This window comes from Epinephelus fuscoguttatus, linkage group LG6 (assembly GCF_011397635.1).
Source record: "Epinephelus fuscoguttatus linkage group LG6, E.fuscoguttatus.final_Chr_v1".
NCBI lineage: Eukaryota > Metazoa > Chordata > Actinopteri > Perciformes > Serranidae > Epinephelus > Epinephelus fuscoguttatus.
The window spans coordinates 26157062-26301240 of NC_064757.1; the positions used below are offsets into that span (position 1 = coordinate 26157062).

General features: G+C 41.4%; 7 protein-coding genes across 9 annotated transcripts in view; 6 read left to right on the plus strand and 1 right to left on the minus strand.

Annotated features, from left to right (window-relative positions):
- Positions 1 to 28660: 28660 nt before the first annotated feature.
- On the plus strand, positions 28661 to 41436 carry LOC125889774 (mothers against decapentaplegic homolog 4-like). 2 transcript variants are annotated; one of them, XM_049577906.1, is made up of 10 exons: positions 28661 to 28871; positions 31072 to 31474; positions 33044 to 33218; positions 33359 to 33613; positions 33720 to 33827; positions 33955 to 34005; positions 34413 to 34596; positions 35416 to 35584; positions 35916 to 36054; positions 37051 to 41436. In XM_049577906.1, the coding sequence occupies exons 2-10, from the start codon at positions 31235 to 31237 to the stop codon at positions 37260 to 37262; spliced, it is 1533 nt and encodes a 510-aa protein (XP_049433863.1). In that variant the 5' UTR covers positions 28661 to 28871; positions 31072 to 31234; the 3' UTR covers positions 37263 to 41436. The 2 variants fall into 2 exon arrangements, with proteins under 2 accessions (XP_049433863.1, XP_049433864.1); XM_049577907.1 differs by lacking the exon at positions 28661 to 28871 and adding an exon at positions 30638 to 30818.
- A 2562-nt stretch (positions 41437 to 43998) lies between these two features.
- On the plus strand, positions 43999 to 49663 carry LOC125889781 (piggyBac transposable element-derived protein 4-like). The gene is made up of 4 exons (XM_049577921.1): positions 43999 to 44256; positions 47615 to 47950; positions 48042 to 48610; positions 48747 to 49663. Exons 2-3 carry the CDS (start codon positions 47640 to 47642, stop codon positions 48382 to 48384), a joined length of 654 nt encoding a protein of 217 aa, XP_049433878.1. The 5' UTR covers positions 43999 to 44256; positions 47615 to 47639; the 3' UTR covers positions 48385 to 48610; positions 48747 to 49663.
- A 4220-nt stretch (positions 49664 to 53883) lies between these two features.
- Positions 53884 to 63147, minus strand: LOC125889770 (RNA-binding protein MEX3B-like). Its single transcript, XM_049577899.1, has 5 exons — positions 62312 to 63147; positions 60857 to 61095; positions 60593 to 60638; positions 58514 to 59259; positions 53884 to 57873 (listed from the first exon to the last, which is right to left on the minus strand). Exons 1-5 carry the CDS (start codon positions 62928 to 62930, stop codon positions 57463 to 57465), a joined length of 2061 nt encoding a protein of 686 aa, XP_049433856.1. The 5' UTR covers positions 62931 to 63147; the 3' UTR covers positions 53884 to 57462.
- A 1230-nt stretch (positions 63148 to 64377) lies between these two features.
- Positions 64378 to 70220, plus strand: LOC125889782 (transmembrane emp24 domain-containing protein 7-like). The gene is made up of 4 exons (XM_049577922.1): positions 64378 to 64416; positions 64727 to 64930; positions 66008 to 66253; positions 67450 to 70220. Exons 2-4 carry the CDS (start codon positions 64772 to 64774, stop codon positions 67684 to 67686), a joined length of 642 nt encoding a protein of 213 aa, XP_049433879.1. The 5' UTR covers positions 64378 to 64416; positions 64727 to 64771; the 3' UTR covers positions 67687 to 70220.
- A 367-nt stretch (positions 70221 to 70587) lies between these two features.
- On the plus strand, positions 70588 to 81730 carry fem1c (fem-1 homolog c). The gene is made up of 6 exons (XM_049577904.1): positions 70588 to 71998; positions 76066 to 76235; positions 76374 to 76562; positions 76998 to 77509; positions 78576 to 78752; positions 79655 to 81730. The coding sequence occupies exons 1-6, from the start codon at positions 71455 to 71457 to the stop codon at positions 79917 to 79919; spliced, it is 1857 nt and encodes a 618-aa protein (XP_049433861.1). The 5' UTR covers positions 70588 to 71454; the 3' UTR covers positions 79920 to 81730.
- A 30982-nt stretch (positions 81731 to 112712) lies between these two features.
- LOC125889775 (coiled-coil domain-containing protein 112-like) lies at positions 112713 to 119905 on the plus strand. 2 transcript variants are annotated; one of them, XM_049577909.1, is made up of 14 exons: positions 112713 to 112957; positions 113500 to 113621; positions 113777 to 113898; positions 114090 to 114179; positions 114715 to 114790; positions 115873 to 115999; positions 116335 to 116451; positions 116652 to 116789; positions 117944 to 118065; positions 118300 to 118426; positions 118534 to 118701; positions 118892 to 118990; positions 119093 to 119211; positions 119672 to 119905. In XM_049577909.1, exons 1-14 carry the CDS (start codon positions 112913 to 112915, stop codon positions 119700 to 119702), a joined length of 1503 nt encoding a protein of 500 aa, XP_049433866.1. In that variant the 5' UTR covers positions 112713 to 112912; the 3' UTR covers positions 119703 to 119905. The 2 variants fall into 2 exon arrangements, with proteins under 2 accessions (XP_049433866.1, XP_049433865.1); XM_049577908.1 differs by having other exon boundaries at positions 112714 to 112957; positions 113497 to 113621.
- Positions 119906 to 120157: 252 nt separating this feature from the next.
- Positions 120158 to 144179, plus strand: part of pggt1b (protein geranylgeranyltransferase type I, beta subunit) — a 25920-nt gene continuing 1898 nt past the window's right edge. The window contains exons 1-9 of the mRNA XM_049577917.1: positions 120158 to 120305; positions 120898 to 121016; positions 125153 to 125217; positions 125749 to 125900; positions 126257 to 126389; positions 130859 to 130904; positions 135352 to 135536; positions 138237 to 138345; positions 141500 to 144179. The exon at positions 141500 to 144179 is cut by the window's right edge and continues 1898 nt beyond it. Coding sequence (XP_049433874.1) covers positions 120178 to 120305; positions 120898 to 121016; positions 125153 to 125217; positions 125749 to 125900; positions 126257 to 126389; positions 130859 to 130904; positions 135352 to 135536; positions 138237 to 138345; positions 141500 to 141666 — 1104 coding nt within the window. The 5' untranslated portion in view covers positions 120158 to 120177 and the 3' untranslated portion in view covers positions 141667 to 144179. The remainder of the gene's footprint in view (positions 120306 to 120897; positions 121017 to 125152; positions 125218 to 125748; positions 125901 to 126256; positions 126390 to 130858; positions 130905 to 135351; positions 135537 to 138236; positions 138346 to 141499) is intronic.

A 144179-nucleotide genomic window follows, 5' to 3' on the forward strand; every position in this document is an offset into this window, starting at 1 on the left:
CTTTGGTACATCTTCAATAACAGTTCAAACTATGAAAACACTTTGGTAACAGCTGCAGCAAACTGAAAGGAATATAAATTCACTTTAAAAGAGTCCTACATTCAGCACCACAACACAAGACTACAAAGAGAAGTGACATAACACCAAAGAGAATACAGGAAATAGGGGAAAACTCACTGTGGTATTTTTCAGTTTGTTATGAAAGCACTTTGTGCCGCTGGTATCCACACACCACACGTACAGGGTGAGGTCATGTTCAGCAGTAACACAATTGCTTTGGCTAACCACCTCGTCATAGTAGCAGCTCTTTTCTTTGACCTTTTATGAACCTTGCTAACCGCTTTACAGCCTCACAGATCAATGCTAAATCTATTAGAACAGCTTAGCATTAAGGCAGTGTGTAATGGCTAGCCCTGTATCTATTGGGATCTCAGGTGTAAATACAGACTAGTGCTAATGCCACTATTGGCATTAGACCCACCAGGACCGGCGCTAAAAGCCATTATAAAACTGAGGCAGCTTTAACGAGGTCAGCACATGTGGGCCAATTATGGGGCTTGGAGAAGGTCACATGACAAAGGCAGTGAGAGGAGTTAAACTGACTGGGCGATAAGCACGACATGTAGGTCAAAGGTGGCACACACAGGAGCACGCACTTATATGAAATAAGCACATTTAAAAACAGATCAGTGACTGAGAACTGATTTGTCTGTTCACTTCCCTGAAGTCACATCTTTACTGGACATCTTCCTGCTCAGGATACTGAGTTGTTGAGCTGTAAGACTTTAAAGCAGAAGACAAACCTTTTTTGAATTAGCAGCATGTCTTTAATGTGGAGCAGCAAGAGATGGACGGGGAAGAGGAGACGAGAGGGGAAGGAAAGAGATGAAGGGGAGAATTCAGCAGCTTTGTGGTTTTGAATGGAAAACCACAGTCTAAATTTTCAGCCCTTTTTTTAACCAGAGCAGTTAACTGACAGCATATTTGTATTTACAGTTACAGCCACAGGCAGAGTCTGGAGAGGAAAAACAGGGTTTCTTACAACTTTACACATCCTGGGAGTTTTCTGGTGAGTCCATCACATGAGGGTGGGCACCACGCCTCATAAACAAGGACGTCCAGTTTCATTACCATTGAGGCCTGTCATCTGAAATAGATTTTTCTAATAGGTATGCAGCATCCAGATACAATTACTTGACATTTCTTTTTGACATATATATCAACATGTAAAGGTTTTGGTTAATTCAGTGTTTCAGTGGCCTTGGGGATGGCACCACTAAAATATCTCAACAACCTTGAGGCAATTAGCAAAATGACTAAAATGAGTCCCTTGTTATCCTGTCATCCTGACTGAGTGCCTCTATTTAAGAGTGCTTTCACACAGTTTGGTTCAACCAGACCGAGACCTTCTTGAAGAGGTGGTCTCAGTCTGGTTACAACCAAACTCTGGTGCAATTCGTTTGTGGTGAGAACATGTTCCGACCTCGATCTGAACCAACTGCAGTCTCGTGACACATTGTTTGGGTTAAACATGAGCATGTTACAGTCCTGGAGGATTATTAATGTGCACCTCCTCCTGTACTGCCTTAAAGGGATAGTGCACCCAAAAATGAAAATTCAGCCATTATCTACTCACCCATATACCGAGGGAGGCCCTGGTGAAGTTTTAGAGTGCTCACATCCCTTGCGGAGATCGGCGGGCGGCGCGGATAGCACACCTAATGGCAGACGGCGCCCCAGACTAACGTCCAGGAACACAAAATTGAATCCACAAAGTATCTCCATACTGCTCATCCATAGTGATCCAAGTGTGCTGCAGCCGCGACATAAAAAGTTGTTTTGAAAAACGTCATATGAACTCTGTTTTTAGCCTCACTGTAGCCTGTAGCTCTGACTGCTTCTCTGTGCACCGCGTTCACGTGTGCGCGCCTGCGCACAACCAGCAAAAGCATGAGCTTTGCTTACCCGTGTTTACATCACGTGACACGTGCATTGCAGGGAGAGACAACGGTAGCCACAGTCGCTAAAAGATAATTTGCACTACGGTCTTTTAGCAAAGGACAGCCCAACATGTCTGAAGACTTTGAAATTGAGGAGGAACAGCATTTCTTTGTTGAGCCGTATTTGTTTGAGCCTGAGTATACGCATGGAACTCAGGCTACTGGACGAAGCAGCCGCCGCAGCTCATGAGCATCAGCCAGCCGCAGAATACCGGAGTCGAGCACTGGAAACCTGGTGGTGTAGTTGTTTCAAATGCAAAGCAATGCCAACGGGTGAGGAAAGTGTTTGCTGCTCAGACTGGGAATTGGCGATGCCTGCACTTGAGAATCTGGACATCAGTACTGACGAGACTGCTGCTCTTTAGAGATCACGATCACCGATCACCCTGAGCGCGCACACGTGAACGCGGTGCACAGAGAAGCAGTCAGAGCTACAGGCTACAGTGAGGCTAAAAACAGAGTTCATATGACGTTTTTCGAAACAACTTTTTATGTTGTGGCTGCAGCACACTTGGATCACTATGGATGAACAGTATGGAGATACTATGTGGATTCAATTTTGTGTTCTTGGACATTAGTTTGGGGCGCCGTCAGCCATTAGGTGTGTTGCCTGTTCCCCCGGTCGATCTGCAAGGGATGTGAGGACTCTAAAACTTCACCAGGGCCTCCGTCGGCATATAGGTGAGTAGATAATGGCTGAATTTTCATTTTTGGGTGCACTATCCCTTTAATATGCACATTCAGCACATCCAATGCATCAACACATTGTTTTCTAGTTGGAGCCGCACCTCGTTTTCAAACTGTATGGTTTGCCTAAAATGAACAATGACAGCAATATAGTCCACGATGAGCAGCGCTAAAATCAACCTGCGTAGTTGTCCCTCCATTGTGACATTAGAAGGTGTCACATTTATTTTGCAATTGTACTCTTCTTTACCGTTTTGTTTACTTCCTGGATTTTTCCTGCATGGAAATTCTGACCAATCAAGAGCATCAAAGGACAGCTTTTTCATTGGATGCTGCAAGTCACTGACCAAGCAAGAGATTTCGATGACTTTGGAGTGAGACCAGGTTGCATTTAGGGGTCAACTATAGACCTTTTCATGGGCCCCCCTTCAGGCTTGGGCCGGGGTCGTCTGTACCCTCCACAAAGTCTTCACCTCCTCGACCAAGTCCAAAATACTTCTCTGCTGCAGCCTGACAGCAGAAACGTCCTCCATTAGGAAGTTGAGTGACTTCCTTAGCCTTAGTAGAGATTGTGTATGTGTGTGTGTGTGTGTGTGTGTGTGTGTGTGTGTGAGATATTTTAATGTGAGTTGATGGCAGAGTTAATAACAAGCTAACACTAGCGTGTCAATGCTGTAGACCATCTGAGTGCTGCACTGCTCTCCATTGTCATGCTTACAAGGTGGTTTAGTGGTTTGATCCCTGCCTGTTCACATGTCAAAGACGCTGAACCACAAAATCTTCTCAAGAGTTCAATGATATTTTATTCATCACACTACCTCACCACATAATGTACAGTGAAACGTAAAGTGACAAGCATCTCAATCTACGTATGTGTGTGAAAATATGTATGTCACTTTGGTCGAAAAAACATCTGCCAGGTGAACGATATCTAATGGTTTATGTCAACGCCAAACGCCCTGTCAAACAGGAGGCGTGAAGTCATCAAGGGCAGATTTGTCAAGTGTTGAGTTCCTTCACACTATGTAATTCAATTGACAGGCTGAAATGGTCAAATCAGTCTCACAGTCTGTGTAAAAATCATTAAGTGTGACCATGCTTCAAGGGAATAGAGACTGATGGAGCTTTAGTTACAGCTGCTGAAACTGGGGAGGTACTTAAAAAAACAAGATGAGAAAGTGACTAAATTTTGAATTTCTCAAATATAAATTCTTATAATTAGAAGCTATCAAATATCTTAAATAAAACCTGTTTTTAATATCTTATGAAGTGTTAATCAGCATAAACCGCAAAATCTAATGAACAACTTCTGTTCATAGATATGCTAATCGATATCTGACCTGATGTTTATCTTGTCATTTAAAAATATGGACAAACTAAGATGGGAAAAAAAATCTGAAAAAGTGACCCATAGAAAGCAGAAAAAAATGATTATCAGTGTCTAACATTTCATGTGATTAATCATGCTGTGTTATCAGCGTGACACTACAAGAACAGTTTGCTGTTTGTGATCAGTTACTGATGACATGGTATTTTCTGCAGCCAGTAACACTGAGGATATCCGTCTCCAGAGTCATGGCAGTAGAAAAGCATCAGATGCTCCCAGTAACAAACAGCACTATTGTTGTCAGCGGCTGAAGGCAAAGTACATGTGCTGTGTCAAAACAGTTTGATTTGGATCAGTTCATTAGGAAAAGCAGAAGCCAGGTTTGATTTCTGAGGATCAGTGCAGGCTAAATAAGGTTTTCTGAGGAAAAACAAGGAAGACTGAGGAAAATTTCACCCTCCATCAAGTCTACATGCCAGGTGAAGGAGTGGCAGCGTATTGATGTGCAACATCCAAACTGTCCAGGGCTCAACAATCACTAGATCTGAGAGACAGAGAGATGACTTTGTATTTCATGTAAGTAGCTATATCAGGATGGCAGGCTGTGAGCGTCAAAATGTCAATAAATTCCATTTAGAGTGCTGTCCTTCACGCAAATCATTTCCACAGTTATTAAGCTTTAAGTTATTGCTTTCTGAAACCTGGAATAGAAACTTAATAAAAGCAAATCTTTACCAGCTACAACTGTTTAACAAGATGTGTAGAAACAAGACTGAAAGGGTGAAAAACACTAAAAGTGATTTCAATATCAACACATATTTCAACCTCAATTTTTTAAAGTTTTGGAAAGCACTGGAAATTTGAGTTTAAGGCGTTGGATTAACTTTTCGTTGACAACAAATGTTTGTTGTGTAATTTGGAGAACACTTGTCAGTAGAAACTTCCTTGTTCAGGAATTTTAGTGTCTTCATTCTGCACAAATGCACCCTCTTCACCAATGTTTCCCAACTGGTGGGTTATGGTCCAAAAGTGGGTTGCAAGTCCATTCTGAATGGACCCCAAGTGACTCGCAAACGTGTCAAGTTTGTAAAAAAAAAAAAACACTTCATTTTGAAATACAATGAATTTTTTTTACAGAGCTTTTATTTTAAGTTGCCGTTTCCTAGGGTAGAATGAGTGACTACTGGACAGCTACTTAACAGAGACAGCAATAGCTCGCAAATGTGACACTGAATATATTTAACTGTGGGGACCTTGAACTAATGCCATCCATCCATTTTCAATCGCTTATTCGAAGCCGGGTCATGGGGCATCAGGCATAGCAAAGCACCCCACACGTCCCTCTCACCAGCAACACTTTCCAGCTCCTCCTGGGGGACCCCGAGGCACTCCCAGACCAGACTAGATATGTAGTCCCTCCAGCGTGTTCTGGGTCTGACCCGGGGCCTCCTACCAGTGGGATGGGCCCGCAACACCTCCAACGGGAGGCGCCCAGAGAGGTGACATTCCACTTGCCCAGAGCCAGACTGCGATACAAAGGGTCAGCACACCCAGGTGCCTGCCTCTGTCTGCTGCCCAGCACACAATGCACCCGGCCCCAATGCCAGTCCCTGCAGATGGTGGGCCCACGGGGTGTCGGATCCATGTTATTCATTTGCCCCATGGTCCAAGGCCTGGCCACCCTTAGCTCCGGGTGAGGTACTCTTTCCAAATGTGCAGATTCATCAAGGACTTCTTGAATCGTTCTTAGTCTGACCCTCCCCTGGGACCACTTGGCCTTGGGAGATCCTACCAGGGGCTATTAACTCGGGACAACACAGCTCCCAGGTTTACAGGGACAGGCAAACCCCTCCACCATGTTAAGGTGGCAATTCTTGGAGGAGCCTTGAACTAATGACTACGGAGAAATCTGGACCCCGTGGCTGAACCAGTTGGGAACCACTGCTCTACACCACAGACTCAAACTGAAATTGATTTAGATTTCCACTTAAAGCCACATTAACTCTAAATCAAATGATGACAAGTACTTCATATGATAAAACCACAGAGATTTAGCACCCAGTTGCTCAGCTTTGCCTTGTCCCCTGCTGGTGGCACAACAGCTGAATTGCAGGTATCCCTTTCTTTGCCTGTAGGCAGTGAAATCATGTCCACATTCGCAGGTCCAAACTGTTGCCTGTGTTGCACTTTGTTTTCTTATAGCTAGCACAAGTTGGCCTTGAATGATGCAGTAAACAAACGTCAATGGCATAAATGTACATTTCTGTTTTATATATGGTCCCTCTGAGGGTGAACTGTCGCTCATATTACACAGATTTAAGGGGAAAGTCTTCAAGTTAGCAACAGCTTTGAAGAAGGGCTGGTCACAGTTAGTGCTAACAGTTAGAGACAGGCCTTTGTTGGTCAGAGTTACTGGTTGGGGAGTTAATGCAAGCAAAATGAGTGGCATAGGAAGGATAATAGAGCGCATGTGTGCTAACAGACATGCAGGCAGTGTATATGCACATCGTATTTGTGCTCTGCTGCTGCCTAATCATCCTCTGAAGCAGCAGCTGGAGGTGGCTGTACAGTGATGAGTGTGTGTGTGTGTGTGTGTGTGTGTGTGTGAGTGTGTATGTGTCTAAGACTGTTGCACTTGTGGTAGTTAAAAGGAGATTTTCCATGTAGAGAACAAAGCAGTACAGTGGCCGACAGAACGGCAGCAAACACTGCTGACGCATTAAGTGGGGCTCTGTGTGTGTGTGTGTGTGTGTGTGTGTGTGTGTGTGTGTGTGTGTGTGTGTTAAACACTCCTGAGGGAATTAGGGCTTAATGAAAGGCAGACAGACTAAAGTCCCAGGCAGACTGTGAGGTAGCGTGACAACGTGCTAATGACTTTTGTTGCCCTTAAAAAACAGCTTCTTTTTTTTTTAAACTTTATCCTGAACTTAAACGAACACATCCTCTGCACAGAAGAGAAATAAGAAGCTCTTGTTTTGTAAAACCCCCAATGAAATTGTAAGGGGTAAAACTCAGGCCACAATCCGATATCTGAAAGCACTTTGTAGGGGTTGGATGGTCGAGTGGTTAGCAATGATGCATGTGACACCAGCGGTGCTGAGTTTAAACCCCACATCAGTGAAATTGTTTTTCCACAACCAAAAGCGTTCCGAGAAGAAAGCTGTTGCTCAGGCAACCGAATGTCCAAGCATGACAGAAATCACCATCCGAACACTGACAAATTGTGAGCTTAAAATTATAAGGTTTGAGATGTTTCTGTGGAGTATTGGGAATCAACATTTTGACATCCCAGCTGGTAAAACTTTTACAGAGTGAAATCTATCTTTGTAACTCCACAAGGTCTCAGATGTACTTTCAAAGCAAAATGCTGTCATAACACTCTTAGAGTTACACCTTTTACTGGAAGAGGGCTCAAAGCAAACACAGATATAATTTGTCTTAGTGGATATTGGCATTCGTGTAACCCTCATTTTCAAAATGTGGCTGAAAGGAAGAGTTTGACTGAGATGCACAGGCAAAAACATTAACCGGTCATTCTCATGCACCGTTCCTGTATACCTATTAAAGTAATGCACAGGAATTCTTACATACCCACATGAACATGAGCCAGATATTTGTGTATAACCCACAAAATCAGGAGGGCTGTGACCACAAGACATATGCAATGAGTTACAAAGGAAAAAGTATAAAGAGAGAAAGTCCACATAAGCGCAGACTGGTGTGTTTAGAACTTTGTGAAATCAAGCGAACTCTGAGTTATTTTAGGGAATGTCGTCACCATGTTTCTATTCCCAAACCTAATCTACGTAGCTTTACATTAAGCATAAAATATGACGATGACTTTTTCCTAAACGTAACTGAAGGAGCTTTCCTCTCTTAAATCTTTGAAACCTGGAGCGACTTCAGTTTTCTTGTGTGCTTTCACAAGTATTTAAACCTAACCATAATTTTCCTTAAGTATGTATCATAACAACATCCACCATGTTTCTTTTCCTGAAACTAAAACCTAAATAACTTTACCGTCCTAAACCTAACCTTTGTCTGCGCACCACTGACTCAAACTGAAATCAAATTAGAGTTCCCCTTAAAGTCTCATTAATCAATATTTATCGCTGAATAAAATGAGGATGACTCATTTACATGATAAACCCACAGAGAATTAGCACCAAATTGTGCAGCCTTATTGCCTGCAGGTGGCACAACTGCTAAATTGCTGGTGTCACTTTCTTAGCCTGCAGGTGGTGAAATCAGTATGTCCACACCTGCAAGTCTTAATTATTGCTGCTGTTTTCGGCCCTGATAACTAAGAAAGCATTTAGCACGTTGCAAAATGTGAGGCAAGCCATACTGCCTTCTTTTTATATTGAATGCCTTTAGTGAAAAAAACAGTTGCTGCACCTTTTAACTGCTGCCAGACAACCACCCCATCACATCCTTACATTACCCTTCCAGTGTTATCAATCTACTGTTTTTTCGGGGGTTTCTTCACAGTGATCAGTATCTAGTTCCTAAAATGGACAGGCAGAGGGTACCTGCTGTAGCTCTGGTTGAGGGTGAGAGGCTGTCAGCAAATAGTTTGTTGGGCACAGGGAAATGAGATCAGTGTGGGTACATGAGACCCTAAAAAAGAAGGTGGCTCACAGGAAGTACTACTTGTTGGTCCAGGAGCTTTACCTCCTCGATGATGGCCATTTCCAGGGCTATTTTAGGATGACTTGGGGGCAGTTTGACAACCTACTGTCTATCATCGGGCCGTATAGCTCTGGGTTTCTAGCAGCCACTACCATCAGTTTCTCCTCCATTGTTTACCAACTGTAAACTTGTTGTTGTGACCACTACAAGAGGTCCGCCTCTCAAATTATCTGATTGGACAATGGGAAAAAAGATGGCAAAAAAAGAGATGAAGTGGGGCACTTTTCGGCTCTAAGCTGATGTTTTTGAACTCAAGTTCAGAGCGCTCTGGCAAAAAAACCAGGTGCCCTAGAGCGCAGAAACGCAAGGCACATTGCGAAACAAAAAACGCGAGCAAAAAGCTTTATTCTCATTGAAAACAATTACCAAAAGCTGCATAACAGCTGCTAAAAGGCTTTCTGTGTGATTGGGCCTTACTTTGCTGTGTCACTGGTAGCACAAGTTGGCTTTGAATGGTGCAGTAAATCACAGTAGATGACATAACTTTATGTTAAAGAGTAACTGCACCCCAGAACACTTTTATTCAGTTGAAAACAAATGTATTTGGGTATTTAGTGTCATTGATAGATTCAAGTCCAAATCTTGACATTTGAATACAAAGTATCTGAATTCCGCATATATGGTTGTAAGCCGGCTACTGCAACTGAATTTTGCTGTTGGCTGATTGAGTGGCAAGTGACGTAGATGGTGGCAGCTTTCATCACCAGTTGACCCACTGTCTCCACCCCCTTGCATAAACGCATAATCTCAGGACTCTGCAGACTGTGGTGAATAGTGGATTGAGTGGATTGTATGGATAATTAGTTAGTCAGTCATTTGGTTAGTTAGTTAGTTAGTTAGTTTTGGTATTTGTTAGTTAATGGCCAGAATGGGTTCGGCACTGTTGCTTTCCTGTTGTTGTAACATGGCAACACAATTCATGGGTTGCTAATTTTTTATGTATAATATGAACCATTGTATGTGCACTATACGTAAGATATCATACAAACTAGGCACTAGCTGTATGCGGCAGGGCACCAGCACCCAAAAGCTTTGCCTATGGCACTGCATGCGATTTTTCCACTGAAGAGCACATCAAAGGGCACTTTATCATGTTTTATCTGCCATATGGGCATGTAAGAGAGCATCTCTGTGCAGCTTTTTGAGTCAACATCAAAGTTAGTTCATGCTTATCTTTTTAAACTCAAGTTAAAGTTAGTTTTTGAATTAGAAATGGAGCTGATTTACACTTCGGCAACTGTAGGCAAATGTCTGGGGCCACAAAAAGGGAAGTGATGTTTGTATTTAAATTTAGGCAGACAATTACCCACAGCATTGTCCTTGTAATCATGCCTGTTGTCTATGAGTGCCCTCAAGTCCAGACAAAGGTCTACTATCAGATGACACCTGCAAACTACAGTTCAAGGTAACCTTGTACTTGTATTTGATAGCAGAGCTTCTCATAACATGACCTCAACAAAAATTTAACACATTTATCCAAGTGAGGAGGAAAACAAGAAGCACGTGGCTTTCATTTTTTCTGCAGATGATTCGGGTGATAAAAGTGCTGCTGAAAAACACCCTGCAGCCTGAAGAGGTGGTGTTGATGATGATATTGATAATGACCTCTTTCTCTAAACCTTGCTTTTCACCATGAGAAAGTAGGACAGCACTAGTGTTTTTTCACTAGTAAGCAGGTCCAGTCAGGTGTTTATGTCAGGGAACCGTGAAACAAACAAGGTAAATGAGAGACCACAAACATTTTGTGTTGATAAACTTTAGAGCCACGGATGAAATTAAAGATTTATTGTGAAACCCTGTCCAGGAGAACACAGCTCTGTGTTCAGATGTTCTACAAGTGGGATTGTTTAGCTGGCCATCTACCTACACACATGTTCTGGGGTCTTTGGGAGCTTCATGTACACATCCTCAGAACCTTAATGCTGCATGTCTGCAAGATGCAATTCAGCCCGTGGTGGTAGCTGCGTGTGTTAGGGTGTGAAGTAAGGTCAGCAGCAGCTTCTGTACAAATGACAGTGACAATGGCTGAAAGTTATGAACAAAACAAATGGAGCCTTTTCTTCCCTGATCTTAACACAAACAATAAAGTAACATTCTTAAGTGTTACCATGTTTTGTTGTGCTTATGTTGTGCAATATAAGCACTTCTCAAGGAAGGTTTTCTGTGTCAACTACGGATAATTCTTTATAATCCCAAAAGTACACACAAAGTACGCAGGTAAATATGTGAACACTGCTACTCGTGTTTAAGTCTCTTGACTGTGCATACACATTACATTTTAAGAAAGTAAGTATATCGTGAGCCTTATGGCAAACACAGAGGAAAGGATGAGGCCAAGGGGGGCCTGACATTTGTTCACCTCGGACTTCTGATGACACAAAATAGAAACTAAAGGTGTTTTCACACCTGAACTGTTTGGTTCAGTTCAGCTGAACCCAAGTTTGTTTGCACCCTAAGTGCAGTTTGTTTGGGCAGGTGTGAACACAGCAATGGCACTCAGGTGCATACTAAAACAACCGGACCGAGACCTTCTTGAAGAAGGGGTCCTGTTCCCACCTTGATCTGAACCAGCTGCAGTCACATGACACATTGTTTGGGTTAAACATGAGCATGTTACAGTCCTGGAGGATTATTGATGTGCACCTCCTCCTGTACTGCCTTAATATGCACATTCAGCACATCCAATGCATCAAAACATTGTTTTCTAGTTGGAGCCACGCCTCGTTGTCAAACTGTATGGTTTGACTAAAATGAACAATGACAGCAATATAGTCCACAATGAGCAGCGCTACAATCAACCTGCGTAGTTGTCCCTCCACTGTGACATTAGAAAGTGTCACATTTATCTTGCAAGTGTACTCTTCTTCAATGTTTTGTTTACTTCCTGGATTTTTCCTGCATGGAAATTCTGACCAATCAAGAGCAGCTTTCTTGCACAAGGCATTTTATCTGGTCCGCTTGTAAATGCTGCCATGAGAACACAAACAAATCTAACAAAATCAGTCCCTGATTCAGACCAAAGCAAGTGAACTCTAGGTCCGAAAGCACCTTAAGACAGAATTCAACACCACAGAACAATGTGGCAAAAAGTTAGCATTTTATAACATTGATGATGACCCAGTTTTCTTATAAAATGTTGGGCAGAACAGATTAATTTCTAAGGAACAACACTGTGGTTTTGTTGTCTTCTTGATCCAGGAAATCGATGCAGAAACCTGAATGTATTAAACACTAAAACTAAGACACAAAAATCAGGGAGATGATTCTTACTGAGAAACATTCGCTTAAAGGGAACCAAATAATGTCTCTTTGTAAAACCTCATCAGATGAGTGCATGCAGGTGTGTGTGTGTGTGTGTGTGTGTGTGTGTGTGTGTGTGTGTGTGTGTGTGTGTGTGTGTGTGTGTGTGTGGTTGTGGTTTGGAACATTTTTTCCTAAACCACTGACCCATAAGCTATGAGAGGTTGTGGGCTAATGGGCCCACCCACAATCGGGAAATATATATACACACCAGCACACGCACTCACACAAACACAAACACACACACACACACACACACACACACACACACACAGACTAACCACAACACACATACCCTCGCCATCGTGCCAAACTATATATACGGACACACACACACTGAAAAAACACCCTGATCGTGTGACACACATCATAACAAACATTGCTCTCATAAACCAAACACCCTGTGTATGTGTGTGTGTGTGTGTGTGTGTGTGTGTGTGTGTGCGTGCGTGTGTGTGTGTGTTGTATGAGTCTTGCTTTATTGAAGTTTTATGATGAAACATGAAGACTGACCCTAATTCAAACCATATGACGGCACCAGTGTTTGATCTCGGCAAGCTCTCTGAGTCACAGAGGGGCTCACGGTGTGTGTGGTCACACATTCACTTTACACATGTGATGGGTTAATGGTCACACACACACACACACACACACACACACACACACACACACACACACACACACAGAGAGGAAGACAGAGCAATGCAAGTGAAGACGTATCCTTGGGCAAAGTACTGCTGATTGACTCAAAGGATCACTGTTATTTTTGCATATTTCAGCCCTTTTATGAAAATAAGGACTTCATTATCATGGATTGACAGTGCATTTACTAAAACTACATACCGATCTGTTTGATGTATTCAAGTATCATTGAGAACTGGCTGTAAAAATGTGTTTATGAGCCACGATGCTGCAAAAACAAAACCAATACGGTGGGTGATGTAATAACACACAGAAGATATATTTTTAAATGTGAACTGATCATTTGATGACACTATACAGTTTGAAAACGACCATCTGGTGCAGGGCGGGGGGCATAGAGCCCCTGCAGGTGGGTGAAGATGACCAAGGGGAAAATATGGTATGAGACAAATTTGATTTATGTAGAAATAAGGACAACAAGAGTTAACAGATTCTATAATGTGGACCTTTATTTCAATAAAATTAAACATAGATCCTTTTTTTATTTGCTGCTTCCCCAATTATTGTTGATGATTGATAAAAGATTTTGGGCTTGAGGGGTGGGCATGAACTTTTCGGCTTCTGAAGGGGGGCATGACGGGCAAAGTTTGAGTCACTGGCATAAACCAAAAAACATCTGTGCAAGTCTCATCATAAAAACCTATGGACTATTTTAAGGTGTCTTCTGGGTTGCTAGGAAACAAGATTGTTTTTTTCCCCTTAAACTTCTGCTTTAGCTACTGCTACACGAAAACAGCATATTAAACGCTGGACCTTAGGGTGCTTTCACACCTGCCCTGTTTGATTTGGTTCAACTGAACTCAAGGTCGTTTGCCCCCAACGTGCAGTTCGCTTCAGCAGGTGTGAACACAGCAATCACACTCGGGTGTGGACCAAAACAACCAGACCAAGACCTTCTTGAAGAGGTGGTCTCGGTCCAGTTACAGATGAACTTTGGTGCAGTTTGTCTGTGGTGAGAAGGTACAAACTTGATGTCAGAAATAAAAGTCTACTGCTTCCGAAAAGAAACGCACCAGCGCAAAGCGTGGATCACAGCAGTCTAATGAAAGAACTGTTGGGAAATTCCAGGGTCTGTAGCGCCCACTTCATCACTGGTAAGTAAGCTTGTTCAAGTTAACGATGGCTAGCCAATAGCCTACAGAAGGAGAGAGGAGCTTTTGTATTTGTGTAAAATGTTTGTCTGTCTCATCATTTTCATTCTTAAAAAAACTGCGTAACTTACAGGTAATGAAATTAGCACTTCAAACCCGATGGTGTCCACTTCTTTCATCTGCAATCAACACTTTGCACTGGTTCATTCCTTTAAGGAAGTGGTAGACTTTTATTTGTGACATCAAATTTGTACCTTGTTGATGGGAACAACCTACTATTGAGCAGCAAGGTCATAAAACTAATTTCACCATTTCCCACAGTGTGTATTTTAGTTCAGGAGGAATAAAGTTCTGCCTTTCATATGCTGTTTTTGTGCAGCAGTGGCTAGACCAGAAGTCTAAGTGGAGCAACAGTGCTGTTTCCTTGCAGCTGAAAGACGCCTTGAAACTGTCTATTGAAACCACTGGCCATGTATAGTAAAGATAGATAAAGCAACCTAATTTCAATCCACAGTACAAAATTTAAGCCAAACGGTTGCACTGGTGATGTTATTTGGAATCATAGTCTGCCATAGTTTCGACTTTAGCAACTTCCCACTCATACACCGGTCCAGCCAATCACAAGCAGTGCCACAAATTGCGAGCACACCAGGCGTCAGAGGGAAATGCAGCTGGACAAGAACAAAAGTTAAGGCAGCAAAAGTTCGCGAAGGACGGGTGGTAATGGTGATGGACAGGTCCAGCAAACACTGCTTTTTACCCGGGATAGCGGCGTTCACATCCTGTAAGATTATAAAGCTAAACCCTGTTCGTCTTTCCTAAACCCAACCATGTGCATTAGTTGTTGGAGGAAAAAAAAGGTCAGTTCATATTGTTGTACTGACGTAGTGCATTTATTTTGAAAGAGACTGTATGTAAATGGTAAATTGTTTGTGGAAAAAAAGGGTATTTTGAAAGAAAAGAAGACAATGCATGTAACAGGCAGGACTTGACACAACCTCCTAGAACGTCATCAAGTCCATGACCAAATGTCAATATGTGATGATGCTGGAGTGAGAATGTGTTGAATCATGACATCAAACCCCCTTTTTATAGCATCAAGTAAGTAAATAAAACCAAACTTAAAGGAAAAACAAACACTTAAAAACATCAGTGTAAGAAGAACTTCCTAAAATGACAAAACCATCTTTGGGAAAAAATTTGACGTGTACTTTGATAATGTAGATTGACTTATATCCTTCCACTATCATCAGGGGTTTATGACCTGCACTGCAGCCAGCCACCAGAGGGTAATTGAGATATTTTGGCTTCACTTTAATGGGGCTGTATTTTAATTATACATTAAGGGAATTTCGATTTATTTCAACTCGTCTCCTATGATCCTAAATTTGTTTCAAGTGACTAGTAACATAGAAATAATAGTTAGCATGTTAGCCGTTAGCCTAGATACAGCTGTAGCGTCAGACCTGTTAAAACATAAGTGAACGGGCATACCTTCAAGTGCAAAGTTAGTCCATTAAACAAGCTTTTTTTCCACAAAGACTGCCTCATATCGTTAGGATAAATGTCAGAGAACATAGAAAACGACATGTAAACGTGTTGTCTTACCTTACCGGTGTGGTGCCATGTTTGTTTATCCCTCTAGCTCTGCTTTCCAAAGTGTGGCTGAAATATATCTCGCCAGCTCTAGATAAAGCCCAGCTGGATACTACTCCAGATGGAGGTGTCTCGTCCTCGGTCACATCCAGGCCTTGAAAATAAGGCTGCAACCGCTCCCATTCCTTGCAACAGAGGCATTCCTCACAGGTACACCACCAATCTCCAGAGCTACGCAGCATTGCAGCAGCCATTCGTCCTCTACCTGTTGGGCCTCTCTCTCTCCTCCTCTGTTCTTCAATTTCACGAAGCTCTTCATCAGTGTATCCTTCAAGCTGTTACTGCATGTTCAGGCACGCTATGAGATCGCTGCTTGTTCTTGCGATATTTCGGCCGCGCTTTGGAGAGCAGAGCTAGATGGTAAACAAACATGGCAGCACACCGGTAAGGTAAGACAACACGTTTACATGTCATTTTCTATATGTTCTCTGACATTAATCCTAACGATATGAGGCGGTCTTTGTGGAAAAAAGCTTGTTTAGTGGACTAACTCTGCACTTGAAGGAATGCCCGTTCACTTACGTTTTAACAGGTCTGACGCTACTAGTGCGCCCCGGCTGTATCTAGGCTAACGGCTAACATGCTAACTATTATTGTTATGTCACTAGTCACTTGAAACAAATTTAGGATGATAGGAGACAGATTGAAATAAACCGAAATTTCCCTTTCATTGATTCACACCAACAACACTGACGAGAGGAACATCAGTTAAAGTAATAAAAGCTGCAAAGCCTTTCTTTCCATAAGTTATTGTCAGTTGATAATGTCGCCATTTGTTTAATTGTGATATTTTTCACAAGAAAACAAATGTTTCCAAAATGGCTCTTTGCATTAAGGACTGTAATCCTTCAAGTAATCCTGTGTACTTCATTAAGCAACACAAGATTACATTCATGTCACCACATGTGATTGTGTAAGTATACAAGCGAGTCTGAATGGGTTTGTTTTGCCCCTCATGGCCATGATGATGCAGTGAACAACACACTCAGAGCACAGACATGTGACCGTCTTTGTGTGTCCTAAAGCAAACACGTGTATTTGAAGATGGCTGCTTGTGTGTGTTCAGCCGTGGGAAATGTGTACCATGTGCTCAACCTTATCTTTTCTTCTGTTTGTTTTGAATGTTAAGAAAACAAAGTAAACCCACTGCTAATGCTGAGACATCCTCAGGCTCATATATCTATCACATCCTCATTAAGAATAGTTCAGCGTTTTGGGAAATTATTATTTGATTTTGAGATAAGAGGATCAATAACAGTTCTAGCTTGTTTCTTTCCAGAGTGAGTAAAGCAAAAATATATATTACATTTGTTCCTGCATACACAGAAATGTAAAAACATCAACTTTAAATTTCAGCTGTATGTAGTGACCATCCTGCAGCATCCTGAAGTCATCGTCATGAGGTTGCCAGGTTTGGTACCATCGAGCCAGTGCAGAGACCACATTCGCCCTCATTCGACCTTCTCCCTCATTTTTTTCCTCTCCTTTCCAATCTACCTATAATCTCGCAGCTTTTCCTGTCCCTTCCCTCTCTCGCTCTCCCTCCTGAGATATCTCTTACACTCCTTCCCTCTCTACTCCTTCTCATGTTTTCTGTCTGTTTCTCACCAGTGGTTCTCTTGTGCTGATAGTCTTTTCTCAGGGGAAATCTCACAGAAGAGCAGCACAAAGCTGCAAACCCCCCATGACTCTGTCTCTGTTTCCTATCACGTCCTCACAGGATTCACAGAGAGCGCACACACACACACACACACACACACACACACACACACACACACACATACACACACACAGTACAGAGCCACACAAACATACACACAGACACAGGCTCTGTGAGTGTGTGTGTGTGTGTGTGTGTGTGTGTGTGTGTGTGTGTGTGTGTGTGTGTGTGTGTGTGTGCGTAATAGAGCGCAACAGAGAGAACACATCTATCTGTTTGTATTTATTCCATGTTGACTCTGAGCAACACTGTAATGATGCTTGTCATTTTTCACTGGGGAAAATGAGCTTACACACACACACACACACACACACACACACACACACACATATTCGGGCTTACACAGAGTTAAACCATATATAAGAGATATGGAAACGTATACTCACAGATACACAAACCAACACAATTGTTCAAGCCAACAAACAAACACACAGAAGTATCTTTGTTCAGGCACAAATCTCTCGGAGACTGTTACAGTCCTGACTAAAATCCAGCCGGCTTCAAACCACATGCAGGTAATCCCTCTCAGAGCCGATGAGGTGAGATTCAGTACCACTCTCAGTGAGGATGCTCTCTCTGGGAGAGCAGGGACTGAAGTATCAGGGGGGCGGTTGCAACATATACCCTTTCCCTTGTAATACAAATGTCAGGAACTTGCGGGGAAGTCCACAGGAAGCGCAGCCCACTATTTAGTCTGCAGCGGAGAATCAGCCCAATCCAATCAGTTTGGCCAGACTTCACTTCGCTTATTAAGTGAAAAATAGAAAACAGAGGTGTTTTCCATTTTAAGGTAATGTTTATTTGTTGAAGACTGTAAATGTATATGATCTATTTGACCAATCCGTAAGCTACTGCAGGATTTATATTTTCGCGTCAAATCGATGTCGCAGCTACATACGCATACGCTCTGTGTACGCTTTAGCCTGACATACACCTCCCTCGCAGCGAAACCATAGCTGAAACCATTTCCCTCAGTGGAAACAAAGCTTTTATTTACTTTAATTTCACAGATAAGAAACAATAAATTGTGAAGATAATAAAGCCTCTACAAAATAGCATTTTATGTTTTGTGTGGGATTAACCCTGGCTTCATATGGGTACAGGAAATCTGCACATCGCTGGCTAATTTATAGAATGTCAAATGGTTAAGACGGTTGTTTTGTGAACCTTGTGAGTTGAAATAGAGCCTACCTTTATAATGTTCCCTTTGTTAAATGTTGCTGTTGTCCGCGGCTTCAAATGAGTAGAGGAAAAGTCTGCTAGCTGCTAGGCTAATTTATACAATGTAAAATTGTAAAATGTAAAAAGTTGTATTTGTGGGGAAAATGTGTCTAGCAAAAGACTAATGCTTTGTCTGTGAATGCTGTGAGTTATAGGGAAGCTGATTTGTGTACTTGTGTCTGAAACTGTCTCTATTAAGCCATGTTTAATGTGTGTTTAATGTGTGTTTAGTATCAACTAAACTTTACAGCACTTCACAGAAACCCTGCTACCGATTAGTGTTTTGGAGGTGTAACTGCAGAGTGACACAGACACACCACCTTACAAGTATAAATGCTCACAATGGCGTAGGCCACGTGTGTAGGCTATGGCGTAGGCGCACAGTACGCACGCACAAGTATAAATCCCACTTAAGTATCAGTGGAGGTGTCACTAATCATGCTAGCCTCTCCTTGGTGCTAGCCACAGCACATTCGTACTCTGAACTCCTCACATATCACCGTTTGGTTGTGGACTTTCCACGCCTACATATGACGTGCATGGCAGCCTGGGTGCATCTGTTGTTGATGTTGGGGGACACTGTGTCAACTTCAGCCAACAACACTACTTAGATTACAAACCAGAACACCTGTGATGTCGCCTACAGATTCTGCATATATACGCAGATATCTGTTTATAAAGACAACTTTATAATTAATGCTGAGATCATGGCAGGCAAAGCAGCAGCAGTGCCATCAGTTTCTCTTTGTTGTTCTTGATGTTTGTTTAGAGTCTGCTGCTCCTGACCTTTATTCATATCCATATATAATGTCCCTTCTGGTTAGGGCCTTCATTGCATCTTGCATTGAATTAATTTCTGAGGATGTGCACAACCAACGCTCAGAGTGAACAAAGGACACACAGTCTAGCCAAGCCAGTATCAAAGGCTTATGTGTTGCTTTCAGTCCATTTACCTCTCTGTCCCCGACCACAGAGAGTCTTTGAAACAACATAAAAATCTCCAAATAACAACAACAAATATCTGTGCTTTTATTGAGACATTAAGATGACCTTTACTAGCACATTGCTTTGTTTGCAGCATTTGTTTTATTTCACTGCAACACCGTGAACTTTTATTATTCCCAATTGCACTATCCAAGTGCCTCTTAGCGTAAGAGGGTCTCACCTGCAATTTAGCCACCTTCCCAACTCCTGTTTTTTTAAATGACAAATTGTTTTTTCTATTCTAGTATTCACAAGTACAATTGATGCAGACTCCCTGTAGCTATGGTCAGTTACCTTATCTACTGGTTTTAATGTTTGGGGCACAAATTCTTTAACACGCAAGCATCTGAAAACGACTCTGAATGGATGGAAGCATCTCATCTGTAGCTAGGTCTATTTGCAAGTGGCCCAAGTGTGTGTTTGTGTGTACATGTTTGAGCATGAGTGTGTGTGGTTTGCGTGCGCGTGTGCCTAGCCCTTGGCTGATGAGGGGAGGCATGTGGTGGCCATTTAGAAGGATTAGAACTGTCAGAGACATCAAGCACGACTAATTATTCTGTTAGCACACTACACTGCAGGGATGTGTGTGTGTGTGTGTGTGTGTGTGTGCGTGGCTGCAGGCAGGAAAAAGATGGAGGGAGACTAAAGCTGGAAAAAGATGAAGAGAGAGATAGAAGACAGATGGAAATGAATTGAGCCAGACAAAAGAGAGCACGAGAGGGAGAAAGAGAGGAGAACTGAGAGCTACTGTTAATACCCAGAGAGAATACACTGTCTGTATGAAAGATGGATTGATAGGAACAGACAGAAGGGCAGATTTGGAGGTGTATTAGTGGAAAAAACCCTGTGGGGAAATGTGCGGAAGGTATAGCGCCAGGATTGGAAAGACGATGAAGGAGAAGAAATGAGAGTAGGGTGATGTATTGAAGGGAGGAGTAGGAGAAAGGTGTCAAAACAAAAAAGGAGGGATGAGAGAGAGACAGAGGGAAGAGGGGTGACCTACCTCATGCCTTCATGGATGACTGCATTTGTATCCAAACATCCCAACATGCACTGCTCTGCCACTCGGGGCGAAATCAGCCTGCAGCACCCAATCAGCCGTGGCCTTTTACCACTTTGCCGTGGGGCAGAGTGTGCGCAAGCTGAGTAAGTGAGTGTATTTGTGTTTGTGCGTGTTTGCATGTGTGTGAGTTCAAGCGTGAGTGTGCGCACACACATCTGTTTGTGTGTGTGTGTGTTTATGGATACAGACCTCCTCACTACACTGCCTCTCTGATTTATCTTCAAACAGACAGCTCAGCCATCTCCTCTCCCACACCTTCGCCTCTCTCCTCCTTTTCCCATCCCTCCCTCCCTTCACTCTCTGTCTCTCTGATGCTCACCACCAATCCATCCATCCTCCAAATACCTCCCCTCTCTCAATCTGACTCTCCTCCATTCCCCCAAATCCATCTCTCCTTCCATCCATTTTACTCCTCCATCCATCTCTCCACATTTCCATATATCCATCCCTCCATCTGCATTTACTTCCCTGCGGGGTAGACAATTTCCTGAATCCCACTGAAGTGGAAAGATTTCAGATTTAATACATCCCCCACTCATGTGATGCACTCAGGCTTCAGAGGAAGGGGTGAGAGGTTCAAAGGAGGAGAGGGAAGAAGAAGGAGCAGAAGGTGCGAGGAACGCTTTTTGGATGAGCAGATGAATGAAAATGTTACCTGAGGTAGCTTTACATTAATCAAACATGTCGGTTAGTCTTAATCCTTAAAAGCCTTTTCTCTGGTAACAAGACTACGAGTCTGCAGCCATGCTAGCAGCTCCGTGAAGCTGTACTTATGCTGTGTTCACACCTCAAGCGACAACCCAACAGCGTGGCCAGCCATTATCAGCAAGTCACCTCTGAAATGTTGCTTAACTGCTCGTTAATGTAGTTACGTTATCGCAGCTTTGTGCATCTGCTACTTGACACAAAGCAACTCAACAGAACATCATCTACAGTTTGTATGTGATCAAAAAAGATATGCTTTTAATCAACGTCTGAGCATCATTTTAAATCACATTTTGCAGCCCTATTGTATCCCAGTGTGCACTGTAATACACATAAAGCTAGCATAGTGACAGGTAACTTAGCTAAATAAAACAGAAGGCCTTCCACAGCTAGAAACAAAAACATTTGATTGGTCGACGTTTCACCGCAACACATTCTCACTCCAACCTCGTCACATATTGACGTGCTTTGTCATGGACTTTCCACCTCCACATTCAACGTGCAAGGTACCCTGGGTGCGTTGGTTATTGACATTCTGGGACACCGTGTCAAGTTCAGTTACATGCATTGTCTTCTTTCAAAATACACGTCAGTTTTCACAGGAAATTTAACATTTGCATACAGTCTCTTTCACAATAATCACACTTATCGGTACAACATCGCAAATTGACTTTTTTTTTCTTTAATAACAAACACACATGGTCGGGTTTAGGAAAAAAGAACAGGGTTTGGCTTCAGAATCTTACAGGACGTGAACACCGCTCTTTCGGGTGAAAGTCGATGTTTGCTGGATCCATCAACCACCTCTCCTGCCTGCCCCACTTGGACTTTCGCCGCCTTAACTTTTGTCCTTGTCCCACGGTGTTTCACCCTGACACTGCCAGGCGCCATTAAACTAGAACAGCCACCAGCTGCGTATCATGCCGACCTTAAAGGACAAATTTTTTATTGGTTTCAGATGCCACAAGTCACTGCCCAAGCGTCAGATGTCGACGACTTCGACGTTATTGGAGCGCTGAAAAAAGTTGAGGTTCAAGTTTTATTTGTAAGGAATCACATTCGCCTTCAGCGACGCATGAAGTATATCAAAGTATAGGCTGTGAGTTTTTAGCTTCATGTCACCAGCTTCTATTTAAACAACACATTGGTTGTGGTTGGGTTTAGGAAAAAAGAACAGAGTTTTGCTTTACAATGTTACAGGAAGCGAATACTGGCCTTTTGGGTGAGAGTCAGTGGTTGTTGGACCTATTCCACCCAACTTTGACTTTTGCTGCCCTAACTTTTGCTCTTGTCATGCCGCAATTCCCTCTGATGCTGCCGGGCACTGTTAAACAATAACAGAGACCAGCAACGTACAATGCCGATGTGAAAAGGCAAAAGCAAAAGACACAGCAGTGCTTTGAGCTAAACGCTAAAACATCTTTATTGAGTGTGTTGCTATGCTAACATTTGCTAATTAGCACTAAATTCAAACTACAGCTGAAGATGACGGGAACATCATTAGTTCTGCAGTTATTTGGTCACAAAGTGTTTGAGAAATTTAAATTTGGCCTGATGATGGTGCAAGATTGTAGTGATTAGAATTAATCCTCTGGGGATCAGGAATGTCTTTTCCAAATTTCGTGGCAATGCACTTGTGACACCTTTTACAGGGTTTTTATTTTACAGCAAGTCAGTTTGAAACATTAATAAGTCTGCCAGACACATGTGAAGATTCACAATGCTAATGTGAGCCTAATCTAATCTAATAAACACAATATGTAGGCAGAATCTGAAGGGAACAAGACAGGATTTGGGTATCAGAGGCTATTGCAGCTTCCAGATAAGTTAAAAAATAGCCGCCCACAGACACCATATGATGAACTCACTGTCTTTGATTTAATTTTACTCACTATTTGATGATCCAGGTTCTCGGTTGGTTTAGAGTTGACTGATTTGCAGGATGTGTGAAGAGTTGCAAGATGACACTACCTGACTGTCTTGACTGTCTCATTCAAAAATGAAAACAAAATCTCCAAACACTCCCCAAATAAACAGGCCTTTCCAAAAAAAAAAACCTGTGTAACCTTATGGTGTCCATGCTCCACACTCACTACAGCACACCTGCCTATAATTAAAGGTTCCCGAGATGCCAGGTTATGTGGCACATTAGAGTGACTTAAAAAAAAAAATAATAGGAAACTAGGACTTGCTGGAAATGGCTCTACCAGAGGTGTTCTGGTTTCCGTTTTTAGCTTTTTATTCACTTTTTTTACTTAAATTTATCTGCATTCATATGCACACGTCTGTGCATAGAGATCACCATGAATGTGGTCTGGACCTGTCTCAAGTTTCTGATACAACTGTAAACAGTGAGCAGCACATGGAAGAGGAAGTCTTGGCCCTGCGTATCAGCTTTCCTCACCGGAAACCCTGAAATATTGACCGTTGCCCCCAGAGACTTCATTGTCGTCAGGACGATAGCCGATGGGTTCCAAGATTGACGTTAGTTTAATTAGCTAACTAGATACAGCTGCCAGCAAGAATGAAATTAGAAGCCGGCTTTTGTCTGCCTCTGCCTGAAATCAAAGACCCATTGTTTATGGAAGAATTTCAAGTCAAATCTCACCGTTATCAGTGTATCCTGTGTATCTGCTGTGTGAGAACGGAAACTTTCATAGGTGTTGCTACAGTAACTAAGGGGTAAAAAATACATCAAATCTCATTTCATTTTGAAATGAGGAGGATGGAAGAGAACAGATGAAATGCAAAGCAAACAGGAGGTAACAGATGGAGGAGTAAAAACAGAGGTGTGGGAAGAGTTGAGAATTCAGAGGAAATAGAATAACGTGGAGGAGAAGGAGAAGGAGCAGCGAGGAGGTTGAGAGCGATTGACCCGGTGTGTTTAGTTGGAAAGCTGCTGTCACTTTATCCTGTGTTTTTTTTTCCCTCAGCAGAGTCTGACAGAGTAGACAGGCAGATCACATCCCTTAAGCTCCTCTCCTGCTTGTCCATTTGTATTTACGTGTGTGACTCTGTTGATGGATGTACAGTGTAAGGCCCACACACTCATTAATACACACACATACACAGAGCAGTCATGTGCCTTGCCTCTGAGGAATGGTTGTCAAGGTGATATATAATGGTCTGATCAACCACAGCATTATCACTGTGGAGACCCTGAAGAAAATCAGCTTCAACCATTCACAGCGTCTCTGAAACTCTTTGTCCTGTGTGTGTTTCTAAATACATACCATTGTAATCAAGTCCTGATCCATTAGCTGCCAGCTGCTCCACAGTCATTAAACCGCACTACAAACACAAACTGCTTTGAAAGTGTCGGTATTACCTGGCAACGGCGGATATTTACTTGGTAATATTCTGTCAGCCATGTGAGAAATGAGACTAACTTCACATTTAAAGTGTAATTCCCTGTTCTTTCATGTGATATTCAGATGGTGCTAATGAAAGCTTTGCTCACTGCCAGACAGACATCTGCAAGATCACATCCACTGCATCTAATGCAGAATGAATGGCAGTCATGAGGACAACAGACGCATTTCGCTTCATGATGAGTTCAAGCCAAAATAAAATTTTGCAGTAGCTTCCTATGACTCTCATTCTTCAGGCACGCTGGGAGCTAAAGTGGGTGAAATTCAATTTTTAGAGCTATTACCAGAAAATAGAGGCTTTCATTACAGTTTTACATGGATTTAAAACGACCTCAAACATTAACTGAATATGAAATGAAAGTACAAGATTATCTGGGAGAATAACACTGCAAAACACCAGTCAACATTAACATGTCGGAAGTGTTGGGTGATGGCCAGTGGTGGAGGAAGTTTTCAGATCCTTTATTGGAATTTTATTACTACACTGTAAAAATACTAGGCGTCAAGGTGGCATAGCATTGTTGCCTCACAGCAAGAGGGCTCCTGGTTTGAACCCATGGGTGGCGGAGCCCTTCTGTATGGAGTTTGCATGTTCTCCCCGTGTCAGCGTGGGTTTTCTCCGGGTACTCTGGCTTCCTCCTACAGTCCAAAGACATGCAGGTTAATTGGTGACTCTAAATTGCCCGTAGGTGTGAATGTGAGTGTGAATGGTTGTTTGTCTCTATGTGTCAGCCCTGTGATAGTCTGGTGACCTGTCCAGGGTGTACCCTGCCTCTCACCCAATGTCAGCTGGGATAGGCTCCAGCCCCACTGTCATTAGAAACTGACTGAAAACTAATGTAAGAAATAGGTAGTTGAAAAGGTAACTTTAATTAAAAAATGATTTAAAATATACCACCTTTAAATATATCAATAAATTTAAAAAAAAAAAAAGTTCTTTATTTAAGTTAAATAAATATTATATCAGATACAAAACCAAATAAAGGTGCAAAATGACAATTACCATGTGCGCCTTTTGGACCATGGAGAACATTATTACTTTGGAGCTGTTTGTACTTCCTTTGCGACCATGTTGGCTCTCTGCTCTGTAGCCATGTTGGCGCTCTCTGCCGCTGTACTGCCTCAGCCCATAAAGCAAGTTGACAATTAAGTCCCAATGTCTTCAAACGAGTACCTTATAATTAACAGCGTCTTAGCTTGTTACTGTTCAGTGCACGGAGTATTTGTCAATAGTCAGTTCACTTCTGTAACAACTTAAAATCTGAATTTGATCAAGAAGGAATACTGATTTCAATATTTATTTTTTTACCAAGTTCAGCATAAAACTCATCACACAATGATCACAACCTCTGATTTTTGATCTCCACCACATGCTCGGAGGACACCAGAGTTTATAGGCTGGTGTTTACCGCACTCTGCTGGTCAGTATGGGGACACTGCAAGTGGTTTGCAGGCACCTGGGTCAATAAACCACAGTGTCCCATAATGCCCTTCATCTATATGTGTATGCAAAAACAATTGTGTCAAAGATAAATTCTTATTTCCCTTGTGTATTTTGAGCCCCTGTCCCTGTGTGATTCATCAGTATTGTTAATTCTGCCTCTCTTTGTGCAGCTCTCTTTGTCACATGCCTACAGTGAACAAGAGAAATGTGAATACAGGACATGTCAAAATGACAAGACACAGAGAACTGTCAGAAAATGACTGCCTTCTCAGCTTCCTCATTGTGGTTATTTGTTTGGAAGACAGAAACAGAGAGGAGAGAGCTAAACGAGGGAGCGATAAGAAAGGGAAACAAAGAGAAAGAGAGATGATAGACAATTAAAGTCAAATTATGGGAGCATGCCAAGTACATTAGCTACCAAAGCTGATAATTAATCATCATTGCGCTGCTTGTCAGAGGGTAATACTCACATCTGTAATTGGGACAAATTGGTAACCAGTGGGGCATTTAAAGTGTGTGTGTTAGAGAGCGGCAAGCAGAGAGAGTATGATTTTATATTCTCATTAATGTAGAGAGGGTATAATGAAAGTGGCAAATCGAGGATAAACAACGTCTACTTTTCATTCCAACTAAACATCGCAGCAGCTGATTTCACTTCACTAATTAGCACCTTGTTAACCGCAGAGGGGAAAATAAACTGAAATGAGCTGTGGTGAAGCAGCTCAAATAAAGCTGTCTTGTCTTTTTATACGATGTAAATTACACATTTATTTAACTGAATCTGGAAACATTTCCCTTTGCTATTATTGTTGATAGAAAATATATTTTATCCTACATTAACGGCACGGTATATTTATTGTTTTCTTCTGTTAACAGTATACAGTTGGTCTGTAGCCTGAATAATTATATGTTTATTGATAGATATACATACAATATTTGGATGTTAATGTGGACAAGTATAGATAATAAAGCCCTTTTGTTACATTGTGTATGTTACACAGTATTCTACATGTACACCAGTAGGCTTTTTACTAATGTCTCAGTGTCTACATTATTGTGTTGTTAATTTTTAGTTTTGGACTTTCTTTTAGATCGATCCATCTGTCTATGTCAGGGGTGTCAAATATATGTCCCGCAGGCCAGAACGGGCCCACCAAAGGGTCCAATCCGGGCCCCTGGATGACTTTGAACACCTAATATTGATCCACATGTGAAAGCTAAGGCCCCAATCACACAGAAGGTGTTTTAGCAGCTGGAGCTGGCTTTCTGTAATTGTTTTTAATGAGAACGAAGCTTTCTGCTCACGTTTTTTACGTAGCAATGCACCTCACATTTCTGCACTCTAGGCACTCTGTGTTTTTGCTGGAGCCTCAGAGCAGAAAGGTGTTCTCTTTTTTTGTCATTTTTTTCCCCCATTGTCCAATCGGATGATTTGAGAGGTGGGCCCTTTGTGGTGGTCACGACAACAAGTTTACAGTTGGTAAACAATGGAAGAGAAACTGGTGGTAGCGGTTGCTGGATACCCAGAGCTATACGGCCCTGACAATAGACAGCAGGTTGTTAAACTACCCCCAAGTCATCCTAAAATATGCCTGGAAACCGCCGTCATCGAGGAGAAGCTCCTGGACCAACTGGTGGTGCTCCCCATGATCCACCCTCTTTTTTAGGGTCTCATGTACTCGCACAGATCTCATTACCCTGTGCCCAGCAAACTATTTGCTGACAGTCTCTCACCCTCATCCAGAGCTACAGCAAGTTATCTCTGCCTGAACATTTTAGGACCTAGCTACTAATTATTGTAATTGTTTTTTTTTAAACGGTAAATTGATTACACAGGAAGGTTAGTGTAAGGGTGTGATGGGGTGGCGAAGATAAAAAGGAGCAAGCATTTTTTGTTTGGTTGTTTTTGGGTTTTTTTTACTAGTGGCATGCAATTTAGAAAAAAAAAAGCAGTATGGTGCGCCTGCCCTATTGTAACCTGCAAAATACTTTCTGTGTGACTGGGGCCAAAGAGGTGCAGGTTTCAGGAGCAAGTTAAACAGTGTACTAACCTCTAGGCTTTATTACTAATGCCTCAGTGTCTACAGTCTTGTATTGTTAATTTTTAGTTTTGGTCTTTCTTTTTGATCTATCAATCTATCTATCTATGTCAAGGGTGTCAAACATCTGTAACGCAAGCCAGGAGTGGCCCACCAAAGGGTCCAATCCAGGCCCCTAAATGATTTTGCACAGCTAATACTGATGCACTTGTGCAGGCTAAGAGGTGCAGGTTTCTGGAGCAAGTTAAACAGTGCACTTAATGTGAAATGCAGCTTCACAGGCTTTTCCACCCTGACCAGAATACAGCTCTCTGAAATAACAATAAATACCTATTGTGGTCATATTTAAAGACAATGAATATTGTCCAAAATATTGTCAACCAGCAGCTTCAGTGCAAAAAAAAAAATCTGTAATAACAGCTTCTCACAAGCAGTTGTTGCCATAGCTGCAGCTGTAGTAGAAATAAAAGCAGATGCAGTAGAAGCACTATACGTAGTGGTAGTGGTAATATTAACACCAGCACATGCAGTAATATCAGTAATATATAGTAGCTGGAGCAGTACAGGCAGTATTGAAATATCTGAGCACTTAACAAACTCCTGTCTCATGTTACGCATGCGCAACACGCAATTGAAGGAAATAGTGTGAGAAGTGCGTGAAGTGGGTCGGGACTGAGATTTGCTTGATCCGCGCTCTACTTTGAAGGATGTAACGCTACAGCATGCAAACCTTGTTTTTGTGAGCAGCTGGTGAAATTTATGAAGATAACCCAGACAGGATCTGCACAGCCCACCGCTGTTCCCGTCGGCACGGTAACTTCGGACAGAGGCAGGGCTCTCCTGCTAGCTGCCACACCAGCTAACTCCAGGTAGCATACAGTGCTAACACTAGCTACTTAGCTTTGGTTGGTTTTCAGTTAGAAACTACTCAGCGATCACATACGAACCAACGATTATTACAGTTGCATTAAAGTATGTTGTCGCTACCTATCAAACTAAGTGGTCAACAAATAAATACGTTGTAGCACAGTAAACAAACACGCCTGCTAACCTCATAGTAGCATGCTATGTTAGCTAGTTTGCTATCAACAATCATCGGTGTTAGCTGATGTTTTTAGTAGCAGGTAGCGAGCCAATCCCATGTCAAAGTACTTAATGAAAGCGTGTATTTCCGGTTATGCTCTTCAAAATAAAACCCTACTTGAACAGTAACGAACATGGCAGCTTACAAAAATTTTACAATAATAAATAGTGGCAGGCAAACATACCTGGGAAAAATACATTGTAATAATGCACCTCTATATCAGAAGTACTAATGGTTTGAAGTATAAGTGTGTCACAAATTGATGAACTTTCTAATTGAATTAAATAGAGGTTTTATTTTCATTTTATATGTAGCTCTTTTTATATCATAACCATTAACACTTAATTGACACTTTGAGGAAATGTGTGATAGGTTATTGTTGTTCTGATGTGAAGCATAGAGAATTATAGGAATAAAAATGAATAAGTATGAACTATGTAAACATTTTACAATAAAATAGGTGTATCATGCTACAGTGCTAACACTAGCATGTCAAATATGTAAAAATATAAAATGTGTACAGTGCTCTCTGAGTTTGTAAAGTGTATATAAAATATAAAATATGGGCCTTATGCTACGTCACAAAGTATAAAACTAGTATGTGAAGTTAAAAATAAAACAGAAAGATGTGTATTTCTTGACTATGTATATCACTATATATACATAACTTGAAAAAATAAGTAATACATACAATAGCCTATGTGCAACTTATGTTCAGTACACATTCAAGAGTGGGAACAGTTTTACACAGCTAAATAACTGCACAATGTTGCTGTAATTGAGTTATTTCTCCAATTATTGTACAGTGGAGACAGTGTTAAACAAAGGATTATTGTACCTTTAAGTCCCGATTGCACATTTGAAATATGATATTACAACTTTTTTTTCGCATCCATGTGTAAATAATAGTCCTGTCTATTCTTTAGCTTTATGTCACATCCATTTTTGTGCAAGTACATTGAGAGCAATGCAGGAAAAAACTGAGTCCAATTGCTTCTGTGTGTACACATATTTGGCCAATAAAGGTGATTCTAATTCAGAAATACAGAAGGCAGTAAACATTCTCATCAGTCATCTGAAGTCAGTTTCAGACTCTTAGAGCTCTGACCGCCTGTAATAAATGGTTTTAATTTACAGTATATAAGAACACATTTTGTAACTTGTATGACCAGCTCGCTGCTGATAGCAGATCATCTTAATGTCCTTCCCACTGTCTCACCCAGCACCTTAGATGCCTCAAATGTTAGTAAATAATCGACTTTATTATTTTAGCCTTTTGCTCGTTCAAAGCTTCACCTTTATTTTGAAGACAAGTGTTCACTTCCGGTTAGTTGTGTCCGCGTGCAGTAGCTTCCCCGGACTAACGGCAGCCAGAGTGGCGCCGCAAGCTAGCTAAGAAGATACAGGCGAGCACAACTACTTTAACCTTGTTTTTATCCCGGACTGAACAGTTCCGGACATTTGTAAACTCAAATATAAATGTAAAAAAGGCCTCTTTGTCATGTTATCAGGTCGTTGGCGAGCTAGCGTCGTCATTATACGGCTAACAACTTGGTTAAAACGGTATAGTTTGTGGTTTACAGATCTCCTGTGGTCTCCAGACTCAAAACCGAAGCTTTGTGTGTTTATCGGGTTTTGCCTGAAAGCTAATCTGTCATCCGGATTTACTCAACATTACAGCTCATTAACAACATGGCAGGAACTGACAGCCTCTAATGAGAGGATAACAGAGGTAGCACACAACCTTATTGTTGAATGAACTTTTGCCAGTTTTATAATTTAGATACACTGAGCTACAGCTTATGTCTTCTAATACCACAGCTCTGCAGCACATACCTACATCCATGCAGTCTGTCATGTTAGTTATGATGTTCAGTTTTTGTTTAATATCTTGTCTAATGTTTGTGTCAATTGAAGCAGACATAAGAAGGATGCATACAACTCTACAGCCTCTTAAATGAACATAAAGTCTAATTTATTTTCAGATCTCTTCACCCCTCCTCCTGATGCTGAGAGGTCTGCGGCCCCACATCTGTCCCATCTGCAGCTGAACAGCTGTGAAGATCGTCTCTGCTCCAGCCTCCTGATTCAGTGAAACTGTGTCAACTACATAATATCCTCAGAAGGCTTAGTGAGAGATAAGTCAAGATGTCCATCACAAACACACCCACCAGCAACGATGCCTGCCTGAGCATTGTGCACAGCCTGATGTGTCACAGACAGGGTGGCGAGAGCGAGACATTCGCCAAGAGGGCCATTGAGAGCCTGGTGAAAAAGCTGAAGGAGAAAAAAGACGAGCTCGACTCCCTCATCACGGCTATCACCACCAACGGGGCCCATCCCAGCAAGTGTGTGACCATTCAGAGGACGCTTGATGGACGGCTGCAGGTAGGATGACACACTCATCTGGATCATTTATTTGATACACTCAGGTACATAAATATAAATCAGATTCATACTCTTCATATTAGTGCTGATTAGTCTTACTTGTTGTTTGTAGTCTATTAATGTTTGGGGATTTCTAGTCTTTTCACCCACAGTAAACTATCCCGGCATTTTTTTTTTCTTGAATTAAAATAAAGGACCACGACAGACAGTTATTCAGCATAACATCAAGGCCTGCAATTTATGACTGTTTTCAGAACAGATTAGTCAGAAAATGGTGAAAAATAGCTACTACCATTTAACGATTATGGTTTCATAATTAATCATCTAGTTATTCAATCATTATTCATCTAGTCCACTCATAGTGTTATTTTGGGTCTTTTCATACATGACAATACACAGGAAATCTAGATATGTTGTATTTATTTAATGCCATGATAGTTGCCCAAGCAGTAACCCGTCTGGCTACTTGAGGCTGGTGCTACGTGCGCATTGAAATTATAGCAGGATAAAGAAATGCGTTTTCTCTCAGTGAAGAACGTATTCTCGTCGAACTTTATTGCTGCTAGTGATGGAGGGATGTACAAAACAAATGCGCACTGGGAAAGCACGTGTAGTTGTAGTCACCCTCATCAGGTAGATTGATAGTGCCCTGGCACACGATGCTCCCGTAACGCCTACTTAATAAAACAGCTGTACTGTATTTTGAAACCATCAACTAAATTCAGTAAATAAAGTCCATTTCATTGAGCCAAACTTTTGACCTTTTTGGTTGCAAAACCACAGAAACAGTTAGTTAGCAAACTATTTTTCTGACCATCGACTTCGCGATTTAGATTTAACATCAGTGAGATGAGAAACCTGCCAATATAAACATCGCACGCTGAGATTACAAAATGGAATAAGTAACCACATGATTCTCTGGAAAAATTATTCAGCTAAAAAAGGCAAGAAAATTCAGGAAATCTCTGCAGAAAACCAAGTTGGTGCTGTAGCCTTTTTTAAAAGTATTGTGACCTGTGTGTATTCGTCTAGTTAGAACATGCTGTTCACCAACACAGTGGAAAACAAGATGTGTTTGACAGGGTTCCTGTGGGTTCTTAAAAAGTCTTAAATGGCGTTGAGTTCATTAATTTATTATTGGCGTCAAAATGTCTTGAATCAATCTTTCAAAAGTCTGAAAAAATAGTGGAGAAAAAAAAGGATTTTATGTATGTTTTTTTTCCTGACATTGAATTATAAAATCTCAAAACAATTGGTTACATCTGTTTTTAAAAATAATGTACTTAATGCCTCTTGCATGAACATCAAGCAGAGGCGTATCAGGATTGTGGTACTAGCAACACTCATTTTGTTTCCCCCAGGCATAGCTGTCACTGTACGACAAGGGGAAATGCAAATTCAACAAAAATTAAAATCTAACTTAAATCTAACTTGCCCTAAGCTGGAGGAACCCTGATTTTAATAACTGACTTAACACTATGTTAGAGCTCAGCTGTGAGGTCAGTGAGTCCACAAATGATTTAACTCTGTCCCTGTATTCTTTCTCTGTGTTGTCGTTGTTGTTCCCAGGTGGCTGGACGTAAAGGCTTCCCCCATGTAATCTACGCCCGGCTGTGGCGGTGGCCTGACCTGCACAAGAATGAACTGAAACATGTCAAATACTGCCAGTTTGCCTTCGACCTCAAGTGTGACAACGTGTGTGTCAACCCCTATCACTATGAGAGAGTGGTGTCTCCTGGCATAGGTGAGTAACGGGGAGGTGGGCATGTGCTTGTTGAGGTGCCATTTGTTTTAGTTATACTTCTCCAAATCACAGTCTGCCTCACAAGGGATATTTTCTTGGCATTGTCCCTAATTTGTTCCATCCTTTTTCTTGGTCCACAGACTTATCAGGACTGACGCTGACCCCCTCTGGACCCAGCTCTGCACTGATGGTTAAGGATGAGTATGATTTCGATGGACCACAGAGCCTGCCCTCCATCGACGGAGGGCACTCCATCCAGACCATCCAGCACCCCCCATCCGCCGGCCGTCCGGCCCCCTCTGAATCATTTGCAACCCCAAACCTGCTCCCGCCTGCGGAGGCCTCCACCTCTGGTTCATCATCATCTTTCCCTGCCATTGCTGCTGGATCAGGCAGTAAGATACAGTTGTAAAATATTCCTGTGTGTGTCCTTGTTTGTCCGTATATACATGTGTATGTTTGGACATGGGTCTCTGACTTGTGTTCTCCTTTTCTCCTCAGGTGCCAGCTCAACCTGGTCCAGGAACAGCAGCTTCACCCCCAACATACCCCACCACACCAACGGTCATCTACAGCACCACCCTCCTATGCCACATCCAACACACTACTGTAAGTACACACTGTCACTGCCACCGAATCCCCAGATAACTGCCTACCTCTTGACTTTATTTTAGTTTTTTATTTTTGTTTTTACATAGTGTGTAATTGCTGCCATTACTCCCTCTGTTTCTCTCAGGGCCGGTGCATAATGAGCTCGCCTTCCAGCCTCCTATATCCAATCATCCAGGTGAGAACACACAATCCACAAGTACATAAACCCTGAACAGAATTTTTAGGCCACGTATATTAGAAACCTCTGAGTATATTTGATTAATAGGACATGAAGTGTCTCTAAAAAGTTGACGACTACGTTAGATACGAGACTGTGTTAATATGGTAAGTTTGATTGCTTCTGTGCCAACTTTGGAATATACAGGGTGTCTTTACGTTATAGCATGCACATTTTTATTTTTTGTAGCTTTGTAGCTAAATGGTCTTACACTTTCATAAATGTGAAATATTTTGCCTGGTTTGTATATGGTTTTATTTTTATAACTTGAAACAAAGTCACAAAAGTTTAATGTTACATTGACGAGGAACATTTTCCATTCATAACTACAAACCATTGACATAAGGTTCTCCCCTCTGTCTCAGCTCCTGACTACTGGTGCTCCATTGCCTATTTTGAGATGGACGTTCAAGTCGGGGAGACGTTCAAGGTGCCCTCTTCTTGCCCCATTGTGACAGTGGACGGCTATGTCGACCCCTCAGGAGGAGACCGCTTCTGTTTAGGCCAGCTCAGCAATGTACATCGCACTGAGGCTATCGAGAGAGCAAGGTGGGTGATCTTATTACTCTCAGTAGTTAGAGCAAAATAGTTAAAATCTTACTGCTGATATAATCACCGAGTCAGGGATGTATTTTTTTATATTTGAACCAGAAACAAGAGTTTGGCTGTCAAGCGTCATCTTTGTCATTGCTGCCAGCCTAAAACGTTTTTTTGGCATATCTAAATTTATCAATAAAAAACCCCACAGGAAATGTGATTTTTGTAAATCAAGTTAAATCAAATCAAATCCAGATTTGGAAATGAAATGTGATTCCAATTGGATTGGAGGCTCTGGCTGCTCAAATTGGATTTCAAAGTGTCTTTTGTGTACCTCTGCTTTATCGCTGAAGTGGAGCTTTTTCAGCTGAGCTGCGTGCGCGAGTCTGTCCCACCACCAAGTGTTAAACAGATCTGACCAAAAAAAAAAGTCTGACATACTGGACCATATTAGGGCTGTACCTGACTCAGAGTTATGTCAGTTGAATCAGATTTGTCTGTTCAATATGAATATTTGACGATTCTTTTTTTCCATATAAAGTTTCAAAGTTTGAACGGGGCTCAGCAGGATATTCAGTGTGATAGCAGCATTCACTTTGTATAGTGCATAAGCTAACTGCACTTGCAACAGATCGGAAATGTGCAACAACATTTTTTGCTGACACTAGATAACAAATAAAAACCAGAGACTGTATTGTATTAAGTCGCTGTGAGCTGTAAATTCACCCCTCCTAAGCAGGAGAGAGGAGATAATGTGCCACTGCACAGTCTCCACTGGAGTCTGTACTAAAGAGCAGCATGAAAGTCAATGTCCTCCTTCCTCTTCCTCAGGCTTCACATCGGTAAAGGGGTTCAGCTGGAATGTAAGGGTGAGGGAGACGTGTGGGTGCGATGCCTCAGTGACCACGCCGTGTTTGTTCAGAGTTACTACCTGGACCGAGAGGCGGGTCGAGCCCCTGGAGACGCTGTTCACAAAATCTACCCCAGCGCTTACATCAAGGTACGTACACGGGTCACTGAAAGGGCATCACTCAAAGTTGACATTTCATAAAATGTTGTTTTTCCTCTTTTGGAGGGTCAAGCTGCAAACATCTCTTTCCATACAGTCTCTTCCTTTACATTGGTTCTGTACAGTAGTTGTGTCTACGTACTGCCACTGTTTACTGTCTTTTCCACTCTTGTCTCTCGTAAGGGGAAATCATACCTCTTCACACAGCATCTTTCTGACACTCTCCCTGATTGGCAGCCTGTGGTGATATTTACATTTCTCCTATGAAGGGGGCTAATTGCTGCTGAATGTACAGTATTTAAAGTCTCTTCTCTCCTGCCAGGTGTTTGACCTCCGTCAGTGCCACAGACAGATGCAACAGCAGGCAGCTACGGCTCAAGCAGCAGCTGCAGCCCAGGCAGCCGCTGTGGCCGGAAACATACCCGGACCTGGATCAGTTGGAGGGATAGCTCCAGCCATTAGTAAGACCCTGTAGTAACTAGCTATGAAGAGAACAGAGACATGCTCAGACTGAATTTCAGCCCAGTTGTGGTTAAAAAAATCAAATGAATGTGTTCTGGTAACACAAATTTGATAATAAAGCAGAACAAGATTATATTGATTTTTATTGGTTGACAAATATTTGCAGGTGTAATTACTCCAAAAATGAAGCTGAAAGTTTTGAATATAGTGTTCCAAGTAGGGGTGGCGATATGGCCTTAAAATAATATCACAATATTTCAGGTTATTTTTGCGATGATAACATTCTTGACGATATAACAAATTAGTTCATTTTTTATTTAATTAATTTAATAAAATAGAATTGCAACAAAATAAGTGATAGTCTTACACGTTAACCGAAGTTTGCCTTCAAATATTAAGTAAAAACTAAACAAAGAATAGTAATTCAACAAAATAAAAACTCCCAAAAATGACACATTCAAACAGAGTCTGCAATAGTTTCTCTTGTGGCCGTGGGTAACAGTATGACAATAATTGGCCAACAAGCCGAAATATTGCAAGTATCACGATATGACATTTTTACACGATATTAAAATTTATCTCGGTAGTATCATGAAAAGACGTTTTTATTACAGACAACTCATTAATTTTCAGGCTGCAACTATTTTCATTATTGATTAATCTGCCAGTAACATTCTTTATGAATGGCTTTATCCTTTGCTCGTTTAAAATTCCAGAAAACAGTGTCCAATTTGACGTAATCAGATCGCTCTTTTTGTCTAACCAGTGGTCCAAAACTCAAACATATTCAGTCTGCTGTCATCAAAGTCCAAGAAAAGAAGCAGATATTTTCATTTTAGAGGCTGCAACTTTAACATTTTTGCCTAAAATTGACTCGGATCATCGACTAACTGTTTCATCTCTAGGAATCACCTAATTAATTAATTGTTTGTCAATACATTGTACGCCACATCACACTGACCTGATCATGACTCCCTCTCCTCCCGTCCTCTCAGGTCTGTCAGCGGCAGCCGGTATCGGGGTAGATGACCTCCGGAGGCTGTGTATTCTCAGGATGAGTTTTGTTAAGGGCTGGGGGCCCGACTACCCACGCCAGAGCATCAAGGAGACCCCCTGCTGGATCGAGATCCACCTGCACAGAGCTCTACAGTTACTGGACGAGGTTCTGCACACTATGCCTATAGCGGACCCGCAGCCTCTGGACTGAGACCTGCAGCATCGCACTGCGACTCATACAGTGGCAATTGAAAGTCTTCCTCAGTGAACTGTTTTGGGTGGAGGAGCCAGTGGCACAGGCGTGACACTGAAGCTCACCCACATGAAAAAGTACTTTCAGGTGTTTGAGGCACCTTTGTGCACTGTGGCCCCGACTCTTGCTTCTTGAAGCAGGAGTGACACTAAAATGAACCAAAGCCATATATTAAAGATATAGCTGTCATATTTTTGATAGATGGCTTTGATATCTGATGACTGGAATGATGAACTATAGGACTAGGAAAGGCATCACAAATAACTACAGTTACAAAGCACCACATCGTGCTCATTGATGACCTGCGGATCCCATGAAACTGGAATGTACAGCGAGTCCACAACCGCCAACTACTGACAGATATTAGAGTCACTGAACAATAACCGAACATCTGAGAGCTGTGCTGCTGTGAGATGGATCATATCCAGTGTCTGGGCACCGCAGCACTGCTCGAAGATCACTGCTCGACATCACGCTGCCTCTCAGATACTGAACAGGGCTGAGGACCACCCAGCTTGGATCAGGTCATACGAGACACTCACAACCATCCACAGATATCACAGAGAATGAAATGACATGCACCATCCCTAAAGCCGACCCCTAACCTCTGAACTGAAACAAGGTCAAGGATTCTTCTAGGTCAGGTATTGTCAAAGTACGGGTTTGGACCTTAAAAACTGGTTGTGGGCTTGGTGTGCCCCACCATACATGTTTCTATTTTCTCTCTCACCTGTAGTGCTGTTTATCAGCCTTGATTGTTTTGGTGTGAGTTGCAGAGTGTTGGAGATATCGGCCGGTTTTTTTTAGATATTTTTGGGGGGCATTTTTTAGCCTTTATTTGACAGGACAGACAAGTGTGAAAGGGGGAGAGAGAGGAAGTAACATGCTGAGCACCTATTTTTTTAGGGTTCAACAGCTGTGCCCTGTGATAAACTGAGTTCACGTTTCAGGTAAACAGGCTATGATGTGGTGTGTGTAAAGAAAAATAGTTCCTATCTCAAACTGCCCACAACAAGGTCTGTGGATTATCTTGAGTAACAGGGTCATGATTTCTGAGTTTTTCTAATGCATTTTGTGCCGATTTTTAAGCAGCACAAGTTGAGTACCATCTAGTTCCATTATATTCAAGAGAAGGCAGACATCTCTACATGCGATATCTCCAACACTCAGCTCACACCAAAACAATAAATTGATAAATAGCACTACAGGAAAGAGGTAAAATGTGTTTTTAATTTTGGGGTGAACTAGATTGAACAAGATGTCGGAGCAAAGGAAAAGCCCACAGTCGAGGTTTTGGACCAGACGATAAAGTTCTTCTCCGGCATAATGACAGACAAAGTTGAACGGCCCATTGATGATACAATATATCTGGTTTTTACTGACTTACTGTGATTATATCATTTCTTCACTCACTCAGAAAAAGTGATCACTTATCACTGGTCACTTCCACCTGTTTCAGGTTACTATTTTGGAAAATGCCCTATTTTATGCTGCCACAAAGGATGAATCTCATACACCGCCTTCTGCAAACTCCTCGCCATTTGTCCCTTTCATGCCGAGAGCAAAAAAGAAAACAGCGGTGATGTTTTTGTTTCACATGCAATGGAATTTAGAGAAGGCGGCAGACAGATGGTGTTAGATATCTGAGATTTGACCATGGTACAAAGAACAGGGTTCATCAAAGTTTTGGCAAGCCAAAGTACTTATTACTCAGACACACACTGTAGGTCCAGTATGATCATGTCAGCTGCCCAACTTTTTATTTGGAAATTTCTTTAATTGAATTTTAAAGGTGATGATAATTATTTGTATTCATTTAAATTTGTATGGATTTTAATCTCCAAGCATACCCGACACATCATCCCCACTGTGAGAATCATTGTACTTAAATATCTTATGACTTGCAGCCCACTTATATACGACTCGATCCAGGTCTCTTGTGTGTAGTTTACTGACAGAGAGAATTTAAGGCAGTTTCCCAGCAATATTGATATATTTTCTTGGTTTTATTTTTGTTACTTTTATTAATTGATTTGTATTATATTTTTAGCACTTTACTTTTTTTCTTGTTTTTAATCCAATAACCCTTATTTTGAGGTGGTTGTCCTGCAATATGAATAAGGGAGTGAATAGTTTTATGTAGGATTGTGAGCAGAGGTGACTTTGTGATGCATTTGTATGGAGAACATTTGTAACACTAAGGCATCTTTTTAAAATCTGTTTTTGCCCTTTCACTCTCAATAGGCATTTAGACAAATCTGTAGAGTTTCTTTCGGCTGTTCTGAGTTGCAGTCTTTTTTTGATTTGCAGTTTTTTTTCCTTTTTAATCCATGTAAATAACTTTTGTTTCTGAACTGCATGTCAATGTTTGCATGAATTTTAATGGCAAAGAGACCGCTTTATCTCTGACCCCCCTTTTTACAATAGGTTACTTCACTTGCCCTGCATTACACAGGAAAAGTGGATTATCAGAGGAGAGTAGAAACCAGCACCCGCAGTGTACTGGTGTGTTAACCAGGCAAACAAATAAAAGCTACAGAATCACAACTAATGTAAATGATCCAATTTAATTATATAAACTCAACTTTTTAGCAGCGAGGTTCGTAAAGAAGGCAACTTTCCTTCTGAGACCTAATGTGTTTAGATACAGTAACGCCATCAGTTATTAGTGTGCAGAGAAACAGATAAAGGTAGGCCGACACAGAAATAATTTGATTTCAACATGAGTCCCCTCGTCTCCTCTGACTGTGCGCTGCCTGTGATACTTTCTTTTTCTGTTTTTAAAGGCATTTGTTGGGACATCTCTGTAACATCAGTAACCTTTAAATTTAAGTGTACATTAAAGGCCCAGTGTATAAGATACATGGGGACTTTGGGTGTATCTAGCAGTGAGGATTGCCGATTGCAACCACCTGAAACTTCTCCAAGTTAGATTTCCTTCAGTGCTGATCGTACAAAAGGTTTTCACCCTGAGCTGAACTGTCTCCTCTCCAAAACAAGCGGACCAGCGTGAAAACACTGATTTAAGTAGTTTCACGTCTGTGTTTCAGATGGCCCACTTGCCTAGCACCTGCTAATGTGTGCCCACCTATTGTCTCTGACATCTTAAAGCGTGCTCACTTTATTTCTGATTCAGACGTTCTGGAGGTTTTTACTGTGAGCTGAATTATCTGCAGAGGTCTCTTCCTCTCCAAAACAAATGGACCCAGTGATTTAAACCTGTAAAAACACTGAGTAAAGCAGTTTCATGTTAAAAATTAAGTGTTTTCCTGACACTCTTTTCATGGACGGTGGCTGACACAGAAACAGGAAGCACCTGATCTAGAGCTAGTGTTTGGTTTATCCATTCTGGGCTACTGTAGAAACATGGCGGTGCAACATGGTGAGGATCTGCTTTGTAGATACAAACGGCTCATTCTGAGGCAAAGAAAACATGATGATTCTTATATTCAGGTGAATAGACATGAAAGAAAACAGTTATTATATTCCATTTCTGCCCCTAAATCCTGCACACTGGGCCTTTAAGACTTCACTTTGCAATGACTAACATAGTTTTAAAATCACTTTTAAATTGGCAGTAGATTTGAGGTTGGCATGGCGATTCATCTCTCGGGAAGTGACGTGGTAATTAAATTTAAGTGCGTCCGAAAATATACATACCACTGTTTATAAACACAAAGGTATGTTGAAGAATAGCACACATTTTGCAATCCAGTCGAGTGATCAAATCTAAGCCAGCGGGTTGCTTTCTCTCTCCTCTGTCCCATCTGTAATTATCTCACTTTAATTTGAAACACATCGTCTAAAAATATTTGTTTAACATCAGGGATTAAGCCTCAAACTTTAGATTTTATTCACATAATTATGCATTCTATCGATTGAATGGCAGGAAACAAGATATTTTATGATTCTGTGTTACTGAAAGAACTGATGCTGAATTCTGTCTGAAGAAATAACCTGTTATGTTCTGTTGTGCTTTACGGTTGAACAAATGTTTTTATATCACTTGCAGTTATAGAAGCCTGAAGACACGGCTCCAGTGAGCTGATGTTGACTACTATGACAGAGTGCAGAGACAAATTTTACCTGTATTTCTTATGTGAGAGTCTATAATTAAACATGGCCTGATATTCTCTAAGTGGTGACCTGGTTATTTTCTCAACAAAGTCAACATGTTTATTAGGATATGATTCAAACGCTGTTGTATTCACTACTTTTTAACTTGATTCCTGCTCACGCTGAAGTAGTGGGATTTACGGAGGTCAGTGTACCAGTCAGCCTCCCTCACAGCAGACATCTTGACATGTCAATGCAGGAAAAGCTCAGCTGCTTGAATGACAATGAATGATGGCTGGATTCCACCCAGACGGATTACTGGTACACTTGTGTTTCGAATGTGCTTTACCTGCTATAACATGTCATGTTGTCTACACTGTAAAATGTCTATAGGGATGATAAAGGTGTGAGTCGTCTTGCCTTGACAAGCACAACAATCATGCAGCCTGAGCAGGTGTAATCTGAAGGCCAACAGGAAATCTCCGGCTACAGAATTACCACTCAAGTTTCTCTTACAGTTTACATCCATGTCTAATATTTGGGGATGTGGTTTGACAAGAACCTTATGTGGTCGACCGATATAGAGAAAATTACTGGAAAATATAAGAAAGTACAGAATATTTTGAGATGTTTGAGGGGCCGAGACTGGGGAGTGGGTAGGCAGTCCCTGAAAACTGTATACACTGGGTTGATCAGGGCTTTCATTGACTATGGCTGTATAATTTATCAGTCAGCGTCAAAAACATGACTGAAAAAGTTGGATGTAATTCGGTATCAGGCCCTGAGACTTTGTTGTGGCACAATAAAAACAACTCCAGTATCAGCTTTACAAGTGGAAATGAATGAAATGCCGTTGGAAATCAGATGAACTCAACTAGCGCTAACTTATTGGGCCAATTTAAAGGGCCATAAGGGGAGTCATCCGACTCAAATGGTATTGCAACCTTTTCAAGAGAAAGGAAAGAGGCCGATTAAGAGCTTCAGTTGGACAATAGGGAATACAGTTAATGGAATTGGGGTATAATGATAAGCCCCACTGTAACATTCTTTGTTGTCCCACCTTGGTTACTAGGAGAGATACGTGTAGACATGCTTATGTTAGAGTGGAGGAAAAGGAGCTGTTTAGCATGTTTAGGTATTCACGGATGCTTCAAAAACAGACAATAATAGAGTCGGGGTTTCATTTATAATAAAAAGAGAAGAAGATATAATTTTGAGGTTTAGATTTGGACACACTGGTTTGAATAGTACACTTAAGTTAATTGGAAAACATGAAACCAGTTTGTGTGAATATTGTAATATGCAGCAAACAGCATATTACTGTTTGTTGTCCAAAATACCAGCAGGAAAGACGATTTCATCAACACATCAAACTGGAAAAACTACAGTTGAATTCAGGACATGTGGAATGTGGGGCAATTATATTTGGAAAAGACAGGGATAGGCCGAAGAATAAAGGACTGCTAAGGACCACACTCCATTTCAATATGTGGCGGTAATGCGCCGAAAAGCTGTTTGCCGACCGCCATTAAACAGATAGAAGAGGAAGAAGAAGGCGAAGTAGTACCAAAGAGGATGGATACCAAGAGGCGAAGCTCAATAGAACGCCCCATAGCAACAGACTCGCCCATGGTTTCGTCCTACCGCCGCCATTTTGGACCATCAGCAGAACACAGCAGACCCGCTTGCATACAAAACCACACAGACAAACTGAAGTATATCGCTATTAATTATACTTACAATGCTACTCACCTCGTGATAGCTTGGTCACACCTGCTTTTTCACGTTTTTGTAAAGCAAAATATAGACTAAAAAAAAAAAACAAAACGAAGAAAAACGGCCTAGATGGCATCTCTACATATTACATCCACTTATGAGAACATTATTAATTACTCCTTCAAAATCACCCCTAGACTCACAAGTCAGACTTTAGACGCTTTGCTTAAGGCGGAAATCTCTGATTGTCTGGTGGCGAGACTAAATCACCCCATAAGCCAATCTACCAAAAAATTAAAAAAAAAAAAAAAAAATTAATAAAAAAAAAAATCAATACTTTAACTAGAAACACATGGCGACGTCACATAGTCAGGAATAAAGATTTATTTACAGTTTGTACAGTAAGGGGACAGTAATAATAATATATAGGCTATTTTAATATGATATATTTTAATGCTAAAGCAGTAATTAGTTCTGATATAAATGGTCCAAGAGGCCATATATATATATATATATATATATATATATATATGTATGTGTGTGTGTGTGTGTGTGTGTGTGTGTGTGTTACCTTCCCTCCAAAACTGGCATATTAAATTGATGTTAAAACACTTCAAAAACTTACACCTCAGGAGTTCTTACCTGTCGGGATCCTTCTGGAAACGGTGGAGGCCAGGTGCGGGGTGTTCCACTGATAGTTGTTGCAGTTAATTGCACTACACTGTTTTTGTTTTTGTTTTGTTTTGTTTTGTTTTTACTTTTTTCTCCTCTCTCCTTGACATCTGCATGTTGTCTGGGCGCAACAGTCCAAGTTCAACAGTCCAAAATGGCGGCCCTAGTGGCTGTTGGCCAAAATTCAACGGAGCTTCGCCTCTTGGTATCCATGCTCTTTGGTAGCACTAGTAGTAGTAGCAGAAGTAGAAGAAGAAGACGACGACGACGAAGCTTCCCGCGGGAGATGACACTCAGCGGAGCTAACAGCGAACCAACTTGCTGCAGTTATTAGAGACATTGTTGTTTTACTTTTCCGACATGGAAACAACGTGCGAAAAAAACACAGAGAAGAAGAACCCCCATCCACCGTGGGAGCTGAACACGATGAAGATGAATATGAAGAATCAGGAGCAGAGAGTGAAGAGTGGGTTAATAAAGAGGAGGAAAGTGACGACTCTGACGAGCAGTAAGTGGCCTACATTAACTTTCAGTGTATGTGAAACGTGTATATGCATAGTTTTATTTGTTGTATATTTAGTGGTCATTTGAACGGAGAGTGTTTTATGGTTTTAGCAAAGTACCAGATGGTCCAAACAAGTATCCATCACATGTTTACCTCCACCACACAGACATGTACAGTACAGGCCAAAAGTTTGGACACACCTTCTCATTCAATGCGTTTTCTTTATTTTCATGACTATTTACATTGTAGATTCTCACTGAAGGCATCAAAACTATGAATGAACACATGTGGAGTTATGTACTTAACAAAAAAGGTGAAATAACTGAAAACATGTTTTATATTCTACTTTCTTCAAAATAGCCACCCTTTGCTCTGATTACTGTTTTGCACACTCTTGCACACTCAAATGGTTTCCACTTCACAGGTGTGCCTTATCAGGGTTAATTAGTGGAATTTCTTGCTTTATCAATGGGGTTGGGACCATCAGTTGTGTTGTGCAGAAGTCAGGTTAATACACAGCCGACAGCCCTATTGGACAACTGTTAAAATTCATATTATGGCAAGAACCAATCAGCTAACTAAAGAAAAACGAGTGGCCATCATTACTTTAAGAAACGAAGGTCAGTCAGTCCGGAAAATTACAAAAACTTTAAATGTGTCCCCAAGTGGAGTCGTAAAAACCATCAAGCGCTACAACGAAACTGGCACGCATGAGGACCGACCCAGGAAAGGAAGACCAAGAGTCACCTCTGCTTCTGAGGATAAGTTCATCCGAGTCACCAGCCTCAGAAATGGCAGGTTAACAGCAGCTCAGATCAGAGAGCAGATGAATGCCACACAGAGTTCTAGCAGCAGACCCATCTCTAGAACAACTGTTAAGAGGAGACTGCGCGAATCAGGCCTTCATGGTCAAATAGCTGCTAGGAAACCACTGCTAAGGAGAGGCAACAAGCAGAAGAGATTTGTTTGGGCCAAGAAACACAAGGAATGGACATTAGACCAGTGGAAATCTGTGCTTTGGTCTGATGACTCCAAATTTGAGATCTTTGGTTCCAACCGCCGTGTCTTTGTGAGACGCAGAAAAGGTGAACGGATGGATTCCACATGCCTGGTTCCCACTGTGAAGCATGGAGGAGGAGGTGTGATGGTGTGGGGGTGTTTTGCTGGTGACACTGTTGGGGATTTATTCAAAATTGAAGGCACACTGAACCAGCATGGCTACCACAGCATACTGAAGCGACATGCCATCCCATCCGGTTTTGCGTTTAGTTGACGATCATTTATTTTTCAACAGGACAATGACCCCAAACACACCTCCAGGCTGTGTAAGGGCTATTTGACCAAGAAGGAGAGTGATGGAGTGCTGCGGCAGATGACCTGGCCTCCACAGTCACCGGACCTGAACCCAATCGAGATGGTTTGGGGTGAGCTGGACCGCAGAGTGAAGGCAAAGGGGCCAACAAGTGCTAAACACCTCTGGGAACTCCTTCAAGACTGTTGGAAAACCATTTCAGGTGTCTACCTCTTGAAGCTCATCAAGAGAATGCCAAGAGTGTGCAAAGCAGTAATCAGAGCAAAGGGTGGCTATTTTGAAGAAACTAGAATATAAAACATGTTTTCAGTTATTTCACCTTTTTTTGTTAAGTACATAACTCCACATGTGTTCATTCATAGTTTTGATGCCTTCAGTGAGAATCTACAATGTAAATAGTCATGAAAATAAAGAAAACGCATTGAATGAGAAGGTGTGTCCAAACTTTTGGCCTGTACTGTATATATGTCTATGCTCCACCAGACCAGCTCAAAGAAACGCTGTGAGGAATTCACATGGTGGGGGGTTGGGCAGGAGGGTGGAGAGCCCCCTAGGGAAGGGAGGAAGGGAAAATCTTGGTGAGGACCACCACGGTGTAAAGAAAATCCTACAGTGTTTACACAACCTTGCGTCGATAACATGCGACGGCGGATGTTAATGAGATCATCTATCCTGTTGAAACCAGCAACTATGTTCTGAAACTAAATATTTCACCCTGTGCGTCCTTACAGTGTTGTTTCATGCAGGCTACATAAACATGGACACCCCAGCCCCCCAGGAAAGAAGCTCGCCCTTGCAGCAAGTTTTTTCTCTCCCAGGGGCCACTTGCAGTATTGCAGCCAAAAAAAATCACCTGCAGCCCAAAAAGCATTTTCCCCATAGACCTCCACCTTTCATACAAACATGCAGCCCAAAGTGCTTCACATGACAAAGTTGGGATGACACAGACACAAGACATTAAAGTAGTTTAGGGGCGTAAAAACAGGAAGCACTCTCACCAGGACTTTTATGGGACAAATGAGGAACATTTAAAAGTAAAACATGAACATAAAATAATAGAAAATCTGATGTATGGAGGGGTAAAGTCATTTAAAGCTTTATAAACAAGTAAAACAACTTTAAAATCAAGTCCAAAAGACACAGGGAGCCAGTGTAGTGACTTCAGTCAACAGTCTGGCTGCGGCACTCTGGACTAGCTGTAGTTTCTTATTGACTTTTTGGGTAGTCCAGTGAAAAGGGAACTGCAGTACTCAAAACTGAAAATTCTTGACAGGACACCTCCCACTGCAAACAAGAACAATTATGAATCTTTCTTTTCTGAATTTTTGAACCCTGGAGGTTTTACATTTGTAAAACTTTCCTCAAGCAGAGAAAGGCGATTTTAAAATCGGTGACGTCATCACAATGTAATGAAAGGGGGGTCAGTCAGTAGTAATCTATACCAAAATTATATGCGTATTCTATATGAACTAGAAAAAACACCTGTCGTGCCTTTGAGGAGTAAGAAAGGACAAGAAAGAAATGAAAAGGGGAAAAGTAGCAAAGCTCCGTAAATTGGATTTTTGGGCTTTTTATAAGCAGTTGATAGTGGTGTGTGTATGCGCCTTACAAGTAGTAACAAGGGACCATCACAATACCGTGAACTGCACCTCACCTGGAAAGTGGACGAGATCAGGCAGCTGTAGCAGAAGACGGTGACAAAAAGCCGCGGTGTCATACAGTCTCCAACAGCCCTCAGTCTGTACAGGAAGTCGCAGAAAACATCACCATCAAAGATGCAGCAGTTTGGGAAAAGTGGTTTGTTAATATCAGTAGATTTGAGACCATCAGTGACTTTGTTTAAGTACGTGTAGTTTGGTTAGCAGGCCATGTCTTTCCTTAGCCTGACAAAATGACACACACATATGATTTATAAGAACCCCTGCACTTACTCAGCCTCCATACAGCCCTGATGAGAGGGATTCCTCCTCCAGCGATGAATCACCCTCAGAGGAAGATGAATAATTTATCCCGCCAAACCATTGATCTAATCTCATCATCTGATTCCAGCTCCCCCGCTGACAATGACAACACCATGCAGACGGATGACCCTGTACCTAGTTCTGGGTGGACATCCAAGAGTGGGCTGGAATGGTCTCCAACTGATGCAGACACCATGCGCTACATTGCTCCGCCCATCAAAGCCACTGGACCTACATGTTATGCTATTGACAGGATCACTAACCTGGAAGATAGTTTCGAGCTCATGGTAACGCCAGAAATTGTCAAACACATCATGGAAATGACGAACCTCCATGGCAGACACACTGTGAAGAATTGGACGGACACCGACACTACTGAGATTAAAGCCTACATCGGGCTGTTGATCTTGGCCGGCGTCTACAGGTGAAATAGTCTTTGTTATGTTTGTATATTGGTGTGTGATTTCAATCTGCACATTACTGTGAAGCACTGATAAGATCTACTGTTACTGCAGGTCTAGAAATGAGTCGACAGCCAACCTCTGGAGGGACGGCACCGGGCGGCCCATCTTTGCCGCGACCATGGCGCACAAGAGATTTTCACTACTCTCCACCGTCATCCGTTTTGATGACAAGCAAACCCGGCAGGCACGTTTAGTCCGCCAGCCAGACAAGCTGGTAGCGATTCGGGTGATTTGGGATAAATGGCTGCGTCAACTTAAGAGTGTTTTCATCCCAGACCGGGAAATTACCATAGATGAAAAGGTGATCCTATTCAGAGGCCGTTGTCCTTTCCAGCAGGCCATGCTCAAAAAGCCATTCAGATCCGGCCTAAAGATTTGGGTACATCCACAATAGCAAGCCTGAGCTTCCCCCAGCTCTGCTGCAGACGCGGAGAAGGGTTATAAACTCCTCCGTCTTTGCTTTCCGCAAGAAAGCAACCTTGGTGTCGTACATCGGGATGCCTAGGAAAAATATCAGCACCAAGCATCGGAAGCCTGAAGTGACCAGCGGCAAGAGTCGCAAGCCCCAGATGGTGCTGGATTACAACCGCTGGAAGAAAGGCGTGGACGTCCTGAATCAGGTATTTATATTTATAGTCAGTAGCCTCATTCTTGCATTTATATAAAGACTCAATATATATTTGTGTATGGTGAGGAAGAATACTTATTCAATTTTTCTTTGGTCTTTTTTTTATTATTATTATTATTATCTTGCAGCTGGCGGCCACCTACTCATGTAGGCAAAGGACACACCGTTGGCCGATGGCCCTTTTCCACCACGTCATTGACGTGTCTGCTGTCAATGCATCAATCCTGTGGACAGCGGCGCAGCCCAACTGGAAGCAGGGCAACCCGACCCGTCGGCGGCTCTTCTTGGAGGAGCTGGGGAGGGCACTGACCTTTCCACTGATGGCCACAAGGCAGCGCCTTCCCCACCAGCCAGGTGCTGCTGCCATGGTGACACAAGCCCAGGACCTTGCCCCTGTCACTCCCTCGTGCAAATCACTCAAGGACACAAGGAGGCAGTGCAAATACTGCCCAGCCAAAAAAAGGAGGATGATCACAACCATCTGCCAAAAGTGTGATAATTACACTTGCAAAGACCACACCACAGTCATTTGTAACATGTGTGCCCCTTCTGTCTGGTCTAGACTCTCTCTCACACACACACACACACACACACACACACAGTGCCTCTGTTCCCATCTGTTCTAAATGAATGTTGTTGAATGAATATTGTTTTTCTTGTTAAACAGATTTTTTTTTTTTTCCTAGAGAATCCTGAATATGATTATGGAAATATTTTTTATGCTCAAGTCTGAAGTTGGAGCAGTACAGTCATTTAGTATTCATATTCATGTAAAATACACAACAATGGTTATGAGGGTATTAAATGGATTACTTTAATAATCTGACACTGCATTCAAAAAGAGAAATGTATCTAGATCAAAGTTGTTGTTGACCATATACCAGACTGTCATAAACCCTCCCAAAAACATCCACCTGGCATTTAGTATGTTATTTCTCATTCTTTTAATGGTGGGCTTTTATAAAATAACATTTATTGTGCATAACGGGGCTGAACTGGATTATTGTGGAATATGCAAGAGGTGTTGAGATGTGACTTGCCACGGCAAGCTGTGCTGGAGATGGACCTTCTCAGGAGTAGGTCCAATAGCCGGGCCCTCGAGCAGGTAGGGTGAGGTCTCGCCGACTGCGGCCAGTTCACTATCAGCTGTATTAGAAGTTGCTGCTCGAAAACTCAACATTTCCTTATGTTGCTGCTTCACTGTAAAAGTTTTTACATAACGAAATAACAGGAGACTTTTATTGTGAAGAATCTATAGGCCATAAAATGTGATTACTGATCTGGCAAAACTTTGTAAGCAGCTTCTCTTCAGTAAAGGCAAGTCTGATAATATGTCAGGGAGGAAGTGTCCACGCAGACACAGTCACAGTGAGATGTTGATGAAGAGCTGCAGACAACAGGCTCTTACTGCACCTCTGCAAGCAGCTCACCTCCAACAGGTAAACTTTTACCTGCCCTGCTGTGGAAAAAAACATGCAGCAAAAATAACGGGACTTAGGGGCCATTTATACGACAACGATTTCAGTAAAAACGGAAAAGTCTGTCCTTTGCGTTTTAAAAAACTTCTGCGTTTATATGACGACGTTATTGAAACGATCCCTGTTCACACGGAGCCGCAAAATCTAATGGAAACGCTGTAGTATGCACGCCAGATCAATGGGTGGCAATGTAAATTTGCAAAGCAACACCAGTGCGTGACGCCATGCGCCTGCGCTGAAGTGCCTTCCTCTATGTGATTACAAACCAAAACAAAGAAGAAACAATGGCAAAAGCATGCACAGATAACTTTGTCTGGATGGAAGACAAGGTGGAGTTACTACAGTAACAGATCTACACTTCAAATCAACAGGGTGAGCAGCACAAACAAAGCTCAGCGTTGTTGTTGTGACGGTCAGCATGCCTAGTGACTGGAACCATAATGCACATGTGCGAAAAGTCCGTTTTCAGAGGAACTGCATATTGCACATTTACATGACAACAGAGACGCTGCCGTTTCCGAAATTTTGCACTCTGGAACCCATTTTCAAATCATTGTATTTTCAGGCACCCAAAACGCCGCTGTCGTGTAAACGATCATCCAAAACGCAACTGAAATTTACCGTTTTCAGTTGAAATTGTTGTCGTATAAACGGGACCTTAGACATCATCACTCAAGACCAGCCATCACCAGTTTAAGACACACCTTCAAGAAGGTAGCCTTGTTGTAATGGAAATGCAAATCCCTGCTGTGCTGGGCTGACGGCCCAAACCAAACCAAGCAAAACCAGGCCAAGCTAAACCAGCCCATGACTGTGGAAAAGGGGTAAAAGTCTGTTCCTTCTCCTTACCTTTCTTATCTTGGAGAATTGATCCCACAATAGCCAGTAGTGACATACTTTAATATTTAGAACTATTTGATCCTTTTCTACGGCTCTCATGACAAGTTGTGGTGAAGTCACAGCTGAATCCAAATGTCCTCCCTCTGGACTGAGCCCTCGCACACTTCAGTTGTATGTAGTGTGACATATTCACTGTCATCATGTAAAGTCTGCGAGGGCAGAGACTGCGAATGGCTGATAGACAGCCCTCGAGACTGTTTTTCTTATTGCCGTGGAAACACTTAACTATGGCTGCTGTCATATTCATATATATGTCATATAAGGTGATGAACAGTGCCCACTCATCTGTTCCCGCAGATAACAAGATATAAATCCCATGATTAGCCTTTTTGTGACTGAACAAAAAATGTATTAATACATCTCTATATAGCAGGCTACATGTTCAAAAACAGAAATGTAAATAAGGACAGGAAATAACTCAATATTCAGCAAACTGAGGCTAAATAAATGGTGTCTGACTAAAAGGTTAATGTTTTCAGAGGAAAAAAATACGAGACAACAGTTTTCATTAAAGATCAGTCAGATACAGTCAGGGCTTCACATCTGTACAGATGTTATTTTAAGAATCCTCACATCCCACTGACCACCAGTCTCTGTGATGTTTAATACTTCAATAATTAAAACAGTCCAGTGTTAATACACAGTAGACTACATATAGTTCATGATACAGTTAAAATGGCCAAAAATGTGAATAACTGAGTTGCAGGATGATTTAAGGTGTGCCTCTAAATCTTCTGCTTGTGCTCCTTAAATTTTTCTGTTAGGAGCTACAGTGCTCCCACTAAAAAACATTAGTCTGGAGCCCTGATTCCATTTAATACAAAAGCTACATGTTAGTCAGTGTTAGTGGGTTTTTTCTGCAGTGGTTTAGAGGCATAAGGGACCTGAGATGCACCCTGTTCAACCACAGCCTACACATTTCAGTGTCATTTCAGGGGTCAGGGGATATCAGTCTATCTCAGCCATCTCATCCTGTGTGAGAGGTGAAACAACAAAACAAGTTCTTATCCGACATATATATGACCAGATACTTCTAACCTTTTAATTTGTTTTACAGTGATGACGAGGAACTGGATGATTCAGACTGTTTTAGTGACAGCAGCAATGGCTACACCTCAAACTTTGCTGTGTTGTCTAGAAAGCCACAGTTGGCATCAGACTTTGGAACTGGATATGACTTGGTTATGTCCCTGATGAATACAGTATACTCGGGCAGTGGCTTTCATCTACATGTGAAAACTTCTACACCAGTTCACAGCTCCTCCAGGATCTATTTAGCGTGAGTATCAGAGCATGAGGCACATACAGAGACAACAGAAGAGATTGCAAACACACAGGCTCAGTTATTCCTAGAGGCTCCTTCAGATGGATCTGTGATGACCCACTGGTTTTTGTGAAGAAGATGGACTCACGAGAGGTCTGTGTCTGCTCTACAATCCACACGGCATTCTCTGGAGGCACTGTGGCAATCGCTCCTCAAGCTGATGCGAGCTAGAGGATTAGAAGACACAGAGCCTGTATACACTGCCGGCCGACCAAGCAGGTGAAGCATAACACCTCCTGAGTGTAAAGAGTGTAATGTGGCCCTCTGTGTCATTGCAGACAGGGACTGCTTTCAGGAATGGCACAACTAACTTTTTGGAGCGTGATCAAACAGGGCCTTATCTGAAAGAACTGAAATACTTTTTTGAATGAATAGTTTTTGGTGTTTTGCCCTTATTAGATAGGACAGCTTTAGTGTGAAGCTGTGTGACTGTGATTTGCTCCTATTGGTGCAGTATGATCATGGCAGTGTTTATTTTTTTGTGCCCAAGGTACACCAGAGGGCCAGCAACAATCTCAAGGCACACCTGTATTTATATCTGTGCACAATAACTTCCATAATGTGGTGCTTTGTTGTAACTTGCTCCATACAATAAAGCGATCCACTGTCCCACTCACGACTTTCTCCTTTTAAATGTTATCTTCCCTCATACTGGCTGCCAATCAGGGCCTTTGATGTGTCACACTCTTATAATTCCCACATGTAGACGGTGATAAATAGGCTCTCTGTGAGCGTTTTTTAAATCAAATTAAATTAAATTACATTGCTTAGCTAGAGCTTACCTCTTTATTAGGGAAATGGGTGCGCACATCATCATGGTACTCGTTCACGGACTAGGTTGTCACGTCACACTCCCTTATACATGGAATGATCTACAAAAGACCTTAAACTTGGACACTCTGCCGCCCTTATGGCAGTTTAAGTGCCTTATTTCTGATGTTTTAATTGAGTGTAAATGTTTTGAACTATACATCTACACCTTAGCATGTTTATCACCCTGTATTTCTAGTTTTAGCAATCATTTATTGCTGTTGTTTTTTATGATTTCATTTTTGTTTTAATTGATATGCATAATTGTTCTTTGTTTGCTTATTGTTTTAATGTCTTTGCTCATGCTCGGCATCATTGAAAATGAGGGTCTCCCTCAGTTGATTTCCCGAGTCTTAAATAAAGGTTTGAATGAATGAATTATTGCTTGTTTTGTTTATTTTTATTAGTATTTTTTTCTTTTCTTTCCTCCTCTTCCCTCACCCTTTCACCTGTCAACCTGTATAGATGTACAGACACACACGACAGCCAACATAACCTCGTCCTCTTATCCCCTGACGACACTTAACTGTGTTCACTTTTGTATTCACTGTCTTAGTGTTTTGTATTGTCTTGCAATAAATAATTCTAATAAAAAAGAACATTTACCCATCTACTAGAGAAGCAGTGACACGTAGGAACCACAACAGGCTGAGTGCTGCACCTTTTCAACACTGTTCTGTATTACAAACTTGAATACCATTTCACATAACGTATAAATCACACCAGTCAGACACACTCTAAAATGAAACCGTCTTTATTAAGTAACTTTAATATCAGAAAAATAAAACTCTTAAATTCTCTTTACAGCAAATATATAATATCAGTGCTTTGGCCGCAATAACTTAAAAGGCCGTTATAAAATATAGTCTGCTTTTAAACTCCTGACTCAATTTGAAGAATTTATATGCCATAAGACTCCCCCTACATATACATAACAAAAGTGTAGTAAAATTAGCAAATACTTTGAACTGTTGGTACATCTTAACAATATATGTATTATTTATATATAGATAATCTAAGATACATTGTACAGTATACCGTTCTTAATTTGGTGGCGTACAGACATGACAGGCAGCTTGAATCCTTGGCCTTTGTACAGTTGCAGTGTGACGTTTTACATTGGCGGTACATTATGAAGACATGCTCGTGATGCACATTCCATTTTCCACTAGGTTAAAACGGCAGCTATCAATACTATTATCATCAATACTGTAAACTAATAACTAGACTACAAGCAGATAGCATTGACACCCTCCTCCTCCTGCATCATCTCTGGGTTTCCAACTCTTCATTCACTTGATCACTCAGAAAAAAAAAAGTTAAAAAAAAAAATTAAAAATCTTATTGTAAACATTTTAATATAGATATATTTATGTATATATATGAAATGTAACAAAATAAAAATAAGTTCTGTATATTTATCAGTCATTAACAGTAATATCGTATAATACATACACAAAAATGTCAATAGATTCATGTCAATAAACCGAGGGCCGACACTGTATTGCATTCCCTCAGAGAGAGTAAGAGAGCAAAGAGAGATCAACTCCTCGTAGAGCTGAGAGAAGTCAAATAAAAAGGACGGAGAGAAGACCCGAGGGGACAGAAGCAGATGGGGTTTTTTTTTGCACTTTTGGGACTCATTCTGTTCAATTTCCTCGAGGAAACTCAAATCATCCCCGACAGATGATATTTAAAAACAGAGCCAAGCAATAGAATAACTCCCAAATACTATTAACAGCTGGAATGCGAGACGGACTGCAGTCCAATGTCCACAAAGTAAAGCAACAGCATTGACCTTATGTAGCGTCAGCACGGTTTACGGTGAAATCATTCCAGCTGCTTCCCCTTCGCAGTGTCCGTCAACTCATTCAATCCTGTCAAAGTCTAGAGACACAGGTGTTTAAAGCTAAGATCTGAGATGAATCTGTACCTTTTCTTTACTGGTCGGACGAAGGAAGGTGGGGGTCAGCCTGTGTTTGGATCCAAACTTGTCAATAAAGTGATAAGATATGGGGAAGGACAGTAAACAAATGAGCTGATGAGACATGACAAGCAAAGCGTGTGCCTTCAAAATCTCATCAGTGCATTAAAGCAGGTAATGAACCCCGACTCAAACACAGTAGGAAAAACAGAAGGAAGATGTCTGTCTACAACTTTACCCCCAAGATGTCTGGTGCTCTGTGATTAAAACCAAAGTAGTTTTATTGATCTAGTGCTTCCTCGAGTTAAGATACTGAGATGATTGTTGCATAGGCCAGGTAGACACGGTCTCAATTTTGCATCCCAATAGAATTATGCTCACCAGCAAGGACACAAAATGGCTGTGAGAAGCGGCCACTGGGTGGAGCAGTTCCAATGAAAGGAAATGGTACTATTGAGATGGCTGAGGATTTTTTTTTCCAGATTGCAGCTCTCTTCGTAGCAGAGTTTCAAAGAACATCAGCTTTTTTGGCTCCCAGGTGAGGTTCCACTAACCTAGCCATACTCCTACCATCTTCATAAGTGACAGCAATACGGGGGTGGAGGAATGTTTCCATAGGGACAAGCTGTGCACACCTTTCTGGCTGAAAATCAGCACACGGTTTCCCCATACTAGGATGTTCTCAAGAAATAAACCAAAAGGCAAAAAACAATGAGAAGGAAAATAAAGATGGAAACAGAAATAAACTAAATGGGAGTGTCTGGTGCAAAAAAGATAAAAGAAATAGGTGGGAAATACTTGAAAAAAGGCTCAACAGAAATAGGAAGCAAAAGAAAGCACCCCTGTGATATAATACCTTTGTTCCACCGAGATGCCTTTAAGAGATTGAACTTTAACGAATACATTAAGACCTCGGTCTGTCAGCTTGTGATCTATTGAGCCAAGATCTGGATTTGTAGATAGTGTTGTCAGTTAATTACAGGCTTTCCAGAAAAAGGCCACGTTTGTTTTAAGACAGAGCAACACTGTACGTCCACTGAACCAGTTGTTTCTCTTTGTTTACAGAACGGAATCAGGCACGAGTTTACCGTAAACAGTTTCTTTAAAAGTAGAAATGGGAAGCAACGTGGCAATACAGAATGCCTGTAACGTCCTGGTACTCTAGAAAAAAAGGATTTATCCGCAGACTCTGGTCTGGGAAAGAGAAACCTGAGGCAACAAGAGGTTGCCATAGGCCTTTTCCAAAGATGGCATTTTGACACGTCACAGTAGGAACAACACGGGTGTTTAAAAAATAAAAAAAAAATACAATAAATGATGGCTGAATTCCATTTAGCTGCTCTGAATGCTTGCTCACTGTCACTTTCACTGCAGCCCTTGGATTTAACAGTGCCATCGCTCATGTTATTAGTTCCGCCTGTGCTTTTCCTACTATGAAAAGTCAAAATGTCTGCTATGAGAAAGGCTCACTGGAGTGTGACATTTTTTGTAGTTGCAGGTCTGACCCACTTGGTTTAAAAACCCTCCATGGGTGTGTTTGCATGTGTATCAATATGCTCTTAAAAATTCAGTAATTCCGATTTATGACCTGGAGCGTGTAAACATCATATCCTGCTTAAAGTTGCACTTCCCTAGCCTGATAATATTTACGCAAATTATCTGGGATAGAGTGGCTCTTGCCAGGATAATGCAGCATGTGTATGTTGTTTCCAGTTCACCGCGGTAGGCATTTAAAATCTGTGGTAACCAGGAAAATACTATTAGTTTATACATATTCATATGTGGGACTCACTATATGTAAACATGCTCACTTCTTTTCTTTCCTTAAAGTTTGCCGTGAGCACAACAAATGAGGCAATGGGGCCATATTTCAGCACATAAAAACAACTGTAGCAGCAAAATAAAATTTAAAAAATGGACAAAAATTTTGAGATGTAGACAAAAAAATCTTTGACCCGAAAGCCAACATTATGTATCTAATATAATTCAAAGTACATATAAACAATTTGATAAAATACAGGTAGGCAGAAACTGATAACCAGATGCTTCAGGGAGAAGAAAATGTAAATCAAAAATCACGATGAGCAAAAAATATATATATATCCCGCCCCACCCAATGCTACACAGAGGGTTTCCAACCCTCCCATTGATCAAATCAATCAATCATGGAAGAAGACTTCACAATAGCAGGCACATGAACGGGCTGAACACCCTAACCCATGCCCTAAATACAGATCATTCTTAAGTCACCTATTCTTTCTCACCTTTGTCAACCAAACACCAGCTTGGACAAAACAGGGGTGAGGACACACCTAGACACTGATTTGGGGCCAGTTTTGTAATTTCCCCACGCATTATGAATTTGAAGTGTTGGGGAGGCTGATCCCTCATCAGGAAATGGATCGAAATCACATGTTGCGGAGCTGAATGGCCTGTGTGACTGGGGACAGGCACACAGGGCAAACAGCGTCTGGACCCTGGCATATGTGTGTGGCACAATCTAGACAGAAGAGGTTATGGCCGCAGGGAACCAAGGCAGCGATCACCTGGTTATCCATACAGTGGATGCATATCTCCTGCCCTCTCCCTGCTGATCCGAGCCCCGGCCGATAGGAGAGGGAGGATTCAGGGGGGGAGGAAGAGGAGGCGGTGCTTTCACTGGAAGAGGAGAAGGCGGAGCTGTAAGAGGGGAACCTGTGGGCGTCGAGGGTCCCAGCCGAGCCGAAAGGCCCTCGATGAACTCGCTGGGCCTGAGGGTGCTCCAAGGCGTCTGTCCCCGAGAAGGTTGGAGAGAGCCGAGGCGTCCCAGGCTGACTGGTCTGGAGAAATCAATATCAACAGTTACTAGATGACATGAACATAAAGCATGCTTCTTAAATTTCTTTATCAACATAATGGATCATTGATGCATTTTCTGAGCTGTCAGAGTCACTGCACTGCACAGATTTTGTCCTTTTTCTTTCCAAACAAAAACTTCTAGGGCTGAAAAATGTTTTGACATCAATCAGCCTATGCCGTAGCGTGCGATTCAGTAGGCGTTGTCATCGTACAGTCTGCATACATCAAACCAGATGCCCGTGTTAAAATGGCCAACTTTACAGCAGAAGTAAACATGTTTACAACCCACTACAAAAGCAGTTTTGGTCACTATAACGAATTTCACTCTTCATGACAACTGTACCAAGGGGTGAATTTTTATATAACTCACCCTTTTAAATGGTATTAAGGCTTTAAGATATGAATAATGAAGGGTGTGGCCACTTTGAGCGACAGGTGGGTGGCATGAGACAAGCAATTGGTATATCCCTAAGTGCAGTAGTAATCACAGTTTTGACAGTATCATAACACAAACACCCCATATTGTCTACAATGAAATATATACAAGGCAGACTGCGGGACTGTTATTTATTGTCTCCACAGCAAGTCATAAACTGTGTGCTCCTGTTGAATTTCAGATACCTGAGACTGACGTGCATCGAAGGCCTGGGGGGGTTGGTGGTCCACAAAGGGGCTCCAGATTTGTGGCTGCGCAGCAGGGTGCGAGGCTTGGGCAGTTGAGATGGTTAATGGGTCAAACCCCGAGGAGGAGGACGATCCGCCTCCCAGGCTGACCAGCTCGTCGGACCCCATAGGAAGAAGGCTCTCACCAAACCAGAAACTTGTATTGCCGCCATTACTGTTGTTGTTGTTGTTAGCGTTGGCATTAAACTGACAGGTTGGGCTGAAATCCGCCATCCGGTTACAATTACTGCTGCTGTACATAGAATCAGCTGAGCTGGAGCCGCTGCCCAGAGAGCTGGAGCTGTCGTTGCGGTAGGTGGAAGACATCCTGACACCACTGTTAATATTGCTATTGATTCGCTGAGTACCATTGATGCTCACTGGCAGCAAGCCACCACCACCACCACCACCACTTGGTGATGATGCACCAGCATGAAGCCACCCAGCCTCCCCCAACCCAACTGGTGGTGCAGAATGCTCAAAGCTGACGTCTGTCCCGTTGAATTGAAAGTCATTGTTGTCTACACCAGGGGCCTCAATGCCTCCACAGGTTCCTGTGCGGAGGGCAATGTGCGCCTCTATCTCATCCCTTGCCCGGTCCACGTTCTCCGGCATCCCGGTGACCTCAAACACCGGCTCTTTGTCACGGCTCGGCGTCACAATGTAGGTGTGGGTTTGTTGCTGAATACGTTTGATGGTTGCCCCTGAAAGACATGACCAGACCAAGACCCTTGTACTTCAACAGTTGCACACTGAGTTTCAATAACTGCTCTGGTCACATGGCTACATGCCTGTCAAGCGTGAACCATTAAATTTAATTTGACATGTGATATGTGTGACCATTCCTAAGAAATATACATCTGAGCATAAACAAATGGCACATTGAAGAAGAAAAAAATAATCAAGTGTGTGATTGTATTAATAGTGCTGAATACATCAGCTGGAGAACAGATGTGTGCATTTCATTGTTGTTTCATAACTACAGCATGACTCGAGTGTCAAGTTGGCAAACTAGTCCAAGCAGTAAGATTAAAGACTGTCACAGTAACAGCATTAAATAGTTTCAGTCAATACACTTGTTTTTTTCCCCCTAACAACAACGTCTGACACTGAAATTAGAAGAAACACAGCTGTCCAATAATTACAGGGCACAACTGCAGGCTGTTCTGGTGACTCAGCTCACAGAGGTGCATACCACCTAACCACAACACCGTGAGTTTCAGTCTTGCGTAGCAGCTTCTCAAACACCAACCATATATATGGATAAGACTAAATAAGCAGAGAGTACATGAACAAACTTAATCGCCGCAATGAATGGGCAAGTAACACACACTTTTTATCTCAATGCTTGTACACACCAATTGTTAAATATCAAAATTCCTCACTGCCTCTCCTCACCATTTCCAAATCTGTTGTCATTCTAACTGGTGACCTCACCCTCTCCAGCCTAATGGCACATGTTTGAGAACCGCCGCACTTCAATTTACGAATCAACCCCAGGACTTTCTGACACCGAGGTGCTAATGTCAACAGGGCAAGGGGTTAAAGACTCAGCGAGAGCAAAATGTAATCTTCTGGAGTAAAGCTGAGCATATTAGAACTCTTCCAGAAACTGCAAGCAACTTATAACACACTATTAGATAATGTATAATTTCCTGTAAATGCTTGGAAAGATGCTGTGTACAGTATTATCTATTACAACAATGTGGTTCATTTATTAGTCAAGAACCAAGTAGATGATTACTTTCATTTAGACAAAGTCACATTCTGGGAGTTAAATTTTCATATTCCCAAAACCTAAGTTTCATAGTGTGAAAATAATGAACTAAAACTGTATTGCCTAACTGTAAATACTCATGCTGTTAAAACAAATTTAAAAACGTCCAAAATTCTGCACACTTGTTTTTACCTGTGTTTGCTAATATTCACACTAAAAAGTAACTATTGAAACAAATACAATAGCCTAAATCTTATGAACTCTTTTTACAACAGTCCTGCAACTGGAGCAAAAACTACTCGATGAATAACAAGACTCACCTTTGGGACCCACGACCAGCCCAACAACACGATATGGTACCCGCACCTGAAGGGTTGAAATGACAAAGGGTAAGTATACGCACTTTAAATGGCCGACACAGCCAAAAACATAAAACACTGAAAGCCCCTTATATATAAACAACAGTGCATGGTAACATACACAACGCTGTATTATAATGACTTCACATAATGTGATTCACTGCATAGGAATGTCTGTTTTCGTAACACTGACCGACCCTATGACTCACAACCCCATTTGCTGACCTGAATGGTCGTCTGTCCAGGTAGAGAGGGGGTCCCTGGACCGGTTACAGCAGTCAGAGGGCCCGTCTTGTTCCGTGAGGCTCTGATGAGGGAGAAGTGCTCGGCTGCAGACAAGATCTCCCTCTTAGCCATGGCCACATCTTCTTTGCGCCCCGTCACAACAAAGACAGGCTGCTCTCCCCTCACCGGTGTCTTAATGTAGGTGTTGGTCTTGGCTCGCAGCGCTTTAATCTTACAGCCTGTCAGAGGCAAGTTAAAGAGAGGCAAAGAGAGGCAGAGGAATGTTGGATCACTTCCGATTCACTTTTAAAACGTACCACACTACATTACATACACATCACATTAAACTTTAATGATGGACATATAAAAGATTATGGCATCGCAATTTCAGTTTCCAGTCACTAATGCCATTTAAGAGTAGCATGTCTTATAAATTAAATATTCCTTTCAGCTGTGGTTGAGAGTCCAGCATCATTACCAGAGCCATTTCCTGTTGTTGTCAACACTGCAGTCTGTGTGCACCCTCCCCCAACTGGTCTCAAAGACGACATAATAACATTCTCCCAACCCTGCCATTGAGCTGTGTAAAGTTTATGTAAAAGACCAGATAAAGGCGTTGGATATGTAAGAAAAGCCGGTCGTGTTTAGCTGAACCCAGAAGTCTTGGTTATGTCACGGAGCTAACTATAACCTACAGCTGATGTGGCAGAGCAATGGTGACCAGCAGCCAGCACACTGCTTTTCATGTTCTCCTCCGAGACAAAGCCAAGCCCGGTTTAGCACGACGAGGCACGGCTGAGGACACACTGTCTGTCCGCAAAGCACAGACAAAACATCCATAACCCAGACGTGCTGACAAAGCAAGAAAACACAGGGGGGGTCTGCTGGTTCATATAACTTGTGATGCAAAGTTTTGTTGAGGGTGTTGGGCGAGTGGCGGTGTTGACCCAGTTAGGATTGCTAAGCTAGCTGGTTTCATGCTAACTGTTGTTGCTTATGAAGCTGAATGGCAGTTATGTTTAATTGTTGGTCATTTTTTTAATATCTAAACTATAAAACACGAGTGAGCTGTCCCATATAAAAAATATAGCTTCTAAAAAATGTTAGTTTATTATGTAAAATGGCGCGTAACCGTTAATGTTGGTGCTGCTGACAACAATAAGTTACTAGCTAACGTTAGCTTGTTGACTAACGGCAGTTCCCACTTGCGACAAATAATCTATAATTTAGCTTAACGTTTCATCATAATTCTGCGTTGTATTTATATTTTAATATTTGCTGTTATCGTGCATTATTTTCACTGTCCTTTTAAGATGTGTGTAATATTATTTTGCCTACGTAACTGTTTTTATAAACTGTCTTCCCACCAAGTTTCGTCCCAACTCCCATTAGCAGCTAAACATTAGCTAATGGATCCAAGAAAAAAAAAACACCCGAAAGACAACACCGACTCACCCTGTCTGCCCACGATCTCCGCGACATGCTCGGAGCTCGGCACCGCCACACACTCGGTTGTGTTGACGCTCTTTCGCCGAGCCAACAGCGCCGACTCGGCCTCGTAGCCCGACTCCCCGTACACGCCGGGCGGCAGCATCGCCATGCTGCCAGCCGGTGGTAGGGCGCTGCCGCCGACTCCAGTATCGTCCCGGTCGTCTCCATTGTACAGCAATACCGTCTCGACGTGCGGCGGCTCCATCCCGGACGGCATCACGGAGCCACCCGGCCCCGGTGGGAGGTGTTGGTGGCGGTGGGCCTGCACCAACAGCGAGGAGTCGGCTACAACTTCTGGCTCCTCGTCCTCGGGCGCAGCCGTTTTGTTCACCTCATCTCCCGAGGGCGGCCGATGCAGAGGCAGCGGCTTCAAGTCTAGGACCGTACCGAGGAGGCTGAAATGGGACACCGGGGGGAGCTGGTGGTGGCGGTGAAAGGAGATGCTCTCGTCTATTTGTTCGGGAGTCTGGCTCTGGGTGCCGTGGTGCTCCTCAAGGCCCATACCGGCGAAAGCGTGCACTAGCGGCGGTGGGACCTCGGACTCTCCCTCGTCGGCCTCCAGCAAAGACGTGCTGCTCGGCATGATGCAAAACTTTTCTAATATTGACGTTAAACGGAAATCGATACGAGTAGTGAATCGATTTTGTTTGGCTTAAAAATAAAAATAAAAAGCGACCAGCGCCTGTTGGTTGAAATGTGTGGCTTTTGTTTTGTCTTTCCAGTTTTCCATGCAGCCCTCCCTCCCTACACTGTAATCCCGCACTGCTGGTTATCGCGAGACTTCATTTAGACGTGTATTCACAACTGTCAAGAGGACGCACTGGGCGCGCATCTTGCAGGGGTGTTACATGTGTGGTGTTGAGTCATAAGAATAATTCATGGTAATTTATGTATATACCTATGGGTCCCCTGCTGCTATGATGGGCTACAAGCCCAGACACATTTGGAAAATTATTCTGTATTCTGTAAAGTTTTATTATAAGATAAAGCTCTGATTGAGGACAAGGAATATATATATATATATATATATATGTCTTCACAGGGCAACCTTGCATACAACAGTGAGCTTCCAGCAAGAGGTGGTCTGCTTGGCTGAAGAGATAGAGGCTGGAATATGCAAGATTGCCTTCTAGACTCCATAGAGGAGATGAGAGAAAAAAATACTACTGTCTTGGACAACACATCCCAACCCAGAGACATCCACCACACAAGGCAGGTCATTATCTCTGCTTCTGTGAGGCACTGTTGGCCACAATAACCCCAGAGTGTACTGACTTTAAGTCAGTCTCATCAAAATAGTTTATGAAAGGTATGTTGCTGTATGACGTTTTCTGTGGCAATTATCATCAGTATCTTGCACATACTGTAGATTTCATGAGAATATAAAGCACATACATACACTATCAGTTCATAGGAGCACATTTCTTTAGATGTCATGTTTTCTATTTTAAAAAGAAAACCTTACATAAGCTTGAGCAATGCAAAAAAACAACATGCAGTTGTGTGTAATAATGAGAATCAAGTAATCCAGCCTGTCTATTTATTGGGTATATCTTGCTTTTATTTCTACTGTTTACAATCATCACTCAAGCTAAACTAAACTAAAAACTTCTAAACTTCCGACGTTCATCAGCCTGTCAGTTTATTATATTTAGCTTTTTTACCGTTTAATTATTACATTGCCTTGTGTTTTTTTTTACTGTTTACTTATTATATTGCTCTGTGATTTTTACCGGTGTTGGCCTAATTATAATATTTGTGCTACATTTCAAAATATCAGCATTTTAAGTTAAGCTGTGGTATCTTGTAAACTGCTCAACACAACAAATTTTTCAAATGCAGTATTATATCTAACTACAGCCTTTTAATCGCAGCCACGTTGGAGTAAAATGAAAAAGAGGAAGGTGCTTCCCAATTATGTGGACGTGGCCCACGTGATTTCGCAAGCACTCTTCTTAATTGGCCAATGAGAGAGCGCGGGGGGCGGGCTCTTACCAATGACAGCCAATGCCGTGTTACGTTTGTAATACGTTACTTAGCATTAGTCGCATCCGGGTGAGCACTTTAAGGTGAGTAGCTAATGCTGACTGGGACAAAATAATGAATTAAGAAACGTTAATTGTTATATTTACTTTAACTTCAATGACCGCGAATGCGCCCTTAATACACAAATACACTAGCCACAAGAAAATGTTACAAATCCCCAGTGGCTTTCCGTCTCTAATATATAAAGGCAGGCAGCTAGCTAGTTAGCATTAGCTTTAAGCTAACAAGTTGTCGATGATATCAATGTCCGGGTTTGCTTTGTCACCATTTTTGTCTTTTCGCCTTCCTATGTGTCGATTGTAGATTGATTTCTGATTATGTTTTTTTCGACAGGTCCGCTCAGGAGTTCATTTTGAAGCTTGGATCTCGGTCTTCAGGATGTACGGATCCTTTCGGTTACTGTTGCAGGTGCTGTCGGCCCAGCTGCTCTGTGTGTGGGTGCTGGGCTCCGAGCTAACTTTTGAGCTGCCAGACAACGCCAAGCAGTGTTTCTACGAGGACATCATCATTGGCACCAAATGTACACTGGAGTTTCAGGTGCGTGGGTCTTCTTTCTGCCCAAAGCTCGGCTTGTTTTATTAATGCCCCCAATGGGAAGCTGTCATTCTCAAAGTGTTGAAGAACAGAGTCCAACCTGCTCTCTTAAAGGCATCATCAGGCTTTAGTGATCAACAACCCAGGGCTAGGAGCAGGTTAAATCATCAGTTACATGACTGATTAATACATGACCAACTTTCCAATATAAAAGCAACACTTTTTAAAATGTATTTTACAAACAGAGGAGTTTTTGTCTGTTTTCCCCATTGTATTCACGTGTATGGATGCTCAATGCATGAAGTGTTGTTTACTCAAAAAGGTCGTTTTTTTCCTGCATAGGCAAAATATCTATTCATATTATGAAGCATAATCTAAGTCAACATTTCTTTCACTTTTTGGTATGTTTTTACATATTTTAGTACCATATAAATCTTAGGATTTATATATTATTTATTATATATTTATACAAGTCTAAGTTTTTATTTATTTCTTGAACTGTTCAAGATAACCTGCAGTATTTATACCAGTGTTTTTACAGCACAGTTGTACAGTTTTCTCAGATTTTTTTGTTTGCTGTAACAAGCTGAAGTTTGCAAACAATAATTTCAAGGCAAATATTAAAACCAACTCAGTAACACAGATCAATGTACAATCTACGTTAGCCTTAGGGAGAGCAGTATTTGCCCTTAAGCTTTCATTAGATTCCTCTTTTTTGAATATAGATGGTTGCCTCTTCCCTCAGGATGAACAGTTTCATTATTTCATTAACAAATTCATTATTAATTTTATTGTTTGTAGTTGTTTCATAAATTGTATTCTGTCTTTATGCCAGTCTTTCATGTCTAAGTATGACTTAAATCTTTCACAACTTGAGATAATATATAATAGTGAACATTTATTTTTAATCATAGTATTGTTGCGCTCTAGTGAAATATTACATTTGACTGATGTGACAATCAGAAAATGATTTTTGTCCATGTTGGCCGCTTCTCTTCGTTGTCTCTGTATAATCTGAGACAAATTGAATGTTGTCAAATGTTGTTCATTTAATGGTCATCCTGTCTTATGTTTTCCCAGGTGGTGACCGGTGGTCATTATGATGTGGACTGTCGTTTGGAGGACCCAGAAGGCACGACACTCTACAAGGAGATGAAGAAGCAATATGACAGCTTTACCTTCACAGCAGCCAAGAATGGCACCTACAAGTTCTGCTTCAGTAACGAGTTCTCCACCTTCACACACAAGACAGTGTACTTTGACTTCCAGGTCGGCGATGACCCTCCACTCTTCCCTAATGAGAACAGAGTCACTGCTCTCACTCAGGTAAGCTGTGTGTGTGAGGATGCACAGACTTAATCATACATGCTTAATGCTTTGTCTGACTCTGACGTAAGCTCAAACATGTTTTATTTTATCTAAGAAACTACAGGCTCATTTCCGAGACAGTATGTGGTGCAACATGAGATGATACACTTTCCTCTCTCACTCTGCTGTGGGGTTAATTGCATCTGTTAGGGTGCTACAGCTAACACCTTTGTGGCTACTATAAGTACATGTTGCTGTGTGAATTCTGCAAATTCCCGGACAAGCTCCACCCAGTTTTACCCTAAAAGAGGTTAAACCTGCTATAATGACTCGAACACCTGTCTGGGTGTGCTTGGCACTAGTTAGTGATCTTCTGTCATTCACAGTTACATGTGGAGTCCATGTCTGCAAACAGTTTATTACATGGGTCCTCAACAGAAGAAACTGGCAGGTGCCAAATTAGTGTTTGATTATTTTATTTTTTTCCCCCAAAAAAATAAAATATGTAAAATAATGACAAGATTTAAAATATGAAAACGTACATCAACATAAGTCCAAAATATCATCAACAAAGCTAAATTGGCCTATTCATTAAAACACCCATTTATAGATTTACAGAACACAACACTGATGATAGGCTAACTGTTACTACCCCCCCACCCCCCACCCCTGTAATCCTGTGAGCTAGTTAACCTATGCTGAATAAATGTGCCTTCCAAATGTATACTTAACATTAAATCATGATGTATTAATATATGAATCTGTTGATAATTGTTATTTGAACATTTTATCCTAGTATTATAGGCACCATAAAAAGGCATCATCTGGCAAAGGGGCCCTTGGCCAGAAAAACATGAATGACCCCTTATTGTTTATGTTACCTGAAGTTTTTGCATATTTAACCACCATTAACACAATCTGTAATGTTTTATTTTGCCCACACCCAACTGAACCACTATGATATTTTTACAGGCTTTTGCAGTCACACCCAGTCGTGGTTTGATATTTTTTTCTGACAACAGGTGACACATTTCCAGGAAATAGGAGAGACAAGGAACTAGATTTTCCAGTAAACTTAATATTTCCTAAAGTTTTTCCTCTAGTTTGTGAATCAAAGGTAAAATGGTGCTCTTGTTGGTCAATTATTAATTTCCAGCCACAAAAATAAATATCTTATGTTGGTTTTGGCTTTCATGTTTTCTACCAATCTGCAGATGGAATCAGCCTGTGTTTCCATCCACGAAGCCCTGAAATCGGTCATCGACTACCAGACTCACTTCCGCCTCCGTGAGGCCCAGGGTCGCAGTCGGGCAGAGGACCTCAACACCCGTGTTGCGTTCTGGTCCATCGGAGAGGCCATTATCCTTCTGGTGGTCAGCATCAGTCAGGTGGTCCTGCTGAGGAGTTTCTTCTCTGACAAGAAGACTACTACAACACGCGTTGGATCATAACAGTCTCTGAGGCCCAGGATCTGATTCGTCACTTTCTTTAGCCGTACCTGGGCTCGTGTGCATAGAGTAGGTTGGAATATCAGTGCTGAGCTGACATTGGATCATATCAAGGTCGTACAATCTGACATGTCATCCTTATTCAGCATTGGTATTCATACAAACTTCATGCAAATGAGTCTCGAGCGAAAAGTTTGTATGTGTTCAAAATGTTTTAGAGGGGTAAAAGAGAAAACCTGTAAAAAGGCTTTCTTGTGTTGCTTGTAACTATCTGTACTGGAGGCAGTGTAAGCAGCTGGTCATGTAGTTACAGCAAACCTTAAATACTTAAAATATTTGAAATTATTTCTAAATGTATTCTTATTTTATTTGTGTCCTTTTCTACCCCATCATCTTGTACCCTGATCTCTTCCATTTTTTCAGCCCAAACTGTGCACTGAAATAACAAAGAGTGGTTGCAGTGCATTGAGTCTCTAAAACCACGCCGACAAGGCAAAGAACGTTTCCCAACCGACGGTTGTATTTGGTTTTGAAAAATCTGTTTCTTTTTTTTCTTTGCTATTAAACCTCACTGTGTTAAGTGAGAAAGAGTAGATATTGTGTTGTGCTTTTATCAGCTTTGTCATTTTAGATGAGTTATAAGAAGAGAGTGTGCTGTACAGAGAGAACGCCATCATTTAATCTAATATTAGCTAAAACAGTTCAGATTTGGGTTGAAGGATTGAATTTAGAGATGCAAGTGGTCTCCGTTGAGTGACTGCAGACCCAATTCCTTTGAAAAGTTTAAGTCAGTTTCTGCATTTTGGGTTCCATTTGCTTGATTAAACACCGAGGTAAAGTTAGTCTTCAGGTTGACCACACTTCAGTGAATTGCCTCCTAAAAATGTCAAAATAATCTGTGTGACTCAGTGTGGGAGGCAAAAAAAGAAATGACTGATATCATCCTTGTGTTTGAAAATGACACATTGTATGTGTTAGAGGAGCACTTCACCCACAAAATGACCATTTGTAAATCTATTCGTCATGCTGTGTCACCTTGAATTCATGAAGAAACTTTATTTTTCTGGCATGCCTCCATGGAAAGTGGTGAACGTATTGATTTATTGATTGATCAGGGACCATGTTTAGCAACAAAACCATATCAGAACATCAGTATACAAACCCTCACACAACTCATGCAGTGTAATTCAAGTCTCATTTACCCAGTCGTATGCTCAGTACTTCCCACAGACATGCATTTTCACTAAAAAAAACCTTAGTCCTGGAGGCTAGATGGAAGAGAACATAAATAAGTTTCCCTTTCAGTTCAGTTCAGTCTTTATAGTAAGGTTTTAGCAAAAACACATGAGTTAGGCAAGTACTGTGCATATGACTGGATAAATGAGACTTGGATTACACTGTGCAAGTTGTGTAAGAGTTTGTAAAACTGATGTTTTCACATAGTTTTGTTGTTACACATGGTCCCCACTCAATCAATAGGTCAAAATGTTTGCTGCTTTTGGGCTTTTGGTGGAGCCAAGTGAGAAGGTAACACGGCATGACTACTAGATTGTGAAAAGGTCATTTTATAGTTGAAGCATTCCTTTAAGTGGCCATGCCAGATTTTTTAAATTCAAAAACTTTGTCTTTCACTGGCTCCCTTGCAATGTTTTGTCTAGTACTGCCTTCACTGTTAAAAATGTAACATGTTATTTTTTGTGGGCTGCTATGATCCTCTTGGTTTTATACAGCACTGTTGTAAAATTTATGTTGTTTTGCAAAATATTGCTTGAATATAAGATTGAGTTGTGGTTGTAGTTTGAAATTTTATTCCCTTGCAGACTATTCAGTTAATTTTCTATATTAAGAGGAAGGAGGATTTGGACATCTTAAATCTGTTAATATGACTGGTTCTGAACATTCATGCCTGTAAGAAGCACTACATGCTGGCTTAGTTCAGTCTGGCAGAGTCACTTCAGCAAGGACTCACATGAAAGTCAGTGGGGCATTATTTCTCTCACAATTCACACAAAATCTGACAGCAAATTTTGCTCTTAGGCACAAGCATTAAGGCTTAAACATGGAATACCTGTGTGTAATGTAGTCATTTTGAAGCTCATCTGTAGAATTTTCACAGTACACAACATCAATGATGGTGGCTGAGATCAGATAGCCTCCTGAGATAGCTAGAAGACATCAATATAATGTGAGGTAATTATTACTTTTATATTCATGACAAAGACAGCCACTGGAAGAAACCAAAAACTCAACACTTTTTACAGTTCGGTCTTGTTTAACTGTCAGAACTAGACATAGAAAACTAAAAAAATTTTTTTATTTTATTCAGTTATTAGTTCTGGTCTGGCTTTGCTTCCTTTGTGATGCTTTCCCCCTTTCATCATGTGTTCAATGTCAGTTTTGGTGAGTGGTGCAGTGTTGGCATTTCACTTTTGGGTTTGTGCACTTACAGGTCATTTTTGGACACACATTTAGCTCTCAAGCATTCTGGGAACTTTTTAAGTTATTGGGATGGCTGAATAAACTTTCTGTTAAAATGTCGGGGTGTGCTTTTATTTAATCAGCATTATTAAACACTTGGTTTTCAGTGATAGATTTGTGGACACACTGTCTGTGGCCATGCTTCTTTTATCCTGTAGGGAGTGATATAACCAAGGCCATCAAGGTCAGCTTTCACAGTTATAATATTTAAAGATATTTAATAATCTGCAAGATATAAAGGAAGTATTTTTAGATTAGTTTTGACGTTGGTTTCTCTTTCCATAGTAATTATTTCTTTATAAAGTCCCAGGTACTAAAAGAGCAGCGATTCCCTTTTGTTGTTCTTGATTGACTACGTCACCGTTTTCCAGCTCTGTGATTGGCTGTTCACACGTCAATCACCTGCGTTAGTGGAGAAAAAAGACTGCGTTGGGTTTGCGATTTGACAGAAACTGAGTCGTGATCATCCGGTGGAGCCGTGGGTGGATAGCCTTCCCTATTTACCTTCCCCGTCGCCAAGATTACTGTCGTTGCAGTTTGCTGGGTGGCTTCATGGACGACTTTTATTCGCCGTTTTGGGGGTAACATCTCTGGCTTGTATCTCGACGTGTGTGTGTGGGAGTGTGTGTGAGAGGAAATCGGCTCGGACGCTGGGGATATCCCCTGATTGTTTAGCCGAGCGAGAGACCGAGCGTCGTTTTCCACAGGCTAAGCTAACAGCAGCGCGGCGTAACGGGTGGGGGTGGATTTCTACATCTCGGCCCTCGGGAAGCTGAATATAAATAACGTCTCAGGAGTATGTTGTGGGACAATGACAAGCGCAAGAGGCAGAGCTAATGGAGACGAGCTTGTCGGAGAGGAGGAACGTCAGTGGATGAGTGTCGGTTGAACGGTCGATAAAGAGGGGTAAAGTAGTTGAGCTAGGCGAAGCTAGTCGGTCGGCTACATTGATCGAGGAAGTTGACTAGCCACCTTGCTAACTCGGCGACAAATGTATTACTGGACCAAGGGTCGTCTCAAGTGTTATTAATCGATTTAAAGATTCACACAAGAGGCCAGTGATGCTAGTTTTTAAAGCTAAAGTTTAGAAAGCACACATTCTTATTGGCTTTTTAACCAAAAACGCTAGCTAACGTCAGTTGGTTACTGTTAGCCAGTTAGTCGGAGGTTGTTGTAAACAAAGGGTCCCGAGCTCCACCTGTCCACAGCAACATTACACCTCGGGTTGACGTTGGCTGGTTGTCTCACGGACATCGTTGCCTTTTTATTTAGCAGTGACACCCACTCTCAGAAATGGATTTAAAGACAGCAGTGTTTAACGCAGCACGGGACGGTAAGCTCCGGCTGCTTCAGAAACTGTTGGAGAACAAAGATGGACACGAGGTGACCAAGCTGATGGGTGAGAAGACAAACGGGGCCACCCCGCTGTTGATGGCCTCCAGGTACGGCCACCTGGACCTGGTGGAGTACCTGCTGGAGTGCTGCAGCGCTCCCGTGGAGGTCGGTGGGTCGGTGAACTTTGACGGGGAGACCATCGAGGGAGCGCCCCCCCTGTGGGCAGCCTCTGCGGCGGGTCACCTGAAGGTGGTCCAGTCCCTGCTGGGCCACGGAGCGTCTGTGAACAGCACCACCCTGACCAACTCGACACCGCTGAGGGCAGCCTGCTTTGACGGCCACCTGGACATTGTGAAATACCTGGTGGAGCACAAAGCTGACCTGGAGGTGGCCAACAGACACGGTCACACGTGTCTCATGATTTCCTGCTACAAAGGACACAAGGAGATAGCACAGTACCTGCTGGAGAGAGGCGCAGACGTCAACAGGAAAAGTGTGAAAGGTGAGTGGGTAGCACACTCTCAGCTATTAGCAGTAAGTGACACACTTTATTGACATGGTCTCTGACCCTGAGAAATCTGATTGATTCAGCACTGTGTATTTTAGAGCTCAGTATGGTTTGAATGCCCTATTCTGCAGTAGTGTTGCCAGACAAATGACAGATCAATAGATAATAAAGGTATGTCAGAAATGCCCACAAACATCACATCTGACTACATACACTGAGCTAAAGACTTTACCGTAACCAGCAGGAGTAGTACTATTGGATAATAACAGAAGCATTTGCATGTCTCCTTGTGAAATGACTCAACACAATAACATGAACTTCTGGTTTCACAATGGAAAGCTGTGGTGATGTCAATGTCACTTTGGACCAATCCTGTGGGTGTGTCATGAGCTCTCCTTTTATCATATTTCATGAATACATAAAAAACATTGTTCATTCATATTTTAGGGAATTGTTTTATAGGAGATTGCAGGCCAAAGGGTTGCTTGCAGAGAAAATCATGAAAGTGATATCTTGCTTTTAATAACTTTGTGGATCATCAAACACCACTGTAGACGTGTAAGAGGCCTGGCAAATGTTCAATGTATTGCTCCTTCCCTCTGGAGCACAGCTGCGATGGTTAGTCTGAATTCAGGTTTATATCAGTGGATTTAAAAAATGACCAGTTTTCATGATTGCAAAAAAATATCAATCAGTCCTTAGAAATATCTCAAACTACAGACGACTTAATCCTTACGCAGGACTCTGTCAAACCTGCACTAGTATTGGTTTGCACACACCTATGCTTCATAGGTCAGAACTGTGCAGTTATAGCTTGTCCTCAGCTTGCTTAATTAACCCCCATTTAGCTCACTCATGGTTGACTCTAAATTAATTGACTCTAGCCAAAACACCCATGTCAAGACACTTTGTTCTCCTGACCAGTAGAATAGCAAAAAGCAGGTGCTTTATTGTGCACAAACCAGTGCTTGTGTTTGCAAGTGAGCTTGCCACTATATCATGTGTGGTGATTGACATGGAAAATAGTTCCTAGCCCAGACTATTGCCTTTCCCACAACAGCTGAACCAACAGGAAGCAGTATATGTGTAATATTAGATATGAAGTGGCAAATTTCCAAAAACAATGGACCTTGTGTTGATGGAGGAAGGCAAGCAAGCGAGTTAGAAAAAAATGGTCAGGACACTACAATCACAGCTGATTTGAGCTGCTGAAAAAGCTGCGATCAGCTTGCTTCCTCCTCAGCCAAAACAACACTTAGCCTAGTTTATTAAACTCCCTCAGTACAACACCTGTTACTGAGGTGCCCTCCTGTCTTCGGCTTACGGTAGTCTAAATTCAGTCTGGAAGCGCATAATGAGTATTCAGACTAATACTTAAGGCTAGGCACAAAGGCTTTGGAGAGGATTTCCTAAGTTTCTGGATTAACTTGTTTTGGTAGTGGAAGTGAATTTATCATCCAGACAAGCATAGCTCAACATATTTCATTCACCAGGTAAAACTGTTATCATATTCCCCACAAAAAGAGTCAACTTCGGTGGCAGTAGGTTTTAAAGAAGAGGCACTGTGACAAATTTATGTCAACATGATGATTAAGTAGTATAATATTCCTTTTGTAGCAAACATTATTTGATATCCCAAAAAATATTAAAACAAAATCACTTCTCTGTTTTGAAAGCATTCAGCCATCCAAAACCATAACAGCAGTGTTAAACAATTTGCTGCAGTATTAACCCAGATTGCCTTATTCATTTCTAACTGGCTGCGCTGCTGTGCCCAAGTTTTCTTTGTCATGGCGAGGGTAGGAGTAAAAAACAAAGAATTCGATCAGTGTAGTTTTAGCACAAACTGAGGAGTATAAATAATGGTTAATCCCTGGCTAACCCTGTTTGGTCTGGTCTGCTTGAATATGGATTAGCCGTAGTGTACTGAGAGCGATGAGGCTAGATGCAAGTGAAAGCACAACAACATTACACAGAAGTGTTGAAATGATAGTCTAGTGAGGATAGACATGAAGTGTCCTGAGGTGTGTTGGACTCATTTACCTAAACATTTACTTATATGTTTTGTTGTTCTTTGTCATTCAGTGTTCCCCAGGACACTGAGTGCTCAAGGCTAACTGTAGGAACAGCCATCTTAGGAAACCGTATTTGTTTACATTGTTTTTGTGCGATGATTGACCCTGATTTCCAGGGCCGTGTTACCTATTTTAAAGAAAAGTTTGCAGGACAAGGACAGGCAAGACATGCCAAGGCTTAGTAGTATTCTACCTCCAGACGTTTGCATCCATATAACAGCTACTTGTCATCAAACCATATACTTAGGTGTCACTCAAGGATTTGTCTAGATGCATAAGGTCTTTCTGCTGTCTGAAATGATGTCAGTCAGCAACACGTACACTGTCGCTGTATTTAAAATTACCCAGTTTCAGTCTTAATGGGATACCTGGCCAATTTTCAACCAGCTTTATATCAAAATAATGTGGGTAGCATGTGCAAATGAACTGTGGTAAACCCCCCTCCATCTTAGCAGTGCCTAGATTTCCCTGTTCATCTCCCAGCTCAAATTTAGCATCATCTGGTGGATTTTCAGTGGCTCTAGGGCTGTTGCTCAAACTACAGCTTGTACTTAGGCATTTTTGTATGCCCGCCACCACAGACACAAAGAGCATAGAATGCTGAGAGAGACAGAGAGCCCCCTGTCTGTCTCTATCAAACTCAAACCAAACTCAGATTAAATGGTAAAACTAGGCAGTGCTGATCAAATATAAACATGTATATATTAGATTCTGTTACTCTTTCGTCTATTTTTTGTTAAAAATGCCTTCAGAAACATATTTTAGTGCACTGTGTGGCTGTAATGTGACAATGTGTAAACAAGAAGCGAGTCAATACTGTTTCCTGTATTGTAAAAGCCAAGACTGACAAACAGGTCAATGGTGAAATTAGGCAGTGCTGATCAAACATGAATTAGGTTTACATTTCTATGTTGCCTATTCCTCATATAAAATGTTTTTTCAGAGACATTTTACCTTACTATCGAACTGTAATTTGAGATTGTTTGTCACCAGCCAGTCACCATATTGTTTCCTGTGTCAGAACTGACAAGCTCACGTTATGTCACCCACCAGCTGGAGTGTTTATTGTTTCCTCAGACTTTCCACTCAGCTTGTATGCTGCGTCGGCACTGATTGCAAGTACAGGAGCTGACATTGTCATTTTGCACATTCTCATTCAGGAAGTATCAGAACATTAATACATGTGTTGTGGTTAAAATGTGCTCCATTATGTGTTGTTGGCTGTTAAGAACATCACAGTGTCTTAAATCTCACCAGGTTTTGCTTATGATTTTAGACACCCACCATGTGAAGGCAAACAAACAACTTAAGACCATTTCAAAATGTTGCACAGTGCCAGGACTGGGCATATTATTTAACCGAGCATTTTCACACTACACCTGCACAGGTTTGCAGCAGCTGAGCTGACATCCCACTGGGAAGCTTTTATTTAACACTATACTAAAACTAGAGGCAGCGCGGCCTGCTTTTTTCTGTTTGAATGAGTGATGCTGAGAATCATATGTACACACTGCAAGCATGACAAGTTTCACGTAAATGGGTAAACCATGTGTGGAAGTGAGCGTGTAACAAGCATGACTCAATGGCAGCCTCCACATTAATCCTGATATCAACTGATCTGCGGCCATTTTGAATATATTCTAAGAGAAAGGACAGTGTGCAGGATAAACAGCTGTACTTCTGGCTTTGCTGTAACTCTCTAGGTCTCTGTGTAGAAACAGTAAGACTTGGTAAATGTGTTTTTGTTTGCAGTTTGCAAACCAACCAGTTTCAATAAAACCATTTCTGCTTTATCCACAATGCAGTGGCTCAGCTGGGGGTTCCCATTGGTTGTATGGTGTCAGTATAGGCCACAATTACCTCTTTCTCTTGAAGCATGAATATATGTTCTTCGATTCAATTTCTGTGAAGACCATCCAGCATTACGTGTTTATGCTGGCTACTTCTGTAACTGAAAAGTCACCATAAATGTTTAATTGTTCACAGGCAACACAGCACTTCATGACTGTGCAGAGTCGGGCAGCCTGGAGATCATGCGGATGTTGCTGCAGTTCGGAGCATCCATGGAGCAGGACGGCTACGGCATGACGCCCCTGCTCTCCGCCAGTGTCACAGGCCACACTAACATTGTAGACGACCTGACAACGCACCCACAGGTCAGGGTTTCTGTCAGTTAAAATAGAGCGTTTGTCTGCATATATGTATGTAAGGCTCTAGCATTGATATTTTGAATATAGTCGTCTTGGAGAAATGTTTAAAAATATAATGGAAAAAATATCTTCCTTCTTCTGCAGACAAGTCACAAAGAGCGCATTGATGCCCTGGAGCTCTTGGGAGCCACGTTTGTTGACAAGAAGAGAGATCTGCTCGGAGCTTTAAAATACTGGAAGAGAGCCATGGACCTCAGGTACATGGACAGTAACAACATTGTCCATAAACCAGAACCCAAGCAGCTGATCATGGCATACGACTACGCCAGGGAGGTGAGTGTCAGTTGGAGTCTGTCTTTCCACCCAGCACCATCCCACAGTGATCCTGCATTGTATTTAATGCTCTTGAAATATGTTTTATTATTGCTGACGTGGTCATAAGTTGGTAAAGGCACGCAGAGTTTAGCAAGGTGACTGCTTATAAATTCCAAAACCTAGAAAGTCACACTCTAGTCTTTTTGTATGAGAAACAAAGGCTGCAAATTTTGGCATTTACTATAAAGAAATGGAACAAAGAACCAGATATTTAAGACCATGCACAAAGGAAACAGAAAACAGATAAATATATATACAGTATAATACACTGTGAACCTGCTGCAGTAGTCCACTGTCAGGTCTAAGTTAAATTTTACTTCTGAAAAGCATGATTTCATCATACAGGGAAACCATAAACTGCCTCTTGTCTTGACCTTGTAATCCTCCTCCTAGGTAACAAACGGAGAGGAACTGGACGGGCTGATATCTGACCCGGATGAGATGCGCATGCAGGCACTGCTCATCCGTGAAAGAATCCTCGGCCCACAACATCCAGACACTTCTTACTACATCCGTTACCGTGGTGCCGTCTATGCTGACTCTGGGAACTTTGAGCGCTGCATCAACCTGTGGAAGTATGCGTTGGACATGCAACAGACCAACCTGGACCCCCTCAGCCCCATGACGGCCTCCAGCCTGCTGTCGTTCGCCGAGCTCTTCTCCTTCATGCTGCAGGACAGAGCCAAAGGGCTCCTGGGGACATCGGTGTCATTTGAGGACTTGATGGGGATCCTTTCCAAGAGCGTGTTGGAGATTGAGCGGGCGGTTAAACAAAATGGACCGATGCCTCCTGACCCTGCCCAGCTCAGCAAGGCCCTGTCAATCATCCTGCACCTCATTTGTCTTTTAGAGAAGGTGCCCTGTACTGCAGAGCAGGACCACTTCAAGAAGGAAACCATCTACAAGTGAGTTCATGTGTAAATTACTTGGGTTGCCAACAATTTGTCTTCAGTGTGGAAACTTGTCTCAGTAATTTTGCAGACAGGGGTCATTATGTGTGTCTGCAATGCAAAATAGGGCAGTTTTGAGTGAAATGCATGTTTTTGTGGCACTGATTTTCTTTAACCTCATTTCTAAAAATGTCTCTTTCATGCCCTGCCTTGTATTTGCTTTGGTAGTGTGAACTTGCACCAGTCAGAGCAGCTTTCATATTCTCCTTTTTCAGCAAATAAGAGTGTCAGTTGAAGTAGAGGTGGGCGATGTATCTTTTATACTCTATGTATCACAGCTTGTTCCAAGTGGGATGTATAAAATGACTATATCGCAAATATTGAGTGCACATTGTCACATCAGTTTTTTAGCCACCGGCTTAGGCGTTTTGCTCTGTTCTTTGGTTCTCTCCCTCTCAGACACAGTAATGAAAAAAAAGAGCTGTAAGTGTGTGTTTTTATATCTGCAGGGCGCCACACAGCAACCATTTAGTCACATTTTGCAATCATGGAGCACCATTGCGACTTGCAAATATTAATATAAGCTAATTGTGAGCTAACTTACATCTAACTGTAGCTGAGGAAGGGAAACTTCAAGTTCACAGCAAAAACATCAATACTTCCTGCCTGAGATGAGCTGGGTGCTACAGAATAAAAGCACCAGCGGTTTTGCTCAGATTGATTTGATGATAACAAATCTTTTATTCTAATGGTGCTTCATTTACCTTTTTATTATAACAGTACTTTATTTAATGTTATTTTGACTGTAGTTTATTCAGTAAATTTGTATTTCAGTAGTCTACAATAGGAGGAGATTACAAAATATTGAAATAGATATAGTGTATCACGATATTATTCATAGGCCACATCGCCAGACCTTTTGTAAATTTATGTCAATAGTTCAATCAAACCTGAAGTCCTCGTTGTCAGGTGGGATGTAGTCCAGTCCTTCCTCAGTGTTGTCACCATGACAATTGTAGTTTATTGGTGACTTGTTGCTCTTCTTTGACTGAAAACTTGACATCTTTCATCATCTCTCCAGGTTCCTGAAGCTCCAGCCGTGTGGTAAGAACGGCTACAGTCCACTACACCTGGCAGTCGACCGAAACACCACCTGTGTGGGCCGGTATCCCGTCTGCAAGTTCCCCTCCCTCACAGTCGCCTCTATCCTTCTTGAGTGTGGGGCAGATGTGAACAGTCGCGATGAAGATGACAACAGGTCTGTTTTTGTTTTTATTTATTTGTTTAAGCTCTCATAATTGTTCTTTCTAGGGATGTCAACAGTTAACGGATAATTGGTTTACCACTGAGAATATTTTTGATTGGTTACACACATCAGCCTCTAGCTTGATTTTGTTACTCTTTAGTTTACTGCACTGCACACAACCCTGGTCTGGTGGGAGCTAGCTTTGCTTCTTATTCAGCGATTACTGCTACTATTAGCATCCGGACCCAACAGTGTTGCTGGGGAAACATTGTGCCCACCCTCCACTCTCCCCCTAGGTTGCCCCAGTGAGTAAGCAGCTCAATTTTGAGCCACAAACTACTTTTAATATTGTGAATATTCTGCATGTTAACACAGTCAGCTAGCTTTCTGACAGCAGAGCAAACAGAAAATAAAGTAAATGTCAAGACTTTTGCGTCACAAAATATTTAAATTTCACCATCTATAAATGTATAGAGCTTTGAAATGCAGTGCCAAAGCTCACTGAGGTAATGGAGTGCCAGACTACAAGGAAACGCCTCTTTATTTCACACCATTTTGTGATGTTTTGTTGAAAAATTACCTGTTAAGGGGCTATCAATGCCAAATTTACTGAAACTGACATTCCTAGCTCTGTCACTGTCATCTGGGTTTTAATTTTTTACCAATATTTCTGTCAATAAAAAAACAACATTGACAGAAATATTGTAGATTGTAGATATTGTATAAAGGGTCAGAAAGAACATTGTATTTCTTTTGTTTGTAAAGAGAAAAGTAGATAAAATTCCTAAGAAGCTCCTAAATTGCATCATTATGACAGCCACCAGTTAAACAAATAGCATGAACATGTCCAATGATAACAACATGTTTTGTAGTATAATCACATTGAGGATCTATTATCTTTTCCAACCCACCAGCCCCCTCCACATAGCCGCATCCAACGGCCACCCTGACATCATGAACCTGCTGATATCATGCGGAACTCACTTTGACAGCACCAACGCCTTCCAACAAACAGCCTGTGACCTCCTGGACGAGAAGGAGCTATCCAGGAATGTAATCCAGCCCATTAACCACACCACGCTGCAGTGCCTGGCCGCCAGGGCCATCGTCAAGCACAGCCTCGATTACCGGGGAAACATCCCTGAGAAACTAGAGGCCTTTGTGTTGCTCCACAGATAATGATCGTGGAGGAGGGGAATGGATGGACGAAAAGAGGAGGGGGTGTGATCACATCGAGTGGGGTGGACAGACTGAGGAGCATCATATTTCAAGGCCTGACCCACGAGGTGTTTGAGGAGTGGGAGGACACAGTGTTGTGGGTTAGGTTTGCAAATTCAAACTAGAATATCAGAGGAGAATATGAACTTGAAGATTAGTGTGATCAAAAATGTCTTCATTCAACCAGGATAAACTGAAAAATGATCTGAGGTGAATGGAGGAGGGAGTTTTCTTCCTCTGTTTGCTCTTTGATGGAGCCACAGCTCTGTGGTTCCATCTGTGGGGATGTATTACGAGTGGATTGCAACATGGACAAACACAGTTGTATCTCTGGATGAACTGAGCACGGGGTTTACATATTTTTTGCTTTAGAGAAATTTGATTTTTTTTTTTTTTTGCATATTCCACTATGCTATTTATTGAATGAAACTTGAGAGATTTTTCTCCATGCTGGCTCCAACCCAGCCTCAACTTTGCCTGCGTCTCTCTTCTAAAAATAAGGATTGAGGCATTTCTACATCTGCTGGGACTTCAGGTTATTTTATTTTTTTGTTTGTCCCATCACTGTTGCCAACAGTCATGGACCCTTCCTCAGTTATTATTAGGTTCCTCTTTTTTTGTACTTTTACAAAACATTTAGTTATTGTCATGCAACTCTGGATATCTGCCAAGTAGTGTGGATTCTAGACTCATTTGTCGTTCCCTCTTTAGTGTATAACAAAGCTTTACGAGAAGGGTTTAATGTCTGCGAACACCATAAGTGCTTTATTCTTCCTATGCACAGGCTAGGCTGTTGGAAAGAGAGACTGTTGTATTCTGTGCCGGCACTTGTCTGTGCAATATCTCATGAGTTTTTGTGTTTACCTCATTGCTGCCGTTTCCTTCAGCGTCCCCTTCCTTCACTCAGAGAAGGGAGGGGACGCAAAACCATTGTACTGATTGTTGTAAGAAGTGTGAATGAATTTGAGTGACTGTGTATGTTTGTCTGTGTGTGAGTGCCACACAGTGTGTTTCATGTATGCAGAGTGGTTGTTTTTTGTTTTTTGTTTTTTGGTTTTGTTTTTTTTTGAGCTTACACAAATTATTGAGGACAAGAGTTTGAAGTGGCGCTCATCGAGATTCCATAATGCACATGACTGCCACTAAAACCCACAGCGGCCAAACTCAGTGTCTACAACCGCTGGAGTGTGCAGGCTTGTACACAGAAGTGACCTCTTAACGTTTGTACATGGCCGACCTTTAAAATGCCATCGTTCTTTTAATAATCATGATCAAAAAGGAAAAAAAAAAAAAAAAATCTAGGTAGGTTACCAACATTGGCCCACTGTGCATGTGCAGCAGCAGCAGCATATCAACCAACCAGTCACTGCAGAAAACCTTTCATGAGAACTCCTAGACTCCAAACCAGACTACAGCTAGGATAGTTCTGCTTGTTTTGTACAACCGTCGTCCAATTGTATGAGAGCTGAAGACACAGATGAGTGGGAGGACGTCTTGACGTACAGAATAGTAAAGCTTTGTGAATTATCTTGTTTGCACATTAGCTTCTAGATGTGTGGGTTGAAAAAAGGGCTTTTCATAATTCATAGGATTTCATATTGCAGTCTATTTAACCTGACAGTTCAAAACCAGACATAGAAAATGTATGAGGACTCCCAGGGCAACTTGATTTGAATCTGCACTTTACTACAGCGGAGTTTAAGATTTGATATGGCATTAATCAAGTTCATGTCTTAATAACCAGTTTGACAATAAACCCATGTTGCACTTGTCTCCTTGTCCGAATGTCTTTTGTTTCCTTATCTGTCTGTTTGTGGGGCTTTTACTGGGGTTTCAGAGAGTCCTCTGAACGTCATGCAGTTTCAGGGTGTTTTTTGCTCCTGTCACATTTCTTTCACTGCAATATATCGCTCCTGCACCTCTATGGAAACAGCACAATCATGACTGGAAGTAGGGGGGACTCATAAAGGTCTTTTGTGTGGGATTACAGTTATAATCCCATAAATCATCAAAAAAAATATGTTGAATTTCTTTATTTTACAATAGTTGGAGAAATGGAATCTTTACAACATTTTGTGTGTGTGAATCTAAAGGTGTCTTCACATTTAGTTCTCTTTAAACAAACTAAACTCACCAAGTGCACCAAAAAGTGGACCAACAGAAAAGGGACTCAGTTCTTTTTGTGTTCACCTTGTCAGTTCATTTGAAAGAGGACTCAGTTCTCTTTCTGGTCAACTTCCGCTCTGATGGGGCCTCAGTCCTCTTTCTCTTCACACTATAGCCTGTATATAATATATATTGACAGTTTTGTATTTAATGTGGCGTGGCACTGCAGTGCAGGTATAAAGCCTCTTGCTTTCAAACTTAAAACTGGAGGAAAACCTTAGCGTTTCTTTGCTGTAGACTGATGTATTCTACATTCCACATCTGGAGACGTGCAGTATCTTCTATGGACCAAACTGCTCCTCAACCTGTGTCCTTGCAAGCGACAAAGGCCTACGTGGTTCGGTCTGTCTTTTTCAGGCATCCCAGTGCAATAGCATGTGATGTAGAGAGCTAAATACAATGGCAAAGGCCAAAGCAAACCTGGAGCGCTTTGTGTTCACAAGGCACAAGTAAAGTGAACCACACCGCAGACTTGAGGTGGTTCGGTTCGCTTCAGAGGGGTCTGAGTTTTCTTGGAGTGTTCACATATGTGCAAAAAAATGCTGAGTCACCACTCTGAGTCAGTTTAGAGGGCTGAAAAGGACCAAGTGTGAAAACACCCCTAATGAACACAAATCAGAGCAGCATGGCTTTACCTGGCGTGGCCAAGAGTGACAATGGAAAAAGTTGAGTTGTGGTTTCAGTTGAGTCATTCATGTCCTCCCTGTTGCACTGAGGAGTGCAGAATTTAATGTTTTTGTACAGGATCTGGCCAGTGAATTTTTGGTCAAATTTTAAATGAGACAGGTAGAATAAAGCGATTTTTTTTTTTTTATGTAAAATAATTATTTTAAGTTTAGATTTGGTTGTTTTTCCTGACAGAAGTGTATAAACTGTTGAAAATGTTGTCAATAATTTTATGTTTTTACAGTTTCGGCCTATAAAAAGTGGTGTAATTTGGGTAGTTTATTTAAAGAAATCTTTCCCATGTATCTTTCCCATCAGGAAAATTGCATCTCATAAAAAAGTCTGCTTTTAAATCCTGACTGAAATATATATAAAAACACTGAAAGACATAACTTTACGTGTTACAAACTTATCTCACAGCTTAAGGCAAAAAGGAGCTATTACCACAAGTTACTAGTTGGTATTTCTGCTTCTGTGCCTGTTGACTATTTCAATCTGATGGCTTTAATTGGATTTCCAGACTGTTCTCGTCCATTCTCCTGCTGCTCTTACTGCAGAGTCACTGAGCGGTGGACTCAGTCCAGACACTTGAGCTGGGAGCGGGAACACAGAGGACCCCTCTGGACTGGAATGTGTCCAGAGAAACCTTTGACATTGCAGGAGGGGTTGCTCATGTTGTGCATCCAGTCACTTCCAAGAACGGTCCCAAATAAAAACACGCTGATTTGTGGCTTGTTTGTTCAGTGCTCGTTCCTTACGGCAAAAAAAGGAACATCAGTGCCTGACTGGTTGTTCTGCAGAGAACATGGGACTGTGTTTTCCTTTGTTGAGACATTATTAGCCCACTCAGTCATAAGAACTAACCAAATAAGAAATCAAAAAATGAAAAACAGTTTCCATCTTGTTGCTGAGCACAGACATCCCAATAACTGTCCTCAAAAATGTCATGTGTCCAGTATTTTTATGATGGTCATAAGATTTATGACAAAAGAGACTGTGCTTAAGGACAGCTTCACTGGCATGGCTGTAGACCGTGCAATGTTGTCTTTTCATTGGAAATGTTCATGTGACAAAATCAACAAATGGCAGCCTCATCCTTTAGGCTGTTTCTCTGTTGTTAGGAACCTTTGTTGTGGTTTATTCTCCAGGTTTAAAGATGATCCTAGTTGGTATTTCAGTTTGAAATATGTCTGGATCGCTAACAAGGTCAAATACAAAGGTGAATTAAAGGAGAAATTTCCCACTTTTTATGTGGCTATCCAATCATTGTTGATGGTAACTCTAGTCAGCTGACGCAATAAATTCCTGAGTGTGTGCTGCACTGACAGAGAAGATAAGTTTATGTGAGATTTCCTTTTTGCACAGCTGTTACATGCACCAGGATGCACTGTGGTCAAGCTCCTGACGCTCGAGCCCCAAATACTTCCCGAACCTGCCCAGCACGTGGAAGTGGGCATTTCAAATGCAGCTCTGTTTTCTGAAATACGTTATGTCACTTTTTAACTAGAACACAAAAAAACATAAATTGAACAACACTAGTTTTGTCAACAACAAACATGCCTTAGTGTCTCGTGCTTGGAAGCTGTGTATCATCACCCCAGCTAAAAGCTATTTCTTTGTTTGCCAAAACATAGGTGGGTTAGGTGACAAAAATACTCACTCATTAATCATCTGCCCTCCTGGCCCTCCTGGCCCTGGTTGTCTTTTCCAGTTTTTCTTTGCGATCCTGAAGAAGGTGTCTAGTGATTTTCCAAACGACCACAATTAGTCCAGCAACCAGCGACAAAATGAAACTCTGCTTTGATTGAAATAAACCCGTGCCAACTGGTCCAGCCACGGGGTCCAGATTTATCCAGGGTCCACAAAGTTTAATATATTCAACATCTGACTTTTTGGCCATGTTGCTGAGCTACTTTGCTGTCTCTGTCAAGTAGCTGTCTGATGTTCACTCACTCTACATCAGGAAATGGCACTTCAGAATAAAATCTTGTATCAGAAATTCACTGTTCTTCAAAGTACAGTGTGTTTTTTTTACAAACTTGACATGTTCACAAGTCATTTGTGGCCCTTTAGGAATGGACCTGTAACCTTCTTTTGGATCACGACTCACCAGTTGGGGACCACTGCTCTACACACTGTGTTTCCATGCTGTTTATCAGCTGATGGTGAAGTAGCAGCTCTCAGTCATTCTACGGAGGCATAAGAAAAATAAAATGACAAAATTGGCCCCTTTCCCCTTAAAAAAACAACTAGTAACATAGTCAGACAGTCCTCAATGTTAACATCCAGTAATTGAACCATAGTCATGAGCACACCTCTGTCCGAGTAAGGAGCAAAGCCATCATGCATAGTAACGCACATGGGCTCATTCTGGGTTGTTGTAAGCAACAGCATCCAACAAAAACTGCCCACACCGAAATTCAGTGCAGCAGAATGACTCCATTTCTGTTTGCTTTTGAGAGTAATTCGCAGTGGCTGTTCGATCTCGGAAGCTCAGGTTCGGGAGATGTATCCTCTTCCAAGGCTAACATAGCTGCAACCTCCGCTGTGGTGCATTGGATTGCTTTGTCCTCTCTCCACTGCATTTCTGTGGCTCTAAAAAATACCCTACTTCAATATTGAGTCAGCCAAAACACAAGTATCCTTCTCTATAGCATCCTTTGCAGTCACATTAAATTATTCCATTTTCGCTGTTGGGCACTCAGCTAGTTTGCAATGCAAGTCAGACATAAATGTCTACAAGTCTGTCTACATCTCGTCAGCGTGTGTAGGTTTGGCGGGATCATGGCTTCCTTTCCCAGCCATTGACCTCAGACCAGGGGGCTCAGTCTGCCCAGCAACGAGACCTGAGCTGTTACCCCAATTGGCTTTTCAGGGTTTTCTATTGATTCTTGGAGGATGAATGCACCATCGGGACGGCAGCAAGGAGTCAGACTCTACAGCTGGACTGTCTGCATCCTCTGCTGTTGGTTGGGAGGAGGAGGGGTCTGTTTTGAGTGGCATGTCCCCAAATATCCAGAGGCTGAAACTACAAATCCAAGCTCTTGTTTCTCTGAAGAAACAATGACATCAGTGGTTTGCAAAAAAAACCAGCTGATTTTGAAGCTGCTCCCAAAGACACAGAAAAAGTTATAAAACATGGTGCTTGTCACATGATATCGCTAATTCAGACAGATGAAGATCAGGCTGAAAAACAGTTAAGTTGTCCTTTAACTTTTTTTCCCCGCCCCTCCCCTCTGTCAGCGAGGATCTCACCACCTGTTCCCTCCACATGTACAGCAACAGCAGTCGGTCCCAGAATGTCACACCTATCCTATGTTTGCCGATGAGTCACTGCCAGGATCTGAAGCAAAGTGGAGAGTGGGAATTTCTTAATGAGTCACGATCACTGTAGGTATGTGCGTGTGTGTGTGTACGTGTCTTTGTGTGTGTGTGTTTGTACTGGGCGGCTGAGGCTGAGCAGAGCAGGTTTGGGTAGATATTTTTTACCATCTGCGTGGGTCATAGCAGAACAAGAGTCCATTTTGTGATCTGTAAACAAGGATTTTGTAAAACTGTTGGGACTTTTTTTTCCAAAGCAGCACTCTAACAAATGTCTACAACACGCAGCCACTTGAAACCATACTGTTACTCTTACATAACAGAAACAACAGAACCATGACTGCAGAGAGCTCAGATAACCCGAGAAAACCAAACTGCAAAGAGAAAAAGAAAGAGACGGGGCAAACAGGATACTTTTTGATGTATTTGACTTCATGTGGTTTACTGAGGAGTGTCATTGAACTGTGCTGTTTTGAATATGGTAACCACACCCAGGATTACCTTCTAAAAATAGTACAGACACAATGAGGTGAACGAGGACACATGATTATTTGTCTTTACTCAGTGTGAGGAGTAACACATAACCGGGAACTCTATGAGTGGGAAAATTAATCTGACTTCACCCATATCTCTATAACTCTTCTGTCTTTCCAACTTGTTACCTCAGTTAACCCATTTTTCCTCCAGCAGGAATCTTAACATATCTCATTGACAGTAATTGTGAAGTATACGCTGTAGGTGTTTCTGGGTCTCGGTGCCTGGAACAAGTCGAGGCTTGTTACAGCACAGTGGAAAGCATGTGAGTGTTCATGTGGCGCAGCAGCCACACTTACTCTGACACTGGAGGTTAACAGTGCCGTCAGCTCTGTGGGGAACTAGATGTTGACATAATGAGGGAGAGATTAAAACGGGTGCAACGAGAGAAAGGAGTCCAGCTGAAATGAATTGTAGGAAGGCTGTTTAAAAGCCAGATTTCTAGAAAAATCCCTCGTCAGCTCAGCAGGGAGGGGGTGTAATGAGTCAGAGGGTTGCCCGTGAAGTCCCAGTCATGAAGTTGGCGAGAATCTACCTTGCTGCACTGTCTTTGAGTAAGATACAGACTCCTTACCAGCTCCATAAAAAGGGTAATTCTTTGTTTTATGTGTAAGGAAAGGACATAGTGGATATTACACAGAGGCAGGAATCCCAAAGCCCCAAAACAATACTTAAAGGAGGTTTAGGTTTACATTTTTTTTCTAAAATTTGCCTTAAAACAATAGTAATATCCTCCTGAGACCCAGTGTCCTCATATGTGGACATTACATTTTGAGTTTACTGGACATTTTACTTAATTCTGCTTAACTTAGACCTGTTGTCCTCATTCATGGACACTTTTTTGTGCTATCTAGTGGTACTAAGATAACAATACACTAATCCATGTTAAAACAAGATGGCAGCCATCTCTGCCAAGTCAGTCTGCAGCCGACCCTGATCCACAAGTGCACAAGGTCCAAAACCTGATCACATTTTATGGCAGAAACTTGTTTATGTATAATTAATACAGTTTGTAAGTAATTTGTACTTTGATATGGCAACACATTTGACCAATTTTAGCAACAACAGTAACAAGCTAAGATGCCGTAAATTAGGAAGTCATCATATGAAGACATTGGGATTTTATTGTCATCTCCTTTGAGGAAATTGGAACGTCATTGTCATCTCGTTTTAGGACATTCGGACTTTAGTATTGTCTTTTTTGATGACATTGGAATGTAGTCTTGTTTGAAGACATTGGGACTTTATTGGTGTCTCGTTTGAGGAAATTGGGACTTTACTGTTGTCTTGTTTGAGGACATTAGGGCATCATCTCATTTTAGGACATTCAGATTTTAGTATTGTCTTTTTTGATGACATTGGGATGTAGTCTTGTTTGAAGACATTGGGACTTTATTGTCGTCTCATTTGAGGACACTGGGGCATCGTCTCATTTGAGGACATTGGGATGTAGTCTTGTTTGAGGACACTGGGACTTTATTGGTGTCTAGTTTGAGGACATTGGGACTTTACTGTAGTCTCGTTTGAGGACATTAGGGCATCATCTCGTTTTAGGACATTCAGACTTTAGTATTGTCTTTTTTGATGGCATTGGGATGTAGTCTTGTTTGAAGACATTGGGACTTTATTGTCGTCTCGTTTGAGGACATTGGGGCATCGTCTCATTTGAGGACATTGGGACATCGTCTCATTTGAGGACATTGGGATGTAGTCTTGTTTGAGGACATTAGGACTTTATTGGTGTCTAGTTTGAGGACATTGGGACTTTACTGTTGTCTCGTTTGAGGACATTAGGGCATCATCTCATCTGAGGACATTGGGGCTTTATTGGTGTCTCGTTTGAGGACACTGGCACTTCACTGTCATCTTGTTTGAGGACACTGGGACTTTATAATTATTGACAATGTTTAGTTTTTTATACTTATCAGGTCCTATTGATGTCATATAACTAGGAGAAATTGAAAATGCATACCAAACAACAGTTCAGGTCTCAGGAGGACATACCCAAAAGTTCATAACTTTTTGTATACATGTAGGTCCAGTTGAATATTGTAATAATAATGTGTGGTTATCACAAAATCCCATGGTACACCTGGATTGTCATCATGGCACACCAGAGTGCTGAGGCACACCATTTGAGAACCACTGCTTTAGACCCAAACATAATAAAGTCACTTTACAACATACCGCACGGTCCTTTGTCTGTGAATGTTTTTTTGGCCAACAAAGGGGATATATGTATTTGTGTGTGTATAGATGTTTTAACATATAAAACATGAAATATTTCTTCAATTGGTGTTATAAAGCTTTATGGTCATATTTTCTGTCACTGTCATCATCATGTGCGAGTTCACTTTGTTGCCAAGGGAAGACTTGACTTTTTTTTTGTACAGCAGTGGGGTCTGTGGGAACCTAAACAATTAAAAAAACACAAGGGTTACATGTATGAGTGCACACCACACACAGCCCTCACACACCGTACACAAGGCTTCACATTATGGCTTATTTTTCATGGCCTTTTTGGCGGTGCTCCCAGCTCAGCCTACTTCTGTCCTGTCTATATTTAGGGCGTAAGAATGCCCTGTTGGAAAGCTGTCCTACATTAAGTGTGCGCCTCCATCTCTGAATACCTGCATGTGAACTTGCCTCAGACACCTTTCCTTTCCCCGTGCCACCACCCGTCTCCACGTGCCAATCAGTCCAGTTCATTTCAGGTTGTATCAACATGACTGACAAGCAGAGTGATGCCAGAGCACATTCACGAGAGCAGGAACAATCATGAATAAGACATTAGGCCTATTGTCTCTTTAATGTTATATGACTGTGTCTGTTTATCTATCTGTCATTGTCTGTAGGTGTCTGTCTGCCATCTCCTCCTCCTCCATTTTTTCTCCTCTTCTCTATCCTCCCTTCTCTCCGTCCTTGGTCACCACAGCAGCAGGAGAAACTGCTGTCTTCTGTAGGGTTCACATTTTTGCTGCTTTTTTTCTGGATGAATTTATCAGATCACGACTCAACAAATAGTTAACTCCCACCTTCATTTCTACAATTAGAGGCAAGAGAAAGATGTATTTTTTGATAAGGAGGAGAGCATTTTCTTCATAGGAAACATATTGATATATTTGAGCTTATATGGTATATATACACCCAAAAACCTGAGCAAGGTACATTCATCAAGTTTTACTGTGAATATTTCAGGCAGAGACATAAAACTAAACTGGGTAAAAGCATAAAGTGCAATAAATGAGGCATTTGATAGCACCTTGGGCCAGAGCTGTAGTAACACTTAAGTCCAGTCTCGGAAATACTTTTTTGAAGTCTTGCACTTGTCTTGGTGTAGGGCTATTGAGAATTGGTCGAGTTGTTTCCCACTGCTGATTCGGGATCAGTTGTACAGAGCATTGCTTGTTACTGAATCATCCATCCATCCATCTGTCACAGGGGCAGCAGGCTGAGCAAAGTATTCCAGACTCCCCTCTCCCCAGCAACGCTTTCCCACTCCTCCTGGGGGACCCCGAGACGTTCCCAGGCCAGATGAGATATACAATCCCTCCAGCATGATCTGGGTCGGCCTTGGGGCCTCCTTCCAGTTGGGCATGCCCAGAACACCTCTAACGGGAGGTGCCCAGTGGGCATCCTAATCAGATGCCCGAACCAACTCAACTGATCCCTTTTGACGCGAAGGAGCAGCGGTGGCTCTTAAACATGACGTGGGAAAAAATTGCCCCTCCCTTTGCCTTTTCCCTTCTTGCATTGCATCAATTCTGCAAGCAATGCTGGCTCTGATCTAAACACTTGCCGCCACAGTTCACTTACAGCAAGTCGCAAGCTAGCTACTTCACCTAATGTTAGATGGCAAAATTCTACCATGATAAAATCTGGTTTCTTGAAATAGGCTAGGCTAGGCTTAGTGTCTTGCTTTCTGCCAGACTCAGTCTTGACTTGGTCTTGCCTCAGACTTGCCTGAACCTGGTCTGAGATATTTTTTTTTCTTGACTATAGCACTACCTTGGTCTTACAAAGCCTCTGATGGGAGTGGAATTTTTGACATTTCACCTTCATTATGCTGGACTTTCCAAGCATTAGTAACTGCCAGCTGTCAGATGTCAACATCCGCCTCCTTACATTTTTAAAGGGACAGTTCACCACAAAATCAAAAGCACATATTCCTCTTACCTCTTACCTCTTGTTTTATTTATCAATCTAGATTGTTTTGGTGTGAGTTGCTGAGTGTTGGATATGATGAATACTGGCGCTTAGCTTGTGGTGTTCAGGGTGCCAAAAAACATTTGGAAAAACTCAACAGCAATGTCTCTTTCCATAAAAAATAATGACACAGTTACTCAAGATAATCCACCACCAACCGAATCACTGGGCTTGAGGAAACATGCATCTACTCCTAGCTCATCTAGCACCACCAAGCTAGCTAACGTTACAGCTCAACCAGGAAGACGCCAATAATGTTTGCATCTCACGCTGTCAGGAGCACAAGCTTCTTGCCAGTGAGTAAATGCATGCTTCCTTCTGCACTGTGATACAGTTGGTGGGTACAGTTGGGTACAAATAAAATAATAAGGTCTGTGTATTATCTTTAGTATCCAGGTTGTGATTTCTGGAAAGAGACATTGCTGTTGAGTTTTTGAAATGTATTTTTTGGCACTTCTAACACCACAAGCCGGGTGCCATCTTATTCCATTATATTCAAGAGAAGGCAGACATCTCTATGGCCGATATCTCCAACACTTGGCAACTCACACTAAAACAATGAGGACTGATAAATAGCACTACAGGTAAGAGGAAAAATATGTATTTCTGATTATGGGGTGAACTGTCCCTTTAAAACCAAATGTTTCTGTGCTGTTTACTGAACTACAGATTACATTTCTATTCTTAACAAACCTCACTGCCACTTCACTATGACCTGACAGGGACACAGACACATATTGAGGCACCTCAGTGCAGCTTATTTTAGTGCTGAGCCAGTTTGAGTGTGTTCCCCTGCCCACATGAACTGAACCCTCCAGAGTTCAGATACATTTCCACAGGTTCCTCAGTGTGAATACATGCTGAACTCATCGCCCGCTGAATATTTGATTCCTTTGAGTCCTTCAGCCCTGGGACATTTAAATCAATCAACACAGTCTTTTCTAAACAGAGCTGAAATGGAGCCTAATCTGCACTGATTCACCAGAGTACCCCACTTCTTTTTTCCTGTTTATTTCGATGCACTCGCAGCACATTGCTATGGATGAGAGGAGCACCTGCTGAATGTAAAATAAGAAGGTGGTGACTGAGAAAGTGGTGTTGGGAAAACGTGACCGATTACATAAGAGCCCCTGCAGCTAAAATAGATAGGCAGGGTATTAACATGGGGATCACTGTGGTCTGAATCTGATACTGGTCTGGGCTGGACTCCACAGTCTCTGCCTCGCTGTTTCTCTTTCTGTCTCACACACACATGTCCCAGATTGGACCAGGGGAGCTGCTAATTGTGTGTGTACGTGTGTGTATGTAACTGTAAAAGTTATCTATTGTGTATGTGTGTGTGTGTGTGTGTGTGTGTGTGAGAGAGAGAGAGAGAGAGAGAGAGAGAAAGAGTGATTGCTGCTCTCCGACACTTTCCACTTTGAGTCAGCTGTCAAAACAACACTCATATGAATAGAGGGAGAATTAGCTGGCATGGCAGTGATTATAACAACAAATACACAAATTCAACGCACACATACGAATAACAACACACACACACACACACACACAGATCCTCTTCTGACTGCGAGTTATACAGTCATTCAAGCTAATTAATGTACAGTGTTGAAAAGACATGCACATAGACATAGCCTACTGTCGTCTGCACTTTCCTGCACACCACCCCCCAAACACACACTCATTCTTTGTCATTTTTTATTTATTTATGTATTTCTTTATTGGCATTTTTGCCTTCACTGGACAGCATACAGTGTAGATACAGACAGAAAATGTGGGGCACAAAGATATCTGGCTGGACTCAAACCAGGGACATCCCTGTCACATGGTGTGCATCAAGTGCATCATAAGAGTGCCACGTTATTCTAGTACACTTGAGTTTGCTCAGTTGCTGTATTTCTAAAGATAGTTCTGATTCATTTTTATGCATCGTGCCACTTTTACCATTTTTACTTCTCCAGTGATTTTTCTGCTAAACTCAAATACTGTATTTGTAACCAGGATGTGTTTTCAACCTCTTGGTAAATGGACTGCACTTAAAAAGCACTCTTCCAGTCTGCTGACCACTCAAAGTGCTTTTTACACTACATGTCACATTCACTCATTCACACACACAATCACCATACATGGTGCCACGTGCTACTCCATAACCATTCACACACACTCAAACACTGATGGAACAGCCACTGGGAGCAATTTGGGGTTTAGTATCTTGCCCAAGGACACTTCGCCATAGTGACTGGAGGAGCCGAGGATTGAACCGCTGATCTTATGATAAGTGGATGACCTGCTCTACTTCTGAGCCACAGTGTGAAATCTAATAGTTGTGATCATGTTTTTGATCATAGAGCTACATATTTTCATACTTCTTGTTGCATATTAAAGCTCCAACTTGGCTTCAAATATTTAGGTCCAACAAGTCTCCTTTTCATCTGCGCTGTGAATCACATTCAGTGTTTTCCTTTGAGAAAATTAAAGCACGGAGAAATTTGTACTTTATATTTTTTTTGGTTTTATGATCGTGGCCCCTGATTTCAAGGTATACCTGTGGTTCGAGCAGCAACATGACTTGCCCACCATACCTACACTGCAGCCTCCTTTGCTCATTGGAAGTGGAGGGCCTAAATAAAATGCTAAGTTAGCATGAAGTTAGCTATGTAGTATTAGGTCAAAAGAGAGGCAGTTAGTTAGAGTTAGGGTAAGGGTTATATTTTGTTACTTGGTGAATAATGTCTTCATTTGTAATGACTCATAAAGTTATTAAGCTTGGTCTCACATTTATAGACCCTTTTAGAGCCAACTTCACAATGACGTCAGTTTGTTAGCTGGAGGCAAAAGATGGCTCGCCACCACAGGGCTGTAGGCTACACAGGAGTCTTAAAATGCTGTCTTGTTGTGTTAATGGGAGCCAGAATAGAAGGAGTCATGGCTCAAAACCTAAATTTTACAACATACCAGCCCCCACTGCCCATCAACAAAAACAAAGACAACTATGGTTAAATGTGATAAGATGAAAAGACTTGACAGAGGCGATTCTCAAAAATGCTCACATGCGCAGCACACACTTCATATCAAGTTAGGGTTGTTGTAGGGATGAATAATGTTACGTGTATTAAGAGTTATATCCACCTAATCAGAAATTGGGGAGGTATGAAGAGGAATTTTGGATTTCTCCATAACGCTAACTTTTAACGCATTAGCTAACGTTAGCTTCCACAGCAAAACAAACTGGAGGAAACAATTCGGATAACGTCCTCCTATGTAAGATTGGCATCGTACTTAACCACTAAGCCGGCCATCTGCAAAGCCACTCCAAATTTACTAACGGTCCAGTTTGAGCCAGAGTGTGCACTGACACTTGGATGAATATTTCTCAAACCACCACTTGCATTATCTTCCTCATTTGTCAAAAACAGGCCAACACACTTGCTTGCTAGCACTAACTATTGTCTGTGGAGTATTATTTTGCGTCTAGCTAAGCCCCGCCCACCAAAAAACATCATACTGTTTACTAACAGTAAAAGGATCTTTTTACTACAATTATTCAGATAACCGATGCATTGGTGGGTTTGTCTTGTACTGTGGTGGGTGCGATTTGAAGGGGCTTGTCTCTGTTTTTCTGCTGTCAGTCAAACACAGACACCAACACGCCCTGGTAGCATTTCTGATATTTCCCCTTTTACTTTCCTTGTAGTCATGAGAAACGGTTTACGAGCCATTTTAAAACATAAAGGAAGAGGTTACACTTGCTTCAAAAGAAATAGGCCTGTCCGCTGCTCCCAGAGTAGGGCAGTCTGCATCAGGAGAGCCTTTAGAGATTTGATACAAAGTGTACTGGAGCACACGGACTTCAGGCAACAAACTTTATTTGAGGACGAACGTTTCGACAAGGGGTGCATCTTCATCAGAGTCACCAAGTTTGTGTTCTCCAATAAACTTTGGTCCACATCTCTGAAGTCGACATTTTAAAACATGTTGGATTATTTTTCACAGCAAAACAGGGATGAGTTCAAAAAATAAGTTTTCAGGGTCTATAGAATATTACACATGACAACTTAACACTGTGTTAAAATCATTACTTGGAAACCAGTCAACACAGAGTGTAACCTCCGTTGCCTCATTTGATCTTCTCTCTGTCGCCACTTCTCTCCTAAAGATATTTCAGTCAGCTCAGGAGATAATAAATGAGGATGGATCTGTTTCTCTGTAGCTACTCCACATGGGGCATTTGGGGTAACCTGGACAGCTGCTGCTGGTGGCTGCCCTGACACGAACATACTCAGGAGTAGGTATCCTGAAACTTAAGCCAGTGACAGTAGTGAGGCGGTGACACCGCCAAACCCAGCGGCCATTTTACTCACAGATTAGCCAGGAATTTGTTACCTCACAATCAGGAAACCAGGTGCTGGTCAGTTACAGTGTGTGAAGCTCTGAACTTTTCCTTCCTTTACAAAGTTCATGGAAGCCATAAACTAACTTTGTCACCCATATCGGTGTCTCTGGTTTCATGACATCCTTTTCAGTCTCACACATATGCTAGTATCTATCATGGCTTAGAGAACTGGGGTCTGTGTAATCTATAAAACTGATATAAATATGAGACCTGGAAGAGCCAGTCTGGGGTTTCACTGACCTTCAGTGAAAGACACATTTAACGCCTCGTTTCCACATACGAATGTCACTGGTGTCCATTGATCTGTAAATATGATGCCTCTAGTGTCCAAAGCAAGGAAGTGCATTTCTTTACAGACGGATAGATACCTGATAGAAACTACCTGTAGCCATGGGGGAGAGGATAATGTTGTCCATTTTTCACCATCCAGTAGTTTGGATTATGCACTTGGAACATTAACCTGCGAAGTACGTGGCATGTGTTGTTAAATATTTAATTAAAAAGACATACGAAAGGCTGAACGAGTCATAATGACAATCTCACTGTATAATGTGTGACCATTTTTTAGCAGAATAACATCACTCAGATTCACAATGTGTTAAAACTAGATTATCAAGTTCTTTTTAATCAAACAATCTCACTTGACAATAAACACAGGTAACTGAAATGAAGGAAATTGCCTGTTAGCCAGTTAGCATCCTGTTAGCTAAGCTAGCACACTTTCATACTGTCTCTCCGAAATCCACCACAAAAGTTAAATTTTTTTTAATGTAGGGAAATTCCGGACTTAAATATTATGCAGGCACATCGAATATTATGGATATTCCTATAGGAATGAATGCACTTCCCAGAGCCTCCTCTCTGTACACATATGTAAGTGGAAACAAGGCGTAAGGTGTCATTTACATCAGGGACGCTGGGGACATGTCCCTGCCACTTTCTGAAATGGTCAATTTTGTCCCCATTTTTTTAAAGAGCATCATTTGTTAAAAGAAAAATTCTCCAAAGTACCTTGCAACAAGAAATGCTACTTAACGACTGAGAATGTTGTGAGAGAGGTTAATTTGCAGAATAAGAAAACATACAATGCGAAGTAAATATAGGAGAAATAAATGTGCAAAATCATAATGTAAGCTTAAAAAAAACCTACTTACCTACTGATTCTAAAAACGTACATGCACCAACACGTAACTTTAAAGGGCCTGTGTGTAATATTTGGCATGGTTTATTGTCAATCTGAATCTGAATCTGAATATTCTACCCATTAATATGTTTATATAAGTGTATAATCACTATAAAATATTATACATAATTTCTTGCGCCGCCATGTATGTACGGCAGACCGAACGGACAATCCAGCCAGCCAGAGAACGCGTCTCGCATGTATAAATAAACCAACGAAGACAGCGGAAGGAAGGAAGAAGGAGGAGGAAACAGCAGAGAGTGTTGGTAGTTCGTCGATGGAGAGTAGTGAAAAGTTTTTTTAGTTATAAAGTTTGCGAATGGACCACACTTACCAAGCAACAGGAGAGAATGAACCCGAACCGTCATCTGCGAGGAAAAGAAGACGCAACTTCACTCCTTGTGATGCACTCTCTGCGGCGCTTTTCCTCCTAATGATATATCTCCCCAACGATGGTAGCAGTAGCACCGAATCCCACTCTGTGCAATCAGCCTCTCTTCTCACCCGCTCAGCATCAAACACATGGAGTTCCTCATCTGTATGCTCCGGCTCAAACAGGTATGGCTCTGGGTCTGTGTCCGCTACAAGAAACTCTTCAAAATCGCGTTCAAAGTCGTCCATTGCAGCTACTATAGTCTGGAGATATTGCTAGGCTAAATAAACAGCTGAGCTCTGTTTACCGGCCACGCTGTCAGTCAGTGTGCGGGCTGGAGGTTGGCGGAGCAGAGAGGGGAGGGCGGTCCCCACTCGGTATGGTAAACGAGTAGCCTATGTGTGTATGAAGTGTGTCTGTTACGCTAGAAAAGTCAGAGTTTGGGACGGAGTGGAGTGTTACCAGAGTTTTTGGAGTGCTCAAATAAACTGGCCTTTTTCCTGAACGCTCCTCTGGTCTCCTGCACGTGAGGGATTCATTACAATATCGTAACATGGTTTAGATTTCTAAATAAATATTCACCTCGTTGCAAGATAGACCTACTCCTGAAATACTCGTGCACAAGGTTTTTTGTCCCTACGAGGCCACCGTCATTTACCCGACGGGAGGGGTGAGCGAGTGAGCCCTGCAATCTAGAATTTGACCACTGATGTCATTGTTTTATATTATATTATATTATATATATTTATATTATATTATATTATAATAAATAATGTGGCCTGTTTGTGGTTCAGCTTTTGTTGGTTTGTTGTTTTATCATAGTAAATGTAACATGAGTTTTGTTTTCACATCAGCTGTGCATGTTATTTCACACAGATTGTCACTGCTGTGAGATAGCCTCTTCAGAAAACTAACTCCAGATTAGTTTCTGTGAGACGCAGGTCAGAGTTGCAGACATGCAGTAATATAGTTCTTAATATGAAGTTGCTTTACACTTCAAACACAAGGAGCGTGTTTTATTGACATTTACTGTACTTACTGTATCTGGTGTGGTAAGAGGCAGGTGATATGACTCATGACACAAATGTGAGAAGATAAATATCAAAGTCTGCGCCTTATCACAATGACTTATCAAAACATGCCGGTCACGTTCAGTTACAATCCAAGCTCCTGTTCAGGTATTCATCTCTGACCAATAGATAGAACTCTGAGTTGAAAAACAAACCCATTCCTGTCAGGTTCTGTATTTGTTTGTCTTTGATATTTCCCTCATTTCATAAAACACTTTCATTTCCCTTTTTCAGAATTCACCCTGAACAACAACAATTCCTCTTGATCAGTAAATGTTTGGCTGTGCCCACATTTGTTGCCAATGCCAAACCATCTGCCACACTGACTCATCAGGCCTGCCCACGCTCTTTTGAGAATCCACCATTTCCACAAGGTAGCTCCTTTTTTCTGTCTAATCACCATTCACTGTACCCTCCCCAGGATTTCACTGCGCCTCTGCAATCAAACACAGACCTGAGTATGTGGGCGCAAAGTGTTGCAGATAAAAGAGCAGTCATGGTCAGAACTGCAGCCTTGGAACAAATGTGCGAATGTATAATGCAGGTTTTTGTCAAGGCTCATCGAAATGTCCTCGTTTATGGAGCAAGGTTTGATTCTCATTCTTGTCTTTTCTATTCTAATCTTGTGCTTGTCTGGTATTGTCTAGTTTGCATGTTTGACAATTATGTCATGCTTTCATGTGCCGAGACACATAATGAGTCGCAGGTGTGAAAATGCACACACTCAGACACACATACACACAGTCTCCTTCCCTCTCTTACTGGCCTGGCACTTTCAGCAGTTGATAATTCACACAAAGAGCGGCAACAGTGTTTGCTCTGCTCCTGAGCTGCCAGGGATCGGACAGGGACAGATCCCGTGTCCAGAGGATAAACTAGATGCTTCAACCTGCTGGTGTCCATTACTCATGATCACACTGATACCGCTGATACGTCCATCCAAGCTTTTACATCTCCCTCTCTCTCTCTCCATCCTCTCTCGTCTCTAAATTTAGCTCCCTGTGTTCCCTTGTTTCCATATCTTAACATGCACACACAGTTAGGAACAAATTGTGCTTTAAAGGGGAATTCAAGTAAATTTTACACATGAGAGTCCGTTTACAGGTTTTAGGACGTAGCCTAAAGTTGTAGAAAGGATTTCTGGGGCTGCTGAGTTAGTAAGAAGTGAGACTTCCAAACCTCTGTAGCCTCCTCTCTGCTTGAACCTAGCAGGTCGAGGCTACAATAGCCACCACTTGCATAACAGACCTGATTCTACGTCCAAACTGTCTGGTGATCAAGTTGCATTGTACTGTAGGTAAAGTAGGCAACAGTCCATCCATCCATTCATTTTCATGCGCTTATCCAGGGCCAGGTCACGAGTACAGCACGTTGAGCAAGGTGCTCAAGATGACCCTCTCCAGAGCAATGTTTTCGACTTACTCCTGGGGGAACCCGAGGTGTTCCCAGGTCAGATGAGACATATAATCCCTCCAGCTTGTTTGGGTTTGCCCCGGGGTCTCCTACCAGTTCGATGTCCCCAGAACACCTCTAACGGTAAGGTACCCTGGAGGCATCCTGTTCAGATGCCTGAATCACCTCAACTTGCCTCTAGCAACGCAAAGTAGCAGCAGCTCTACTTTGAGCTCCCTTCAGATGTCTGAGTTCTCACCCTATCTCTAAGGCGGCTCTAGACCACCCTATGTAGGAAACTCATTTTGGTTGCTTGTGTCCACAATCTTATTCTTTTGGTCAATACCCTGAGCTCATGACCACAGATGAGGGTCAGAAAGTAGATGGACCAGTAAATTGACTGGCGCAGCTCCCTCCGCCACAGCATCTGCATCACTTCTGATGCCACACCAAACCATCTGTCCATGTCACACTCCATTCTACCCTCGCTTGTAAACCAAAACCTTGAGATAAACTCCTTCGCTTGGGGCAGTAACTCTCTCCCAATCCTGGAGGGGGGGCAATCCACCATTTTCCAACAGAGAACCATGGCCTTAGACTTGGAGGTGCTGACTTTCGTTCCCAACCTCTTCACACTTGGCTGCAAACCAGCCCAGTGCATGTTGGAGTTCATGATGTGATGAAGCGAACAGAAATACATCATCTGCAAAGAGCAGAAATGCAACTCTGAAGTCCCCAAACCATTGTTATAGGATTGCTATTTTTTTTTTTTTTTTTTATTAATAAAGGGAGTTGAATAAATTGGGGTGCACATGGACTCATGGGTGTGGCAAAGGGAGGAGAATAAACATGAGCTGATCTGCCTACATGCCAGATTTAGAAATAGAAATTCCAGTTCTCCCATCAAAGCACTTGTGGCTGATATGTCAGAACATCAGAAGTCCTCAGGGCATTAAAATCCTTCAGGCACACACACACTTCCAAAGGCTTCTCCAAAAACAGCAAAGCCAGGACTGAATGTCAGCCAGAGTTCAAAGGTGCATGGCAGTGTGAGGGGGTTTTAATTGTACATTAAAATGATGGCACCCATCATAGTCTCCCTTTTCCTGCTGTGCAAAATTACTTTTTAAAATGAATTTTCTCTCTGTGAGAACAACTTGCTCTGACTGTAGCGTTAGCCATCCTTAAAAACACCAGGGGTTGGATGACACAAGCAGCAATGGACTTTAGAATGGCCAGCCTGCTCATTAAACCTCACACACATACTTGTATTACACCCTGTGAACCCTGAGCGGCACGTCTGCAATCAACTCCTCTCTTAAACTTGCAGGGCATCTCTGTAACTTTATCTCTCCTCTCCCTCTCTCACACACACAGAAACACAGAAGGGCACAAAGTTAACGTTTTTCACTGACAGAGCTTCATAATAAAAACCCCTCTAACAACCCCCAGGCTCCACGTGAGCTTTCATTCACTTAGTTAATGCTTAATCAACTGGTAGTGTAGTTACAGAGAAGAGGCCAGGCCACAGCTGCTGCTCAGTATTTAACAGATGCCATGACATTTTACAGTAATGTGATTTACCATGTTAACTAGAAGTGAGTGAAGTTGATGTACTGTACTTACAGCAGGGGTATTTTCCTCTACTTTCACATGACACTGCGTCACTGTATGAATCGGTTCAGGAGAAACAGTTTCAGGAAGCATTTCTTACCAAACACTGAGCTAATTCAGTAAGAAGAAGTACGAGTTTCAATCAAAAGTCAGCTTTCAAGATGAGAGTGCGGAGGCAGACAAAATGAGAAAATGATAATGTGATGTTACAGCATTACATGAGTCTATACACAAAAGTAAATCATCTTGGGTTTCCCATATATTTTGAAAGTTTCTCAAAGACATTTTGCATTTTGCTTGAGCATGGAAAATGGTTTATTTAAAAGAACCACCACTACATAGAGAATGTAATCTTAGAGACAGCCTGGTACATGCTAATGCAAAATCAGAGAAAATAAGAACACAGTCTTTGTTAAAACCTTTTCCATATGGGTGCTACAAATGCAGAGGATGTGCTCAATGTAACGATAGGGTCAAAGGGAACTATTTTACTCATCCACACACTGGGGAAAACGTATTTCATCAACGATGTCATCACATGTTCCACCATGCGTGTAATTTATATGATCAAATGTCCTTGCGGGCTATGCTATGTTGGTCAAACATCACATGCATTGACGCAGATAATAAGTGAACACAAGAGCTCCATAGGGAGAAATGATATATTACCCAGTAGCTGTACATTTCAGTGACTTAAAACATGATATCTTGTTGTGAAAAAGAAAAGAAGTGTACTGGATATTTAATCTGCAAACACCATCTCCCAAAGGATTAAATGATGAGATACCATGGCATGTCATGCTATAATGGATTTGGGGATCTAACAAGACCAATTTATGATACATGGCATAAGCGTTTACAATGCTGAACATTTTGAATGATTTATGAAAGCTGCAAGGCCAATGTGTTCATTCATAAGATCAGCATTTTTTTGTAAATAATCTTTTAAATAGCCTTTATTGTGTAAGGAGCTTCAGTTTCATAGGTTTTTCCAATGTTTGTCTTGGTCCCTTGTTCTTTCGTTTGTGGGATATGTGACATATGGAGCACAGGCTGTTGTCAGTTATTAAGAAATACACCCACAGCTGATTAATTCCCCTACACCTGTGCACACCTGTGAAATGAGTGCTCAGTGCTCAGTACCAGCTCAGTGTTGGAAATAATGGTGTTGAACACTTTTGACGAAGGTCCAGGAGGACTGAAATGTTAGTGTTGAAAGTAAATTGTGAAGCTGAGCGGGAGCAGTGTGTGGGATTTTCTGTTCAAAGACAGATATTTTCCAACACATCTGCATCTGAGACAGTTGGATGTGTGGATACCTTTCTTCAAGCTTGTGCATGGTAAAAAGTTTGGGCCTTTCAACACAGACTGCCAATGAGTGAAAATACACTTATTTGCTCTCTACTGAAAGATGGATTACGTAATTTGTCTGCGTCAATAGTCTACCACTTGAACCCCCTGTAAAACCACAGCTTGTCATTTTTGCATTTTAGTTTTTGTACAGGTTGAACAAATGTGTTATTTAGTGAGCACTGATTAGCAGATTTTACCTTTAAACAGAGCCAGGCTAGCTGTTTTCAGTCTTGATGCTAAACTAAGATAAGCTACAGTACACACATGAGGGTGGTAATGATAGCACCACAGCTATGGCCAGGCACATCACGCACTGTGTGTGGGGCAACAGTGCTAGGGTTGGCAACAATACAGGCCAATGCAGATCCAGACAGGTTTTTAATCCCACCAGGGGCAATATGTTTAATCAGCTTGCCTTGCACACATACTATAGCATACAGTAACATGTAGACACATAAATGGATGAGTAAAAAATAAAAAGAAAAAATGTTCCAAGGACACCAGTGGAATAAAGGAATCATTAATAAAAAAGTTTATGGACTGATTATCAATAGAAGATTTTGAATAACAGTTAGTTTGACAAGCACGTAAAATGCAACAGCGCCCTGATGGCAACAGAGCAAATTCATCTGCAAGATCATGTCCAGAGGAAGCTAAAATACATGTGGCTCTCTGGAGGATTTGTTGATTGCAAAAATCGGTCAAGTCCCCTGTGATCTTAGAGCAGATTATTACAATGCTATTTAGACTGTGTCTGTCTTTTAGTGTGAGGCAGTGAAACCAGCAGATGAATGACAAACACAGGAGGCTCTCAGTAAAAGACTTATAAAAATGGCAGAGGATGACAAGACTGACGGAAAAATAATATAAATAAATTTAGTTTATGGAGAAGGTGAATTCCTTGTTGCCCTCGCTTCACAATATCTGCAGTGTTTACATCACATTTAAGATGTTCATTTAATAAAAAGGTACCTAAATATTTGTATCTTTTCGACAGTTTCATTATATCTATATGATCATCATCAGTCGTATTGCATTAACTCTCCGCAGTTGCGCTTAGGGCACCCAAATAGCAAGCATCAGCCCTGGGGAAGGATTTTTTTATAAATGTTTATAAATGTTGAACTGTTCTATCACAGTGACTGTGTTCAAAATGTTGCCTCACTCTCTCTGTGGCACAGTTGGCAGAGTCGCAGCAGCAGAGACAACCTGATAATAAACCGCTGGCTGCCATCCTCTCAGAAGCTCCTGCTGCACTCTGTTTTAAAACAGATTTGCTGTTGTGTTGTTTCACCCACAGCAAACCAAGCTTTGTTAGCAAAGGCGACATTTTCAATGCTGTATGTCAGGCGTATTTGTAAGTCTGAACTCTGATTGTGTGTATCCCACGATGCTCTGTGGGAAGTCTCCCTTTAGTCAGAGCTGGAGCAGACACATCTCTGGCAGGAGGAGTGACCCACTTGCAACGACTTTATTCTTGTCTTTAGATATAGGCTATGGAGTAACATCACAGTATTACTTACTGTAAGACCAAATTAAAACCAGGTAATGTCACCATGTGATGTATAAAGTTAACATGGATTTAAAAAAAAATAGGACACATTGCTTGCACATAGTCTTTCCACAAATACACTTGTGTGGATTACTACAATGAAATAGCTCAGTCACAAATATCTATATATTAAAATGTTTAACTGTCAATATACCTTATTTCTAACATATATAGGCAAAGAAAGCAAGAACAAAACCCTTCACTCTTACATAAAGAGTCTCACCATGAGGTCCATTTGACAGCCGCTCTGGAGCTTTGATGAGCACATGGAGTTGGACCAGTTGTCGTTCAATTGTGGGTCAAATTTTATTGTTTTATGAGCACTTTTATGAGCAGATGTTGTTCATGTTGACTTTAAAAAGTCTTTGAAGTGCTCAGAAAAAAAATTAAATCACCTCCAATTCCAAGACAATCCAGGGCTCTGTGTAAAATCACTCACTACTCACTATGTAGTGACTCCACCATTTTGTAGTGCTGTCCAAATGTATAGTGAGAATTATTATGCCCTATATTAGACACTCAAAGAATCCCACAATGCATTGTGCAAAGTAGTGTTCCACCGACACTCAGTAACCAAGCACTATATCCCATCATGCATTGCACTGAATGAATGTACACAGAACTCCCTACAGTAAGTAGAGAGCAGTGAATGAGTGAATGATTTCGGACACAATCCAAGACTGATGAGGATAATGTGATAAGACTGAAAGCACTCGAGCAGATAAATAGATATTTAGGTGCATCTAACATGCTGTTGCCATGGTAACTGTGAACCTTAAAATGTTCCAGTTTGATATATACGAAGAGAGATTAATCACTATGCCACATTAAAGCAGCGGAGAGTATATAACTCACTGTCAGCAGGTCATGTGTGGTCACAGGTGAATGGCCTCCGCTGTACATCACCATTTGGAGTGTGTGGGTAAAGGAAGGACTTATGTCACGGTGGCTATGTGAGAGGCACTCAAGATAAGGACATCACTTGAGTGGCTGATGATATAAGTAAAATGACAGTCAGAAAAGTGCTGCCGAGCTCACAGGTGGTGGTGGGGGCAGATTCATGAGGTCTTCCAAGATAAGCAGAATGTGTTTTGATAAAATGGACTTGATGCACGTCATACCACTGGATGTGAGACAGGCTCTCAGCTGTTAATATTGTAGCTTACTCTTTATGTCTGTCATTTAATAACGTATTTTAGATGACGTGTAAGCAGTAAAGCAAGTCTTAGTCAGAAAGAAATAATAGCTGAAGGCGTGAATATATCACCACCAGTTATACATGTGAAATCCAAACATGTTATGGGATTGTTCTTTTTCTATGATGATGCTACGACACATCTACTGAAGTATTTACATTTTTAAAATGGTTTTCTAGGGCTGAAAATCAACATTTTAAGGCTAGTGCATAAAAAAGAGCAAGCAATCATTTCAGATTTCCTTCATTTTCAGGCTGGTTTTGTGGATTTGGAGCTAAATGTTGTGCCTGGGGCACGTCGTGTATTAATGATACTCGTTACCTGGAGAGGTTGGAAAAAGATATACGTTTCTTCCCTGTTCCAAAATCAAACCCTGAAAAGTGTAGGGTTAGCTAGCTAGCTACTGAAGATATAGCCTACTGAATGTATACACATGCTGCTTTTGCTTTTTAATGATTATAACAGTGAAACAAAGACCGACCCTGCTGTACAGGAACCAGTGAAGGGAAGCAGGGAAACTTTGCTGATATTCAACCAGCTCTGTGTCATCACAGTGTGTGCAGATGAAAGTTGTCTGACTCCCACGGAGATCCCTGCCCATCCGGTGGCAGAGGTCCAGGTGCTGGCAGCGGCCCGAGGGTGAAGCCAAACCCCGTTCACCTGCACACACTGTGATGACACACAGCTGGTTCAATATCAGCACAGTTTCCCTTTATATTCATTGTCTTGTGTGGTGATCAGCAGTGATGTGGTGGTTCACTTTTACACTGTGATCTGTAGCCTATAGTTCGGCTTTAGCTTCTAACTATCTTTGTCTTTTTAACCTGTTGTTGCTGCTGAGTCAGTTTGACATCCTGGATATATCCTTCAAACACAGACTGCAGACCCCTCTGTCTGCTTCTCTCTGGAATCACTCTTTCATTTTCCCAACAAAAATATGATAATATGTCTTCAGGGAGTGCAGTTAGTTACAGTGTGGGCTCTATGCTTACTGCGACAGTTTGACCGACCATCACAAAGGGGAGGGGCTTAGCGAAAGGTCCAGACATTCAGGTGGTTTTTACTATGAGCTGAATTATCCACAGAGGTCTCTTCCTGTGTAAAACAAACAGGCACAATGATTTTAACTGGTAAAAATACAGGATAAAGCAGTTTCACTTTAAATATACCTGGCTTGTCATGGATGGGCGCCTGACTTTGGTGGCTGAAGCTTTCTATTCTGGGCTTCAACATGGTGATGCAACATGGAGATCTCCATTGAAGAGGGCCCGCTCCCTATGCAGATAAAAGCAGCTCATTCTTACAGTAGGTAACAAAAACAGGTGATTATACTTGAGAAGAATACATACTTTTTTATATTATATTCCATTTTTCCCAACTTATCCCCCTAAATCTGACACACTGGCCCTTTAAAACTGACACAAAGTCAACTTGGGACCCCTTTGTCACACACTGCATGTGTCGGTTGTGAAATAGATTTACAGATTTTTACATTTTAACATTGTTCTGAGGTTTGAAGAGATAAAACTGTCCAGCTGTCCTTTCACAAGGAAAGAAAAGAAAAATTATAGAAAATTACTGGGACAAAATTTAAATTTTTTATTCTTTTAATTGTCTTATATTCCTCACCTGACCCCTCGAACGGGCACCAACCCTCAGGTTAGGCACCTGTGCTCCAGTCCAGAGTTTCATCCCTGCCCCAAGTTGTCCTTTGCAGAGGAAATTCATATGTTGGCATTTAAGGCACTCAAATATGCACCCACGTAAATCAGCTAAAAGTATGAGTTACAGGTCACATGTTCGATCAGGCCAAAAGGTGCATATTACATTTGGAGAAATGTTGATGTGTTGACGTCACAGAGAGAAACAGAGAGAAGGTACACGAGTCTGAGGCACAGCAGGAAAAGCAATTAGACTGATCACTTTCCCCACTGCCTTCCCAAGCTCCTCAACACACACAGCTTAAGTAATTTACTGATATGTACACACACATACACAGTACACACGCACACACAGACATACACATGCATGTGCAGAAGCCAGTGTGAGTTTAACATGTGTAGGACATCTACAGATCATGTTGCTTTTTAACACCATATACAATTACAGCACTAGTCAGGTGTCAGAACAAATTATGTATGTGTGTTTCTATGTGTGTGTGTGTGTGTGTGTGTGTGTGTGTGTGTGTGTGTGCAACTATTCATTTTTGTCTGTGCATGTTGTTTATGTGTGTTTGTCCACATAGTTAACCTTTATTAAAGCAGGCACGTTGACTGAAAACGCCTCCGTTCGCTAACAGGCTGAGAGCCAGCAGGACAGGTTCACACATGTAAACACACTCACCTGGAGTGTAGGAGTACTGACGCAGCTATGGATCTCCCACCGGGAACAAACACACACACACACACACACACACACACACACACACACACACACACACACACACAAATAAACACGGTGGCAGAAGTCATAAATAAGCGTGTCTAATTCAAAGAAGCAGCAGCAGGGGAGCTCAGAGTTCCACTGTGCATGAATGCAAAACTGACCTCTCAGTTTACAGAGATCATGTCTCATAACATTTCTGAACCGCTTATTAAGCTCATGAGAAGAGGTCAAAGGTCATGTCTGTCTGTCTCTCTGTCTGTCTTTCTTTTTCTTTCTGCCTTGCCTGTATCAGCCATCCTGAATTAGAGTCCTTGGGTCAAGGATGCATGTTTTCTCCTCAAGCTTAACAATGAATATGAAAAATGTAAATGTCATGTTTTAAGCCAGTTCTAAAGGCCCATTTATTTATACAGCATGTTTTTGCAACAAGGCAATTTACATAAAACATAAGAAACATTGTGACAAGGTGCAAAAAAACACATTCACACTTGTCTGTCCTGTTCACCCTTCACACTTATCTGTCCTGTTGATTCAAGGCTATCTTAAAAAAACAAACAAAAAAAAAAAAAACACACATTACAAAATGACATTTAAAAACAAAGAGCAAAAAAACAAGGTGAAATAGAGTAAGGCAGTTGTAAAATACAGGACTAAAATTTAAAAGGGATTAATAATTATTTGATTTATTAAAAGGCAGCAGCAAACAGAAAAGTTGTTCAGCCTTTATTTAAAAGAACAGAGAGTTGCAGCAGACCTGCAGTTGTCTGGGAGTTTGTTCCAGATATGTGATGCATAAAAACTAACACTGCTTCTCCATGTTTAGTTTTGTCTTTGGGGACACAAAGCAGACCTGTCCCAGAAGCCTCGATGGCCTGGATGGTTGGAGCAGAAAATCAGGCATGTATTTTTGCCCGAAACTATAATTGCTTCATAAATCAACAGTCGCTTTGGAAAATAGAGCCTGAAATAAAATGAAATCAGCTTCTGTAAGAAAAGCATTTTTCGCTGTCCTTTGTAGGGTAAACACTTTGGCTCTTGTGTCAGAAAGTTTCAGAAAGAACCAAATGAATCACAGGTTTGACAAAAATAAATAAATGCATAAATCTAAACTCAGGATCTACTGACTAGCTCTTGAAATCTGAGTTAACTCAGTTGTCATCACCTAACCTCAATTTTAGTCATGTGCAGTGGTGGAAAGTAACTACTTACTGAAGTATTACACTTAGACACAGTTCTGAGGCACTTGTACTTTGCATGAGTACTTTCGTTCTATGCTACTTTACACTTCTACTCCACTACATTTATTTCACAGCTTAAGTTATGGGCAGAAATGGTACATGATAGTCATAAAACTGTTTCATTAGTTTATAATAACCCAAAAATAAGAATTATAAGAAGAATTAAGAATTATTGTGTTTACATGTCCATATCGATGTAAGGGGCAGGTCCTCTTTTACAAAGTCTGTCATGTTGTTTCTACAGTAGCCCAGAACACTGGCTCTAGGAGAGGCCATCTGCAATTTTGCATCGGCCGCCGCAGTTCTCATACACGCTTGGCACATGGGCGGAAATTTCAGTTTTGCAACCTCACCACTAGATGCCACTAAATCCTACAAACTGGACCTTTAATAGAAATTATAATCAGCAACAAGACTATTAAGTAGTTATAATGATCACTGTAGCAGCTGCAATGTTAATGATAATCAATAATCATAATCCAGTAATATAATATTACATTAATCATGCAGAAATGGTTCATTCTGCCTCATGAGTATTTTACTCTAGGTAGTTCAAGTTTGTCTAGAAAATGCATTTCCTGCAGAAAATGCGAATGGATGCTCAATTCTAAAAAGTATTGCTAAGAATGCAGAAAAATAAAGAAAAACTGAAAGCTTCAGTGTAAAATGTGCAGAACTGGAAGCTGAACTCATTTACCAATAGGTGCTAAGAGCTGAAATACATTGCTAGAGAAGGTGGAAGCTAAACTCTAAAACTGTCAAAGGTTAAAATTAACTGAAAAGGCTATAATAAGATATGCTGAAGCACTGCTGTAACAGTAGTAGAAGTAGTAGTAGTTGTAGCAGAAGTAGTAGAAGGTGCAGTGGTTGTAGCAGTTATAGTAGCAGTAGTAGTTTTAGTAGTAGTAGTAGAAGAAGTAGTCGTAGTAGTTGCAGTAGTGATAGCAGTAGCAGAAGTACCAGCAGCAGTTGTAAAAGTAGTAGATTTAGAAGTGGTAAAAGTAGTTTTGGTAGTAGCCGTGGTACCAGAAGTTGTAGTCATAGCAAGAGTAGTAGTAGTAGTAGCAGCAGATGTGGTCGTAGCAGTAGTAGTAGTAGTAGTATTGGTGGTAGTAGTTTGAGTTGTAGCAGTAATCGTAGGAGCTAATTAACCTTACTATATAAAGACGAAAACTCTGTCTGTGTCTGTGTGTGTGTCTGTGTGTCTGTTCCACGTTTTTCTCCTCACTGACTTGGTCAATCCATGTGAAATTTGGCACAGTGGTAGAGGGTCATGGGAGGATGCGAATGAAGCAACATTACATCAGTTGGCCGAAGGGGGGCGCTATAGCAACCGATTGAAATTACAAAATTTGAATGGGCATATCTCATGCCCCGTATGTTGTAGAGACATGAAACTTTGCACAGAGATGCCTCTCCTCGTGAGGAACAAATACACTTCAAGAACCCATAACTTCCAGCTCTATAGATTTTCCGGCATTTTGAATTTTTTGGAAAACACTTAAAATCAATCTCTTCCTAGGAAGTTTGACCAATCTGCATGAAACTCTGTGAACATAATCTAGGGACCAATGTCTAAAGTTCCCTCTTGGCAGAAGTTGGAAAACTTACTAAAACTGAGCTTCTATAAGGCAATGAATATTGCGGAGGGCGTGGCTCATCACATAAAGGTCTGTAACATCTAAGGGGTTGCAACTTTGTAGGCATATCACCACACATAATCTGAGGGGACGCCTCCATTATTGACCCCATCAAACAAAATGGGGGCGCTAGAGAGCTAATTTCTTATCTAGGCCTAAACGCCATATCGATTTTTATTAAACTTGGTAGATATGTAGAACAGGACGCTTCAAGGTGACTGGAGAAATTTAACTCTAATAGGCAACTAGGTGGCGCTGTAACAACAGAAAAATGCTTAATAATGGCTAAAATGTGACCGATCGCTGTGGCTCCCCCTGTGGCCCAATGTTGTTGTTTTTTTTTCTAATTTTTGGTATGACTAAGTCATAAATCATGGTGTGCTGTACATAATCACGGAAACTGTCAGTGTGTCATTCTGTCAGTCAGTCATTCTGTCTGTCCGCCGTTTTTCTACTCATTGACGTGGTCAATCTATTTGAAGCTGCACATAGGCATTGAGGATTAGCATAGGTAGAAGGTGACAAAGCTACCAATGGGTATGGACTAGTTTGATAGTAATTTGCAGGACTTTATGTGTAACGTATAGCTACTTTTATTTGAGTAAAAGAGCTGAGTACCTCTTCCACCCTGACATACAAACACCTGTTGCTACCAACTGAGCTATCTTCATGATGAAAGACTGTGAGAGTGCAGCTGAAAGGTCTGGACAAAGCTGGTAGGAGGACCTTGAGTTGAGATATTTTTTTTTTTTTGTCAAACTAGGTTTTATTTGTTACTTTCTGACACATTTTCTCACAGGATGTTATCAAGAAAAAAAAGAGGTCAACATGTTTCCCTCACGAAGGACAACAAAAGAAAGAGTGGCCTTGTAGTTTATTTTTAGAGCTGACCTACACGCTAACACTCTTTGACATTTATATTTTTGTACCCTGTTTGGAAATCCCCGTCTTTGTAGCAGCATGTTTTGTTTGATTTGTTATGCCAACCACTGGAGCGTTTGTCTGATTGTCTCATTTATCAAATTAAGCGAGTCGCTCGGCTGAAGACGAAGACAGGAAATTGTAACACTCTTCATTAAGGAGAGCGGTTGCTATTTATGTTGCGATGACAACTCTGTCTCTGCACCCCTGGGAGAGACCATCCCCAATATCTGCACTCAATAATGGATTCAGGTTTCTAATTATACTCCATCTCACTCTCTCTTTCTCCCTCCTCTTGTCTCTCTGACTGTCACTCGGCCAGCTCTCATAATAATTATAGCTGTTGGCCATCATAAAAAGGCTGTTACAGAAATAAACCAAGGCCTCAGTAGAAAACATGGACAGTTATGTGAGTGAGTGAGATGCGTGGGTAACTCTAACCATCTAGTTGTAGCGAGGTAGACTATGGTGAGCTGTTTCTATAGGGTACCTCAGGAGCTGGGCTGCAGCAGTTATACTAAATGCTGATTTCAATGAATGTTTTACAACACTACTTCTCCTGGCTATCACAAAAATAAGTCAAAATGAAGTCATGGGTCTTTATAACCTGCCACTCATGGGAAACAATGGGCCCCAGGGCACAAACGTGCAGAAGGCCCCACCACCTCTCCTGCATAGAAACAAGGCAGGCTGGCTGTACAGTTCTTTTTGTTGTTATTTTATGTCTCTTTGTGGTCCTCATGCATCTCCCTGTAGTGTGGTGTCTCTTTATAGTTGCTTCGTGTCTATCTAAAGTTGTTTTGTGTGTCTTTTTTTGCATCTCTTTGTCGTAGTTATGCATCCCTTGTTGGTTTTTTTTTGTCTCTTCGTGGTCATTTTGTGTCCATTTGTAGTTATTTTGTGTCGTTCTCGTACTCGTTGTTACGCATCAAGTTACGCATCTCTGTGGTTTTGTGTCTCTTTGTGGTCATTTTGTGTATTTGTAATTTTTTGGGGGCGTCTCTATGTAGTTGTTATGTGTCTCCTTGTAGTCATTTTTGATTCTCTTTGTAGTTGTTTGCCTCTCTTTATGGTCATTTTCTGACTTTTTGTAGTTTTTAATCCCCCTTTTCAAGTCTTTGTGATTATCACTGTGTCTCTTTTGCAGCTTTTTTCATTTCTTTTTAGCATTATTGTATCTCTTTGTGAGCATTTTGAGTCTCTTCCAGGTCAGTTTGTGTCTCTTTGAAAGACTTTTGCAGGTGAAGGCCAGGGAGCCTGGCACTTTGGGCTCCTGGGCCTGTGCTCAGTAGGCATGTTCGATAATCCATTCATGCTGTCATTAAAGTAGCCTGGGTCAAGACTTCTGAATCCCCCTTAAATCTCCATAATCCAAAAGGGAAGTCAGTCTGATTATCAGGCCACCACTGAGGACAGTAAGATCTTGTTTTAGGTAGATTTAGTACTTTAATTTGGGAGACTGGCAGTCTTAGGATGAATTTACATTTATCAGCTACACATGGTGGGTGTTTTATAGGCTGATTCCAGTATTTTAGGCCCCTGTCATTCTCCAGGTTACATGAGGTTTGTCTCCTATAATGAAGTCTGATCATCAGGTCCTGATGGGAGCTGGTACAGTACTAATATGCTCCAGTTTAGTCCAGTATTTAGATCTAATCGTCTAATGATAAGCAGCTCCCTCTGCTGGTATGAACCACTAACTACAGCAGCACTGTTTTGAATAAAGTTAATTTGGTTTACAGGTTCCCTCAAACATGGCCGCCTTAGCAACCACACGATGTGCCGAAAAACACTGCTCGGTAACTATCACAGAGCTATTTACTGTAGTTGTGCTCAAACCTATTAGTTAGTCAACAACATTTTAATTATCTCAAGTGTTTAATATTTTCAGGGAAAGCAGGAGATATGATGTAGTGACGGGCTAGCGGTCCAGTGCTAGCTAACGTTAACGTTAGCTGAGTGACAGGAGAGGAAGAGCACCTGCTAATGTTAACTTAACGGTTTTATTTTAGCTTTACACACTAGCCACTAAAGCACCGCTATCTGATATACATTTACTGTCAGCATTTACTGTCATTAATTTGTGTAATTATTTTGGAGTGTTTGTAGCACTTTTAAGAGGATAAATCACTCCTACTAGCTTCTGTCCGAAAATGGATGCCTTGTATGTCCCTTGGTTACCGATTGTGCTGCGGTGCCATTTAACGAGGATCTCCGTGTTCCATTATCGGACAGGTTGAGGACGCTCCATCCAAACTGGATTAAATTGACACCTGCAGGTGTTATACAGTACACTATGAGCAGCATTTGTGTTTTCCTTTCACTGAATGAACTTGAGCAGGGAGATGGAGACTCCAGCAGTACCCAGCAGCTCTGCATATCACCTCCTGTCAGCAGTGACTGCAGTGATCAGAGGCAGAGAGCTGCACTGTTTCTCAGGGAAGCTGAGAAAAACAGGAGGCTGTAAGTGAAGCTATTCTGTTTTATTTTACATTTAATTCTAGATACAGTGGCTGGATAAAATGACAAGAGAGCACCACAATAAGTGATATCCATCATTACCTTAAAATTGGTGTGTCTTCACCTGTTAATGATGTAATATATGTCTCTCTTCACAGCATTGAAAAGTTGGAGAAGGAGAGGACACTCAGTGTTCAGTGCAGGAAGAATGGGTGGACAGATGTGCCTGGAGAACTGGAGCAGTACGAGAAAGTGCTGGAGGAAGAACGAAATGCTGAGAGTGGGTCTTTCTTTGCATTGCAGTCTCCTAACATTTCCCCCAGATGTTTGAATGTGTCAGGGTGACAGGACCCCTGAGACAGCATTATTACCATGGGGTATAAAATACTCTACTGTTGAGTGGAGTAATACCAGTAAACCAAAGTTGATAAAAAATTACTATTCACAATTTTATGCATCTTTTGTCTTTAGAGGTAAATCTTCAGAAGCAGCTAGTGAAGATTCATAATGGTGTAAGGAAGTTTCAGAGACAGCTAACAGACGTGAAGCCAACTCCTGAGTGTAAGTTTTATACCTAACAGTGTTTCTTTATAATACCTTTAAACAATTATACAGTGTTATTCTATTGTTTACTGAGCCATTCAGTATTTTTGTCACCATTAATATCAGTATTTGTGCCATTCTGATACATCAGTGGTACTTTGCTCAAAGCCCACGGGAAAAATCTGGCCCTCAATAGGGTACCGAGTGGTCCACCAACCAGTTTCAAATTCACAATGAAAGTAAATTGATTCACACAGGGATTTTTTGTACTTTAAAGGTAAATACATCGAAATCTGCCCAGTATTTGCCTCGTTTTTTTCATTTTATCTTATAAATATTATTGGCATTTATTGAATAACTTTCCCCTTGCCTCCTGTCATTTTGCAAAAGTGGCCCTCGAGCAAAGCAAGTTCAGATTCCCTGTGCTACATCAATAGAAAAGATGCTACTGTAAGGTTGTGCAATGCTCAGTACAAAGCATGGTGATAATCATGTTCAATGAAAATCAGTAAATCAATAAATAATGTTTCCGCATTTCTTCCTGGGTTTTCAGTGATTGAGAGACTGGAGGAAATAATGTCAGAGGTGGAAATCTCAATCAACACCCTAAAGGAGGAGCAGCGGTCATGGTAACAGGACACACCAATACTAGCCATTTTAGTTAGTTTAGATTTTGACTCAGACGCCAGAAAAATAGAAGTAAAGCCTAAAATGTATTGCACTTTAACAAAATAACTTTAAAGGAATACTTCACCTGCAAGATAATCATTTGTATGTCAGTTATTATAACAATTATTTATTGATTGATTGGGGACAACATTAACAACATCAAACTATATCAAAACTATCAGTTTACAAGCTCTCACACAACTCATGCAGTATAATCCAAGTCTCTTTTATCTAGCTGTATGCTGAGTTCTTCCCAAACACGTGGCATTTGTGAAAACTTAATGATTTAAAACATGTTAATATGAACAGCCCAGGGCATGGCTGAGTAGCGTGTCTGGGCACATGCAGAGATGATATGCATGTGCATGTTCAGGCATGCTCAGGGCGCACTACATGTAAGAAGAAGTGTTTTAAATCATAATGTTTACATGAAATTGCATGTGTTTGGGAAATACTGAGAATACAGCTGGATAAATGAGACTTGGATTATGCTGCATGAGTTTTGAGTTTCGATATAGGTTTGCTGTTGTTAAACCTGGTCCCAGTTTACTTCAATTCAGGAAGAATTTTCGCATTTTTTGGATTACTCGTTCACTGTGGAGGCATGCGAGAAAAACAGAATTTTCTTCCCAAATTCAGCACAGTGAGTAATTGCTATACAAATAGTCATTTTACAGTTGAAGTATTCTTTTAACAAATATTATCTTCAACTGTTGATGTTCAGTTAATCACAGACATGGAGAACACTGTGTTATAAATATTACAAACACACTGTTTAATAGAATGCAATCCAGTACTCGATGATGGGCAACGTTTTTAATCCAGTGAACAAAAATGTAGTTAAATAAAAACACCTCAGCACAACATTCTCAGAGTCAAACTAAAAGTTAAACTATTACATGCCAGTGTTCACCCAAGCAGGCAGACAAATTACAGCTACAGATCAGTGTTTGCACCACACTTGCTATGAATACATTAATTCTAATAAATTAACTGTACATGAAATATGATTGGTCGCTCTGTGTGTCTCGGCTTCTCTCAGTTTTGAGGAACTTATGAAGGAGGAGAGGACGTGCAGACAGGAGATCGCTGCTTATGAGAAGAAGATTGAAAACTGGAGCCTTGCTGTAAAATTAGACCCCAAACTACCCACAGCCCCCACTGTTAAGGTCTGCCTCTCCTCATCTTCCTCTTTTCTGTATTTTCTCTATTGTACATCATTATACAATGAAAAGAGGAGGGAGAGCCGGGATTGTGTTTGAATATTGAATCTTAGAATTAGATTGTGCAATATAAATAACGGAAGATGTTACACCTTCTGAGCTCTTGAGACGAAAAAAAATCAAACATGTTTTAAATTATGAGAAAGTGTTACTGTATAAGTGTATATTTTGTGTAGTGTTAGGAGTCGACAGGCAAAAAACGTATCTTGTTCTCAGTGTCTGTTTTCAAAATGCGTCCAGAATTCTGAGCCATGCCTTCATGGTGTTATTTTTTCCTTAAGACCAAACCCCCGGACAGAGACCTCCCTGCAGAGGTCAGAGCACTGGAGGCTTTCCTGCTGAAGACAAGAGGCCCTTGTGGTGGCTGGGACCAATATGACCACCAAGCCTTCCTCAAAGTAAGACATTATTGTTACTCTTCTTCGATAACTTTCTTCTGCCATCTTCCACTCACAGATCATTGTAGACAGTCACTGAACACAACCACTTAAACTCAGTGTTCGATGTTTTGCCTCAGGCACCTTAAGCAGATGCTAAGCCAAAGGTCAGTTGCCGCAGGATCCCTGTCTGACTTACTCTAATCTGTTCAAATGTACAGGTCTGGACAAAGCACAGTGGGAGAGCAGCCTACAGGAAGGAGGCTAAGCTGTACCTGCCTGGTAAAACACTGGAGGAGATAGAGGAACATGAGGACTGGTATCAGGAGCTGATCCACCTGCAGGACAGAAAGAGAGAGGTACAGATAACACATAACACATGTATGAGCTCTAAAGGAAAGCGAACCTCATTGTGACAGTTGCATTGTAAACATAACAGTCCTCAAGCTGTGAGCATCACATCAAGCAGCATGTGGCGATGAAAAATAAGAAAAAGCACCACATCTCATCAAGGGCGTAGGTTTTTTTTTAATATTTGGGGTGGCACATATTAAGCAGGGGGTCTGAGGGTCCCCTCCCAAGAAATTTTAAGCAGCAAACACTTGCTGCAGATTTCTGTGCTTGATTTTGTGACTTTTTCTGCATCAATTTGTGGTGGAAATATCTTGTTATTTCCTGCTTCAACCATACATAGTTACTTGATCTTCTTTCCACTTTATGGCAGATTGCAAACATTGGTTTTGAGGTAGCATACGGCCACCACCTTCTTTACTGGAGGCAGTGTTTGGGGTCTATGATTCGCTTTCTAACAGTTCACCAAGATGAAAGTCTTATGCCATTTTCGTGTTTTTATTAATGTGAGAGCAGTTACATGTGCTCTAAATCAGGGGTTATCAACCTTTTGTAACCTAAGGCCCACTTTAGATTGTTAGAAAAAATTCAGAGGACCACCTTCCCAGATAAATAATAAAAAACATTACATGACCAAAAACAAGGTAAAAAAAAACTGGGCTGTAAGTATGTGTTATGTCACTGTTAGCTGTCAAAATAAGGTAAGAGATAAGATAAAATAAGAGTCTGCTCTGTCCTCTCTTGTATAGTGCATTAGTGTTGTCTGTCCAGTCCAGTTTGTTGTTCAGATGAACACCCAGGTACTTGTAAGATTTCACCATCTCAATGTCCACTCACCACCAGCTTTTTGTTTTTTCCTGCATTGATCTGGAGGTGGTTACTCTGGCACCAGCCCATAAATGTTGTGATGGCTTTCTGAAGTATGTTCCTTTTTCTTCAGGAAATATTCTCTTGACATCCCTGGCACAGGGTTGTCTCCCACATCACATTTTTCATTTCAAAAACCAATCCATCTCGTGTCACTGCATCCAGGCTCTTTTTATTCTGTATAAACACGACCTAACCTGGAGCTCAGGAAGAGGTGTTTGGTAGCTTTGGTACTGTCCTCTAAATATTTTTGCAGTTTCCATCAATTTCCATTTTGTTTTCCTTCCATACCCAGGCTATTCAGCGGTGGAAAGCCAGCAAGCATCAGGAACGCCAGACCAGAATACAAAGTCAGGAGGAGGCGGAGGAGGCAGGAAGGAGGGAGAAGGAGGCCAAGAGCAAAGCCCACCAACACAGGTGAGTCAGAAGTAGAGCAAGCAAATAAACAAAAAGCAAACATTGATTTCATGGCCAAAGCAGTGAAGTGCACCTTCAAGTCATAAGATCTGACCAGATCTCATGAGCACTGGAGGTGTCTGATTGGTCGCCTCGAGTACAGGGGAATTTGAGGGCTTTGTTTGCTCATAGTCTTTGTTATTGTCACCTTGGTGTCACATCTTTATTAGTTAGTTCTATCATCTTCTGTTTAAGAACTGAGGAGGAGAAGAGGGAGGCAGCACGTCAACTGGAGGAGTGGAGGGAGGAGAAGAGAAGAAACGAGGAACAGGAAGAGGAGCATAGGCTGGCAGAGGAGATACAGAAGAGGAGGCGGGCAAAGGTACTGTAGTTATGGTAATTTATCATCAAAGATAGTGCTTTGTGTGTTTGAAAGGTGCATGTTTGAAAGAAATATTTGGCTTTATCAAAATTATTTCTGTTTATCAGGAAGAGCGTCGCCGCCAGCTGGAAGTGAAACTGACAATTGAGGAGCAGCTACGACTAAAGAGAGAGGAGGAGGAGGAACAGAGGAGGAGGTTAAGAGAGGAGGAAGAGAGGGAGATGGAGGAGAGGAGAAGGGAGGCAACAAAGGGCATCAAACGCTTTAATGAGAGGGTATGGAGTCTAAGAATCACAGAGATGCAGAGAAACTCCAGTTGCAAGAGCACCGTTTTGTTATGTGAGGTCGTGATGTATTTAAGGAATGTACATTTTTTTCAAATGTCTGAATAAATAGTGAGGTTAATGTTAGTAGACAAGTCACTATGGTATGTAAAATCCAAAGGGTGTCTTTGCCTTTCTGCAGGACCTTAAACAGGTGGAGGCAAAGCTTCAGAAGAAACAGCTGAGGGAAAAAGAGGAAGAGGAAAGACAGAAGAGAATCACTGCTAAGTTGAAAGAGAAAGTAAGAGTTATTCTGTGAACAAGTCAAATGATAAACAAAAAGAGAAACATTTAACCACAAATTTAAATACCTGAAATAAACATGGTTTTGTTCCTCATTCAGGTGGACAGTCACATCAGCAGAGACCCCTCCAGGCTTACCCGTCCCACTAAGGGATGGGAAGAGCGAATGAAACACATTGGACCTTCAGGAGGAGGGCCTATGTTACAGATGTTTCACAGGTGTGATTGCCTAAACATTTATACAGTCACTAGCCCACAACATTTGTTAGGCAGAAACAGGTGTGTTGAACACAGTGTTTTGTTATGCACTACCTTTTAATATGGTGGTAATTAATTCAATTCGACTCAAAGAGCTTTATTGACATGGGAAACATATGTTATATTGTCAAAGCAAGTGTGAACTAAATACAGAAATTGTACGTACAATAGGTAAGGATCGAATTTGGTTTATAGAAACATCACTGCTGATTTAACACCACTTACACACCCACCAAATGAAAGAAAACATACACATACCTCAAATCCTGTTGCACACTGTTGCACGTCGTTTCACACTGTATTATGGAAACATTTCGATCAACCCAGAAAGCGTTTTCAGATTGAACGTGTCCTAGGTTCATATTAAGGAATGTGTGGGTTGATGTCTGAAACACTGAAACCTTCTGTCATTGTGTTTCAGAGCTGTTCCCACATGGAGACAAGGCCTGTGATAAGCAACAGTGGAAGTCAACTGAACAATCCTGAGATGCATTCAATGTGTTGTCTGTTTTTATAGTAATTAAATTCAATGAAAAAATTTACACTAAAGACCTTTAGCACCAGATTGTGCCTTTTTTTAATCTACTGTGTGCTGCTGTTTCAGGTTTTGTACAATCTATGAATTATAAAACTGTAAAATAAAAGCTTGTCACAGTTTTGTATAAATCTCAACTTTTGGTGGTCTGTTTTTGCTTTGTTACAGTGGTTAAAATGGAAATAGTGTTATTAAATATTCACCAATATTTAGCAAAATGTTTAATCTTAAAAAGAGGAAATTTCTCAAAAAATAATATACCTAAAACACAATCAGTATACTGCGCACTCAAACCTTTTAATTTTTATTTCTGCCCATTGCGCTGTGTCGAGCGCTTTTATTTTGAACAACAACCGTACCGGAAAAGATTCCTCATAGGTGCGGATGCAAAGATGGCGGAAGAGGAGAGCCAGTTTGAAGAATTTGAGCAAATAGACTTTTTAAGAGATAGACATGTACGGTTCTTCCAGAGAACATTACAGGTGTTACCTGAGAGATACGCCTCGCTGGAAACAACCAGGTACATTTACTGGAGTGAAACACGCTCGTGTAGTCTATGTGTTTCACTGGAGAACTTGACTAGCATTCAAGCTAGCTGTGCTTCAACCGCTTTGAATGAGCGCTAGTGCTACTTAGCTTAGCGGGCATGCTAACAGCAGTGGTAGTGAAGTTATGGCAGTTTGGCTGTAATAAAACAGGAAAATATACCAACAGCGGGCCGCGACGCCCTGATAAACTAATTAGGAAACATTAGTAGGTTATATTATATGAATTAGGCTCTTATGAACGTGAATTTCAAGCTAAATGAACTGTTGGGCAGGTTCCTCATTTTGTAAACTTCACAGATAACTCTTCAGTTGGCTCAGCTGCCTGTACAAACTGAAGCTAAACTTAACTATCAGCTAAGTGTTAGCCAGTCAGTTTTTCTTCGAGTGATGTATTTTAATCATCTTATAATGTAATGTGAATTCACTGCCACAGTTTACACTGCCTCTTATTTGATGCATTCTTCTGACCATGCATTTACTCTTGTAGCTTGTGTATGTGTAGTCTTCTTTCCATCAATATTATTTGATTAATAATTAATAAGGTTGCTTTCTGCCTCTTTCCAGGTTAACAATCATATTCTTTGCCCTGTCTGGACTGGATGTGCTGGACGCTCTGGATGTGATTGATAGGAACATTATGATTGAGTGGATCTACTCACTACAGGTTCTGCCTACAGAGGACCGTAAGTTTCAGACTTTCACATTTAACACCTGACTGGAAATAACTTGAGATTACACAGTTATTTTGGAAAGGGTTTGCAATAAAAGTATTCATTGACTAAAGACATAACAAAGGTTCACATGAGGCAGCAAATCATACGCTTGTTCTGTTTATGTGACAATAAGCTTCAAAAAGACACTTTGACATAGTTGTAACACCAATGGTGTAGTGGAGAGTATATGGGGTATACTCTCCTCTTTTCCTGGTTGATAAGAGTATTCCCACTAGGGGTGAGAATCACCAGAGGCCCCACGATAGGATATTGTCCCGATACATAAGTCACGATACAATATAACTGCAATTTTAAGCCTGTTGCAATATGCTGAGTAGTGCGATTAAATATATTGCGAATCATTACCCCTTTTCTAAGATATTTTTTGGGGGCATTTTTTTGACTTTAATGGACAGGACAGTTAAGTGTGAAAGGGGGAGAGAGAGAAGGGATGACATGCAGCAAAGGGCCACAGGCTGGACTCGAACCCAGGCCGCTGCGGCAACAGCCTTGTACATGGAGCGCTTGCTCTACCACTAAGCCACCGATGCCCCATTACCCATTTTCAAATGTAAATAATGCCCCCAAAAGTATAAACTTTATCAACATCAACAGTGCTCTCAAATAAAGTAGAATAGGTAGTCTGTTCATCTCACTTCACTCATTTTTAATGCAACAAAATGTAGCTAGTAAACTATAAAAGCAGCTGGTTATCATATTCTAATAGGCTACCATAGGTTTAGCGAGTATATTAATGATTTATATAATAATTGAAATACTATGCTATATTGATTTTTTTCCCTGCACCGCTAATTCCCACCTATCAGCCATAAAGCCATTGGAGAGCATCCTTCACTTCCTCCTCGGTAACCCACCCATCTATCTAGTACACCCACTTTATCAGCTACCACTACACCACTGTGCAACACCACTGTGTAACACCAACAAACCTGCACAATTTAAAAGAACATCACAGATAACAAAAGTGGCACAGGACTAATTTTCATTGTGGTCCTTTTTGTAGTTTTAGTAGACACTACCTATTACACTAAAAATGGTGGATTCAACGGTTACATACAACCCTGTCTACACAACTTTTTGTACAGGGACATCATCTTAAAGCCAGAGTTTCAGTTTTGCCTTAAGTGTGACTGGTTTTGTAAATCTTTGTCCTCATTTTGTAAAGCGCTCTTTTACACTACATGTCACGTTCACCCATTCACGCACATAGTCACACACTGGTGGCTAAGGCTACCATACAAGGTGCCACTTGCTACTCAGTAACTATTCACATGTACTCACACACCGATGGAACAGCCGTCGGGAGCAATTAGGGGTTCAGTATCTTGCCCAAGGATACATTAACATGTGGACTGGGGGAGCTGGGTGTTGAACCGCCAATCTTAGGATTACTGAACAACCCACTCTACTTCTGAGCCACAGCCACTGGTTTTGTGGTTTATTTACTGTTAATTGTTCTAGTCATGGGGACCCATGTGTCTAAAAAGCGCTATTACCCATCTGGCTACTCATTAAAACCAGTGTCAGATTTGCTATGTGCCTGTGAGCCTCTCTGACATGTGGAAGAGGTTAAATAAGTAATTTTGTGTTACACCATCTACTATTTTGTGAGTCTGACAAAATTTTAATTGTATCACTCTAGACATCACAGGGAACCAGTTTATCTGCATGAACTGGTTGGTCCCTTTGTTCTTATGAACTGAAATATAAGACCACTCAGATCAATTTATTTTGTGAGACCTGAGTTTTTACTTTGATAGCTTGGGAAGATTACAGAACCAGGATATGATAGTGTAGTCAAAGTGGCTTTAGATTAAGCTGGATACCACAAGCTTCCAACTTAACCTATTCAGGAACACTGACTTTTCTGGCCGAGGATTTTGTTCCAGCACTAACTTTTCTTAGCACTTTCATGGCCGTACCTGCACGCCCTGCATAGCCATCATTGTTGTCGAAGCAACTAAATACATCATGAGCAAGTTGAATGAACCATAATTACATCCGACACACAGGACTTCAAAAATGGTTATTGGACAAACAAATGAATTTCGATTTTTCGGATGTCATGGAGTGAACAATCAGTATTGTTGCAGTGTCATTCTGGCCTGCTGCAGCCAAAGACTAAAGCAAAAAACACTTAAACTGGACAATTTTATCTCTGAGTCAGCTTTCAAGGACTCTATCGTGGACATTTTTCGCTGATACATGAAGCTGTTTCCTGACAAGCTAATACTTCCTAACCTTTTGTCTGTCTGTTGCTCACAGTTTTCCCCACACATATTCTTGTTCTCTTCCTGTTACTGTTTTGCTTTGCCTCTTGCCTTATCACTTGTGTGTGTTACTCATGTCCTGTTTGTTGTATTGCCTGATACTGTTAGCTAGCTGCCTGCCGGATGCTTGTGTCCTAGTCTGCATTTCATTAATATTATGCTGATTGTCACACTTAACATTTCTTTTTAACCCCTACCCCTTCCCTTAAGAGGCTTTGCTTTTTTTATATTAATTACTTGACTGGTAAAAGATGGAGTATATGTATCGACTCATACAGAAGTAATCCCTCACAATCATCACATATGACCTACTAAAAGTGTGTGGCAGTGTATTTTTCTGCGGAGACTCTGGCCTCTGCCTGTATTTTCATATTTTCTGTGTTTAGGACAGTTACATTTACCTTTTTAATTACATTTAAGCAGCAGGCACCCAAGAGGCGCAGTGTTGAAAAAAATGCAAACATAGCGAGGCAAAACGGCAAATGATAGTGAATCTATGATTGGCTTTTACTTTCAGTTTTGCTGAGGAGCATGCTTACAAAGAGTAATTGGCAATACTGCGTAGTATATTTTTAAATAAAGGTTAAAAATGTTGTTTCAGCTTTTAAGAACGATGGAGGAAAGAAGCCGTCTATGAGAAAACCCTTTGAGGAATGGATACTTGTGTGGTACAGAGATGAGCTTAGAAAAGGAGCAAGACTAATGCTCTTTTTATTGCTCTTATGGGCACACTTGGTGAAGACGATCTTGCATAAATTTCTAAATTTCCAGGGCAGGGAGCTTGAGTGTGTTGGGTGTCCACATCACGAAACAATTTCAAGGAGTTTCATGAGGAAAGAACTGAGGCAGAAATACTTCCTGAAATATCTGAGTTCAATTCTTCTGTTAATGTTATGAAATGTGTGTGTAAGGGACGGATCTATGGTTTCATCAGGGTGAATACTTCAGAGGTGTCAAACTTCAAAGCCTGTGAAAATATATTCATACTGTTTGGATTTTCAGATAGATAATAGCCTCCACAGGACCTCCCCACCTCACCTCACCTGTTTCAGCTGTCCCTCTGTTTATCAGGGAGAGTTGATCTCTAAATATTTAATGACTTGTTTTTTTTCTGTCTCTTAACAAGCCACTCTGAGCCATCTGTTTAGATGCCCAGTTAGTTCATTATTCAAGACATCAACAGAAATCATGTCGGGATAGCCGAGCTTGATTGGTCTCATTTTCGCTGCTGCCATATGTTTGGGTGTCTGGTTGGGCTTCTGTCATTAGATGTGAGAATAAAGCTTGGGAGGCTTTGAGCTTTCCTGGTGTGTCACTTCTGTCCCTAATACTGCAGGTACCTTCTTCACATCAAAATTTAGTTAGCAGACAGTAGTGTAGACCTTCTCTGCCTTGACTGAATACAGGTTTGTAGAGTAGAAATTCAAGAACAAGTGAGCACAGCACATGATCAGTGTTGTAAGCCATTTCAATCAGAAATAGTGACACAATTAAGAATACTATTCTCAGAGTAGTTTGGTTCTCATGTGTTGAAACTGACTAGCGTATTGTGCACTCTTTGCAGCATAATGACGGCATTTTCTTAATTGGTCTCTGCTATATCTAATGTTTCCATCATGGCCAGTAGGTGGCAGCAGCACACTGTTTTTAGCTGTCTGAGCATCCTTGCAGCACCTTGCTGAAGGTCAATACAGACAGATTGAGACCTAGTTTGTGAGAGTAAAAGTAGGGCTGTCTTGTTCCAGTTTCTCTTGCTGTTTACCAGTACTTAATGTTGTCTTACATCTCTACCTTCTCTCCTGTTTTCTCCTCCAGAAGCTAACCTTAGTCGATGTGGGTTTCGAGGATCGTCACATATTGGAATTCCTTACAGCACTAAGGTACTGTTTTTAGACCTGATCCCAAGTTTGACCAAACATTGTGTCTTGTATGTAAAATTTAAAGCATCCTCTTCATTTGTAATAGCCTGAAAATATATTTTGGGTAGACTGCTAATGATCCCATATTTTCTCTATTTTCCTATTTGCATTAATCCTTCTAAAAAAATTTTAAGCCATTTCAATCATTGCAGCAATCTGTGCATTCACATCAGGTTGTCTGGGCCATTTTCAGTTTTATTAGGATCATCTCTGCAGCTGTAGTATTACCAGTCATTGCATTAGATATGTTTTTTACATTTGGCTCTACTTATCTATTCCCATGGAGACATTGTTGTGAATGTAACAGCATTGCTAACCCGAGTCATTTCCTCAAAACAGTCTATTTTAGCTGTCTGTAGATTGCAAAATACCTCATCTCTCTGGTGTCTATAAACTGCGTCTTTTTCTCCAGATGTTTGTTTTAAGAACTACAGTAATCTCTCTGTTTTTTTCTTCATGTACCATAGTATTTCATTTTGATATTGTCTTCAGGGTCCAGGTGTGCTGCATCCATATGACAGTGGCCATGTAGCCATGACCTACACTGGGCTGTGCTCACTTCTAATACTGGGAGACGATCTGAGCCGGGTTAACAAACAGGCCTGTCTGGCCGGTCTCAGAGCGCTCCAGCTGGAGGACGGCAGGTCAGTGCACACACATGCACTCACACACAATTTTGCACTTACGCTCTGATTTACTCTGGCATTCAAATATACCTGAGGTCATATGAAGAGTAGTAGTGTTAATGCAGACTGACATGAACTCACGTTTAGTCCGACAACAGCAGTTAATTTGTCCACACACACAAACACTCACACACCCACAGTGTGTATAGCATGTCTGGCAGATAACACTGTCTGTAGACATAAATTTATCTGAGTTAACCTTTTAGCAACTTAAGCTGACAGGCTTTTTTATTGTATGATATGATTTAAATGCATTCAGCTAATTTTAAACTGTTTAACTCTCTTCTTGTGTCTGTGTATCAACTTGCTTCCAGTTTCTATGCAGTGCCAGAAGGAAGTGAAAATGATATACGGTTTATCTACTGTGCAGCCAGTATCTGTTACATACTGGATGACTGGTCAGGCATGGACATCCAAAAGGCCATCGAGTACATTAGAGGAAGTTTGGTGAGTAGATCTAAAGATGTACAACCCTGATTCCTATAAAGTTGGGACAATGTGTCAAAAATATATAAACACAGAATGCAATTACTTGTAAATCCTTTTTGACCTATATTCAGTTGAATACAGTACAAGGAAAAGATATCTAATGTTCAAACTGATTAACTTTATTATTTTTTTGTAAATACACACTCATTTTGAATTAGATGCCTGCAACACATTTTGGCAACAAAAGACTGGGAAAGTAGTAGAATGCTCAAAATCACCTGTTTTGACCATTTCACAGGTTAACAGGCTAATTGGTAACACATTACAATATCATTATGGGGTATGAAGGGGCATCCTCCAAAGGCTCAGTTGTTCAGGATGGTACGAAGTTCAGCACTTTGTGAAAAACTGTGTGGCCAAATAATCTCACAGTATAAGAACAAGATTTCGCAACGCACAGTTGCAAGGAATTTAGGGATCTCTTGCGGCACTGAGTGTATAAAGGATATTACTGCATGGGCTCAGGAACGCTTTGGAAAACCATTGTCGTTAAACACAGTTTGTCGTTGCATCTACAAATGCAAGTTAAGACTGTACCATGCAAAATGAAAACCATGATTGACTGAAATGGACTGACACTACAGGCCTTTGCACACCAAGTCCATTGTTTCGTCCGAAATTGTCACACGTCTAAAAATAAATAAGACCTCATGTTGTGTCAATCATGTTTGCACACTGAGCCCAAAACTTTAGTCTTTCATTAAAATTTTTGGAACCGGTTCAATTTTCTGCGTTTGTCGCATCTCTCAGAAGCCTTTAGAGAGTCGTTTGACCAACTCGGATAGCTCACACTCAACGGGTCAGATATTGATATTCAGGTGGATGATGATGAAGAGGAGGAGGATGTGGACCGCACACAAAATGTGGAGGACAGCTCCGCCCCTTCATGCACCTGCGGTGCCAAATGAAAGACAGGAAGGGAGTGGTGACAGCCAGATAGGTAACTTCAGTGGACAGAGGCAAAGGAGGAAATGTGTCTTTTCATTTGGTCACGTATTGGGACATTTTCACAATGAATAGAACAATAAAATTTATCGGAACCAGTGTGCAAGGTTTTTGTGCATGACAATTTTTTTTGGATGTGTTTAAAAAATGCATCTGAAAAAACTGATTCAGTATGCAAAGACCTTAAAAAGAAAAGTATGCAGTAATGTTTTATTTTAGCCTCTGGGAAAAAGAGGAAAAGACTTTTACCAAGTTCAAAGCCAGTATCTGTGATGGTATGGGGGTATGTGAGTGCCCCATGGCATCATGGGTAACTTGTATATCTGTGAAAGATACATAAAGGTACATACAGGTTTTAGAGCAACAAAGGCTACCATCCAGACAACGTCTTCTTCAGGGACGTCCCTACTAATTTATACAGCCTCATTCTGCATGTGTTGCCACAGAGTGGCTTCATGGTAAAAGAGTGTGGGTACTAGACTGGCCTGCCTGCTGTCCAGACCTGTCTCCCACTGAGCATGTGTGGCAGGTTATGAAGCGCAAAATATGATAACAGACTGTTATCAGCCTGTTGTGCAACTAAAGTCGTTGGTCCTCAGTGTTGTTAAAAGAAAAGGTGATCTAACACAGTGGTAAACATGCTGTATGTGCTCCTGTCCAAACTTTGTGTTACAGCCTCAAATTCAGAGTCAGAATGAGTTTATATTTTCTTTTGTAGTTATTATTATATGAAGGAATATGAAGTTTTTGTTACAACCTCTCTCCACCATTCAAAGCAGTGTCTCTGCACAATAATGAGGAGAACAAGCCACCCACCTTCAGTAGGTGGCACTCTGCCTAGAAATGCTTCATTTATAATAAATGCTGAAGGGGTGGTTGAGCAGTGCATCATGGTCTTAAAGCTGCAGCAGAGGTTTTTCCGCCTCACCAGGAGATAAACATGTTCCAATTTTGTGATGTGGCACTGGAGTGATATTTTTGTCGGATGCTGACTGATGTTTTACTCAACCCATACTTTGGCCTCAGTGTTAGTTTTTCCGTCAGACGTGGGTCAGACACATCAAAGCCGTCTGTGGGAGGTATTGTCTTCATGCCCGTCTTCTCAATCTCATGTACAACTGAACTCCCCAGAGTTGAGACATGATCCCATTCACCACTGAACTTCAGCTTATTTTAAGTTGCAGACATTCAACACAAGAGTGTTTCATTACATAGAGTCTTTATTGTGCGCAGGGTGTGTATGACTCTATTTCCCTCTCTCTCTCTCACACATACACACACACACACACACACACACACACACACACAGATGGGAGAGAGGCAGGGGGGCGCTCCGTTAATTAGTTAGCAGATAACTGTGATTTATGTCTAAAAGGTATATTTATCCACTGGCCACATGCTGGTGGGTGAATTCCAAAATGTCTCTGGCAATGTGAGTAAGTTGTCAGTGATTGCAAGTACACAGAAACCAGCAGATGATAGCTGGGTTTGTGTCAGAGAGCCCTTGAACAGTAGACAAGTTAACCAGCCACACTTAAGTTTCACTTCCATTTGAATGGCGCCGGGTATCCATTTACCAACCTTATTGTTATGGTCTGATCAGACCAGACACACAGACGGACAAGGACTCAAACTCGTTAGTTTTTCCCAAGTGACAGCCATCTGTTGTTGAGCCACTGCTTCATTCAGTTGCTTCAAAACTTGTCACAGTTTCAGGAGAAAATTTTTAAAGCAAGTGTTAAACCTTATGCCTTTTCGTTCTGTGGACTGAAATAACTTGGTCCCTATGTGTAGTCCCAAAACACAGTCATGGAGCCTGCTCATATTTAGCTGCTCTGTTGAATAAAAAAAAAAGTTGGTTTAGACAGAAATACGAGTAAAACCAAGCTGACACCATCACCAAAGACCCAAAGGCCTGAACAACATCATTGTACTGTAGCTGGACAACTTGCTAGCTAATACAACTTGGTTTTAGTTGAGTAATTGGATATTATGAAATAATAAAAAAAAAATGAAACTAAGACCTGGGTTATTTAAATCGTTTTACACATAAAGTATTCATTTAAAGTAGTGTTTTTCCAGCCTGCTCCTCAGGTCTCGGAGATCTGCTAGACTGTTTCTCTCTTCTTTTTTTTTGTAATTCTCTTTTTACTGGTTTATAGAAGCAGTATAAAATGTAAACAAAATTCAAAACCACCTGAACATGAAGACTGTAAGCAGAAAAGGAAAAAGATAAACATAACATAAATAAAAACATAAAAATACAGTGGGGGGGCTAAAAGTCACATCACAGGGTTTCTAGTACCTATCAGACAAAGTCAGGTCTAATGTTTGAGACATAAACCAGCCATTTTGTCCAGCTCTCAGTAAAAATGTCCTTCTGGGTTCTCAGGCTGAAAGTCAATCTCTCCATTACATAGATATTATGAACCAAGTCAATCCATTCATCAACACTAGGCATATCTTTTTTCAGCCATTTCTTGGTTAAGGATTTCTTACATGCCACCAATAGTATTCTCAGCAGATACTGATCCTTTTTTCCCATTCGAGTTTCTCCAGACTAATCAGGTACATCAGTTCAAAATTAAAGGGTATTTTGGTCGAGAAAACCATTTCAAGAATGCCATGAATTTTAGTCCAAAAGGGAGCAACCAAAGGGCTGCTAGACTGTCTTTCTCAGTGCGTTCTTGTATCCTTAATGAGATTTATGTAACTTATGACTACTGATACTTGATTGGAAGACAACTAAATACACAAAAGATTAGCACGCCAGTTTAGGATGCCTCCAGTTGTGACTTGACCAGTAAGAACAAATGGTAAGCCTCTCATTTTGAAAAAGACACATCACATTTGAGCAGCTCTGTAGCCTGCACAGCCAGTTAAAACAGCTGGGACTTAAAGCTTTAGCAAGTAATCGATTAGTTGTCAGCTATTAAATTAATCATTAATGAATTTGAGTAATTAATTTTGAGTAATGTAAATATTCTCTTTTCCATTTTCTTAAATTTGTATATTTTCTGGTTTCTTTACTTTTCTATGACAGTCAAGTGAATAGCTTTGAGTTGTGGACACATCAAGACATTTGAAGACGTCATCTTGGGCTTTGGGAGACACTGATCAACATTTTTCACAATTTTCTGACATTTTGTAGACCAAGTCAAGAAAATAATCTGTAGTTGCAGCCCCACTGGGATGGCATGTCAGTGTTTGTTTGTGTTGACATCTTTAAATTCAGTTTTAAATTACACCTCACAAATTAATTTTTATATTTTTAAAAGATGTTTTGAATCCACCCATAACATCAGTAGAGTAATTCAACTTAAGTATTTCTCACACCTATTCATGAATTCCATGAAAACATGGAATAAATGTATGCAGTTAAGTCTCTTCTGGCAGTAATCTCTTTCCACGCCCACATTAGCCTTTCATGACAAATGAAATATTGCTTGTAATTGAATGGCTTTTCTTTGTCCTCCTCACAGTCCTATGACAATGGGTTTGGCCAGGGAGCCGGGCGAGAGTCACATGGTGAGTACGATCATCTCGTAATGGTTCATACTGAGTTACAGATATATAACAAATGTGAGTGTCATTAGAGGTGGTGGTGTGGAGCGGAAGAGTAAACCTTGACGCTTTTGGCAGCCCAGATATAAACGTCTGATTCATGAACATCATCAAGGTTCATATCAGATCAGAACGTTTGTGTGTGCGTTGGCGGTGTCGTAGCAGAGGGCATGAAAGTGGCTGATGGGAGTAACTGGTTTAAAGGATTAGCCATTAAAATCCATCTCTGTAGATACATTGTCCTCATTAATCCCTCCCCCACTCAAATTAAACCTTATTATTCTCCCACAAAAGCCTTCATCCCACACACACACACACACACACACACACACACACACACACATTTCAAAGCACTGCTTGGAGCATGTCTATGGTCACCTTTTTGACATGATAAGGCCCCAAGAGCGTGTTTTAGCAGCCCGGGCAGGCTTTTTGTAATGGTTTTCTATGAGTGTGAAGTGTTTTGCTCGCTGCTTTTGCGTAGTGGAGCACCTTATGTTGCATTTTTGTGGGAGTGCCCTGCATGCTTTTAGTTGAAAAAACAGCAAGTGTCAAGACCTGTCTGAACAAATTGTTGCCTCAACAATTTTATAACATTTTACCAACCGTAATTAGGCCAGACGCTTGACGGCAGATTGTCACACTGTCCCCGACTCATCCAAGCGAAGCCCCTGGACCAGCAGGTGGAACTCCCTCTAATTTCTTATTTTTCTGAGCGTCACATGTACCCACAGATCACCGTTTCCTTGTGTCCAACGGACTGTTTGGGAATAGCCTTTCACCCTCGATCAGAGCAAGTGTCCCTTTTTTATGTAGGTTTTAGGGAACAGATCTCAGTTAATCTTAAAGGAGCTATATGTAAGAAATCTAAAGCAAATAGTTGTAAAATCATCCTAATATGTCACAGAGACTAAGGAATAATGTTCATATAACATACTGATCTCACCGACAACAATAGTACAGCCAGAATATTCGCATTTAAAAAAAATTTTGACGGTCCGCAAATCATGTTTATGTTTTGAATTTGTATTTTGGCCTGTTGCGCCACCTACCGCCGTCTACCAGTCACGCAGTCAGTAGAGTCTCAGCATCAGTTACAGTTACGACTGTGCTACAGCAGCACGGCAAGCAGCATTAGCAGTGTCCCGGTACATAGCATTAGCAGTCTCCTCAGCTGTATCCCGGCAGCAGCGTTAGCAGCAGAGAAGCCGGACTTGCTCGAACGGTCCGCTGGAAAACCGAAGATCAAGGACGTGGCGACACAGCCCTGCCACGGCAGCTGCCCATGGTCAAACAAATCAGTCTCCGTCGTGCCGCTGTCCAGCAACCTCCAATCTGTAGGGGAGGGGGGGCGGACACGACTCGCGGCAGTATTTTGAATTTGAGTGCAGTAACTGTTTTGGCCACATTCTTACATACAGTGCCTTTAAGTGCTATATCGTAGGCATTTGGACTTGCTTGAGGTTTTTTTAAAGATGTTTCACCTCTCATCTTAGAGGCTTCTTCAGTTCTAACAGACTGGTGTGGAGTCGCAGGCTTTAAACTAGTCTGTCAGAACTGAAAAAGGATGTCCAGTCAAGCAAGTCCAGTTGCCTACGATATAGCGCTTAAGATTACCATGACCTGGATGATTGAGAGTCTTCACCAACATCTTTGAGTTTACTTCACTGCAAAATAGCGGTCAGGCTAAGGACAGGTCATTCAGTGGTTTCCTTGCAACAATTTAAAAAAAGACACAGCAAACTGCAAAAACTGTCTGATCGGAACAGGCTTCAACCAAAAATAGGCAGTGTGGTACGCCTTGCGTTTTGCAACCTGCAAAATGGGCTCCGTCTGATCGAGGCCTAAAGATAGTATTCTCTGTAAACATTGTGACAGACTGCGTGAATAAAATCTATGGAAATAAAACAGGGGCAGATCCTAGTGCATCTTGGTAATTTCCCTGTTGCAATAAATTAAACTCATATGATTACAGCCTTCATTGAGACTCGGCTCTCTACTGCAAACCAGCCAACTGTCTGTCTGAGAGTTGATTACACATCAGTAGAGATACACAGAAGATGCTCATTACCCATCCACCCTTAAAGTGTGTGTTTGTTCAGCATCAAGACCTCCCACACTGTGTGCTTTAAATTTACACACACTCTTACACTGCTTTTTTAGATAATTGTGTTTGAGCCTCTGTGTTCAACCTGAAACATGGTATTTCAGAAACTGTGTGCCAGGGTGATACATTAACTCTCTCTCTATGTGTGTATGTATTCAGTGTGGTCGGCTTTTATCTCACTGCATCCTTTATAATTCCAGTATTTTCTTCTTCTTTAGGCTATGTATTCTTGTTTTCTGAACTCTCATTTTTCAATTAAATTCACTTGGAAAAAGTCCCTTTTTTATTACTTCCATTTTGTTATAAAGCACATGACAGTCCCAAGCCTACTGTTAGAGTAAATTGTCTTGAATTCCCCACAGTTGTGTTTGATTCAGATTTATGTTCATGCCCCCTGATCTTCCTGTGCCTGCAGCAGATAGTGAGCCAGACATGTTTGATTAGAGGCGAGTGTAACACGTCGGCAGATTTACAGCCCTGACCCACACACTTCACCTCACCTTTTCTTTGTTTCACTGCATCACACATGAACACACACACAAACACAGATAAGCAGTTAAAGATGGTGGTGATGTTTAGGGATGAGTTAAAGGCATGAATGAAAGCAGTTGACAGTAGGGTTGTAGAAAGTGATGGATAGCTGCTGCTTGTGGCTGCACTGATAACAGCCTGTCATCAATCTGTGAATGCACTCATGTTTGTATGACTTGAGCTGTAAAGAAACTTTGCCTTCAGTCCCTAGCTGGGTCTCCATTCAGGGGCTGCAGCCTTTGAAGGCTGTATTTGAAGACCAGTTGCATTTCATCACGCATTGCGACCAAGGCTTTCCTATTTCGAAGGCTCCTTCTAATTCGGCCTAGAAATGCAACCTTCTCTCCCAAAATTTGGAGGATGCAACAGATGAATCCTTTGTGGCCCAGCCTGTCCCAAGATGCATTGCGCGCTGGTGACAGTTATACATCAAGTTAACGAACATTTGTTAACTAGCTAATGGTTAACTGTTGTTAACATTACTATTAGCTAAAAGCACACAGCTTAAACAATCTTAATTTAATAAGTCGACCTGAAAACGGTCCATCAGTCTGAAATATGTAACAGTGGTGTCTCCCACGGTGAATCATCTCCTCAAGTATTAAATAAAAACACACATACTGTAGATAACATTAATCTCTGGGTCCATGATTTAGGGCCAACTAACTTACTAGCTTACTCCATCTTTCGTCAAGCACAGCTGGTTGCTAGGTAACAGGAATGCCAAACAACTGGTGATGCAACCAGGAAATCCTCCGCAGACCAGACCGTCCCATTTCGGATACTGTTCAGTTTGGACGATGCAGTCTTCAAAGGATGTGGCCGATGTCTACCGTGAAGACCACGTCCTTTAAGGGCCGCAGCCCCTGAATTGAGACATAGCTCCTGTGTGATGCATCTTTATTCCACTCAGAAGTTTCCAGTTATTGTGCCGAAAAGTATAAAAGTGCAACCATTGCACCCATTTTTCTTACGACCACACATTTCATTATACTCGGACGAAACTTAAAGGAACAATTTATATTTCCTATTACCTGTAGTGCTATTTATTCATCTTGATTGTTTGTTGTGAGTTGCCAAGTGTCAGAGATCTCTGCCATAGTTGTTGTATGTAGTTTCATATAGAAACAATTTTCTTTCTACCAAACTACACCTGCCAACCGTATCATCGTGCAAATAACCCAAGGATCTACTCATGGACGAGAGTCTTCCTTGGCTGAGCTGTAACGTTAGCTAGCTCAGTGGTGTTAGGTGAGCTGCTAATAGCTGCGTGCTTCACGTTTGTGCTGTAATATAGTTGGTGGGTGTAGTTTGGTAGTGTATGTATTTTGTTGTTTGTTTCGCGCTTTGAGCACCACAAGCTGAGTGCTGTCTAATTCCATTATCTCCAACATTCGGCAACTATCTAGATTAATAAATAGCACTGCAGGCAAGAGGAAAAATATGTTTTTTAGATTTTTGGGTGAACTGTCCCTTTTACCAGAGCTCCACATTGTGATCATTTCCAAGGAAAGGTGGAAAGTAAGCTGCATGCTATCAAATATTTGGCAGTAAAAGAGCTCACACGCAGACACGCCCTCTGTTTCCCCTGCAGTGCCCTGTAATCATCTTGTTGTCTGTCATCAGAACATGTCAGGGTGAACCACTGGAACCACTTCTCAATTTTAATAAATTGTCAGAAATCAGTAGTCTCATTTATTTGGATTCACTGGTGTTATGAATTGTTTCCACTCACTAAATGTGTCTCATGCACCTGCCCGTCTGTGTGTCCAGGTGGCTGGACGTACTGTGCCATAGCCTCTCTGTGTCTGATGGGACGACTGGAGGAGGCGCTGAGTCAGCGGGAGCTGGACAGGATCCGACGCTGGTGTATCATGAGGCAGCAGAGCGGCTTCCACGGGCGCCCCAACAAACCTGTAGACACATGCTACTCCTTTTGGGTGGGAGCTACGTTGGAGGTACAGACTGGTGTAACAGGCACATATTCACATATTCACTCCTGCATGTGTTAACATGTTAAGTGCATTTCAGTATCCGTATCAGTATTACCCTGATTTTTCTGCACTTTTGCCACCATTTTCTCCTCATAGAGAAGTTGCAAAGTGCACAGGCATGCTGAAAATAAGATGGGGCATTTTTTAAATAGCACTGTTGAAACAACTGGGTTAATCCCTCACGCCCACACACACACACACACACACACACACACACACACACACACACAATCCAAAAAGAACTTGTGAGCAAACCTTTCAGCATTTGGGTCATAACTACGCCAGAGGTACATACATGCACACACATGGTCCAGAAAAGTGTGAGCTAAATTGCAACTAGCTATGAGTAAGTCAGGGATACAGCCACACACACACACACACACACACACACACACACACACACACGCTCATAAACAAACACGATGCAGGAAAACTGTGAATTTCTGGGTCAAATCTGTGCCAGAGGGACAATTGCACACATGCAAACCAAATATTTGTATAAGGCAGAAGTTGCAGTATGGAAAACATTAAGGCTTAATGTTTCCTCCACTAGTATCTTTATCCATGGAGATGTCAGTAGGCCACCTGAAATTAAATGCAACTAGTAGAAAAGTGCAGTCAGTAGAGTGCAGATGCTGATGGCAGCCACTCTGAAAAATCTTGTCGTAGATGCTGCACAGTGCTTTTCATAAGCGCCCCACAAGCTAATAAAAATAAGCCTTGTTTATTTGTAATGGCGCCACGGCACAGAGCAGATTGAGTTCTGCTTACAGGCACTGTAATGTGAACTATAGATACAATATAAGCATGAGGATGAATGTATTTTAATAACTAAAACAGCCACAGTTTTTTTATCCATGTCCTCTATATCTGTACTTCTAACGGTATTAACCTCGTCTGTAGGCTAAAGCACAACGAAGCATGAAATAACAACTATAAACAACTTAAAATAGACAAAAACAGAAACCATTTAACCACATAGCCTGGGTACTTACTTATGGTACAAGCACAAATATCAAGGAAAAAATGACCAAATCAACAAAGTATGCAAGTCTGCAAAATCGGCTTGGCAAATCAATCCCCTTCTGACAAGCTCCCAGTGTGGTAGAACGCCGTGTAACAGATGAAACACAACTGGTAGATACTATGGAGAGCTGCTGTGTCTGTTAGGCTGAATCCAAATGTCCACATTTCACCGCACTTGCAGACTCGCGGATTTTGTGGGCACGCTCTGGGGAAGTCTGGGAGTGCTGAGGGCTGTCCAAATCCACAGTTCAACCAGTCCACAAGGGACCTAGAGCGGACTTTCTATAGACTTCCAGAGAGTCCACTTTGGGTGCAGACTTGAGCAGACTTCACTGATTTAATAACCCACAATTTATTGCAATATGGATTTGACTTTGTGTTTATTTCAATTACCAAAAAAAAACGTAGGAATGTGTAAAATAGTAACTGATAGTTAGGCCTATTAAAATGTTCCTTGAATTGTGTAGGCCAGAAAAAATATTTAACCACATCATGATACAGAAATTTGAGGAATGAAAATGCATTTTATTATTGCGGCCTATCAGGCTGTGCAGTGTAATAGGCTGAAAAATTGTCTGAAAAACAAGGTCTACTCATGAAAGTAATTACTGTTGTTGAATGTGTATAGCCTATTATCTAGAGATGTATGATTACATTTTTGTTCAGTCACAAAAAAGGCTTATTATGGGATCTATATCTTGTTATCTGCGGGGAAGGGTGATTAGCACAATTCATTAACTTATATGACATATATATGAACAGGACAGCAGTGATGGTTGAACATTTCCCTGGCAACAAGGAAAACAGTCTTGTGCGCTGTCTATCAGCTGCCTGTAGTCTCTGCCCTCGCAGACTTTGCGTAATGATGGTAAATTTGTCACACTAAGTACAACTGAAGTCAGTGAGGGCTCAGTTTCCAAGTCCAGAGGGTGGACGTTTGGATTCAGCCATAGAGTTGTCCCTCCTGTCTCTCCTACAGTCAAGTTGATGGTGGAAATAAGAAAAAATGTACATGTATTCATCTCATATCGTGCCTAACTTCAGTGGTTCATAACATATCGGGTATGGAATTAATCTGCAGATGCTTTGGTTCAAAATGCTTTTTTATGGATGTCAGTTTTTGAACCACAATGAAAGCCAAAATGTGGCCTACAACAGATGGTTAAACTTGTTTTTAGTTGAGCCAATTTGCAGAATACTTGCAGCCCCTACCAGCCGGTCAAGACGAGTGAGGAATCGGCAGTCAATAGCAGTATAAAACAGGTTTTGTGAATCACTGCAACCATGAGAGGTCCTTGAGCGTATAGTCAAATTTGCATGCAAAATGTTAGGCTGATTGGTCCAGTAGTATGTGAGATTAGTTGCGGATGGACAGATACACAAATGCGCACACGACCAAAGATAGCATGCCCTCCAAACGTATGACATGACCATTATATATAAGAACAACATACTCTGCATCTTTGGAATTGAAAATGTATTTTAAACTGTAGAAACAACCAGGTGGAAATCATTAACATCTCTCTGATTTATATTATTTACTTTTTATGTTTGCTCCCAAATCTCCTGGTAAAACTTGTCTCATTCCTCTCGTTTTCTCTCACACTCTTCCCCCACCCACCCTCTCTCCTGTCCCAGCTGTTAGACGTGTTCCAGTATACAAACTTTGACAAGAACAGGAGCTTCATCCTGTCCACGCAGGATCGGTTGGTGGGGGGATTCGCCAAGTGGCCAGACAGCCATCCAGGTAAATGATTTAACTTGCAGAGGTTGCTATTTCAGTAACATCTCACAGTCATCGGATAGAGTGCACATAAAACAGACACTAGAGGAAAGCCAGTCACAGAATACTGCCATGGCTGCTTATATGGGTCTTGTGTCAGTGTTGCTGTTTTTGTGTCTGTAGAGGGATGTCTGTCAAAGTAAGAGTGACACAAATCAGACGAAGCTTTATACTGCTGTTAAGGAAATAGCAGTTTAACGTTCATGTGGGATAAACAAACAGAACACAAATAGACTATATAGAGGTTGCTGTTCATATTGTTGCTAGCTCAAAAGATCTTGCATCAAGTACAAAAAGATGATGAAACTAAGCAGTTCAATTTCTTTTTTCTCCGTTTCGGCTGAGCAGTTTCCACTCTGCCCCCACAGGTGCAGAGAGGTCAGGGTGGAGTTGTGGTTGGCAGTTTTACTTGAGATCAATGGAAAAGCTCTTGTAATCCTAAACTTCAATGCTGCACATACTTGTGTGCGTATGTGTTCTTGTGTTCTTGCTCGCCCTTGTAATGTGTAATTGATGAGGCGATTGTTCATATGTAGCCTGGGGACACAGGAGATCGAGCTCCTCACGTTACAGGAACAAGGCAGGGAAGATAGGCTGGAAGAAACAATGAGGCAAAACAGACGCTGTATTGACAAAGCCTCGTAAATATTACTGAACAAAAGAGAGTTTTAGAGAATAAAAGGGAGTATTTTGCAGCATGGGCACAGATAGCATTGGACTTGGACGTACTTAAACAGTGCAATCATCATGCACAGCCACTGATGGACAGGATCTGGTGTGGGAAGATAGGAAGTACACAATAATGGAACAAAAGAAGGTGCTCTGTATTTGTCAAACAGTTCTGAACCTAACAAAGTCAAATGTCCTTTGAACACAACTGGTTCTGTCCTCAGACGCTCTTTGAGAAGGAATTAAGGTCATCGTCAGCACTTTTAGGAACAGGTAGTAATAGTTAGCGACAGGTTGGTTTAAATTTTAGCCCAAACTGATTGAATTGAGTCTCAGTTAAAATGTCTGTTGTCATGAACCCGATGAACAGATCCACTGCCCAAGTGATGGACCACAGATCAAGAATTTGCTGTTGCCACCGCCCTTGTAAGGAGTCACGTATTGATTAGTTTGAAAGGTTTCTATGTTGACAATCCATTCTCTGATTGGGCAGTATGATTTAGGGTATGTGATGCCGCATGCACAACGTCTCTGTTTTGGCAGACAGTTTTTGTTGAAGTAGTCTCTGCCCACTGAACAGCACAGCAGGGCTCATTGCTTGACAGAATTGACAGTACCGCCAAAACTACACGGAGGAAAGCCTGGTCCTTGTTGTATCTGAGTCTCTCTGCCTTTGTAACCTCAACAGCAGATAGTTATCATGATCGAAATGTAGCAGGAGGCAGCTGGGCAACCCCTCTTAAATCCTAAAACCCCACTTTTTATAGTACCTGCTCAACACCAATAATTTTGCATGTCAGTATGTTTTTGAACAGTGTTTTTTGTCCTGAATACTTTCTAATACCAGATCCACTTTCTCTGTTTTTACCTTTTATGATAAAAGTCCTTGACATATACACTGTGTAGCTGTTTATCAGAGGGAACTTATATTCACTCAGAACGATTTGCAAAAGAGAAACTCAATAAAATAGCTGACTGCCAGGCAAAGCTTAAGGTCAATTGGCTTTGCTGTAAGCCTGGTCACCTCAAAATCTTTTATTTAACAAGTGTTGCAACAGTCGCAAATTTGAATGACTGCTGGTATGACTAGTTTTGACGCGAAATATTAGCAGGCGAGCATTTTGCATATTTGTATTGATTATTTATCACGGCCCTGTGTGTAAAGGGATAGTATAGTGGAGCATTTAGCCGCCAAAGTGCCAGATGTTCTTCCCGGGAGTTGGTGGCGACCAAAAACAGAGCAAAAAGAGAGTGAATATTGGACTTTCATTCCCTAGGTAGCCAAAAACACGTTTCCAAATGAATAATTATGTTGCTATGTAACTGCAGCATGTGTAGATAAGATCACCTTATCAACTAAAGAGGTGATGATATGTCAGTGTTGTGTTTACAGCTTATTTACTGCTGCTCCAGTGGCTAAAAAAAAGGTATTACAGGTTTAGAAAATGGCATGTTACATTATTATCATCCATAATATGGATGTATGGTGTATGGTAAGTATGGTGGCCCTGTTTCAATGCAGAATTTGAAAAAAATCCAACTTACCTGTGATCTCAATTCCAGCAGATCTGGCGGCCACAAAGGGGCACCAGCCCATTACTGTGTATCACACACCCTCTTCAGCTAGAATGGTTGACTCTGTCAATACGACAGTGAGGTTGCACATGGGTTAGGACTTAGTGTTCTCATCAAAATTATAACACAAATCCCATTTCACTGAGGTGCTGCTGGGCAATAATTCAATAATATTGTTTACCACCCTTTAGGGGAATAACATCGTGGATTTACCTTGTTAATGTTCAGCAAATCTTTATTTTTCAAATTACTTATTTGGAACCTAGCTGTAATCAAAAATAAATTTGATTACAATATCACAGTAGGGTCTATAAATCTAAATAGAAAAACATTCTCTTTAATCAGACCTCGGACTAATTGAGACATTCTCCTCCTCCTCCTTTACAACCTTGACTTTGAATCCATATGAATCCTGATTGATGCAGCTAATGTTGCTTTGATTGATTTGGATGTCTGTGTCCAATCATCTGTCATTTAATTATAATTCAATTACTGGTCCATTAACTGGTCTGTGCAGCTTTTACTTTGGTCCCAGGAGAGAGAAAAGGCCATGGGGTCAACGTGTATGCATTATTTATATCCCCTTAAAGGAGCAGTACAACACAAACAATAATGGTGTTTTTTAATGGGAAATTTGGTAAGGTTGTTTTATTGATTCAGTAATGGAAAGCATGGTGACAAACACTATCGACTTCTTGGCTCTGAGCAAGTATACAGACCTGTCACATGCAGGTGCCTCTGCAGTGATACATGTTACCATCTCTGACCTAGTTTCTCCCTTTTCTTTTCTTTCACTCTCTCATCCCTCGCCACGCTCTCCATTTTTTCCCCTCTCCCCCTTTCTCTCTCTCTCTCTCCAAATCCTGTCCGCCAGATCCTCTCCATGCCTACTTAGGGTTGTGTGGATTGTCTCTGATCGGAGAGCCCAATCTGAGGAAGGTCCACCCAGCTCTTAACATCACCCAGAGAGCCTTTCAGCACGTCCAGCAGCTGCAGCAGACATGGAGGGACAGCACTGGCAGCTGTAGCAGACAGCACTGACAGCAGGATGATCCACGACTCTGTCTGTGAACAGGTTCAGTAATCAGGAGCATCTAACAGTAGCCAGTTAAAGGCCACTGGACTTCTGCTGTGTGTCTTGAAGACATTTGGCCACTCATTTGAGAGGCCTCCTCATTTCAGGAAACGGGAAGGTTTTTAAGACCCCAGTTACAATTTAGTAACTTCGGGCCGCTCATTTTAAGTCCATGGAAAGTGACTTTTCTGTTAAGCAGTATGCGCCATGCTTTTCTTTTGCTGCCTTTTCATTATTAGAGCGTAGTAAGCAACAATGTGCTTTGTGGTTTGTGGGGATAAAAATATGTGCCAGAAAGTAAAATCTGAGTCACTGGAGACTTGAAGAAATGCCAGATGCCTCTATTTTGCAAACTTTTTAGATGATGCAGTTTTAGGAGCTTCCTGCTCCTCATCATAGTCAACAGCACAATCTGCTGTAACCTTTCCTAGCCAAGGATGAACTCATTTACTTCACAGTGACTGAAACATCCTCAAAGTGAACAATATTCGCTGAGACCTCAAGGAGGGCTTAAATTGTGTCTTTAAATGGTTCTGGAGTAACTGGTGGCCTCAGTAGCTGAATATTTTTGAGTTGGCTGGTGTTATTTTATGTGATTTGATGATACATGAGTTTGCTACTACTGAAATGTGTCTCCTGTATTTTACACAAACATAGCAAATAAGTCCCTTGTGTTTGTTCACAAACCAATATGAGCCCAGTTGTCATTTGGGGGGCAAAATTTTAAGACTGTAGAGACGAAATCACTTGTTTCTTTTTGATTACTCTTCCTACATTCTGAGACAAAAGCACCACCAGGCTCTAAGCTCCCTGTACAGTTTTCTTTGCCTCTCTGCCCCTCTAACATCTCCATCCTCCACCTCCAGAGCCTAAAGCTCTCCAGTCCCACTGGTCATACCAGCCGGGCAGGTAAACTCTCCCATGTTTCTCGCTTCAGCTCCTCGCAGTTTCACCACTGCAGGCTTTTTTTAGTGATCAAGAGAAATTTAAATGATAATAAAAATGCTCATGGAAAAGGCAGCTAAGAGCCAACAACCACCTCAAGGGGAAATCAATGAGTGAAGAAAAAAAAATCAAAAACTGGTGGAAAGAAGAGCTACAGGCCTGATCATTTCAGATCACAGAAAATATAATTTATAGTTCACATTTTCCCTGAAGCTAACAGCAAAATAGTTGGAGCCTCTTAAGGGAATCCCAACATCCCCTGACTCCTGAACCCTAAACTGATCTGAGCTGCCCCGCCCCACCAGCTTCCACACTCCCTGCAAGGCACTAGCCCGCCTGAAATCAATATGAGAAAGATGAGACAGTGGCATCATAACTTGGGGAAATTTATTCTTTTGAACAGAAGTGGGAATTGGTGTTATTTTTGGAATAAACAGGAAGCAGGGCAAAAACAAAGAACAATACACATGAGCAGAATGTGCCACAGAGTGTCAGGTTACAGAAACAGCTTTTGTCTAACACATTGCATCCCTTTGAGGCAAAAATGCCACTTCTGACTTCCCAGTCTTCTTGCCCATCTTGAGCTGAGCTACAAATTGGAAATTTATAATTGTGAATCCCAATAAGATCCTCACAGTGACACACTAGAATTCTGAGTCATGCCGTTCCTCTTGCCTTCTTTTAACACAAAAATTGCTCCTGATTCCCAGCAAATGTAATTTCCAGCTTCACAGGTTCCTCCAGCCTCCCTGCTGAAGCCCCACCCTTTTATTATAAGACTGCTGTCACAGCAAACACCTGCTCCCTGAGATGACAAGTGAGGAGGAGACAATATCACAGCAGGTCAGAAATACAGCGGCCACATGTCACCTGCGGGAGTCCGCTGTGTGTAGCACCAGTTCTGGCTGGATATGAAAACACAATATCACCTCTGTGGTTTTCCTTCCACTATCTAAATGAAGCTGTACCTGGCCTCTTCTCCCTTCCCGCCAAGTCGCCCTGTTTTTCAGATGTAGAAAACAGAGCAGGCAGACAGAGGAAAGGAGAGAAGAGGGGAGGAGAGGTGAATAAATAAATAATTTGACACATCTATTATTAAAAGTAAACTGACGGAGGCTGGAATCTCCTCTCTCAACCCCCCAAGCTAACCTCCACTGCTGTATAGCCTTATTTTGGTGCAAAATCAATCTCTCTCTAGCCAACTGCGTCTTGTGTTGCTGTGTTGTTTGATGTTACTCTTTGCCTAAGACAGTAGGCTTTGCTACAGCTGCTTTTGCCGACTTCTCCTGCCATTTTTTTTTTTTTAACAAATATTTTGTTAGTAAACATTAGATATTTTTAAGAATTTCACTTTTGGGAAAGTTCAGCTATGACTTCCATTGCTGCTGAATTGAGCCTCAGACACACAAATAATATTATAGTACAAGCTTTTGATTTATTCACCTTATAATATTCTGGTATTTGTCTTTTTTTTTTTTGGTTATTTAGTTATGAAATGCTCTAAATCTGAGTGGTCCTGAGTCAGTAATGCACT

Coding starts and splice junctions, on each gene's coding strand:
- LOC125889774 (XM_049577906.1), top strand. CDS start 31,235: ATGTCCATCACAAACACACCCACCAGCAACGATGCCTGCCTGAGCATT. Junction 33,614..33,719: donor CATTGCTGCTGGATCAGGCA/GTAAGATACAGT, acceptor TTTTCTCCTCAG/GTGCCAGCTCAACCTGGTCC. Junction 34,006..34,412: donor TCCTATATCCAATCATCCAG/GTGAGAACACAC, acceptor CCTCTGTCTCAG/CTCCTGACTACTGGTGCTCC.
- fem1c (XM_049577904.1), top strand. CDS start 71,455: ATGGATTTAAAGACAGCAGTGTTTAACGCAGCACGGGACGGTAAGCTC. Junction 76,563..76,997: donor CATACGACTACGCCAGGGAG/GTGAGTGTCAGT, acceptor TCCTCCTCCTAG/GTAACAAACGGAGAGGAACT. Junction 78,753..79,654: donor CGCGATGAAGATGACAACAG/GTCTGTTTTTGT, acceptor CCAACCCACCAG/CCCCCTCCACATAGCCGCAT.
- LOC125889770 (XM_049577899.1), bottom strand. CDS start 62,930: ATGCCGAGCAGCACGTCTTTGCTGGAGGCCGACGAGGGAGAGTCCGAG. Junction 60,639..60,856: donor CTGGACAGACGACCATTCAG/GTCAGCAAATGG, acceptor TCAACCCTTCAG/GTGCGGGTACCATATCGTGT. Junction 59,260..60,592: donor GCTGGTCGTGGGTCCCAAAG/GTGAGTCTTGTT, acceptor CATGTCTTTCAG/GGGCAACCATCAAACGTATT.
- LOC125889782 (XM_049577922.1), top strand. CDS start 64,772: ATGTACGGATCCTTTCGGTTACTGTTGCAGGTGCTGTCGGCCCAGCTG. Junction 64,931..66,007: donor AATGTACACTGGAGTTTCAG/GTGCGTGGGTCT, acceptor ATGTTTTCCCAG/GTGGTGACCGGTGGTCATTA. Junction 66,254..67,449: donor GAGTCACTGCTCTCACTCAG/GTAAGCTGTGTG, acceptor ACCAATCTGCAG/ATGGAATCAGCCTGTGTTTC.
- LOC125889775 (XM_049577908.1), top strand. CDS start 112,913: ATGGCCGCCTTAGCAACCACACGATGTGCCGAAAAACACTGCTCG. Junction 113,622..113,776: donor GCTGAGAAAAACAGGAGGCT/GTAAGTGAAGCT, acceptor CTCTCTTCACAG/CATTGAAAAGTTGGAGAAGG. Junction 116,790..117,943: donor TGCAGGACAGAAAGAGAGAG/GTACAGATAACA, acceptor TTCCATACCCAG/GCTATTCAGCGGTGGAAAGC.
- LOC125889781 (XM_049577921.1), top strand. CDS start 47,640: ATGCAGACGGATGACCCTGTACCTAGTTCTGGGTGGACATCCAAGAGT. Junction 47,951..48,041: donor ATCTTGGCCGGCGTCTACAG/GTGAAATAGTCT, acceptor CTGTTACTGCAG/GTCTAGAAATGAGTCGACAG.